This window comes from Parambassis ranga, chromosome 14 (genome assembly GCF_900634625.1).
Source record: "Parambassis ranga chromosome 14, fParRan2.1, whole genome shotgun sequence".
NCBI classification, from domain to species: Eukaryota; Metazoa; Chordata; class Actinopteri; family Ambassidae; genus Parambassis; species Parambassis ranga.
Genome location: NC_041034.1, coordinates 8535922 through 8671591, shown reverse-complemented (window position 1 = coordinate 8671591; position 135670 = coordinate 8535922). Strand labels below are relative to the sequence as shown.

Below are 135670 nucleotides of genomic sequence, written 5' to 3'. Positions count from 1 at the left end.
TCTGCTTAAGAATCTTTGGAAAACACACACATACAACATAAATACAAAATAAAATGTAATCTAATACTATAAAATCAATTTGTACTGGCAGCACAAATCCATACTTTAAGAAGATGAGAGCCCTTCCTTGGTCCCAAGCCACAGACATACTGCACCAGGCTTTGGGTGTGAGGATGAGCTATGGCTCTGTTCACGTCCACTCCAACCTCATTGACACGGTTGATGAACTCACAGTAAAGGGCACAGAGCAGGTCTTCCTTTACAACATGCTCCTGAAGGGGAAGTTGAGGAAATATAATACAATGGTTAAACAGTGATCTCACAACATTGAGATCAGACAGTATCAGTGCACCTAAAAGAATAGTGAAATATGTTAAAAATACTTCAGTTCCTTACCTGTAGTGGGTGTAGTTTGAGGCAGACAATGTCCTCATCAGTACTGCAGACCTGAGCATACTCCATCAGAGGATCCTGGATCTTCCTGGCTATTGAAACTGCCTGTCGCAGCAAGGGAGGGTAGTCTCTGAAATCAGTCTGCACAGAGAGAAACCATAGAGTCAGGAGGAAGTGAGTATTCTTGGACACAGGAAAACTATGAGCAGCCATGTATGGCATGGATGACAGCGGTACTTACCTCTGATTTCTTGCTGTTCATGTAGAGTGTGGCCAGTTCATTGTCAACAAGTTCCACTCCCACCGCAGGCAGAGAGGACTCCTGTTCAAGCTCGCTGATAGTTCTCTTGATGTCCTCCATAATCATTTGAGCATCTCTGTATAGGTGGCAGGTTTTAAACATTCAACTTCAACTCATTCCTAACCAACTAGACTGCTGCTCAAAAAGTAAAAAAGGAAAAGAAATAAACAATTTACCGGTTTTCTCCAGCGACAGCAACAACATGCGGTTTCTTGCTAGACAGAAACTTCTTAAGATTTTCAATGTCAGCAGCCTGTGAATGCCAAAGGAGTGTTAAAATGTCTCAAATATGAATTAAGTATATATTACCAATGTTTAAGACAAAAAGGTCATCTGTTGACGACACTCGGGTACAGTTATGTTAGTTAGTTGTACCTTCTTTTCTCTCTCATCCTCCCTAAAGGCATTCCTCCGCTTCATGAAGTGAGGCAGACGCAGGAAATCCACCACCTCCCCCTCCCCATTGATCAGAGCACAGAAAACTGGGGTGTCTCTGTAAAAGCAAATTTACATACATTTACATAAAAAACTGCAGCTATTGATATATCTAGAAATAAAAAGAAATACTGCGGGGCACATACCTGCTAGGTGCATAGGCTACACCAAGCACCCGAATGCCTTTTCCCTGACTCTCATCCATCAGGTCATCATCTTCCTCAACCTGCTGATCTGGCCTATAAGGAGCCACCTTAAGCCAGTTATACAACCGGCGACAGCAGGACTTCAACAACAAATGGAAAACAACACAGTTCATGAGTTCTCAGGGTAAAAGGTTATATCATGTTAACGCAGTGATGTTGCACTAAAGTGAACATATTAGGTATCATATCCAATTACCCGGACAATGCTCTCTTTGGCTTCAGCAATAAGTTTGCTCTTGAGCTCCTTTGCCATCTGAGGGTAGAGGAACTGAGTGAGAGCTCTCTCTATGGCTAAGGTTCGCTGCCTGTTCCACTCCTGTACTTGGTGACTGAACTCGTCCCTGTAGTAGAACTGTTTGATCTCATCAAAGTATGTCTGGTCCCCAGCATACCTGAGCAGAAGACAGAAACGAATGCCTTAATATTACCAGTCATAATTCAAAAGCCCTGTATTCCTCTGACAAGGAGGTGAATAAAAAAAGCTGCAGCTTAAATTTTCAAGGAATGACACTCAGGGGACCTATCCTACTTTTACAACTCTTCCTCCAACATTCAAGTTAGGTTAGAATGTAGACACTAAAATGGGACGGTGTCTGTTTGATAAATTCATCAATACCAAGTAATGTGCATGAACTATGCAAATATAAATATGAATTATTAAACTTCTAGGTGTATATACACAATTCACCTTATGCGATCAATAATTAATATACCATTACAGTAGGTGAACACCATCAAAACAATCACAATGTATGCATATTCACAGTGATGTCACTGTACTTACCCTTTTACTCCTATAAGGTCAATACAGATGTCAATGGTAAGCAGTCCCTCATCCTCTGCCAGGCACATCTTCAAGAACTGATCACCATTGAGTTCTTTTACAGGCTTGTTCTTTAGATACTTGAAGGAGTAGGCAAAATGAGCTTCATCTACCTCCTACAGAAAGAAATCAGAAGACAAGGTGTGTTGAGAAAGGTACCTGCTGTCTAGTATTACATGCCTGTAAAGAAATACCGCCATACCTTTTTGCCCTTCTTTGTAGGCTTGATGTTAATCTTAGCCCTCTCCTGAAATGTCTGTCGAAGAACATGTCTGACCAGAGGTTCCCGTGCAATCTGCATGGCAACCATGTACCTGGTTCCTTCCAGCACTGTTTCTGGAGTGCTAAACTGGCTGCAAACATAGTCTTTGGCTAGCTCTACTGGCTCAGCAGGGAACTGCTCAGTCTCGTGACGCTGGTAGCTGTCTCTCAGATTTTCTCCAAACTGCTCTGGAGTCAATCCAAACTTTTTAGCCAGGCCATCTGCAGTGAGAAAGACACAGAAAATATCACAATAAAGTGGTTACACATGAACATCAAAAATGTGGTGTTCAAGATAGAATAGGAGACTAACCAAGTCCGACACTTTGACAGATGCTGTACATGTCTCTACGAGAGGCCAACTTCAGGTCAGGTCCTTTGTGTTCTTCTTCTTCTACCTCCAACTCCTCTTCTTCACCTAAGAGGCAGTTATTGTTAAATAAGGCAGACAAACACAAACTTGCATCAATTTACAACTAAAATTTTTTTTCATGCAAGTCCTTCTAATGAACCACAGCCCTCTTACCATCCTCTGACAGTTCTTTAATCTTCTTGAGCCTCTTCTTGTTGGCTTTGGCTGCATTCTGCATCTTGGGAATGTCTCGGCCATAGTAGAGCAAAAAGTGATTGTATACATCACCTAACTCTTCAAGAGTCTGCACATCTTTCAACCTTTAAGGAACAAAATATAAGGGATCATATTTTAAGTTTGATCATTCCTTGTTTAGTGTAATCACAATTACATACGGCCCATGAGACATACCTCTCCATGTCAGCAGTGTCCAGAGGTCGGATTCCATCAGCCAAAGGTTTGTCAGGATCAGCGGAGATCTGTTCAAACTGGTAGGACTGCATCTTCTGAAACAGACGGGTCAGGTTCTGCTTTCGTGTCTTCAGTTGAGTCCACTAGGAGTCAAAAAAAATTGCATTAGGATGATGACGATCACAGGAATGATGGGTGTATCAAGTGTAGTTGTGTATTGCTAATATAGATCTAATTCTGTAGAAGCCTTGTTATCTTTACCTTTTCATCCCACTGCCACACCTTCCACAGGTCATTGATATTTAGTTCAGGTTCCACATATTCTTTTCTGTAGAATGCTATGAAAGGAACCTGGAAAAAATACATAAATGTCTTCTCAACATCATGTTCTGATTTTGCTGACAAGCAACATTTGCATGAGGACTGACATCAAATGAGGGAAAGAAGAAGAGCACACTGTACCTCAAAATGTTGATTCCTCATGAAGTTGAGAGCCTCCTTGATCTTGGCAATTGTGCTGGGTCCTTTCCTGCTAAAGTTTGTGGTTGTTCCCCTGTCTAGGTAATCTGTGCTTTCCTGATAAGAACACATAAGAAAAAGATAGACATGTATAAATGAGAAATGAGAAATAATATCTAGAGAAGTTGTTGATGTGAACCAAAAGGAAATTCTAAACAGCCGTGGTCTCTGTAAAACAAAGAAAGGTACAGAGAGAGAGAAAAGTTGTACCTGCATGGAGATGGTAAGAGTAGAAAAGCCATGTCGGAAGATCCATTCTGCTTCCTCTTCCAGCTCATCGTCCTCAGCAGGCTTAACAGGAATGGATCGCAACTAAAAGAAAAAAAATCACCAAAATCAAAATGAAAACATCAAGAAAAATAAGAATAGATATTTTCTCATTTCGCTCATTTGCTGACCTGGAACCTCTCTGGCATGTCTGTAGTGCGGATCTCATTGTCCTGGTCAGTCATGTGACTGCTTTCCAGCTCACTGGGTTCATAGATCTCAAAAATGCTCTTCCTCCCAACCCTCCTCTTTGTCTGTTTTTTAGGTCGGTCCCAGCCTTCTTCATCTTGATCCTCTTCCTCCTCCTCTCCCTGGTCATAAGCATCCGCATCAAAGTCAGCAAAGTCAAAGTCGCCACCAAAAATCTCCTGGGCCTCCTGGAGGGCTCTGTGGAAGAATAACCACAAAGTAGTGTTAATTGTCTTAAATATGCCAGCATCCCCTAAATTAACTTTATTAACTTCTATACTCACGCATCTGTGTATCCTGAGAACTTCTTGCCCCTCTTTTTGGTAATTGGTTGGCCATCATCATCCACAATAAAATCATCTATGTCTGTGGAACAAAAGCACATTTAAAAACAAATCAATTCAATACCAATTGCCCCCTGAGGACAAATAGTTTTTGAATACATAATGTGTATTATAATGCTTATATTCATGTTCTTTTGTTATTTTTTACACAGATCTAAAATCCTTTTGGCCAACCTGATTCTTCATCTTCTCCTTCTTCGTCATCATCTGCTTGTTGAAGAGGCTCATCGATGGCCTCACCTTCCTCCAGGTCACCCTCACCATCACCATGAAAGATCTCATCAGCGATTAGGTCTTTTTCATCATCATCCTCTTCATCATCATCCAGTGTTTTTACACGGTCATATTTCTTCTTCTGCGATACCAAACAGGTCCAAACTCAGTACAACTTGCTTTAACCTCTTTATGCAGTCAACACAGATATGAAAATAAAGTGAAGCTCAAAGTAAACCTGTAAAACAGCAGATATGAACCATTCTTACCCTCCTTTTCACTTTGACACCCAGATTTTCCTCAATTAGATCAAGATCATCATCATCCAAGTAGTCATCATAATCTGTAACAAAGATAGGACATTTAAACAAGAAATAGGATTCAAATTATAATTTATTATTACATAGTCTGCAAAGATGCCACATTACGGACTGGGGAGGGGGGGGGGTGTGAATGTTCTTGAAACTAAAATCATGAAGGAAAATATAAGCTTTTTTTAAATCAATTCATGACATAACAAAACCTTAAAAACACCAGGTGGACTTACTGCGCTTTTTACGTCGATGCCTCACTTCTTCTTCTGAGTCACTCCCTGCTGCACTTGCACTTTTTTCTGATTCTGCCTCTTCTTCCTCATCTCCATCATCAATGAGTCCACGCAGGTTTCCTTGCTCATCCTGGTCCTCTGTGTTCTCTTCTTCTTCTTCATCTGATAATTAATGACAGATAAGTGACCATTGCTATCATAGTACTCTACTATTAATCACATTCTCAGAGCTAAGGAATTCTATCGAAAATATTACCATCCTCTTCCATGAACCTTTGGGTCTTTTTTGGCTTTAGGTCTTTCTCCTCAAACTCCTCTTCAGACTCCTCAGCTTCACTTTCAATAAAGTCAGACATGACTGCTGTTCCTGGAAACAAGCAGTAGATGCTGTTTGTACGCTTTCTTTAGATCAAAACATCACAGTTTTCTCTTATGCTAGTTAGAAATATAAGACACCAAAGTTCTCCTTAAAATTTCTACTATAATTTCCATGAATTCCATCTGAAAATTGGTTTTAAAGTTGGGAAACAATATTTTTTAACACCTCACTGGATATAGATATATATTATTCATCAGCGTTTGCTACTACTGTAAATTTATAGATCTCTAACATCATGTTGATATTTCTGATAAATTGTTCTACAACAGTGGTAACGTGCAAGTAAGCTGCAAGAACACTCTGGCCAATCTTACACAAAAACTAAACCTAAACACGTCGCAATGCGCACACAGTAGATCGACGCATAACATGCATAAACACGTTACTTGTCGTCAAATTAACATTGAGTAACGATAAATACATGATATCTTAAATCTTAAGTGAAGAATCGACAACATTTTCGTGGCTTTTGTCATCGGTAACACCCTCTAACGATATGAACTAACAACCGTTACCATTTCTGATAGCAATGCTAGTTAGCTAGCAAGCAACCTTTTGCCTGGTGATTTATTTTGACGTTATTTTGAAAGAAAGCCGTGCAATGCATGAGTTAGTAAAGTAAGGTAGGCCGTACCAAAAGCCCGTCATCGAAATTACACATAAACCCTCGGACTAACGCTACAGTTTAACGCTAGCTAGGTAATGCTTTAGCTTTACCAGTGTGTTAGCATGACATTAGCTAGAACGACAACAACATCCAACAGCGTTTGTATAAACTTTAGCCAGGTAATGACGATTAGTTAAGCTACATGGTGAAGATATCGTAATTGGCCACACTAAAACTTGACTTACACACTTCAGTGCGGTGGTATACTCCGAATATAATCTCTGTAAAAACTGGTTTATGTTGTGTTTTGTATTTCGGAGCTTGCACTTGTAAAAATGGCCGAGACCGAGCGGCGTGATGACAATTCCGGGATGCTGTGAGGAAACTTCCAACCCCCTCAGCAGCGAGCGGACGCCCCCTCCTGGTTTACTTTGATTCTACATAAAAAAGAAACAACAAAATACAATTTCACCACAAAACCAATTTTATTATAGGGGTATATGTTGTGATGTTACCAGAAGAGCTCCAGGTATTGGCAAATATAAACCCAAAACCCAACAAGACCAGGGCGGTCCGCGTCTTGAGCCTTCCAGGCCGCTAGGGGCGCTGTCACCAGAGCGTCTCACTAGCGTACTGTAAGGTTTTAATGACGTAGCGAAAAATAATGCAAATCGGAGGAGCATCGGCGGCTTCGTGTGCGTGGAATTCTAAGGGAATGGGTTACTTAAACTGTGCTATTCTTCCACGCTATCTACCAGGTCTTTTTGTGCTAGTATTATGCATATTTGGACTGTCACAATGTACGGAACTGAGCTTTGTGACATGCGGATCAGTCATTAAACTGTTAAATATAAAACACAATGTGAGACTACACTCTCACGACGTACGCTACGGATCTGGTGAGTTTTCTGAATACAGAGCATAAATAAATGTGTTTTCACTCATATTTACGACCATCTGTTACTACCACTTATTGATTTTGTATTGTTGGAACAGAATACTAAACAACTGATTTCTATGCTTAAAGGTTATCAGTGTCAGTTTGAAATACAGTTCATTATGACCCCATTATGTGTGTAATCAAAGTGGAATCTGTTAACGCCTGGCTAAATGTAACCACTTTCAGACAACTAATACTTACAGATTACAGACTGTCTATTCAAATTTAGGGGAACTATATAATGTACTTTCACAACTTTCCTGGGTTAGTTTAGTTGACAAAAACCCTGTTATTCTCTCTCAGTGTCAGAAAAATGATATTTTTACTGCATTGCAGTCAGGCAGGCATACCGTTTATAATCTTCTTCTTCTTCTTCCGTATGTTTTTTGGCGCAGCGTATCTTCAGCATACACTGAATGATTTCAGCCATTCAACTGTCAAAATGTTAACCTCACAGATGACAACTTCAAGTTTTTTTCAAAAAATTATAATTTTTCAAATATTAAGCAATTTCGGTGTCATTTTTAACATGGGAGTCTATGAGAGAGCCCTTCAATGAGGGTGATTGGCCAAATTTCAAGCTACAGACCATTTTAGTCTTAAAACGCTCACGAGATGCTGCTCTATCTATAGTCGTATTCAGAATTTTCTAATTCCGAATCGTTTCCGCACGCCAGGCTCTCAAAGTTGGAGTGGTTTTTGAGGTCTCCTCTGCTGTTACCACGCTGACAAGCTGACACACAGAGGCATACAAAGATATTACTCTGATTCTCCAGCAATTCAGAGCAATCCTTCACATCAGCATTCAAAGCAATACTTTAGCTGCAGCAATCAAACTTGCATTTTCTTCAGGAAATGCACTTTTCTAGTTTGTAATAATACAGAGTCTAAGTCCTGTCCTGGACATAGCCTCCTGTCCCTCAAGTCAACTACAAATGGATCATATTTAAGTGAAAGGAAAGGTGTGTGCTGTGGTCAGCAGTGAGCACAAATAATTTTGAACTACTACTTCATTTTGCAAGAAAAATTCAGTTTGTGGACAAATTTTAAACACGCATCGTATCGTAACTCAACTGGAATTAAAAAAAATATTTGTCTCTTTCCATTGACCAGTGAGATTTAATGTCTCTGTGGCTCTGCCCTTTACAGTAAAGTGGACTCATGGAATGTTCCTTGTTGTTCACTTTGAACATCTCTATTGTGTTTGTGAGACAGGTAGCGGCCAGCAGTCTGTCACAGGGGTTACAGCAGTGGAAGACAGTAACAGCTACTGGAGTGTTCGTGGAACGAGTGACACCTTATGCTATCGGGGAATGCCGGTCAAGTGCGGGCAGACCATTCGCCTCACTCATATCAACACAGGCCGTAACCTTCATAGCCACTACTTCGCCTCCCCGCTGTCTTCTAACCAGGTGGGTTATGTGACGTATGTTCTTACACTGTAGCTCCATGCAAAGGTCTGGAAACAATGTATGTGTAGATTTAGGTCCCCTTTAACATTAATTAAACCCAGACCAACATTTTGAAGTAGATCAGAGTTGACAGCAGGAAAGGAAATTCACCAAACAGCCTGGGGTTAAACCTCTCCAGTCTTAAGGAAGTGTGAGAACACTGTCTGCTCAAAGTGTAAGAGCTGGGAGATGGGTGCTGTGAAAAGATAGAAACTTGGTAATTGTCAGACTTTTCAGTGTATGTTTATAATGAGGTAGCTCTTCCTATAATCTCTCTGAACCAGCCAGTTAACCAAAAATAGAAGTCCCTATGTGTCATTCTCTTCTCTTAGAATTTAATCATTTTCTCATTCTTCACAGGAAGTGAGCGCATTCGGTGAAGAAGGGGAAGGCGACCACCTCGACGAGTGGACAGTTCAGTGTGGCGGATCCGTGTGGAAACGTGAAGAGGCAGTTCGCTTCCGTCACAAGGCCACTGATGCACTACTGTCAGTGACAGGGGAGCAGTATGGACGGCCGATCCATGGTCAGACGGAGGTTCATGCCATGTCAAGTCCCAGCCAGCACAGCCTGTGGAAGGCCATGGAGGGAATCTTCATGAAGCCCAGTGAGAGCCCAGCAGGCAGCCGAGACTACAGTCACACACATACAGAGTTCTGAATTTTACTTTCTCTTCTCCTCTTCTGTTTCCCCATTTTTTTTCCCCTCATTCTACCTCTGTCTCTAATTTTGTATGTACCGACAACCGCTCTCCCTTCCCTTAAAATCTGTGGACATTTTCAACATTCATGTGGAAACATTACTTGAAAACATCCAGTGGCTACACTCAAAGAGACAGCAGTGTGTGAACAACATTATAATTCGCCTTAACAGGTATAAGAAGACAGGAGGTATTAGAAGTGCAGTTTAACTGTATAAAACCTAATCTTAATGACAGTTTGTGACACCTCATGTCTAATAAGAGGTGGTATTTATAGTCACACTACAACAGTTTTGCAGATCAGTACATTTAAGTCATGTTGATGGACTAAAAATACATTTTTAGATTTGTGCCTTTATCCTTTTAAAAAGCGTGGGTGTTTACAGAGTGGAGCCTGTTAAACATTTGGAGTTTTATTGGTCTTTATGGTATTTGTGAGCCATATTCTTTACAAACAATAGATAAACAGTGTTACTAAATAACATTTTTTTTCTTGGAGTAAGATTCAGTGTTTCATATAAATGGTCCCGCACTAATTGACATGAAAAAATAAGCTGTTTGTTGTTTGAGCAGTCTCTTCGTGCTGGGAAAAAGTACAGTGTTCATGCTGATGTGTTCTGGAGGTTCATATGAACAACAAACCTGTAATGAATACCTCATATTAAAGAGTTTTCTTATGCATATCATTCTTTATTGGATTATGTCTAAACTGGAATCACCTTCCTAAATCAAACAAGTTAATTTCATCCACCAAAAATGAAAAGTATTTGGAAGCAATGCTGGATGTTAATGTCTATCTGGACCATTACACTGAGCACAATGCCTTGTTTGTCCGATTAATGTCGTGTTTTGGTTCATTATCTGGCGGTTAATGGGGGTTCAGGCACATCTGCTTTGAGGCAATCCTCACTTCTGTTTGACCGATGCTCCCTAATTATCATGATTTAGAGTAAGTGCTGATGGCAGCGCTCCTCCACAGGAAACCTCTCTCTGACACAAGCTGTCAAAAGTGTTAATTCACCTCTAGCCATAGCATGCTGGATCACGCTAAAATGAGTTTTCAGATGCAGTTTCCAACAAGCTTCTGTGTGCAGCATTTCACTTAAAACAGTCATATGTGATCTGCATGGAGGGAGTGTTTATGCGGCCTCCAGTACCCGCATGATGCAATTCTAGTGAGAAATGTTGTCTGACTGGTTTTAAGATTATCATTTAAAATGACACCGCAGTGATGACAAGCAACACAGAAGGCAACATACATACATAAAGATGGAGTCCGAGTAATAGATTACGGCCCTTTTAGTCTCACAGTGGATTTTCTCCTAATCCCACAACATCCTTCACGAGTAAAGGAATGTTCCCACATATATTTTTTTTATCAAAACAAGTTTTTATTGCATAAACATATATGGATATATTTTTAGATTAAACAGATTAAACTTGTTACTTGCATTTTTAAATATCCATTCAGTTGGTATCTATTGCTGTTTTCTTTCTCCTTTTCTAAGCAGCATGCCAAGGTTGTAGTACATATCTGTGTTTAGTTTTATCTCTATACAATCTATAACTGGTAAAAACAAGTTTTGGTAAAAACAAATCTCAAAAACAACTTTCAGAAACATGAAAATCATGAACTGATCCCGTCCAGTTACAGATCTACAGTATAATAATGTAAACTCTTGATAAAAGGTCTTTTCAAATGAGTTTCTCCTTACATGGCCATGCAAGGATGTCTGAGTGGCACAGTTACGGGAGAACTATCAAGATAAAATGGTCTATGCTGGTTTCAACAGGGCCATGATGTAGATACACATCAATGAAAACATAGTCCATTAGTCAAATGTTAATGAGCAGACAAAGTGACTTATAAGTCTAGCATACATTATACAGCAGTTTACACAGGACGGTGAGATGGTGAGAGCGTTCCATTAAAACCTAATATGACTTTAAAACACTGGGTTCAATGTAAAGTTGAAGCGTCCACATTGAGACCTACTCACTCTACCTTAGATGATATGAAACAGAGGTGAAGATGATGATGTGACCTTGTATTTGCATATTTATGAAAATGCCCTCTTCTGCACTCTGATTTGATTAATAGCTGGTAGAAACTAGAAAAAATGGCTATTACAGTATAAACTGGAAAGTCAAATATGTGACAGTAGTATAACATACCTACAATTAAACCAAGGCTGTGCCACCACAAAGAAAGATTAATTGGATTCCCTGTCTTTCAAAGACATGAAAATCTAAACGACAACATGCATACTGATTTACAGTATTATACATTTTTGCTGTGATACTTGATCTTACAAAGCTATTTTTTTTATTTTAAAGAAAGCCCTCTCCCTTCTTGCCTTCTTTATTTATTATTTATTTATTTTGTCTAACCCGCACAATAAAACTCATAACTCATAATGTGGTCAAAGACGAGAACAAAAAATTGCTCCAATGTCTTAATGGAAACAGACGAGTCTATAGCCCAGTAAGGGGGAGCACTGTGCAGTTTAGGCATCCATATACTTATGGGGCACAATGTTCCTGTCAGGAATAATCAACACCAACATACAGCCACATACACAAGGCTGGGCAAAGTGGTGCAAATAACTCAATAGACCTTATCATTTCCATACATATGGCCCATAGGGAAATCTCTTACTCATGGCCCAGAAGGTACATATCATGATGAGTAATAAAGACAAAGAAACCCCAGCAACCTCTTGTGGATGTGTGATGTGATGTTGTGAAAGTGGTGGACTTTTAACATCATGATCTTTTCCTAAACCAAACCAATTATTTTTGGTGCCTAGTTGTTGCCACACAGACACAAAATAAACAGCCTGCTAAGACTGTAGATCACGAATAAAGGTAACCTTTCCTGCATAGGTTTCCTGAAGAGCACTTTAATAACTTAGTGTGGGAGGCTGTGGTCATCACCGTTTTGTCAGCACCAGAGTCCGCCAAGTGGGGCTGATGTGGGTGGCTGCAGGCAGCTCATGATCTAATATGGCACCAACCTGTCACTCATACCTATGTGATTATGCAGCATTTAAAGAAGGTGAGTTTTTATACGGTGAGGAAATCATCAATAGACACTAGAAATATGTTTACTACAGGCTGCAATCATGTTAATAGTTGGGTCTTTAAAGATGGACCGACTTTTGGAGTCACCCTCAAGTGGTCACTCAGGAAATTGCAGGTTTTTGGCACGTCTGTGTTGGTTCCTTCTCTCAGCCACAGAGGTGGTTTCCCCCGTGTTGAGCCAAAGAGCAAGTAGAAATATAATAATGTTCCACTAATTTTATGAGTAAGGTAAACACAAATATTCAATAAAAGTAGTACATTGTGGGGCCATCTTGTATGGGAGTGATAATCAGAATCAGGTGCAATATCACAGATCATCACAAATCATGTGAAATCCCACTAATTCCTTGAATTTCACAGCAATCCATTATATAATAATACTGTCCCAAAGTCAGTGGTTGAACACTTGCCTGTCTTTGTTGCCCAGCCCTGCACATAAAACACATGCTGTCCTCAAATTTAATCTGCGGTGACATTGAGATGTTCAATCAGGAGGCTCGATTATAAAAGGAGAGGAGCCTGATTGTAAACTTGTACAAGGTCTTTTCCAAACTTTTTTTCATCCCAGCAAGGATTTTAAGATTATAGGTGTGAACCATAAAACACACACCTCTGACTGCAGAAGCTACAGAAGTGAATGCAGCAGTCACCTTCAAGTCTCCCATCCAATCCTGAGCATTGCTAGTTGACTCGCCATTAAAACCCCAAACAAAAATGCCCATAACACATGTGTGATCTTTACTTCTGATCCCCTTGTTCAGGCTGCAGTTCTCAGTTTAACCATTAGGAAGCAACCTTTTCTAAGAAAACAGCTTCACCAGCAGTGTATCACAGCTCTACTGTAATAGGTCCCTGATATAGCTCACTAGTTTCTATCCAACCGTACATTCTGCTGTTGAGAGGAATAACACATTACACAAGCTAAATAGTACTATATATACAGTTAATTCCACAGAGAACAGGAGTGATGTTTAGTATGGCAGTGTGTCGACTGGCATGCTTATATGTGGCTTATATTTACCACAGCTGGGCAGCATCACAATGAGATGCCAAGCTGAGATGTGTTCACATAAACAAAGACACTGTGATACATCTCAGTATTGTGTTTTTATAGGCCCAACCCAAAGCTCACCTCTCATCTGAATTGCTGCTGTTTATACTGTCATACACCTGTCCGGCAGCCTGAGCTTACATCATACACACGGACCATGCTGTCAGTCAGTCAATCAATCAATCAATCAATCAGGACTGAAGAGATGGACAGTGATTATTCTTAAGTGGTCCCTCACTGAGTATACTGACTTGTGCTTCTTGTAGATACACGCGGACTAGGATGAGGATGTTAATGCTTCACACAAATGATGACGTTTACACGTGGCTACATGAGATGTTAGGAATTTATCTTCATTTAAAAATTAATATAAGAGTCCAACATTCATTCAGTTCACATTCAATGCAACTTCTGGAGGGTAAATATGCAGTTGTCCATAATAATCATTGTTTTTTTTTCTCTTAGAATTAGGAATGGCTCAAAGCACCTGATAAACATGTTTGGTAATTAGAAAATCAAGTTTAAAGGGCGGTCTTGAAAACAGCAAAATAAAACCTTCTATTTATATCCACAATAATTGATATAAAAACATAATTCTTTTGCAGTTTAGGTTCCTTTTGACAGTCCAACAACTCTATATCTTCACTCATTTTTTTTTTGTTTTTTCAAATTAAACAAAAAAAAAGAAAAGAAAAACTCAACTGATTGTTTCAAGAAGTGCTTGGGTTGTGGCTGGTCCAGCTTTGGCTGCAAGGACAAAATGTGAGGTCATGGCTGTTCTGTCCACTCCCCATGCTCACAGTGCAATTGGTTACTCCATGCCATTTCGCAGCATCTGATTGGCTGCAATAAGCATGACGCTGATGATAAAAGCCATCGCAAAGGCGCAGATGAGGCTTTTCCTCACGCAGGTCTGCCGATTCTTCTTCTTAGGATGGACTGAGATGAGAGAAACAGAAGAGAGACTGTTATCACAAGCCATTTGTACCTGTCATGATGGTAATTCATCATAGTTTTGACGTTTTGGGAAATACACTTTATTGAAGAGAGTTGGACGAGAAGAACGACATCACTCTCATGTCTGTAGGTGATCCTTTGAAGGACTTTATAAAGGATCACCATAAGCACAGTGAAACGTTATGGTCTGGGCTAAAGAGATATTTGCATCAAAAGCTCCTCTAACCTTGACAGCTGCAGTCGATGTTTACTTCTAAATTATGAATCTTGGGTTTGGTCGCAAAGGACCATTTGCTGCCAGGGAAAGTTTGGGTACATCTAAAGGAGGCTTTGAAATGTGATGGCCTTACAATGGGTCTGTGACATAATCGGTTATGCTCCTGAATGGTTACACAGATAATGTGTCAATCTCAAAAAAAGTATGGAGCGAGGAGGAAATGATCTTAGCAAGAGGGGCAGCCTGACCCTGTGGCACCTTAAATACTCACTATAGCAACAAGTACACAACTAGCAGAGACTCCATCAAAGTACTGTCAAAATTAGCCCAGAAAATGAAAACTATCCTTCACACTTTGGTCCCCATCACATTTACCGGTACCTTATGCTCGACAGATGAGTCGATGGTTGCATAAAAATTTCCATTGAAGAAGGCTAACACTTCAAGATCATGATCAGCATGTGTCTTGTAAAAACTGGTTATAATCCTTCAAATGCAGGAACAATAAAGACAAGTGGAGCAGGGTGGAGCTTTTCTTGTGCTCTCTTTCTGTTTGGGCTGAAAGGCCTTTTTCCCCCTCAAAGATTCTCTCTGGAGATTGAAAGAGGGAGATGAGCAGAGACAGAAGTGTCCTCATCCAGGCCTTGCAGTAAAAGTAACAACTAAAAGTTTCTCCTCTTGTCTGAGTTTGTTAGAATCACACACTGCATCAATAAATGAAATCACAGCTCTGAGGAACAGTGAAAGGCTTGAGGTCCCACCAGACAGGAAGAAGATGGGAGACACGAAAGAGGGAAGCTGAGGATGCATGAAGAGGGTTCAATACGGAGAGATACAGCAGTTCTATGCTCTCTACCTCTTCTTCTTTATCCTCCTGCCGCCTGCTTCTCCTCTTTCTCTGACTTTATGCCCCTGGTTTTCCTCTTGCTAACTCCACTGTACTCACTCTTCCTTCAACACCTCAAACTTTGTGAAAGAGAGTACCAAGCCAGCAGTTCCCTGATCCCTTCTTTAGCCTCTTATCTCCTCCCTCACTGTCCCCTCTCTTCTAAGTTTCAGCATTTCCTCCCAGCTGTCTTTTTAGGTCTCCATGACACAGTAGGCCAGCACCCAGTGGATTCATTAAGACTTTCCAAGTTTCCTGGTACATTTGATCTGTCTCTGCCTTTGTCCCAGTGAATTTCTGAGCTAACAGAGGGTCAGCTTCTATTATACTGTTTGTTTCTTCTTCTCCTTTAAAGAAACATACCTTTAGCTAAGAGCAGTTTGTTTCTGCTTTAGTCACATCTCTTGTTTTGAAATGCTATCCTGCCGGCAGATTTATGACACTTGACTTGTGATCACATGAGCCAGGAAAACTGCTTTATGTAAGTTTTATCAAATGTTTACAAATATCAAAATGTTTACAATTTACAATTTCAAAAAGTAGTCATATAGTTATGTATGTATTATGTTAAGTAGTTGTATTTTCAGTATGCTTATGTGAAAGTCTTCTTGTATAGAGGAAGAAGCAGGAGGTTGAATAACCTTGGCTTATCAAAGGGATTGGAAACAGGGGTAAAGAGTTATTCTGGCACTGTATAAATGTATTCATTTATTCATCAAGCTCTCCAAGTAACACTGCATCTCCTGGCCTGTTACAAACACAACTTTACAACAACATCTTTTGTATGGTTAGCATTTGCTATGAGTTATATGATGAAACAGAGTAAACTCCATGAAGTCAGCAGGCCACAGAGCAGACTGGGGTCTGCTGTAATTGAGACACTGCCTGGTAATTATTTTAGAAGTATGGCTGCTTTAACATGTGACATTAAGAGGGTGATATTGCTCTTCTCATCCGACTGTCAGCACAAACGTTTTTCCGATAACTTCTCATAGTTAATGGACCAATATGTGGGATTAAGTGGCATCCAATGGTGAAGTTTCAGATTGTAACAAACCTCATCCCCATCCCTGCTGTACAGTTTAAAACTCAATGATTCATAATTATATTCCTCCTGATTCATTTATGTCATCAAATCACACACCGGTCCTTTAACCACCATCCAGGTTGCCATTTACACTCACTTTAAAGGAATGTTTAGGTCTTCATAGAAACTTAGCTTCACTAAATGCCAAATTACTGCCTTACATATCTTTCTTTACAAGTGTACAGGTATTATTACAGTTTCTGTGAGCTCAGCCTCCTCACCTCCCTCATACTCAGGGCAGTTCCCTGAGGTTTCATTGAGGCTCTCCTCCTCGGTGATGATGATGTTCTCTATGTCCTTCATTGTCAGGTGGTCCCGGAAGGCGTGGAACAGCACCTGCTTCAGCTCATCCAGAGACAGCTGCTGCATGTCAAACTGCAGGAGCACAGAGCGATCAATGCAGACACACAGTCATCCACAAACTGGCTTTATAAGGGCAGATAAATATAGAAGATAAGAATGAGGTGTGAAATGTACAAGCTGAAAGAAATGATGGGATATACGGATCTGTGCATTACTGGGTAAGTATTATATACAGATATGAAAGTAGGAAGTATGTCAGTTGTAATACGCAGCAAATACAGCTGCTATTTTTGGTGCCTGAATCAGTATGCTACCCTGTGTGTATTATTATAGGTGCACACTAACAAAATAATAAATGTATCAATTAATGAGGAAATTCTGGCTCTTTTACTTCCTTGTAGGTGGTTATATTTTCAGTTCTGTGCACATGTTCATGTTTAAGATGACTTATAAGTAGTCCATTCTCTGCCCTGCCAAAAACACTCACATCCTTCCTGTCTCCCTGCAGATCCCCCCCTTACAGCTACAGATAATATCCTCAAACCCACTCGCATATATGTCTAGGTTATTTACCTCCCTGACAGCCTCAAATACAATCAGTCGCTTGGTTTAGCACAACAGATGGACACACTGAGGCAGGCATGGCAAAGAGGAGAGAAAATATGGGGTTCATATGAGAGAGAGGAAGAGATACACAGAGTACACACAATAAAACACATAATAAAATTTGAGTATGCGGACATGGTGAAAACAGAATTGGCAGACAACAGAGGCAGAGATACAAAAGAGATGTGATGATGAAGAGGAGATATTCACTTTAACAAGGCAACAATGATCCTGCTCACGCTTTAGTACCGCACTCACTAAACTAAAATCAGCATCTTATTTCCTCACCTAGGTAAAACAGCACTCTACCTAAGGAATCCAAGATTGACTATTTAAATACATTAATAGAGAAATGTAATAGCTTCAGTATGCACACATGCACATTTTGTGTTGTTGGCTCAGGTCTTTATATGTACGACATGTCTGTAATCATGGAAACATGCATATACTCACACACACACACACACACACACAAATCTGAAGTACTGCAATAAGAGCAGGGATAATTTCACATAAATTAACACAGGCTATCTGCCTCTTTTCCCTCATACAGAACAACACAAACACCTGATAATGCTTTAAAGAGCTGGACTATCCAGACTATGGTAACCATCAAACACTTTTTTTCCTTCTATTATGGAAATAACCAAAACTGTGTGGATAAAAGCTGAGATGTATTTTGACATAACTGAGCAAAGCAACACCAGGAAACATTATCCAAAACACAGAGATGGGCCATGTTATAACACAGTACTATTTGTCCCAAATGTTGGCTGCAATAATCGGCAATAAATGGGATGTTGTGACAGCCCTGTTCTGTCATCACATATATGCTGCACAGACTGCAAAGCTCCGACAAACTGTGAGATTGATGTATTTAAATAAAGATGGCTGGATTCCTTACCTATGTGATTATACTTCAAATTTATATCATCAAACAAAAACACACTTTGGACCTTTAGCTGCTCTGACTCATACAGCCTTATGTGGCTCTCCAGGGCAGATAAACAGGGAGGGGGTAGCCACAGCACTCGGAGGGCTTAAGCTGCCTGATTTCAGCTTTCCGTCGTGCCATAGCTGTCTCTGCCTTGAACGAATGCAGAGAAATGAAGGAACAACTCTTTGGACTGCAGCCGCAGGACAGACAACATGACAGCTGAGGGCAGGAGCATGGAGAATGTACAATGTTCCTGTCTGTCTGTCTGAGGGGGGAAAAGCCACAGTAGACCTGCTACTAACCAGAGAGTGATTTCTCCTCCGGCCTGGTCTCTGAAGGACGGTGACGTCAACACACACACACACAGTGACAAACAGGAGAGATGAAGACTCAAGAGTTTGCCTGTCAGAGCATTTTGTCTTTCACTGAATGAACTCGAATATGCTATATATATGTGTGTATGTGCATGCATGTGAGTGAGTGTTTGACAGGAAAACAGCAGGGGATCATAAAGCAGTGACCGGTGACATCCTGAAGGAGCCAGGACACATCAATCGGAGGAACAGGTGCTTACACGCCGTCCTTGCTGTCTAATCCTGCCTGCCCTCATACAGCACAGGCTTGTTTCGTCAGCCATCCACCTGCTTTGTCTTCTGACCCTTCTCTAAAAAGTCACCCAGAGCGACAACCTGCAAACATGGTTTCTTTTATCTTGCACTCTTTTCTTCCTCCATCCTTCTGCGCTGCAAAAGTGCTGACAGGGTCAGCTGACACCATCAGGTTCAAGTGAGGTTTCTGCCTTTTGCATGGAAAACAACCCACTTTTCTTAAAGTGCTGAAACCAGAAGTAAGATATGTCTTGTCAATACTTTTTTTTAACAATTCCAACCACAAACAGGAAACAGAAAAATCACCTGACTGTGATAAAAGAGCTGACAGAGGTGCTGCTGGTCACCAGTGTTAAAGTAATTCCACTCCTGGTTATACTTTGTCTAACCCATCCACCAAATGTTATCATATCCTAGACACACTACCCTTTTTTTAAACAGTACTCTACATTTGGCGTCACTTATAATTATTGCAGATGGTTTTAACAGATGTAGATGGCAGACATTCGTCTTACTCTGCTTCCTTCACTTTCTTTTCTGTTTCTACGTTCATTGATAAAAATACTGACAGGTGGCAGAAAAACCTTTCAACTTGATATAGTTTTGTAAAGTATCCATAACACAAATTAATTGTGACAGATTACATGAGGCAAGAAACAGACAGAACAAAGCCTGAGTGAAGATTGTGCTGCTGCACTTTAGATGGCGTCTGCCCTTTTTGGATCAGAACATGATAAAATATGTATTATTTAGCAAAGCTGTGTGACTCAAAAGGTGTTTGAGATATGATAAATGAATATAATACAATGTAATACATCTTTGAACCATGCTCTGCAAATAGAACTATTTTTTCTTTATAATTCATAGACAATGAAAGACGACATCAACACTGGCAGAAGCTCATGGTAAGGAACCACTGGAGAGCAGCATTAACCAATGAGGGGACTAGCTAGGGTTTGATCTTATGATTGATGATTTTAATGCAGGTTGTTGGACAACATGCTCTCACAATAAAAAACAAAAAAACAATTAAGCCATTTTGGTATAATCGAATAGTTTCAGTTACGTTTATGCTAACATGTAGGCCTATTGCCCCAATGTAATCCAATCACAGGACTGATACAGCTGCAAAAGTCTGTGCTAATAGGTAGGTTGGAGATGATGGAACTACATGCAACACAGTGAACTTTCACAGAGTTCGAGTCCTCCTGACACTGTGAGCTGTTTTGTTTTCTCTTGCTTTTTGGACGAACAAACTACCAGTTTAAGGTTAGGCATTAAGTCAGGGTAAGCCGTTGGGTAATGGTCATCTTAAATCACACTAATTCTTTATATTAAACACAGTTTGGAAGGAAAACCGCACCTGTCACATGCTTTTTCAAGCAGTGAAATATCAAGCTCATGTTACATTTTCCTATTGAGCATGGGTTGCCGTTGGACAATTTGATGTCCACATACAAGAGAAAATGGGAGTTTAGAAATAAAAAGCAATGGATAGGACTGAGAGGTGTATTGATTAAAAGTGCTTCTAGAGGCTCAGGTGTTTGAGCAGGTTTTAATCTGAAGGTTGCATGATTCTCCAATTCCAGCTGTGTCACATTGCCATGAGCACGAACCAAGACAAAATCTGGAAATAAAAAATTTGAACAAAAATGTCTGCAAAATGATTGAAATGCAAGGCTGGCAACAACAGATCCTGCAGACTTGTTTTCTCTCACACTCAGCACAAACAGACTTTCTATAAACTGTACACGTACTGGCTTAAAAATTGTTTTTACTTCAGCTGAAAACCACTGTCTTTAGGCGCTTCAGCTTAATTTGCAATGGAAGACGGCATCCTATCTTATTCAAATCTAATTTACTGGCTGTCAGCAGAAATGTTGTAGCTTGAGTGGGGTGTTTTTCAAAGCCGATATCTCCCAGAGGTCTTACTCAGGCCACACTACAGTGGAGAATAAACAGTAAAACACAAGTTAATTCAATGGCACGCTCAATCAATCAAGCTGCATGGAATCAGCACATGATCAGGGTGTCCCCATTGAAGTCAACCATCATACGTCTTTTTGTGCACCGATATGATCTGAACTGAGTCGTTATGGGCCACCATGATGTATCCATCACTGTGAGCCTCTTCCATCCTTCTCTCTTCAACACAATGCTTCTCTTTCTGTTTCCCTCTGAGGTCTGAGAAACATAAACACACACACAAAATGCTGCTCCCACAATCCTCAGACACCCCCCCACCCTCACTTCCTACGGTATATTCTTCAGCTTTCATTGCTTTCTCTCTGTCCTCTCCTGCTTCTGTCTCTCAATTTTCCGTCCCCTCTTCCTGTTTTCTTTGTGGGAGGTGAACATTTTAAATCACCCCAGAGATGCACACTGTCTGCGACCTTCATGAATCACAGTCTCTCATACTTCTTTCATTTTCTCCCTTTCCTCTCTGCTGTGGTTTTCCTTTATATTCCTGTATCTTTATGTGGGGCATCCCTCCTCCTCCTCCTCCACCACCACCACGCTCCCCATCCCCATGTATTGTCCAGCTCCCCTCTCTATTCTGTCATCTTTAGCAGCCTTGCTGGCGGGCACACTAAAGCCCGTCTTCAACATCACAGATTAAATGTGTCTCAATTATAAAAGATTTTCTATTTCACACGATCCTGATGTTAAAATCAGCAATTTATTCGGATTGAAATTCATGTTCAAATATGAATTTAAGGCAAATAAGTGACTGCACAATGAAATCTAGGATGAGGAATGTCTGTAAATGTGGTTGAATATGTGTTTGTAACCTGAAACATGCACACCTCCTCATTTCAGTGACTCACCCTCTAAATGTTTCTCCTCTCATTTGACTCAAGGAAAGCAGCAAACAGCTTCCCGAGCGTCGTCGTCCTGCTCAACCAGCCATCCTCACACTCGCCCCCTCCTCACACACACTCACACACTCAAAACTCTGCACTTTTCATTATGGTCGCATGTGTTACCCAAGAGGCACACACAAAATCTGCATGAGAGCAGAAAATTTCCTGAAATTCCTGTCCAACAAAGGGAGCACATAGATGAACTAGAGTCGTTTAATTAATGCTGCGCTTACTTTCAACAATTGGAAGCACCACTGCTTGATTATACCATTTAAAAGACATTACTATCACACATTCTCATACATATGGACTAGTAGAAACCCCCAAATTGCACTAGAGACTTCATGTGACTGAGTGACCAGTGTTTTGTTGAAGGGAAATCAATGATCCTTTGCCAATAATGCACCTGTAGTGTCTAAATGTGACCAAGTAGCAACAGAAAATTGAAGGAAACAGCATACCCAAGTCTCCCGTCTTCCTAATGAGTACAAAAGGCTTCTTATAATGAATGGTAATGCACCTACGGAACCTGGGAGGTCATTTAATAGGATTATAATAAGCAGTGGATAATAGGATATTATGATAACAAGTGATGTCACACAAGTTCAGATTTTGTTCCAAAGCAGGGATTCATCTTTATTATAACAGCTTTTGCATCACCCTGAATAATAAACACAAAAAAATATGCACAAAAGACACACACTTAATTCTCAGCAGGTCTCTTTTCCTTAAAGTCTAAAAAAAAGAGAAAAAAGTCTGCCAGGGAACAGAAGAAGCGGGTAGGGGGCCTCAGTGGTGTGTGTGTGCGTGTGGAGTGCCTGCAGAAACTAGGGCTGTGCTTAAGGATGTGAGACTTGCTCTGACTGCTGAAACACAGTCAGAGGTGATGCAGAGTAAGTGAGGGGAGGCGTACAAGGATGAGACTGATGAATGACGAGGGTGTGTGAGTGATGAGAAGCAGACTGTGTGCCAGCTGGGAGGAGGAACCTTTGTCTCTCACCTGCCAGAAGATGTTGTCAATGGTGTTGCCTAAAAATCCTTCTCTGTTGTCCGACGACAGCAGCTTGGGCCCAAGTATCGTCATGAACTCCTCAAAGTCCACCTGGCCGTCCCCTACAGGTAAATGCACGCATAAAGGAAGGGAGACAAAACAAATACTTAGAACAGACAGATGGCAGACTGGATCAATGCTAACTTATTTCATTATGAAGTTTGTTTAGTTCCAGAATCAAAGAAGGCAGATCAACAGATGGATTCGCTCTCATCCATGACAAACACTTCTGCATCATCAGCATTAATTCAACTTTCAAATGAGGTTGCACCTGTGCGTGACTGTGTGCCTGTGAAGGAATTGTTTTTTTTTTTGCAGTCATTCAGGGACCATTTGCCAAATTTACATTCAAAGTACAGCACTTGTAAGTGTTTTCATTTTGTATTCTGCTGCTGCACGTTGTTGAGAGGAGACGAGATACTGATCAACAGCAAGCGTCCCGAGGAATTAATACTAATTGAACATCTCCAAAACAGCAAAGAGTAAACAGCCGGCTGAGTTACTGCTTTGACTTATCATTACCTTACGTTGCCATTATGACCAGTTCACAGAGTGATTTTTATCACTGTACCTATAAGGCACATATGAGAAGCATATGAGAAGTCATCTAAACAGCATCACAGTTCTGCTGTGATGGCATTAGGAGAACACTTCATTTCATGTGTTTCTGTGTCTTCCTGAAAGAAGCTTATAAATTGGTGCTAATTACAGGGAAGATACTGTAGGCAAGTACTCTTGCGTTAAATAAATTCTAATTAATTGCTAACCTAGAGAGTTTTTGGTGCACAGCAGGCCAGCTGCACATGATACCATGAGAAATCTGTCTACAGGCAAGACACCAATTTGTATGGAGAATGAATTTGTCAGTGATCGTTTTTTTTCAAAGAAATTATGCTTTTCAAACAATTATTGAAAAATTATATTTTGCTATTACTATTGTATGATCCTGCTTGGTGTTGGGAGGGTTGTTCTGAAGTGTGCTCCCTGCAAAAACAATCAAGTGAATTCAATTTATATGGAGAATTCATTTTGGATTATTCTGACTTTGTAGCATTCATACAATAGTATTTCTTACATGACTCACTGATTGTTTTGCCTGACAAGAACAAAGAAGAACAAAATTCTTCTTTACCTTTTATTTTCCACAGCATCAAGATGTAGTGCAAACCAGAAGGAAATAATTTTTATGAGCCAGAACAGCTTTTTTTTTTTTACATTCTCCATCTTTAACATTTTGAAAAGGGTGTAAAAGACATCAATGCTGCGTAGAGCAGAAAAGCTAGCTTGCTGCACAATTTTTAAAAGGTTGGTTTATATATGGCTAAATATGTCTTGCACCTTTGACATGAATTTGTCGTAAACTAGTAAATTAGCTAGCTCACTACTTTCAAATTTTGTTTAAAAAATTAAAAAAATTAAATTACATAAAGTCATAATGTTATGTAATCTATTGTTTTTAAGATTAAATAGTAATTTATAGAGGAAATGTAGGTGTTATAGCAGCAAGAAACATTGAGCATGATATTCTAATTACCATCCCTATGTCCTCCTTCATTCCAAACTACAGTTCCTCAAAAATGGAGCGATAACATTAGCATAATATGTCCTAATCTTAGACATTACAACTAATTTAGCTAAAACCTAGTCTCGGGATAATTCCAGTATCAGTGGATCAAGAATTCTTAAGCACAAATTGAATGATGTAAAAATACACCAGGGACTGTGCAGGTTTTCTGACATCAAATAATAATCGACATTCTTGAACTAATCCAGCCGGCTTTCAGAGCGTCATTAGCGGTGACACAGATGATAGCGGTCAGAGGTATGCAAAGGATTTTTGTCTCTTCTCAGAACAAAGAGCAGCGCAGCTCTCAGAAGGTCTGACTATAGAAGTAAAAGTAAGAAAGCTTTCAGCATTGACCTTTGATATTTACTGCCAGCTCTGGAATCAAGAGCAGGAAGATAAGAAGCTGCTAAAAGATTGACTAGCAGCGTGTTTGTGATGCAGACGACTGCTTAAGAGTAATTGCAATTCTCTGAGGATTTACAAGCAGGCTTGGAGTTTAAGAAGCAGAAGCAGACCGGCTTTATCTTTATTGTCTCTGGGGGAATTTACTTTTGACAACTAACCACCTGCTGCCATTAAAGGCGACATTTTGAAGGAAGCTGTTATTCAAAGTCTTTTGAAAAGGCAAGTGAAAGAGACATCAACACATTAAAACATGCAGAGCTTCATTTAAAATCCTAGCAGATCCTATTTTAATACAAACACTTAACTATAAACATTTTATTCATCAGGTTAAACGGTCACACTTGGTCCTGATCCACCCTGTGTTTTGCACGTGTGCTCGCATGCACCCAAGTGTGTGTCCTTATGTAGCATCTCACCATCCATGTCCAGTCTCTGCATGATGATGGCCAGCTCCACTTCGCTGGGCATGTAACCCAGGGAGCGCATGGCCATGCCCAGCTCCTGTTTTGAGATGAAACCATTCCCGTCACGATCCAAAACACGAAATGCCTCACGGATCTCTGCACAGCAACAAACACACAACGTATTACTGTACATGTAGCATCCATGTGCCTCTTTTATGTCTTTCCTGTGGGGTAGTAAAAACAGACAGCAAATTATGTTCACGTTAAAATAGATCTATTCCTTCGTCTTCAAGCTGGCGCATGTGTGTGTCTCGGTTAGTCTCAGACAGACGTGAAGGTGTTTTTACCTCGCTTATGTTTCCTCTTCGCATTCTGTTTAAAGGTTGGAGACTCATCACAACAGATTAAAAATTGTATTTGTCCTGAGTCTTTATTACTATTAAAATTCAAGGCTGGTATTTATTCAACTGAGTGTCTTCCCTGGTCCTCTCTGTGTGTGCACTAATGAGGTGTGTCTTCGCAGTTTGTTAATGTCCTTAATGCATTCATATTTTAGATACTATGACAAAGCATTTGTCTTGTTATTAGAAGGTTTATTATCATGTGCACCATACAAATGTCTGACTTATTTTGGTTATTTTTTTGAACTGTCTTCTTGACATTTCTTGTGTTTGATCTTCTGTGTGATCTCTGTTATTATGTCTTCCTCTGTGCTGCTGTTTTTCCTCCTGCCATCATGTCAATAACACAGACTACAGTCTACAAAGATGGATGTTTCCTCCATCACATCTCCATAGGCTTCCTGAAGCACCGTTTTAAAGCACAGTGTGGCTGGCTGTAATGGCTGGCACTTTGGAAGCACCCTTTCTGCTGTAAAACATGGAGGTCTATGGAGTCTGACTTACTTTCTGAGGCAGCCTCAAGTGGCCATTTCAGGAACTGCAGTTGTAGCACTTCCACAAAAGCTCAATTTTTCAGTTTGTTAGAATATAATGATGGTTTTTTTTTATTGTGCAGATAATCAATGCAATGCAAATAATAAAAATGTGATTGATCGATCATAATCAAGCTTTCAAACGTGTATTAAAATAAAATAAAATAAAATAAAAACACTGACTATCATTTAAAAATTAACAATACTGTGGTATGAAAATAAACTAGTGCTGACAGGAGCTGAAAGGATGCTAATGATGGTTTTTGTATTGTGCAGATAATCCTTATTAGCATCCTTTCAGCTCCTGTCAGCACTAGTTTATTTTCATACCACAATATTGTTAATTTTTAAATGATAAAGTCAGTGTTTTTATTTTATTTTATTTTAACACGCATTTGAAAGCTTGATTCTGATCGATCAATCACATTTTTATATGTATAACAGACCCTGATTACTGGTTAAGACGACATTTCATCTACTGAAAACATCAAATACATTTAATTTTAAATAAATATATTGTTTACCCTTTTCAAGGTGATGTATTTAACTCCTTCACTGTCCTACAACTCCTTCTTTGGGTTAAGTTAATGGTTTATAATACATTTCTTGATTACTAATTGTGCAGTTACTCCCAGCTTATAATCTTTAAACCCACAGCTTCACTGTTTCTCACTACTGTCAGCATTGTTTTGAAATGCAGCAGGCAGCTATTTTCAGTAATGAAGCTCTTTAAAACCTACTGTGTGCTACCTTTACAGGACCACACAGCAGACAGACACATCAGCTACTGCTCTAGCAGGACAGATTTTGCTCTGGGGCTGGTTGAGGCCAAAGCAAAGCTAAAAGAGACACAAATGTCCAAATAATCATTTAACCAAGCAGCTTTTGTGCCTAACTCAGACTAAATCTTAACCATAGACAGCAGCAGCATGTCAAACTCATATGACTCATTTGTAACCATAATATTGTTGCCTTGACAACAAGGACAGCAGAACAGGATGCACGCATATGTTTTCAAATGCCTCACACGGATGTTAATGCTGTATTTGTGGTTTAGGTTAGTTTAACAAATTGTAAATATAAATGACAGAATTTATTGTCTTCAGCCTCAAGCATAAAGTATAATCTAAGAATAAATCGGTGAATCATCAGATGGTGAGATGGACAAATGAATGATTAACAGATTTTACCAGGACTGTAGGCTAGATGGTGCTTCCCCGGTGCTGCTAACAGGCTTCCTATTAGTTGAAAGTGCCGCAGCCTCTCTCTCAGACAAATAAAGGTGAGAGAGATCTCCCACTCTCCCTCCCCTCCTCTTCCTTTCTCCCTCTTTAAACACCTTCTCTTGTCTTTCCTATCTCTTTATATACTTATTGTATTTTACAAACCCAGAGGGCCCTGTCCCAATCCCTCCGTGCAACACAATCACCAGCAGCACTGCCAAGAGCATTTCCGACTCTCTCCTCCCACATAAAAGGCTTCTGTCTAACTTGCAATTGTAAGTAAACACACACAGCTTACATTGATGTGTTCTTGCAGCAGAATTACTCAAACCTCTGAGGACCTTCTTATAAAATAAGCCTGGTCAATCTCTGGCTAATTATCCATCAATCAGTTAGCTCTGTCTGCTAGGAGGTTGAATCGTGAAGGAGGAGTTTCGATTTAATTTTCGATTTTCGATCTAACCCCTTCAACACTATTTTTTGTGCTCCTGGCCAGTAAGAGGATGTCATTTCCATTAAACATTTGTGCCAATTTTTTACAGTAGAAACACAATTGAAACCACAATTTCCCCGACGACTAATCCTAACTTAAACAATGAATTTTACATGAAGTTCATCTCTCTGTGTCTCTCTCTCAGACCGCGCGTCATTAATATTCTCATCCTGACACACTGCTCCTTCCTTCCTCTGTGTATTAAGTCAGTCTCAGATCTGCCTCCTATGCCTGTCTTTTCTCTGTCAGTTGCATGAGAGCTGAAGTTCAGTCAAAGCCCCAATCTAAGCCTGTAAATATCCCCTACGGCTGAGAGCGCCATGCCGCCGCCGCAGCCTCCATTTCTCTCTCACTAAATAAAGTGAGAATCAGTGGGAATGCAGGAAGAGAGTGCAGCCTCCCAAAACAAAGTGAGATGTATTTGTATGCAGCCCAACAGTGAAGAGTACATTTTCAATAGGGGGTACAAATGAGCTGGTCCCTGATGTATTGCTGTGCAGCGCCTGTGTGTGTGTGTGTGTGTGTGTGTGTGTGTGTGTGAGGATACATCCCTGCCTGTGTATTACGAAGCCAACACCCTAGGACTGTACATGGTCTCACTGTGATTGATTAAATGTCTCAAAACTAGAGAAAAGAACGGAGGGGGTGATTAACTGGCATTTTATCTGTGCTAACAGATGATCCTAGAAGAACCTTTAGTGTCTCTCTGAAGTGGGATTAGGAGTTTTTAAATGCTGGCAGCGAACACCATGGTTATTTTGTCCACATCAAACAGTCCCATTGCTTCTGTGGCTGACAAGGCTGAAATAATGCCTCATTGTAATGCCTGGAGTCTAAGAGTCCAAATTCAATTCCTGTAATAACTCTACATAGGGCCACGTCCACCTTCTTGCTGCCCTTGACAAACAAACCACGGACGGAGGCCAACCGCACTAACGATGATGAGACGTTTCCGTCAGCTTTGCTTTTAGAACACTATCACCGCTTTTTTAGTGAACTGGGCCGAGTCGAGCTGTGCACAAGGGACATTGGATTAAAAGATTTATGCTACAAAGTACTTCATACCAAAGCTCACTCAAGCAGACTACAATAGGCCACATGTATAAAGACAAACAAACAGGCTCAGTCAGAGACGCTCTCTGGCGCTCTCAGTCCCCTCACTCTGTGACAGGATTAGCTGTTTTTTCCCTATCAAAGCAACCATGTCAGAAACACAGCATATGCACTTATTGCAGCATGGATGTGTTTTCTTAGAGCTCATATAAGTCTTATGTATAAGTCTTGGTCCTCAATGAACAGTACACTCAATACACAGCATGAAAGTAACAGGCAATGTTTGTCACTACATTTTATTTATGATCATTTTTTTCTCACCAAAGTAAGATTTCTGTTTGATAATTATCCATTTGAAAGCAAACACAGTTTTGTTTCTTTACTTGGAGGGAGTACTGAAAGTGACTGTAGGGATTGCTGTACAGAGTCTAGTTCATTCACACCTTTCTCCCTCTGCTCCAGCCTCCTCTCTGTCCACCTGCCTCCCACTCATTCCGTTCATCCAAACACTGCATGTTTCCACACTTTCTATTACGGCTCATCTCATTCTACACTTTTAGTGCTTGTCCTTGTTGTCTGTCTTACTCGTCTTCACCACCGTACCAACTCCAGCTTGATTTGGTACTAGAGACACACTATCCACAAAATCTTTACTAAGTTCTTGGTCAGTAAATCCTATCTCTTATATCTGTGTGGTGCATTTTTTATGTGTATTTGTAGTCCAGTTTGACCAATCACATATTGGCAGGATTTAGCAGCAGGTCCATGTGGTGAACACAAAGGTGGACACTCTATATCACATGCTAACACATCACATTTGTAATGAAACCTAACTGTAAATTGCCTGAATCATCTCAGACGTTTTTAGATCCCACTCTGGATCCGAGCTCCGAAATATTTCCCATTTTTTCCAGATGCTCTTATCAGGTGAGGTAATATTGGATATATGTTCCTTACCTTTAATCATCAGTATACTGTTCCACAGCAAGATCAATGTGAATCGAACACCTGAATTAGCATATGATATCAATACATTGGTGTTAAAGCGGTCAGATATATTTTATTTTTGTCAGACACTGCTTCACTCTGAGTCCTTTGACTGATTCTATTTCTTAAGCACCATAATTGGAAACCAATGCATCCAGTCAAGCGCCGACAGAAAGACTAAAAGGAAAAAAACTTTTCCTCTGGAGGATTGAAGCTTTGTTCTTGCAATGAACCATTAATTGCTAGCACCTCTCACACTTTATTCTCCATCTCTGCCACCCCTCACCTCCCCAACCTCTCTCCCTCTCTCACCTCCCAGCTCCTCTGTGGAGAGGCTGGTGAGCTGGAAGGCTTCGCTGCCCTCCGTCAGGGAGCTGCTCAGGTAGTTGTCTGGATAGAGCAGGCCCGCCCGCACATGATGGAATGGCATCTTCTCCCTGCAGAGCAAATACACACACACACATACACAGACTAAATAAACTTTGCATGTGTGCGTGTGAGAAAAAGGAAAGAAGTGCGTCTCAGTGCGTGAATGTGTTTTTAAACCCAACACGGTCATGAGCCCCTTTTTAGAAACACAAGCTCCTGTGGAGGGAACATTGTTCCTTCCACACTGCTAATGTTCATTTCTGCTGTCTCTTCCTTTCAGAATCACAGTGACAAATTATGTAATCACATTATAATTCAATGCAGTCAAAAAAAATCCACTATTATTGTTCTGATAAATACCATCTGAGCACAATCAGGAACTCACTGTTAGCAATCATTCTCTCACTGTCTCTCTCCGGCTTGCTTTTTGTTCAGTCCCCTTAGTCCACAGAGGAGAAGAACTAAAGCCATGTCAGCCCCTTGTCAGGCCTGCTGTCTTCCTGTCCCACTAGACAGTCCCCACTGCCACCCAACACCTCACCATGAGACCTCAGGGGCTTGACAGGGGGCATCAATCAGCCATGGCCTCACTTGTCGCATGATCAGAGCAACTCTCTGCTTTGATTCATGGGAGTTGTCCCTCTGCGGGCTTTCCCAGTGTAATATTTTGACAGTTTGGCAATATGTTTCATGTAATATGTCTGCCAATAGTACACACTAAACTGAACCAGTGTAAGGGAGAAAAAGAAAGATAGGGAGCTAGGAAGAGATAGAGATCCCAAGAGTGTTCCATGAGCAGGCTGCTGCCAGACAGGAGAGATAGAGATAGAAGTGGGGATGTCTCTGTAACGGGAAATGTGATGTAAACAGTCAGTCTCCTCTCCTCGCCTCTTCCCTCTGTGGATTTTATAATCAGAGCAAGGGGAGGTAGTAAAAGGACACAGGGTGTGTAAAGACAAAAACAGTGTAAAAGGTTAAGAGCAGCGGGAGAGTCTGCTCTGGTGATCTGTAAAGGGTACTCGGTGTGAAAACTGAAAGTGTGCACGAGACCAGACACTGAACAGAGTGTGTGTGTGTGGAATGATATTTATGTGCACATAGTTTGTGAGCTCTGAGGAAATTTGCTCTTCAGTCCATCTGCTGCCGAGTCTACTTGTGTCCCACCTGCACATTAAAAGGTACTCAGGTCACCACGGCAACATGTATCAGTTCTGCAGGCACAAGTCTCGGACAACAAGATGCAAACGCGCATACACAATGAGGCCACCGGTCGCTACCTGCACTTATTCTGTCAACTATGTCATCACGTACCAAAGTCAGAATATATAGAATTTGTAAGAATAACTTGTGCATGTTTAAAAAATCAAACCATTAAATGCACCACTGCTCATTTTCACCGGTACAGTGCCATGATAGATAATTGTAGTTTTAGATAAATATAATAAATCCTGAGTGAATCTGTTGACTTCTTGTGCTGCACTTGTTTTTCTCCAAAATATGAGCACACAGAAATGACAGAATAGGTTGGCTGCCGAAGGCTAAAGACCAACAAAGTCTGAAAATAGAGGAGGTGAGGTGAATGGTGAATGGAGTGAGTTGGACTTTTTTTTACTTCATCTTTCTGTTAGATTTGGGAATCACAATGACCTGGTCAGGTTTACAAAATCATCATGGTGTTAGTTGCAACAGACACTTAACATTTAACATATTACAAGGTGAACGTCCCCTATCTACAACAAGCATCTCTGTTTATTTTTGGCCATTGTGATGAGTCCTGTGTTCCTTGAAAGAAATTGTATGTGTGCATATTCTAATGACCATAGCTACATAAAAATCATTTGTTTCAATCATCTTAAATAAGTTCCTCTGCTGAGTATAGACTGAAAAATCCTCCAAATCATTTCACCTCATGCAGCAACAGGTTAATTTGACAACACAAAACAGCACGGGTTTCACCACTTGTTGCACTTCTTTGTCCAAGAGTAACTAGAACATGTAACCATGCAAAACTGGCCAAAGAAGAGATTAGACTGAAATCAGAATGAGCTGCCAGCAGTGAATGAGATGCTGAACACACACCAATATAGATGGCAGCTTGCAGGAAGGCTTCCAACTTTGACGTGAAGGTTGAGGAGGTTGCTGCTGTAGTTCTAGAGCGAAGTTTGGCAGCCATCTATACCTCCTAACAACCTGGGTCTAAAACTTCAAGGATTTCAAGTGTGAAGTAGATCAGATAAGCAGTTGTAAAAAGAAAATCACATAAATTCTTTGATATATTCAGTAAGGCTCTGTACATTTATAATGTTTTAGTAAAATTAATCCCATATATGTTAACAGCTGATGAATGAACGATGACTTTACTTCAGCTTCTATGTGAATATTTATAAAAAGCATAAACTCTTCTGATTTGTGGTCGACAAATACAGGAACAGCTATGACAGTTGTCTCTATGTGCATCTATGCATCCATAATACATTTTGTCCTCTTTTTTTCCCAACATGTTTCAGTAATGTGACTAAAGTCTATAATAAAAAAAACGACTCACGCTACAATAAAACTGTCATTATAAAAGAAATAATGATTTATCGGCTGAATTTTGGTCACAGCAGACATCAATCCCCAAATTTGTCAGCTCCTCATATCAAACAGGATGCAGAAATGATTTAATCAGTGGAGAAATTAATAAGACATATGATATGAAATTAATATGAGAATGTATTTCAGCAGTCCATCTGCTCTCACAATTGTTCCCCTGACAGAAACACCCACTCACTCATGGCAAAAACCAGCAGACACACATACAGAAAAATCAAACAGTCACACACCGAGTCTCTGTGTTATTCCCTTATATATTTTTGGATTGTGCTTTTTTTCCCCTTGTGAAATCATTGACTGTTGTCTCAGGGAGGGATGGACATGAGAGATGACAAGGACAGGCTTTAGCAAAAAAACCCCATCTGATAAGCTTCACTGCTTGGCTGAGAGGATGATGAGGAGTAGCAGAGAGGCAGACAGACAGACAGAGATGGACAGGTTTAGGAGTGTGAGTGTGTGTGTGTGTGTGTGAGTATGTGTGTGTGCGTGTGTGTGGAGGTTGAGGGGAAAAGGGGATGAAAGGAGCGAATGAAAGTGGGCTGACTGATAGTGTTTGAACTGCCGGGTCACCTGCACCCCCGGGAGGCCAGTTTCAAGTTCGCAGCTTGGTGATCAGAACGAATTTGAGCTCAGAGAGGAGAAGCTGAGATGAAGCAGAAAGCAGCCCTGCACCAGCACTGAGATTGAGCCAAATGTTGGATATATAAGGAGAGAGAGAGAACCATGTTTTTTTCCTCACCTCCTTCACCTTGTCCCAACGGAGGGGAATGCATTAGCAGAATGGCAGGAAAAGAGCCAAGGGGTCACAACTGTATTTTTTTTCCCACAGTTGTACACACAGACACATGCGCGGTGCAGCCATCAGTAGCACAACAACATCACCAGAATCAAACCTTCTCTGTCACATCAAGGGAAAACAAGTTGTTTTTCCACTGCAGCCACCAATTAACCATCAAAACTGTGTGATTTAACTTCCAAAACCTCTCTGATGTGAGATGTTAGCCTTCCAGGGGGACTTAGATATGAGATAAAACAACAAATTATTCTCCTTTTGCTGTGAGCCACTCAAATGTCACTTGATGCTTCATGTCTTCTCCACTTTCAGAGATAAAGCTGCAGCTGCCTGCCAAAAATAATGAAGGTTGAGCAGTTGAAGCAAAACTGGTAGGCTGTGATTTATCATGTCTCAGCTTCTTTTGGCCACAAAGGCAGATTTTATGGATCAAACAAGGACACCAACACCAACACGCAACCAACAATAAAAGTGCTTCTTATTAGGTTCATACATTTGAACCTAATAATAAAGATGATTAAAGGAATTTAAATAATGTGCCTTTGCTGTCCCATGTGTGTAATGTCACATGGTCAGTGTCCTACTGAAGTCACCTTGGACACAGGCAGCTTTCACCTCTGCTGTCTTTCTCTCACCAATCAAGGCTGCATTTTAAAAGCATCTCCTCAACAGAGGCACTGGATGGGCTCCTCATCTTGTCACCTGCAGCCTCTTCTCCAGGAGTTCAATTTGGGTCATCCAGTATAGGCTCTAATCTGACCCCATGAACAGCAGCACCAATACAGCAACTGTGGGAGTTCAACACCATCCCGGACAGGGGATATGTGTGAAAGTGTGCGTCCTTGATGGTCTGTCAGGTGGTCTGAAAGGCGCGTATTGGGTGCTAAAAGAGTCCCTCCCGACTTTGAGAAAAAACAGTTGGACACCCATGACAGTCTGCCACACTGCACGGATCTGCAGCAGAGGGTGCGCAGCTGGACTCACGCCGCCTCATGGTCCAAGTTGTTGCTAACTGCCATCCTCACTGAGATAAGGGTGCATGAGGATTAAAATAACCCCCCCCCTCCCTCGCAAGAAAAAGCTCGTACCCTCACCCTCGATTTCCATATAATAATATCCATCATCTGTTACCATGATGTTAGGCGGATTTCCTGCTGGGTATCAGATGATGAATGTGTGCAAGACAGGTGACAGATTTGGCCATCATGCTTTATGACTGTGGAGTTTTAGAGCATCCGGCAATGAGGATGAATACAAGTGGGCTTTAGACTGCAACCAGTCCCCATTTATCACAACCAATATGTGAGCTGCAGCCTGAGCGAAGAGGAGAACGGCTGATGAAGCCACAGAGAGCATGATGTATAGAGTGTGATGGAGCGCTTTTACACCCCGCTGCGTGTTGAGACAATTATACTATAATTACTCTTATGGTGTGTGTGTGTGTGTGTGTGTGTGTGTGAGAGAGAGAGAGAGAGAGAGAGAGAGAGATGGACCTGTAATCACCCAATCATACCGATCAAACCCACACGGCGCGCACTGACGCGCGCCACGCACACAAACAGCTGGGAAGAGATTTTCAGAAACAGTTGAAAGACGCACGCAGGACTGTGTTAGTTTGTCAGCCATTAAAACAGCACCGCTCGGAGACGTCAACACATACTGTGCTCTATATGCTGACGCGCACACGCTCATGCACAAGCACGCCCCGCACATTCACACAGAATACAACAGGTGTAGCTGAGGCTTTGCCGCCATCAGAGGGACCGACGCATGTGCGCTCGGTCGCGGTAATCACCTTTATCACCTTTAACACACCAGCCCAGAGGTGGCACACTAATTGACTGGCGGGGGTTTAGCCTACCTGCCTGTGAAACGACTGGTCCTCCGGAGTGAGAGTCCCCCCGCTCGGTTAGAACACCGCGGGCAGAGAGGCAGAGGGTCTTCTGAATTGCCAAGATGTGTTTAGTCTGTTTGCATTCGTCCTGCGCTCTTGAGGAGTCCGTCCGACAGCCAAAGATAGACTCATTCAGTCTCTGTGTTGGACCTGCCTCGGGGATTCACCAGTGTGTCATGTGCTCCACACTTTTTAGACAGTTATTTAAAAAAATCAACTGGTTAGATGAATTGGACAAGGAGGAAGAGGAGGAGGAGGAGGAGGGTGGTGGTGGTGGTGGGAAATTTTGTCCGTTTTAGCCGAAGCCCAGGTCCACATGAATGGCCTCCAGTCCGCCTTCTACATCTCACTTCTCATCGCCATATCTTGAAATTTTGGGGTGTTGTTGGGATGAAGCAGTTGGTAGGTAGAGTGTCAAATGTTCGTCCTATCAGCTAGCCCAGACGGACGCCACCCAGCCGCCCACGGGTCTGGGTCTAAGAACCGGTGATGATGCTACTGCCTGCCTGTTGTAATAAAATGAAAAATCACGCTTTGAATTCAGCCGAATTCAACGCCGCCGAGAAGAGAAGATGATTCCCTGCGAGAGCTTTGGCCGCAGATCGAAGAAGCAGTGAGGAGATTGGCAGGGATCTCCCGACGATCCCGGTGCATATAAATCTCGGCTACTCCCGGTGACAGAGTTAACCCATTTATCGGTCCTGTCCAGTAAGGGAGGGGCCACATGGGGGCCACGGCAGCAGACTTTGTATAGGTGAGGAAGAAACTATGCAACGCCGTGGCACTCAGTGGGAACTGCCCTCCTCTCAGGTGTGTGTGGGGAAAGAGAGAAAGAGAGAGAGAGGGAGAGAGAGCGCAGAGGCTGTGAGGTCCGAGCAATTAGGGTCTCAGTGGATCAGTGAGAGGCTGCAGCATCTCCTGTGTGAAGTCTGTTTGTGTTTCATTTGTCCATTCTCCACAGCTATAAGAGTCATTGATGACCAATTATGGTGCTTAGGAAATGACATCAGCTGCAGTGCTTAAATGATGCAGTGTCTGCCCCAACACACACACACACAGCCCTTCATCTTTTCCTTCATCCAGATTCATCTAAGAGTCGAGGCAAACCTCTCTTTCTTCCTCCTCTCCTCCTCATCAGGCTGCCTGCACTGTTCGCCTCTGATTAGAATACCCCACCACCCTCCTCCCATTCACAGCCCTATACTAATTATATAATAGCCTATGTGAAGCCTCTGCTTCTCCCCACCAGTGGGACGGCAGCAGCTCAATTGCAGCCTCATAGCCTTGAGGTTGAAAACTGTCTGGCACGCTGCTGCGCTGTTGTAATTAAAAGTGGTTAGATAGCACCTTGTTTAACCACCCAGCCTGCTCTCCCAGCTCTGACTGCAAAGGGTTAATGCATTGTCTCTGTTTGTTCCTCTGGGGTGTAAGCTCCTCACTGGGAGTTGTTGTGGCTTCAGTGAAAGGTAAATTCAGACAGATCTAAGTTGGCAACCCTGGTCACTGTGGAAAATATTTAATGAGACTAACAAATGAATTTCATCAGATTAATTTAAAAAACTGACATACAAAGTCAATCAATTTACTGTTTGATTTTCCCATGAAGCTGCTGAAGAGGTGGGAAATCTCTGAAAACGTGCCCGCCTGTGAATCAGATTGTTTTGGCGCTGTCCGTGGTGCTGAAGGACTTCCTTTGTGTAGCAGAGACAGGACAAATGAAGGTGAAGTGATGCGCCTCATGTCAGCATTTACAAACAACCCAGCCCAAATGGCTGCAATTTATGCACATTCAAATTAGATTTAAGTCTGTTCAAAGGCATGAGGAGGCTATTGCTTTTATTGCAGCGCCACTAATTCCATAATACCTCCATAAATGTGGATTGATGATTCCTTATATGATGGCCATGTTAAAAATAACACTTTGCTGTTTAGAATATCAAAGATCCCCCAGCTCATTTGTGAATTGGGCAGCCGTGTGAACAATTAAAAGGGAGAAACAGCATAAAAAGAAGTGTTTGTTTTGTTTATTTGACAGAATGATATGGAGGATAATAATTCATAAAACTATAAAAGTGCCTCATTGTAGTCATTTTATGTTTTTATGCTTAAATCAGAATGGACAATTAATGTCTAATATCTCAGCCTGTGATTGTTGTCTGTTTTCTTAGAAAAACACATAACTGTGTACTCTGCAGGACACTGCGATAGGCATTTGTTGTTATTTTATGATGTTAAATAGACGGAAAAAAAAATCAGAGAAAATGATTAACAAGAGGAAGATAATACAAGTCTCTAAACTCTACTGTGGGAATTCTTTGAAAATGATGAAGAGGAAGACATCCAAAACGTTGACCAAAAATCTCTTGTCAGTGTTCACCTGGGTTGAGATGTGGTGACCGTGAAGGTGATGACAAGTGATCATCATCAAGCCACTCACTGACAACTGTGTCATTTTCCCTTTGACTTTCTACACATCAGTAGAGACTGCGGCTGCTTTCCGATACCCAGACATTTTTTAGCATGCCACCCCAACACTGCCCCTCAGAAAAGTATACTGCGAGTATGTTGTGTTCAATGCAAGGATCATTTTATGGATATTTTGCCCCAAAATCCTCAGCACAGTGGAAGACACATCACATGACAGAACCGCTGCGATAGCACAGGTGGGAGAACATTAAAGAGTGATAACAGCAGAGTTCAGCCGGCTGCACCTCTGGCCTCTTGCCTTTACATGTAAAGTAATGCAGAATGGTGGAATTTTATTGATATTGTCCATCTGATTTTGCTGTTGCCCATACACACACACATTCTTCCACCACACTGAGGAAAATATTTAGTTACTCCTATAAAGGAATGAACACATCAAGATGTTGAAGGAAGGTGATTTAGCTCCTCCTCGCATGATCAACGCTTAGCAATCAGTGCAACTTTAACCTCGGCTATTGATTTCTGACACACTCACCAACATCATGATGTCATTTCTGTTGCACACAAAGCCTCACTCTAAGTACACAGCAAGCATTAGTCAGCTTCAATGTATCGGCAATGCAATGTCATTTTAAATCCATGCTCGAGGTGCTAATATTATCCTCATCATTAATCTTGATAACAATATACAACCTATGTGCTCCTCACTGCAACAGATGGGTAAATGTTCAAGACACAATGCTGTGCCAAAACAGTAGGCTACTGTGTATGCAGTACAAGACTATGAAACACAATTTAACTTCCCAGCCTGTGACTGGATCCTGTCCAGTCCTGTTTTCTCTCATGGTGGCCATATTACTGGAATCCATCTGCTGTCCTAAACATCCACTTGGCCTTTTTTTTCCTCGGGAAGAAGGACACAGCTGTGCACTGGGTATCCGGCCAGGTGATAATCCAAATCTTATGGTGAGCAAAAGTTTCTCAGGTCTTGAGAAATCCAATTTACTGCATTAGAGGCAGGTTGGTAACACAGCGTTTATTATGCTACACATATTTGCAATTCATTCACTCACACTCGCATAATAACAAAATGTCAGCAGCTCCTTTTTGCGCTTCATTCAATACAAACCTCTCCACTGAGTAAGAACTTATTTTCAGCATCCTGATTCAGGGTGTTGCAGTTCCCCGCTGACTGTATAACACACTCCACCCTGAGCATTACACGGATTGTACATTCACAATTGCATCCTGCCAAGTGACCTAAGAGACTTGACAATTGGCCAGACCTCAGGCTTCACAAATACAAAGAGAGGAGACGCAGGAGGAAGTCTAAATCATCAAATAGAGCCGCAGGGACGCGCTAACATGGACTCTGACCCCATAACAAATCAATACAGCGAGTCAATCAAAAGTGGCTGCCCTATATTTTTTGTAAGGTTTGCTCTGTCAGACCATTTATTTCTCACTAATAGAGATATGCTGTCTCCTGGTTTTAAGCAGACCATGACTTAAACATCGCCTGGAGAGACAGACCTAACCGTTTTTAAATTAGAATGTTGAGAGTGGAAAGAGCCAATACATTTTACAGAAAGACATGAAATTAAAGGTCTTAAAGGGGGCCTGGATTTAAATCAGAGACCTGCCACCAACTCAAATTATTGGATACAGCATTAAAAATGCTCCACACTAAAAACTGAGCAGCAGCAGATCAGACAGCAAAAAGAAGCCTGGATGAGGAGAAAGACTCTGTTTAGGCCACAGTACATGAGTCTTCTGAACAAGGACATTAGCATTTCAAAGTTCAGATATTGCAATTTATTTCCTCCATGAAGAGTGAAAGGTGATGATAATGTGCTGTTTTAATGGCCTCATTCAGAGTGGTGTATTTATCAAAATTGAAAGGATTATCTCAAAGTTTGCCATTTCATTTGTGATGATAAACCTCAGTTAAAGGAAAATGAACTGTAACATTTTGCAGTGCAAAACTGTGCTCATACTCTGTGTATGACTTTTGTGTTATTTCACATATATTTTGTGGGACCTTGATGGTTCTATTTCCTGCTTCCACGTGAAGGGCAAACGTGGGAAAGTAGATTACAGTTTCAAATCACAACCTTGCTGTATAATACATTCACCATCTCTCCAAATCCAACCTCATTTTCATTAGCATTTAAATATTGTCATCATCCATTCCACTCCACATCCCTGCCATGCTTATGTCAGGTCCTGCAGCAATCGTGACCTTCCACGGTGAAAAAAACCTGGATCCTGTCAGCCAGAGTTTTTCACCATAGGCATCATGGAAAATTAAATTTAAAACCCCTAAGCAGGTTAATTCACAGTCACCTGTACACCCAGGACTGTGAAGAGGATGAGAATCTAAAACAATCAGCCATGTAGAGCCATTGTGTGATTGCTGCAGGTGCCTGGTGAGTAAACAAGTGAGAGAGACATCAGAAAGAATCTTTGTTAGCGAGGTGATCGCAGAAGCAGGCATAAATATATAACACAGAATATTACAGCTTAAAGGTCAGCCAGCCAAACAACAAGCTTGGTCATCCTCTGTACTCTACATCAACATCAGATGAATATGTGTTCAATAAAATATAGACTCAGGAGACGAGGGTAAACCTTAAAGTTCCCCCCCTCAGGACAGTTAGGTCTGAAACGACGCATGAATAATGCAACACTATAAGAAGCACACTTGGAGGAAGAAGTGTGTACACACATGCATGTGGGAGAGGGGGATGGAAAGTGGCCAGCTGCTTTCGGATGTCACATTGAAACATTAAAACAAGTTTAAAGCAGACGCTCTGACTTGCCACAGCAGGGAAAGCACAGGGTTAATTCCATTAGGTGTCCCGGTAAGCCAGGACAGGGAGCCAGCATGCACACAAGCAGGACCTCCCCTAGCAGAATGCAGCCGTTATTAATAAACAGTGTTGGTGGTGGGGGGAATTCATACATATGTAATGAGTGACAGTATTTACATTTAAAATAGTTAGGTAAGAGATCATATATTTCTGTTTTTAAGCTTGCACTATTCACTCTCTTATGAACATTTGCTGTGAGCAAAATGGCTAGGACTGTCACATACAACAACAATACAAGACTAATTCCAAGTATTTCTAATAGTTTACTCAATTTAAATAACAGAACAGAATAATTTAAAACTACAAATCTGTAGTGAAATAACTCACTTCCAATGTTATGTAAAATACTTCATAAACCACCACCATTCACAATTTTCCCTCTGCACACTGATATATGGAAAAACTGCATCCCTCAACACCACTCTCAATTTTTAGATGGCATGGTTGCATTATTAAACATTTTTGATCCGAGCAGATTTTCTGCTGCTAAAGTGCCATATTTGCATAAGGAAAGCACTGTTTGAACTGTGAGACACAACTAGGACAGAAAGTGCCTTTGAGAGAGTCAGTGAAGCCTTACCTGCATGCTGTTTGTAAGCTGTGAGCCACACATCTAAAATAAAGTGTGTTTGACAGCCTGTAATGACATTAGCCACGCCAACTTTAACATAGTTTGCTGCGCCTGCTGTCCAAAGTCCATAAAATTAGGAATTACTGCCCGCTTTGGAGCAGTGACGGACAGAGTGGGAGTTGGTGGGACTCTTAACGAGTTAGTTGTGTGCTGAGACTACCTCTGATGACCTGGGTGTACCTGCTGGAGACATGATGGATGTATCCTCAAAATGCTCCCATTTGGAGATTACTGGGTGACTCATCAGCTCCTTTAAATAGATGGATACACAAACACGCACACATATTTCAATAGTTCACCTTGCTACTTTATCAGTCATTGTTGTTCTTGGTCAATACGTCTGATCCAAAGATCCATCCCTTATGTTCTTTGCAGATTCATTTCCTCATTTAATTATCTTGTAATGTTTTGGTAAATTAAAAGATCATTTTATCCCAGAGTTTCCCCAAGCATTAAAACTGAGCTGCTAAACCCTGGATCTGCTTAATTTTTAATGGGTTTCAAGGGAAGTTTTAATGCACCATTTTGCTCTCGGTGTTATTTTAGAACTCCTTTTTCCCCCCTCATCAGAGAGAAAAAAAAGAGGTGATAAATAGACGTCACGTCATGAAATGCCTTAGTGTTGTGCATGAAAAAAAACATCACCTATAGGGACCGACACAAATATATCAGAATCAGCCTTTAAAAATCAGCTAAACCTTAACGCACACACACCACACACACATGAGGCATGAATAAATCTCACACCTTGCTGGGTTTAAGCTGTCCTAGTCTGTCTTCTCCTCCGAGCCAGGCAGCTACCAGTCCTTCTTCCCTCCAGACGCCAGAATAGCACATTTTTTTTTCTTATGCTGTCTCAAATGGTTTGTGTACACACGCACACACACAGTGTGTCCTGAGACTGAGCCAACAAACTTTGTTTCCACACCTTATGTATTTAAGAGTGAGGCTACGTAAACAAGTTGGATTCAATTTAGGCCATGTAAGTGTGAATGCAAACACACAAGTGGCACAAAGAAAAATACAAAAGTGTGAGTGAGTGAGATAAAAACAGAAGAAGCCTGTCTGTGTGTGAGCTGTCGCACAAACACGTGTCTGAGAGGTTCCCTTTAAAACACAAGAAAAAGGAATCACAGCGGAGTTACTTGAAGAGACTTACACCCATAGGCACACATAGAAATACACAGTAAACCCTATCGTCCACCTACACACTCACACTCACACTACCACACGCTGGTAACAGACCCAAATGAGGTTTAATTAAAACACGATTAAATTACTTTCAATTCATGATATGGTAATGCTGTTGGCATCAGTGCTGCTCTCTGAGAAAGTCTGAGGGATAAAATTAACAGGATTACAAGTTCATCTGAGCTCAAAACTTCAGGACTTCTAAACTAAACAAACATTTCTGAGTAAACAATGTTGAATCATTAAAGCTGGCCAACAAAAAAATAACTGAAAAAAGCATGTAATGCACTGCAAGACTGGATTCTATATCATCTTGCAAAATGGGGTTTTATCAAAAAAAGCAAATGCTGCAATTAACAAATCATCAAAGATAAACAGCACTATTTTGGCTCTCCATCTTACTGTTTTATATCTATAAAATGTATTGGACTAAATATTTTTAGTAACTTTTTCTCAGGATCTACAGGTTAAAAACTTTGTGCCTCTGTTTTCAGCAGATACATATCAAACAAAACCAACTCATGGACAAATTTTACTTTATCTCAGACTTTCAGATCTGTCCTCTGCAGCTTGGAGTATGTCCTTTGGGTTGAATTTAAATTAGCAATGCAATTTCTCCTCATAGTCTGCATCCGTAGCAGCAAGTCAAAACAGTCTGGAGATTATTGCAAGTGAGGATCATTCCATGCAGCTAATAATTCCCTTGTCAATAATGCATGAAGTCCTATAAATCATAATACTTCTGTTTATCTGCCCCCCTCCTCAAGGTCATCCTGCACACCTTGATTCTATCCCAGCTATGCCTGTCTGAACATTACATCTCATCATCCTTTCATTCCAGCTCTTCCTACGGTCTCCCGACTTGTACTCATCCATGTAAATAAATGATGACCACCTTGGCATAATTGTAAGTTAGTTTGTTTTCAGACCCAAAATGCAGAAATCAAACATTTCTGCTCTGCCTGAAGGGCACATCTGTGCATGTGTGCAGACGTGTGAATGCATGCACATGCGCGACTATACTCAGATGCACATGTGTGTGCACACACACACACACACACACACACAGTGCGACAGCACAACTACACCCCCGAATCCCTGCTGAGCCATCACAAGTCACGGCTCTCTAAATTAAATAACATCAAATTAGATTAAAGTAAATGAAACATCACTGACGAGCAAGGGGACGAGAGAATGGAGAGAATGGAAGGGTTGTGCAGGGATAGAGAAAGAGAAGGAAAGTGATGAGAGGAAGGAAAGAGAGGTGGCAAAGACTGTTTATAGAGATTTGAGGTGAAAGAGAGGTTGTGGAGAGAGGGAGGTGAGGTAGGTGAGGGGAAGGTTAAGGAGAGAAAGGATAGAGAAAATAACACTTAATGAGAAGCCGGGAAGACAGTGTGTGTGTGTGTGTGTGTGTGCATGTTCAAATCTGTATGTCTAATCTGAATGGATAATAATGTGATGGATTGTTCCACACGTGGCTCATCAGACCCGAGCGACAGGAATATTCTGCACATGGGAATCACCACGGTAACAAATTAGCTTTCTGAGTCATGTGCTCATTCAGCCAAACTTAGAGATAAAAGTTATTTCTATCACAACATTATCAGAGGTTTCACAATAAATGTGCCTGTCAGGCAACAAAAGGCTGTTTTGCTCCATTCAGAGCCATAACCACACAGTGTCACTACGGCAAAGACGAGAATGTTTTGCAGCTACAATAGCACACACCCTGACACCCTTTTTCTCCCTGTGTAATGTTCTGCCTCTCTGGGAGCAAAGAGCCCTATAATGTCCTGCAGGTGAATCCTCAGGAGGCAGCACTAAACTGGAGACAGAGGTAGATGTTGTGGTGGAGATCTTCATATGTAAATCAAACTCTGCTGGAGGCACAAGAAGGCTGAAACCAGGAACACTGATGGAGCTCCACCTCCCATTGGTTGTAACCTGGCCCACTCACCCCAATCAGTCCACCTCTCCTCCTCTTTAATTTACCCCTTTCCTATATATTTTCCTACCCCCCCAGCATTTTCTCTCATGCATGCAATCCAAGTCTTCTCTACAAGTCTCATCTCCTTTTTCTTAGATTCTACCTCTTCACTCCCACCAGCAGCCCAATTTTCTCAATTTGTCGGCGACAGTTGCCTTTTTTTTCTCCCCCATCTTCTCCCTCGATCTACCTCATCCTCTGTTCTCGCCTCCTGCTGGCAAAAACCCCAGAGACACAGAAAGGAGGTCAGCTTTGTCACAGCCTAGGTTCACATTTCATTGCCACTGTGTTGGGGCTGCCAGGATATGAGATTGATGGTTTGTGGGGGGTTTCGGCTAGCCCAGGGGGAAGCTGCACAGAGCAGACGTCACCATTTTTTTGAGGAATTAAGGCAAAGAGTGTAAAAGAGTGAAATCTAAATCTAATGAATACAACAATGGAGTAACAAAGGCATAAATGATAATACTGTGTAGAAACACAATTCTTAATTTGCAGTCATATTATTATGCACATGATGACTAATATTTACTCTCCTCTTACCTCTATTTTGGTCTCTGCCAACTCCTGAGGGGGATAACCAGCACTCTAGATGTGAATGCTCCACTATCAGCTGCTATTTTCTAACCTGTTGTTTGGGTTTAGTACAGATTACTGAAAACAGCTGCCATCAGAAGACAGGAATGTAATATTGTACGTTCTAAAACCAAAACAATGATCTGAAAGAGGCTAAAACAGACAATTCACTGACTTATTCTGAGCCATTGATTGACAAATGTTGTCATATTACACAATGGTTAGACAATGGTGGATGCCGCACCCATCTACCCTATTCAACTTCCATATGAAACTATAAACGCCCACAAAACACTCACAGAAGACAGGATAGGTCAACAGTGATGATCTCTAAAGAACAACCCAACGCCCTGAACAAGCACCCAAGTGTGAGGATCATGGAATTAATCATCTGCAAGCAATTTCCTCCAATCTGACAGGGGCTTCTTTTCAATTGTCTTGGCAACCATGGTGACGAGTCCTGTCCTGACTGCTAAATTTTGCATTCTGTTATTCATATGACTCCAACAGAGTGCTAACCAAGTAATCATGATTTAATCATTTTAAAATCCTATTTCTTGTGTCATTTTTATGAAGAAGCTTGTGTTTATTTTTTACCGTCAAACGTCTAAGATGGTGACATCGCTCACTGAAATCATTGTAGGTCATAATTATTGCTTGAATGTTGCTGTCATGTGCTTTGTTTCATGTTTTGTTTCATGTTTACTGACTAACAATGTTTCTTTGAACTGCACTGAATTAAAGGAGGCAGAGATAATGAATGTAATTCAGTTAGTGTGCTTTTCATTAATACTAATGAGTAAACTGTAGATCAGCAGCATCAAGCAGATGTGAGCCCTCTTCCCCCCTCTCTCTCTCTCTCTCACACACACACACAAATGTGCAGATTCAGGCAGAAATTATGGTGAAAAGACAAAGACAGAAAACAAGTCAAAATGGTGATATTTGTCCTTGTTTGAACTACAGCAGCAGGCAAAGGTCTCCATCTGCTGCCAGTTTAATTCCCCCATAATAAAATATGCTAATAATGCTTTCATGCCACCATTTTTTATTGGTCTCAGACACGCCTATCTACAATCTGAAGGTAGTCTAATTGGGTAGATGTGTACACTCTCTGTGAAGTCACGTCTTTTCGTGCATGTCTGCATTGACATTGAACTGGGTCATCCTCTGCACCTCACCATCTGTCAACAGCTTGTGAAGAACAAGTAAACATACATGTTCCATCTTGTCTGCATGTAAACACACGCAGATGCTCCTAGACATACTGGCTCTGCCTTTTTAATTACGCGCAATCAAAGATGAACGCTGTCCGAGTCGGTCTTAACGTTTTTTTTAGTTTAACACCGTGTTGAAGCCAGATGTCAAATCCTCCCATCAGGCCTATAGAGACAAGCGGGCTCACAACATGTGTTTGACGTCCTGCGGCTGAAGCCGGTGACAGACGCTGGAGCATGAACAGGCTGAGGTTGATGTTCAGGGACAAGCTCACCTTGATATGGACAGCCGAACTAGAGTCTAGCGTGCTTGTCTATTCCATGTGTGTCAGCTTCATAAAACAAAAAGACCCCTAACTGTCCAGGAAAAGCAACAAGCAGAAAACACATCATCTCTGTGTGACATCACCAAGGTGCTCCTCACACACACAGAGGCCGGAATTATGCTTTTTTTTAATTCACTGTTGATTTAGTCAAAATAAACTTTTAGATTTAAATTTATGACAGGTGCTTGTTTGTAAGTATCTGTCAGTGTGTGCTCTCTTCTCACAGTATTGATCCTGCAACAAGAGGATCAAAGACAGATTTCTAGTGAGCAATTAATGGACAGTTTGTGACTCTCAGCGGGGCCACTTGGAACTTCACCCTGGTGCTGAGTGTTACCTCCTTTTCTTTAATATTCACTGGTTCTTTTCATGTGTGGCGGATGTACAGAGAACATGAAAGACAGCTTGGGTAAAAGAAACGAGGAGGGTGGGTAAAAGAGAGAGACATCAATCACATGTTCTTTTCACGAGTTCAGGCTTAAATGGAGCATGTGAGGGAAAAGAGACAGAAAGGTTTTCCTGCTATTACAATGCTGCTGGTGCTGTGAATGGAAATAATGAGGGTTATGTCTAAACTATTTTTTTTTTCATTTCCTCTTGTTTTTGTCTGCTTATTAGCTTCGTCATAAAAGGAAGCGCACAGGCCAGAGAGATAATGGGGCAAGAATTGGAAAATGATAAGAGTGTGGATACAATGGAGTTTGACTGAATGAGGTGATTGGACTTTGGGAAAGCTGGGTGAGTGACTGTATGTGTTGCATGTTTGGGCCTTTTGTGTATGTGTGTGTGTATTTATAATGTGATTCAGGAGCATAGGAAGGACGACAAGATCAAGGGCGTACTTAATATGGAGAGGAGCTACCATTAGCATGACAGTGAACAGCAGAGCAACAGGACCAGAACACCCAGGCTTTCGTTTTTTTTTTCTTTTTGGCATGTGCCTTGTATTTTCTAATTGTCAGATTCGCATTTATCCACATCCTTACCTTAATCGAACAGCCTTTCAGTACAACCTCTGGAGCAGCTGAGGTCAAAGGTATTTCAGGAGCAGCTCCTGCAAATGCAGATGATTCTGTGTAACCACATGCAGCTATCTCAAATAATGCTCAAAATGTGAAATCATTCATTAACAAATCCATTGATCTACTGATCTGTTTTTCTATTCCATAATAGTAAATGCACTTCATTCAGAGTATTGGTGATTACTAAGTAATGAGTAACATGTGTTCAGATTAATTAGGTACATTTCTTTTACCAATTCCAGTTATGCTCATTCACTCGGGTATTTTGTAACTGAGACGACTATCATCACGTTAATCCATGTGTATATAAGACAGACACTAATTGGTCCCTGACATTAGGGTTTCCTGAGAGTCCTTTATGGTTTGTAATGTAGCCTATGTGGTTATGTTTGCCATACGTGCACACAGTGAATGGTGTGCTTCAGTGTTAGGGACTAAAAGCCTGCATATAACAGAAGACACCAGTTTAGTTCAACACTTGCTGCTCCACTGCTACCTAGTGTGATACTTAGCTGAGTGCAGATCAGCCCAGATGCCATCATGCCATACAAGGACAGAAGTACATCAGTAATGGACAGTCTGAGTAGACAGAGTGTGGTGCCATCTTGTTAGCAGACTCACATTATTTAACATGCAAAGAAATGGCGGTTTAGAATGAAAGCCACAAACAGCTCGTCAAAATATTGTCCCCGTATGTGCAAACACACACATGCTGCCATGCACACACACACACACGCACGCACACCAGAGGCAGTGGTTGCTAATTACTGACAGGAGGAATCTCAAGGGGGCAGGGAAAACAGAGAAGTGCCCCTTTTCATCCTGGGACCTGCAGTGCCCTCCGGCACCGTTGGACCTGAGGTTCTCTCACTAAATCACTGTTGTTGTCATGTGGTCATGTGATCACAGAGGAAGTAGGCCATGACAGAGGAGCAGGGGAAGCTTGAGAGAAGGTTGTGTGTGAAGCTGAGGGAGAGCGTGTGTGAAAAGAAAAAAAAAACATATTATATAGTTACACTACCAGCACTTAAATTACTCTCTCCCTCTTATACACACATATACACACACTTTAATATCTAAATATACATACACAAACGTGGAGATGCTGCCAAATCTCAGATGATAAGATGAACAGCCTGAGGATTTAGGAGGTAGAGCCAAAACACACACACACAGTCTTCCCCAGGTCACTGTTGGGGGATTTATATTATACTTGCATTCAGTTCCTGGAGACTAACAGCAAATGTGTACAACAACATCTTTCCTGGCCTTAACCAATGACCCATAACTCTGTTCTTTTCTTGTTGTCGTTTGTTTTAGTTTTGTCCCGTTTTTTGAGCTATGAGCAGTTGACTGATCTTAATGCTGGTGTGTGTTCCTAAGAGTAAAGAAAGACCCACACCCTTCATCTGACCTTATTTCAACCTTGATACAAGTTCTCAGTTTAAAAAAATCAATAATTGACGCCATGAAGACTTGTGTTTTTCTAATGCAGCTGATGTAACAGAATTATGTCCCCACAACACTACCAACAAAAGTTCAAACACACATGCTTTCTTGCCTTCAGCTGCACCCCCTTAAATCTCTTAAAGATAAGCTGCAACCTAGTTCTTTTCTTACCATCGATATTTTGCTTTCATTTACTTGTGCTTTTGTAAATATAGCGATAAGCCTATTTTGGATGGGGTTCTCTGACTGTAACAGCACAAATGCACACTGGTTACAGAAATACAGAAATAAAATCCTCAAACATCAGTGTTGACAACAACAGAGAGCAGAGCTGCAGTTTGTTTTCTGCAGACATCTATCATTCTGAAGGCTCCTGTTTCATCTGCTGACTCATCTTCCTCAAATTGTATTTGTTTATGCCAAATCACATTTAAACAACAAGTTTACAATTTGACACTCTGATGGCAAAGGCTGAGTTAATGTGGCAGCTTCCTTAATTGGCTCAGAGTATGTGGAACTTATTTGTAAACATAATGAAGCAGCTAATTAAAGCAGCAATAACTGAACATATCCGTGACATGGCAAGTGTTCAGGCCTTGGGTTTCATTTGTTTGTTTCTGGCCACCTGGAAAATGTAGAGTTATTTTATTACCATTCTTTAATTTGTTTTTGGTTTTGAGAAAAAAAAGAAATGGGCTTTTTGGCTTCTAAATGCTACATTAATTCAGCAGCTGTAGATGACTGTGGTAGCATTAGAATAAAATTAAAAAGAAATGGGAAGGAGCATGTTTAGGTGTAATATAAAATGAAGCTTTAACTAACAATAACCCTGTGTCATCACAGAAAAAAACAACACATTTGGTTGATATTACGTCCTCCAGATGTGGCACATACACTAAAGAAACATATGGACGTGATGCCCAACATATGACATTATGCTACACATATGGAATATGGAACATATGGATGATTGGCCTGACATCATCCGATCATGGGACCAATACAGCCGCAAAAGTCTGAGCAAGGAGGTAGGTTGGAGGCGGTGGTGGTGGTTTCTGTGATCTTTGCAAATGCCCATGTGCACTAAAACTTGATTTGAAAAAAATCGTGGATGAAATCGAAATCGCAATATTTGCCAGAAAAATCGCAATTCAATTTATTCTTAAAATCGTTCAGCCCTAGTGGTGGTACATGTACGGCAGCAGACCTTTACTCATGAGTCAAACATAACAACATAAACATAAAAACAACAGGTTCAGGCATTAAAAACCCACAACCATGTCATAAAACAAGATGTTAAGGTGAACACCAGGTTTACACATATTATAAGTTTGTTGACATCTCTGGAGGGACGGATAAACAGCACTATGAGAACTGTCTCCACTTCAGAGGTCATATGCTCCAGGGTAAATTAAAGTTGTACTAAGCAGCTGCTGTGACCAGTGAAGGAAAGTGTGAACTAAGAAGACTATATATGTTAAAGAGTAATGTGACACTGATGATAAATCTTTTGACATTTAAAAATTAAATATTGATATGCTACCAGAAACAGAATGAAAAAAAACACTGTGGTGACTCAGTAGCAACACACTCTGAGGCTACTGTTTCAGCACAAATTAATGGTTGACCTTCAGTAAGCTGCATATTTTACTCCTAACATTCATTCAACTCCAAATATTACTGCTGCGTGGTCCTTGCTAGTGGCTTGTACTTATAAGGGTTTAATATAATTAGACAGCCTGTTGCTGTAGCGCAACCCTCATATACTGATATAGGCTATTATTTGTGGCTATAAGCAGACACTGTATTTAATTTATCTAGTAACACACACAATAAAACAGATGAAATAAAAAAGATAGCGAGGTTTCAGTTCAGAATAAAATGTGCCTGACAGCACAATAAAATTATACATGTGTATTTTACTGCTGAAAGTATAACTTTGAAATGAATTGTAAATGTGGGCACAGACTGTGTACTAATGAAGCAAAACAATAAAAATATATATTACATATACAAGTGTTTGAGAGCCTTCATTGAAAAGTCTGAAACTGTTCTATATGGATCCTCATACTTCTAACCGTTGTACAAATTGATGAGCTCTGTGAGTGTAGAAGATGTGTATCTCATTATCTGGTGGTTTGACAGTGTCCTGTCCTATTGATCCATCACCAAACCAACAGTGTCACCTCCTGCTGGTGAGCCGCATAACAGATAAAAGAACCCAACTTCTGCATTCACTGTCTGTCCACACAAATGACAATCAATCCACTAATATTTGTTGAATGTGTGATACAAACACAGACAAATCAAAAAATGAGAGCAGACATCAAATATTCAACGAGCTGCAGACTAATTACCAACATGCCCAGAGGAACTTTGCTTTGAAGAATGACCTGCAGTTCACGGATGCTGTAAAGCTTTTAGGTAAATCGATTATAGGGAGCCCGGAAAAATCGCAAGTACCCATACATAAGGGCGCAAACACTTAAGATCAATATCTAATCTGACACAGCTGTCGCCTTCAAAGTCATAGATCTGCGGAGCAAAGCAAAACACGGTGTGACCTCTACCTTCAAAACACAGAGCAGCGACCATGTGGTTTCAAGACAACTCCTGTCTGAGCTTACGGATGACTTGTAAAATTATGAAATATGGTGGAAGGTGAGACATTTTATTATACTCAAAGCCGTTCCAAACGTGCAGAAATATTGTTATAAAAAGGGAAAAGTACAGAAACTATCAAGAAGCAGTGTCAGGAAGTGAAGGAGTATCGTGTATGTTATGGTTTATAAAGATGGACTTGAAGGGTTCAGCCTCTGTTTTAAATAGACTACAAAGTTATAACTACAGCATGGCATGGAATTGTTGACTTATCCATACTCAACACGAGAAGATGGAGCGGACATCCAGCCAGGTTTATGTCATTGAATACTTGCTGGTCAAACTGCTATCGATGCACCTAAGCTGAACTGCTAGCTGAGCAGCTTCCTCGCTGACCTCCTTAACATGCATGCATCTATAGCAAATATACATTTGCAGTGCAACATTTAGATAAGAGTTAGATCAAGTAATAGTGCAGGAGGATGTCATATCAAATTATAAGTACACCACTATCACAATTTTCCATATTAACATAAACATGCTTCCAAAATGTTTGGGCAGTCTCAGTCCATCAGTTATCTGTGGCCTGCAGACAGTACTTCCCCTGAGCTCTGCCTCAGGTTTGTTAACCCTTTCCACATTTCTGGTTAAAAAATGAAGGTTAATTAATAACTGTGTACTTTTTAGTATTGTGCTTTATAGGTTAATGGCTTTCATTACTCACCATCCTCATGTTGTATTCCTGAGACTTAAGCAAGAGGTGTCAATTCACTTCCTGTTTTTAAACACTGGGATAAACCAAGTATCAGGATGGGGGGGGGGGGGTTCATGAGCTTGAAGAGTTATTTATTGTAAGTCAATCATGGTCTGTTTAAGTGTGGTCATAATTTTATACTTTACATTAAACTAAAGGGACTTTAGCAGGAAGACAGTGAAACTGAACACATTTGCCCTTTGTTGTCCCCTGCAGGTGTGACACATGGTACAGCCTACTGCTGAGACCAGTTGCATTTAGGCTGCACAGAATGGGTGGTGGAGTGTGTCTGTCTGCATTTAAAGTCAAGCTGCAAATATTATGAGCACTAATACCTCACTTATGATTCAGATTTAAGTTACATATAATCATATTTATGTACTTGAACATTCAGTGTTGGTGCTGTCAGGTGGAACAGTAAACTCGGTGCCTGGTGCCTTCTTGATAAACCTGCACATTGTGTCTCAGCCAACTCACGGCGAGGATTTATGTCGCTCTGAGGTCGCTCTGACACATTGACCATCTTAAAAACTTTACACAGTCAGATCCCAGTATTAGTCACACATCAGAAGCAGTGACAGAATGTTTTTGCGGTTCATTTCAGAGTGTTTACTTTTTAGAAGATTCTATGTGACTGCTCCTGTTTGTACAACCTTCAGCTTAATCCGTCTGCTGGAACACTCAGCAATAATTTTGCAGAAAACAAACTAAATTTGATAAAATTCCATTGAGTCAGCTGAAAAACTTATATGTGTGTATGTTGAAGGTAAAATGGAAATATCATGTTTTGGAATGTGATTGTCTTCTTATTGAATAAAGTCTCACATTGCAGAATGATTGGATTTTATGAGGATGATTGGCTTGATTCAATTTGTGCACACAGCTCTGTGTGCTGCAGCTGACACCGATGGTGAGTGAATCACTAAGTGACTGATCAGAAAGAAAGGCATTTCCACTGTGCAGTGTCTCGGAAAACACACGCATGTTTGAAGCTTTTGAAGAAGAAAGTGAAAGCTTTAATGTTGTGCGTGTATATTTGTGTGTGTGTGTGTGTGCGGCAGCCCAGCTCCGTTGGCTTTTTCCCCCCTCAGTGCTGCATGGATTTGCATCTCATTGACAAAGTTTATCAGCTAAAAAAGCCTCTCTCTCTCTCTCTCAGTTGCACCAAAAAAAGCCTCCATAACGGCCCTTTTGAACCAAAATAAAAGCATCAATTTTCCTGGTTGTTCACACTGTGTCAAGTCAAATGGAAAGGATAAACAATGAAAGATGAAGTTCGCATTTTGCTGCCTGGTTAGTCCCCTCCGAGGCTGCATTGTGGTTTACAGCAAAACAAAAGAAGAACCCATAAATAAGTGTGTCTCGAAAAAGAAAGAAGCACACTGAACAACAAACATACAGACTTAAAAATTGCAATTGAAACAAGCCCTGAAGACATAAAACAGTCTGCATTTATTCAATGCAGTCAACTGCTGCCAGATTCTGACAGATTAGAGGGATCCCACCAGCCCTGATGTGTGATGTGAGGCATTGACCTTGGCAGGTACAGGCACACACCACACACACACAGGTACATGTATACACACTACAAGTGTATGCGAACCCCTGCCGCTGCCACGTGCTTTGTGAAAAAGCACGTGGTGCATTGTCTGTGAAATTCTGTGTGACAGTGATAGGACTGCATGGGTACACAGGTCCAGAGGGGCAAGTGTCTGCAGTCTAATGACTGTCAGCAGTCAGCAACAAAGTAAAGCACAAAAAAGGCACGATAACATCTCACCGTGCGGGGGCAATGTGCTGCAGAGGGGAAAGCAAGGCTGCACACATTGATGTCTTGTTTGTGTGCCTGTTACAGGGAATCATTTCATGTCTGCATGTAAAAGTGTTCTGCTGTGATAAATCTGGCAACAAAGAGTCAGGCGGTGCAAATAAGGACACGTTTTCCCTTATTATTCAAGACACCAACCATCGGCTGTGCCTCACAACACTCCATATGGTTTCTGCTTTCAGTAGAAATCTGAACTCTGACTGCTGAATAAGAGCTGAAACATTCTCAGCCTTGATTGGCAGATAGATTCTGGCTGACTGAGATGAAAACAGGCCTCTGTCATTTCAGAGGGTGCTAACAAGCATATTCTATATAATGTGCTGATATAAGACCGCATATTGACACACTATACGTGTATATGTACAGCACATCCCGAAGACCATTAAAGCTGTTAAAACTGGAGCTTAAAAGAAGGCATCATGTACAAATGACAGCACACATCAACTGTAAGATATACATAATAGAGTCAAAGTAGTTTAAAATGCCAGACTGTATAAAAAGGGGACAAAGATTTAAAAAATTAACTGAAATGATCATCATAATGTGAAGAGAAGGTCATGGTTAGAATAACAGGTCATTCATGATCACTACATAAAAATCACCTTCAAAGTTCAACCACTGCTATATTTTCCCCTGGTTCAACCCACAATGAGACAATGTGAGTGAGAGTCTTGTCCTCACAGGTCCCCTGTTATTACAGTTAAACATGTAGCCTACAAATGTCACCACTGTGGAGGATCGGCCCTCTTCAGTTTTGAAATGTCAACATTTGTATTTAATTTTTTTTAAAAAAAAGGGAGTCAGACCAGAAAATTATGATGATAAAGTAATGCTTTGACTGTAGGTATATTCATCAAAATGCATGCATTATGCTGTAGAATACCTGAAACACTGGTCACATGACCTTTACTCTAATTAGCATATATCAAACCAGGATGAATGAGGCTAAGCCTGCCTGTCCTTGCACTGATTGTTCTTCAAACCGCAGCTCTGTTTCTGCAAGAGTAGGTCACTGGATTACATTCAGCTGCTCTGCCTCCATTTCTCAGGCATTCATTCATTCCTCATCAGGTTCACCAGTGTGATACCAAGCTGGGAAGCAGCCTGCTCTCATCTCCAGTGGAACAGAATAGCCATGAAAGGATCAATATCTGGGAAGAAGCAATACTCTGTGTGCATCCCCTGGTACCTGTGGATAACTTGGCTTCTTCCCAAGATGCAATTGTGCAAAAAAAAAATGCCCTCATTTTATTTCTATTGAAACTACGGTGTAGTGTAGAAGATATTAATACACTGCGGTCGTGATTTTGTTGGCTGACAACCATCTGACTTCATCTCTCACACTCATGGAAAGAATGAGGTTTGCTTTCTTGCTTTTGCTGAGACGAGGCCTCCAGCATCCAATTATTTCACTCTTTTAAATGCCTTCGCAGCAAAACCCCTTCAAAGGCCTATTCTCTCAGTGTAGGACGTGATTTCACTCCTTTATATCTCTGTGGCCCTGCCTCTCCAGTCAACGCCGCCTAGAATGCAATTCACAGTCTCTAAATGTAACCCTGCCTCTTCTCCTCTATTACTCTAATCTGTGTGCCAAATGCCAGGGGACACATCGCAGTGGAAACAGATGGGAGAAGCAGGCTCAGGGTGTCCAGAGTTAAAGAGGTAGCAAACCCATCTCCAAGCAAAACGAACCCTTTTGAATGATACTCACTCTCCTAAATCTGATATCCCTGTGGCTGCTGGACATCACGCTGTGATGCGTCCCTGTGAGGAAAACCCTCTCCCTCATCCACTTATCTCCCCGACTTTTCTTTAGTTCTATGAAAATCCTTTTTTGTGTGTAATCATAATCTCATCCGAGCAGATCCATCTTCGCCATTGAGACAGTATACGTAGAAAAAGGGGCCCCTAACGTGGTTCTGTAATAGGGAAACTTCATTTTTTTATTACTGCGGAACACCCAGTCTATCTCATTTCAGCAGTTCTTCCCTCAAATTGAAGGGAAAGCCCTGAGGCAAGGACACAGGAACACAATCCGTCTTTCAGGTGCCAACTTTTATCTCCACCTCTTTAAATCAAGATATAATCAGCTTATAAATGACAGCGCATTGTCAAACTGGCCAGCAGTATACAGAGCAAGTGAAGTTAAAAAGCTGCTTTCACTTAAATGCAGCTGGAACAGCTTTCAGTACAGGATCATTTGCAGAATGAGTTTGATCCTTTCCTACGCTTTGCTGAATTTGTTTGCTGAATTTATTTCCAGCACATCCAGATACTGTTTCCAACACTGATGCAGCCAGTCCCAGTGAGTGTATGCTGACATCTGCATATCTTTACCCTCACAGAAAGAGAGCACCACCGGACAGACTTCCACACCACCTCTGTGTATTCACATGAGACAGGGGGTGGTGTATCTTTTCTGTGAAGGTGGAGCATTAAAACAAAGGGTTCAGAGGAATCATGTTTTCAGTGCAGTGCTACCTGAGGACCTGTTCCTTGTGCACATGGACTTCTTCTCTGAATTTTTGAACAATATTATGCACTGGATGATGAAATCCACACTTTCTTTATGACGTAAAAGTTTTTTAATATGTTGCCTCTACATTCTGTCACACGTTTCCCCATCTTTTACTTCATCATTTTAATAATAAACTTATTGTGTATTTAGAAGCAGCCTTCATACCACACCGCTCTGAGCATGTTATCCAGATCTGATTCTTCACAGTTACAGATAGTGTGAAGATACTCTGAAAACCAGATCCCCTCTGATAACAAATTCAGTCAAACATTTATTTATTTGAATGTTATTGATGATTTAATCCATAGATCACTATGCTGCCAATAACAACACCGAATGAGCCTCTTCACATCGGGAAGAGCAGAGAACCACTGAAGGTGCTGTGGTTACCCACATTATCAAAGGTGGTGGCGCCTGCTGGTAGATGCAGGTAGACAGCATCTCCCAGCAGTGTTATCCAGTGAATTGTAAGCATTGCCAATATTATTGAGGACCTTGCAGTATTTCAGTGTGATGTCTATGTTGAAGGGTCCAACGTGTCCAGCATTAGTAGAACTGCAGAACAGGCCACCTTCGGTTTCTCTGTCAACATAAATGACATTCAAATTAACTTAAAAACTCATTTATGAGTCTGTGACTAAACAGATATAAACTGTATAATTTCATTTCCATTTTCTTAGCTGGTCAAACCTGGACTGATGGTGCTGCCCAGTCTTGTCTGCAAGTCTGAAATGAAAGAGCAGAGCAGCCGTGTTATAATCCACAACAACACCTGAGCCCACGCTCAGACGCTGGGCTGTCCTCCTCTTTAGGGAGCAGCCAGCAGACAGAAGAAGTAAACTGTTTTGCTCTCAGAGGCCGTCAATAGTTTCCAAGGATGTCAGTTCTGTGGCTTGAGCTGAAAAAATGATTGATTGTTTTGCTTGTTAACTGTTTAGTACAATTAAAACACATACCAGAATTTTCTTTCTGCAGCTGCTGGATGTTGTTGTTAGTAGTGGTCAGCTCAGTTTTAAGCACCTCCACCCTGCTGTGTCTCTCCTTCACTGTGGTCTCCAGGTTTGTCAGCCCCACTTTCAGCTCCACCACCATGTCTTTAAAGGCTTTCACCTCTTCCCAGATGTCCTGGTTGGTCTGATTTGGTTGGTCCTCTGCAAGACTCTCACCTTCCACCTGAGGCCCAAACACACAGTAACAAGAGCAAAGCAAGAGCAGCACACATTTCTTCTGGTTACACATCATACAAACGGTGAGTTGTGGAGGCAGAGCTGGTTTCTTTTATACAAGCTTCAAACTAAGCATCATAACTGAATGGGAAAAACAACAATTGTGCGACAGACTCAAGGCCGGAAAACATCCAATATGTTCTCAGTGCTGATGAGAAAAAGCACCCTGGCATGCACACGCTTAAACACATAAACACAGTTGCCATGGTGCCATGACCTTGTGACTGAGGGGAATACTGGCATCCGCTTATCACAGTGTTTGATATCAAACTATAATAAATCAACATAAAAAACTGCCTGCTGACAGGATGCTGTGGTTTATTTTTGAGCTGAACATTTACTTCTATATGCACTTTCATGTAAGATCATTCAAAATGGACATCTGAGTAATTCACCACTGCAAATATCTGATGATAAATATTGAACTCACAACCCATTGTCTCAGCTTGACCACAAGAGGGCAGCCTTTCCTTTCAGTATGAAAGATGTTAGCTGCAATGACTCTATATCGTGGACAGGTGAGATAAAAATGGCCTCTAACTTATATACTTTGTTACTTAATTTGTTATATACTAGAAATATTGTTTTCATAAAAATGTACTTTTTTTGTGTGCACAGACATCAGGACACACAGACACGCTTCGTTTGGCGCTGTTGTAATGAAATGATACACAAAATAACATGAGGTTACACTTGCCAGTGAAAAAACTGAAACTGTAACATCTGTCACTTTAAAGTGAACACAGCCTCCGAAAGATGTCGTTAACACTGGACATGAATTAAGCAGAGAAACAAACACAGACCCCAATAAAAACGTGACGATGGTGTTATCTGAAGATTTATAGCACAAATAAATAATGTTAAAAGAAAAAAAGCACTTAGGAACAAATTTACAAAACACCATTTTCACAAAATCAAGGTTAGCATTACGACCACATGACCCCATTATTTCATTATTCAGTCCATAATTAATTCAGTCTGAATGGTGGACCAAATAAACAAAACATGCAGAATCTCTGGGTGTGCATTGAGCATACAGCCTCTCCCTTTTTCTGAGAATGTAACAGAGACACTGAAATGCAGGGCGTCCACTTTAACATGGTAATTAGGATATTTCAGGCGAAAACTACTGAGATTCTATCTGCAGTGATTGTCTCCAACACTAACCCTGAGAAGTGCATAAACAGAAAGAAACGCTATCAATCTGATTAAAGGAGAATATTGTAATATTGTGAACTATAAAAGGAAAACATGGCACACGTCAGCAGTCTAGAGTACAACACATAAAATGCTGAAATGGCAGAGCTCAGGCTTATAATTATGTACTACACTTTCATAAACTACCATCAGGCATGAGCAACAAAGGCACCTGTGTGCTGTTATCAGTGAAGGCAGTTCAGAAAGTAAACAACATGAAGACAAATGATGGAGTGTCTCAGCTATACAGCGTCCCTGCACGTCTGCCAAATGTGGACATTTACATGTACGAGCAATATCACAATGTCAAAGTTTAAGAAATATTTTGAAAGAAAATGACCAAAATAACTTTCCTATTTACACAATTCTAGAAAAAATATATGATTACATCTGATACAGGAACTTTGTAGCTTGAGAGTAGTTTAACGTCTTCCCTGTCTCAAAGTGTTGTAAGGCATTTATGCATCAGGCAGGCACATTTCTACCTCTTAACATCCCTTAAATCCACACAAAAAGCATTAAATGAAAGCTAACTCATACATCCCTCTTCAGCACCAAATCCTGAAATCAGTGTTAAATGTGTCACACACATTATGTACAGAACAAAACGTCGAAGTATCTGTAGTGTAGCAGGTGGTACAATCTTAACATGTTGTCATGCATCCTTACTGTTGTCAAGGATAGATTTATGTAACGTCTTTCCACAGGCCACCCAGTCATGGTGCTGCATATATGTCTGTATTAGTTAGTTTCAAGCAGGTAAAAATTAACCAAACGTCTTGAGAAAGCGCCGAGTTACATTAGCTGGTGCCCTCCATCCTTATCTTGCAAGAACAGGATCACACTTCTTCAAAGTAGGCCATCTGAGACATGTAGGCAGAGTTTCGCTGAAAAACAGTGCAGAGAACGAGTTGTTAAATGGAGAATCACAGGTACAGGGTGGATAGAAGTACAGTCACGTCAGCAGCAACAAAAAGCAACTGATATTGTCAAGTGGAATTATTACAACCCCTTTATTTAGGAATGTGATGGTTTGTGCATTTTGAAATTAGCTTCTGCATTACATGTATTCAATGCAGGATGATTATTCTTTAGTTTACACGTTTGGGAAAGCCCAGTATTTCCATTTAGTCAGTGATTACTTTAAACTTTTAGACACACAATACATACGTTGCTGTGAGGTATGTAGACTGGCTCCTGGACGTATCCCCTGGCCTCACTGTGACTGACACTGTAGAGGCCTGCCTGTTGCTGCTGCTCCTCCAGTTTCAAAGACTCAATCTCTGACTTCAGCTCCTTTAGCTGGTCCTGCAGGTGTTTACTCTTCTCCATGTACTCCAGCCTGTATTCACAATAACACATCCTCAACAAACAGAACCAAACTGCCTTTCTGATGTGTCACTGTGGGGAGTTTAAACTTCAGCTCACCTCTCCCTCTCAATCTCCATAGACAGCCTTTTCATATCAGAGTCCTTGAAGTCAAGGCGCGTAGATGTTGATTCATAGGCAAAGTCGGCGGCTTCAGGAGGAGCAGGCGGAGCAGAGTAGGCTGCTATGAGCTGAATAACAAGTATACAGATGGAATGTCAGGAATGTAGATACAGTTATTAAGGTACAGAACATTACACATTACAATACAATACACAGCCAAAAAAAATATCTCTCTGCAGCCAACAAAATATGAATAAAAGAAAACCTGTTTCCATTTTCTACTTATCTGAGGCTGTTTTATTTCTTGCTATAAAAAAAACAAAAGTAATTTTATAGTACTATACTTTCATGAATATTTTTCTTGCAAAAGTCTTTAAGAACCTCGAATAAAGAAATATAATCCATTTTATAAATCAATGTAAAAAAAAAAAAACAGTTATCACAAAAAGCAGCAGTATTATCGTCACGGTACAGGGTATGTTGTTTTGGTGATCTCCAGCAGCTTCTGCTTGGCTCTCCGTTCTGCATCCTTTGCTTCTGTCAGGTCCTGTTTCAGGTGATCTGCTTCCTTCAGCCTGTCCCCAGAGGTTTGGTTAGTTGAAAAAAAAGGGAGACAGCAGTATAAACAGAAAATAATTGGGAGTATTGGTATTGGTATTATAGTATCTAACAGAAGTTAGATGTATTAACTATTAATATTGATAATGTCAGACCTCCTCTCAGATTGCTCCACCAATTTTACAGCCAGTTGCTCAGCCTCCCTCATCTTCTGCTCCATAAGCCTTTTCTCCTCCTTTGTCTTCATGGCAGTGACCTCTAACCTCTGCCTCTCCTGCTCAGCCTCTGCAGCCTTGTGGGCTAACAGCTTGGCTTCCTCTTCGGCAATCTGAGCCTTCTCTGCTAGCAGGTCTGCTGTCTCCTCAGATCGCAGCTGGAGATGACAAGCGATTCATTTCCACAAAGCTTTACATGATAAGTTCTGGCAGAGTTGGAGGAATCTGACTACATAATGCAGGGACAATTTGCATAACACATGTAAAAGACATGTAGTACCAGAAAAGTCTAAAAGATTCAACAATTATTTAAAGTCAGGGACTGAGCTCTCACCAGTGCCTCATTGGCCAGTCGTGCCTCATCCTGCAGCTGAAAAAGTCTGCGTTCCATTTCCTCTTTTGCTCGTTCGGCTTCCTCCCGCATTTGTTTTTCCCGCGCTAGTATCTGTCGTTCCATCTAGACGGAGGTCAAGAAACCCAGATAAACCCAAGACAATCACCAATGATCCAAATAACAGTTGTTTTACGTCTAATCTGAGAAGCATTAACCTTCTTGCGTGCCTTCTCTTCTTTGGCTTGGGCCTTCATCTGCTGCACTTCAATTGAGTCCACTTTCCTCCTCCTCATGAATAGATCATGGTTCCCAATACATAATTGTAAGATCTGGGCAAACAAGACATTATTAATAACTTGGTTTATGCAACACTCTTATAACTTAATGGAACATTTAGATCAGCAGAAGAACACCAACCAGCTTGTTGACGCGCAGCTGAGACGAGTAGAACTTGAAAACATCTTTCTTCTTGTCCAAAGGTTTGATTGTAAACTTTAAAGAGTTAAAACATTCAGTTCAGATTTTGCAGGGTATTACTGAAAACATTCCTATCTGTAAGCTGTGCCATGCAGACCATTAACAGAGACAATTAACAGTGAAACAGAAGTAATTAACTATTTCTCAAGGAAATATTTTGTTGACTTGGGATATTTCTTAACAATATTATTGATTATATTGAGTTAAGACAGTTAAACTTAATAACAAATAACAAATCCACTGCTTGTCATTACCTCCTTCTCACTGTAAGAGATGTTACGGATACCGCTCCATGGAAAGGACTTGTTTGGGTTGAGTTTGTTGTTGGGGCTGTAGATGTGAAGACCCTGAGCGTCCACTCCAAGTAAGAGGTCTGTGTCCCTCTTATTTTGCTTTTAATGCGAGAAACAGAAATGTCACCAAACATGACAGCAATATTAAAAGTTTTTCCTAATGTTTATCCACAATTTGAACTCACAGTAATGGCAAAGTAGCTGACACCGTACATCTCAAGATCCTGAGCAATCTTTAGATATTCCATCTCAGCTTCATCCCTGTATGGATGGTGTTAAAGTTAGGAAGAAAAGAGATATCACACTTTAATACATTCATCACAGTTCCAATTTCAGAATCTACAAGCTACACCGTTTGCAAAGGTGTTAAATTTGTCAGTAATCTTCTTGGTTCAGCCTTACCTGGCGATGCCTCTGTGCTCAGCATACCATGCTGTAATCTTCTCCTCCCACATGTCAGCTGTCATTTGGTACTGCATCAGTACCTGAATTAAAGACACAACATCACAAAGAAAATGTAAACCACAACACAGACATCTGCAGACACACATAAAAAAACTCTATTCACACAGCAGTCTATACTTACTCTTTTTGGTAAAAGCTCATCCTGTGCCAGGAAGCCTGGTTTGTGAAAGTTTGGGTCATAATCCCCATACTGTGAAGGAGAGTCAAAACATTTTATTTTTAGCGACATAGACAGACCATTTTCCTTAAAGAATAATTACACAAACACAAAGATATAAACTGGAATGGACTAAATCCATTGAGATATAGGAAGAAGTAATCTGAAATTACAGTTCTCTTACCTTGGCTTGAACAGCATAAGATGCCAAGAGAACAGAAGCTTCTGGGGAACAAAATATCTCTTCATCTAATATCTGTTTTTTCACCTGAAGAAGAATTTGACATGTGAACACAACTGCAACCATTTTTTCCTCCATTCAGTGTGTTAAACTTATAAAATAAACCTGCCACCAAAAGAAACAATAATAATCTACATTACCTGTAAGAAGAAGAGGTGCTGTGTAATTTCTTGGACAAGCTCCTCTTCTACTTTTTCTGGGAAGAATTTTGCCAGGAAATGAAAAGTTATGGGAGAGTCCTTGGGAACCTCCTGTTCCAAAACCTTGGTGTATGACAAACATAGACCACAAGAAAATTATCTACTTTGTCATTTGTCAAAAATGATCAACAACAGCTCGGATATGTTACACACTCACCCGTTTCTCTGGTTTTAGCCATGCATAGGTGTCCTTTACTATATACCTGAGTCCAAAAAACCAGGTCTCCCTCAGCCCAACAGTACGACACACCAGGTCGAACAGGTCTTTACCTTTCCACTTTACCTGAGAAACACAGCGAGTTGGTCAGAAAGATGCTGACAGCTAATTTTAGAATCAAGACATGACTGATTGACTGAAAAAGGGTTTCTGTTTAGTAATATAAATAATATAAAATATCAACCCTGAAGTAACATATGAGGCACCATGTCATAGATAATGGTCAGGGGCTTGACTTGTTTGACAATTTTGCACATCTTTTCTGTAGTTTCTTTGTCCATTAATCTGACGGAGTAAATATGTGATTTCAAGAGTCAATAAATATGTGTAATATTCAGTCACACCAGGAGTATGCAGACAGATAAAGACTCTGTTTCCATACCTCACAGCTGAACTCCATTTCAGCATCCATAGTAATAACTTTGACTTTAAAAGTCTTTGGCTGTTTCTTCTTTAATCCTAAAATGGACATCTTTAGAACGTTTCTGCAAATAAACCTGTAGGAAAGAACAAAACTGAATGACAAAACCTTCCATAAATGATATGACACACATTCAAATGGCATAAAGCTATTGTCTGTATATTTGCCTGGTACTGACTAAAGCGATAGAAAATTACTTTTTTAGGACAGAAAAAACTTCTTTGTGGAAACAAATATTTAACATTTAGACGGGGCACATTACCACGGAGTAAAGTTGCAAACTTCTGCCGTCCAAAAAGGCACAGAAGAGGAGGCCAATGCTAAGCTAACCTACACTAATAAACACCGTTAGCTTCCCAGCTATGCTACGAAAACGGACCAAAACAAGCTGTAGAAAGAGCGAAACTTTTGTGAGGCTTCCATTGTGAAATGTATCTAAACAACAAATACTTTGTAAATAATCGCGTTGTTGTCAAATAACGTTCGGAGACATTTAACAGCGCTTCCAGCTGCTACGTGTTTTAGCTGGTTAGCATGCAGTCAAAAATCTGGACGACTTTCCAGAAGAGTTTTGTTTTGACTCCTAACCACTCTACAGGTGGGAACATGAATAGCAGCTATGGATAATTCAACTGCGCATGTGCAAGTATTTGGAACGCTTCAATGCCTCCTTCAAGTGCTGTCGAAGATTTGTGCTTTACATGCATTTAAAGCGGAGCTTGTGGTGACCGTGAGGGCAGCTGTAGAGATTCAAAACTAGTCACTGGGGTTGTAATTATCTATCTGGCGAGCAGCTACGAAAACGTACAAGAATCCTACAAAACTATTCGGCAGGTAAGAATGCTATAACCCCTTTATTAGCACAGAAAAACGGAGAGTGCCAACTTCTCCCAACCGGCTCCTCTGAGCGAAATTCGTGTCATTGGTCCAGACAGCTATTACTTCCTGGTTCAGTTTGCTGCAAAAATAAAATGTTTATGTAAATATTTTCAAATTGGACTGTGAAATTTGGAGATAAGAAAGCTCTCGGAAGAATAAGAGCAAGGTAACAGTTGGTGCATGCCTCCGTAAGGAGTAGGAGGCTATTTTATAAAAAGCAGTCCAATGTTTAATGAGTTATTAATATTTACAAATTTCAGCAGGAATAGCAGCAGTTGTTTTCATATCCTGCATGTTTTAGACTCTGCATGTTATATGAATTCAGTGGTTTAAAGCTGCATTAAACTGGATCGTCAGTTTAAAAAACAATTGTTGTTTATCAGTGTTCGAGGTTAATAACTATAATAAAACATTGTGCGTTTGGAATTAGCTACTTTTTGTATTTGTGTTTTTGTTTTACGTTTTGACATGATCCGATTAATCAATTCGTTTTCAGAAATCATGTTATCACTGTCAAATCAAAGTCAAAAACTGGACATCAGCAGCATGTTAGATCAAAGTAGTAATTAAATAATGTATCTCTCTCTCTTCTGAACAGGTTTGTATAATGTCAGCTGTCACTAACACATTTGAAAATGTGAAAGCCATTATCTTATCAGCTCATAAAAACACCACATCAAAAGAGAAGGTCAACTTCTACAGCTCATGGGCAGAGAACTATGACCAGGTGAGATAACTGAGGGTAGATAGGCTAATATTAGCCTATCTATGACACATTATAATGTTATTCTGTAAGACTGTCTTCAGTCGTATATCTACATGCAGCCAAATTACCAGAATCCCATTGTATTTATTTGATGTTTGGTGATTTTAATCATGTTCAAATATGTAGATATATTAATATGTAAAGATATGTGTATCTATTCTTTCTCAACACTTCTAGGATGTGGCTGTGCTGGACTACCGTGCTCCAAGTCTGGCAGCAGACTGCATTTCAGCCCATGTCAGTTGTGAGCATGAAGCGGCTGTCGTGCTGGATGTGGCCTGTGGTACAGGTCTGGTGGCCAGACAGGTAAAAAAAAAGGAAAGAGAACAAATTCTTAGTAACTGGATGTTTACAGTTTACATTTCATAACACATCCTTTAATGCTAGATCAAACTACGGCTTCTTGTTGCTATATGCACATCTAGAAATTTGTCATCTACTCTTTTAGTCGCAATGATCCTATTACTATCACTTTGAATAATAAAATGTGTCTGTTGTATAGATGAAGAAACATGGATTTGAACATTTTGTGGGTATTGATGGCAGTGAGGCCATGCTGGAAGTGGCCAAACAAAGTGAGCTGTACCAGGACTTGAAGCAATGCATGCTGGGAGAGGAGCCGCTGCCTGTCCACTGGGGTAACATATCTTACTATTAACCTATGGCATATTTTATTCAGTATTAGGCAGGCTACAATTAACTTATTTTGACTTTAAATTCACTTCTTATACCTGTCCAACAGGTTTTTATGAAGTTGTTGTGATTGTTGGAGCACTGAGTGATGGTCAGGTCCCTGTTGGTGTAGTCAGAGACCTGTGCAGAGCCACCAAACCAGGTGAGACTATTTAAGGTTCAACTTCAGTAAATTTGTACTGTATCTGCTTCTGTGAGTTGTAGTCAATGCACAGTCATGTGTTTCCAACAGGTGGCTACATTTGTATGACAACCAGAGGGAACCTTGACAATCTGGAATACAAATCCTCCCTTGAGTGTGAGCTGAGGCAGATGGAGGCAGAGGGGCTGTGGACTTGTGCACAGGTCACTGAGGTCAAAGAGTGGGAGAGAGCCGTGTCAGAGCAGGAAGACGGCTACATATCTGGTGTTGTGTACCTCTATAAGAAACTATAGCAATATGAACAACAATGTGACATGTCGATGAAGATTCTCGGTCATCCAGGTCATTTTTCATTTAAGAACTTGAAGTAGCTTGTCTGCAGCACAGGAGAGCCAGCTCCATGAGACAGGCATTAACACAAGAATCTTCATACATACTTGAGTCCTGATGTATTTTCAGATCAAATAAAGCTTTTTTAGTGGCCCCAATACTCCTCTGTGTTTCTACAAATGTACTATAGCTTGTGAATCTGCAAATATTCTTTATTGAGAAATAAATGCTTCCTCTGATTTGGTGTTTTGTGGTCTTTATTGCATTAGTAAATGAACAAGCGAGTATATTTAAAAACACTAGTCTTTATTGATATATTTTCATCTGCACAGGGTGACCAACCGTTCTATAGCTATTCTGTAGCTTTATTGTTTGCGCTGTCCCTCGGCTTGTCTGTATATTTAAACGGGCTGTTCTATCCTGACTGCACATTACTTGTCTGGCTGAGTACTGTCTGATGCATACAGCCCTTTAAAAAGCTGAGCATCTAGTTGTTTGGTCACCAGTCTCCAGTTTATACATCAAGCTTCCATATAAGCTGTTTTGCCCCCAGCAGAATGTACGGATGTTGACACCCTTAACAACTTAAAGCCAAACAGGATATTGTTTGGGTGGGTAGGCCACACTTGGCTGACTATGGATGGAGTTGATGGAGATCATCCAGGTCATTTTCAGTTTTCTTGGAGATGGTTCACTATTCCATCAAGCAGGAACTGATAAAGAGTCAAGTTTAGTTATGCTGCTCCTTAAAATATGGTGATTATCACTTTTCATAGCTTGCTTCAGGCCATAATGTTTTACACAGTTACAGTTGTTCACTTCCAGCTGGAGGCCATTAGATGTTGCTTTACCTGTAACTTCCAGTGCCCTGCCTTTATGTACCCTTCATTTACATGTAAATACATTTCTCAGCTAACACCCTGAATTGAAGGAATGTAGCATCACCTGATTTGCAGGACAGAACTGATGATATATAAGAGCTAGTCCTTGTTTACTGCCAGCAGATGTCATAGACAGCTGCTGTCTTTACCATAGACTCTAGAAGTTCATATTTTTGATCACTGTGGGTAAAAAGGCCTCTGAGGTAAGTTCTTTAAGTAATCTAACCAATATTAGAGATGCATGACCACCAGTATATTCCATCCATTCTGTTGAATTGTGACAGTAGCCTAATCTATGGTAATGCCTATTTGCTTTTAAAATTAGTTTGACTTTGTTTCCTCGTCAGATGACAGAAACAATGGCAACAAGAACATTTGAAGATGTGAAACAAGAGTATTCACCATGTCTCAGCGCAGCTGGCACTGACAAAACAACTTATTACAGCACCTGGGCTGAAAACTATGAGCAGGTAATGTAATGTAATGTAATGTAAAGGGTCTTTGGATTGCTGACACACATGACAGTGTATTTGAGGGGAAACACACAAATGTAAATCAATACACAATGTGACTTGCTTTATGTTGCATCTGAGTCATAAGAAATCTTTATTCCTGCTTTGTAAAGGATATGCAGATTTTGGAGTTCAGTTCACCACGTCTAGCAGCAAACAGCGTTTCTGCTCACTTCACTGGAGACCGTGAAAGTGCTGCTGTTCTAGATGTGGCCTGTGGAACAGGACTGGTGGCAGAGCAGGTAAAGTTAGTTAGTTGTCGTACTTTATACTCTTATACTCTGTACTTAACTGCATTTAATGTAACTTGATACCTCTGGCACAAGAATTTCCTTCGGGATTAATAAAGTTTTATCTTATCTTATCTTACAATGCTTGTGTGTAATCAAACAAAGTGCTTTTTCTGTGAATAATAAAGTGTGTCTTTTACAGTTGAGACAGCATGGGTTCACACATTTTGTTGGTGTTGATGGAAGTAAGAGTATGCTGGAGATCGCCAGAAAAAAAGGGCTGTATGAAGACCTCAAAGAATGTCTTTTGGGGGATCAGCCACTGCCTCTGCCAAAAGGTTGGGAGTTTGTAATACATCCTTGTAAAGCTAACCATAGCTTAGAGGTGCTCAGACAAGTCAAAGATAAACTACTACAAACTACTTTTGTCAAACTGTATGTTTGTTTTATTGCTGTACTTATTCAGTCTTTACTTCCTGCAGGATCATTCGATGTGGTCATAATTGTTGCAGCCCTCATGGTGGACCACGTTCCTGTATGTGTGGTCAGACACCTGTGCGACGTCTGTAAACCAGGTGAACCATTGCAGCTGGCACTTCAACTTACAAAAAGACTTTACATTCCCACATAGTCAAACAAAATTACATGTCACTTGGTGTCTTTAGGTGGCTATGTTTCTATGGTGTGTGGGCGTGACTACAACAACCTGGAATATAAAGCTGACCTGGAACGTGAGCTGAAGGAGATGGAAGAAGAGGGGCTCTGGAGCTGCGTAGAAGTCCTTGAGGCAGAAAACTGGGCACGATCAGTGTCAGGGGCAGGGGACACCTACACATCTGGATCTGTGTATCTCTATAAAAAAGTGTAACACGACTCATGACAGTCTGTATGTGGAAGATTGATTCTTGATCCAGAAACTGAAGCTAACTTGCTGTCTTTTGTTTATATTGCAGAGTTAGAAGGTTTTAATCAGCATCTCTCTTTCATGGTCTGTTTTTCCCTTTTTCAAAGTCTGTTAGTTCTTAGATTGTTAAACACACATATATTTGTGTAAATGATACAGTCTGTTGAGAAAAACTGACATAATAAAGTACACATTGAACCATCACTATGTGTAGCTACTAAAAACATTGCTGACATGGCTCCCTGTCAGGTAATGGTGGTGAGGTGAACACAAGCACAGGACAGGAGACGTTGAAGCAAAAACTATGGTTTTCACTGGCGAAGGTCTGTACACAGGAGATCAGTCAGACAGGCAACAGTACCAGAGGGTTAAACAGGTGGATCATCAGAGCAGGAATTAAAAAACCAGGAATCAGATTAGCAAAAGTACCAAAAAGGCATAGGCAAAAGCAGAGACAAAAACAGGCAAAGGCCATAAACTAAAGAACACACTTGACACCAGAAAACAGTTGGTACGCTCGGCAGAAACACACAAGACCAACTGGCAGGGAGAGAAGGGGAAGCAGAGGCAGAGACAATGAGACACATTAGGGCGGGGCAGGGAATCAACAAGGAGGGAAACACAGGAGGAAGTAAAAGCACACACAGATACACAAGGACAACAGGACTTTCACAATAAAACAGGAAAAATAAACCAACTTAAAAGGGGATCATGACAGTGCCAGTATGAATAATCATAGCAGGAAAAACTGTTCTGTAACAAATAACCACAAATATTATATTATTATATTATTATTATTATTGAATAATGAAGACCTTTAATCTTTTGGATATAATAAATATTTCCCAGATGTTTGTCCCAGGTATTTGGGCCATATGTACCTGACCTTTGACCTTTGAGTTTAGCGATACAACACTTACAACACTCACAGTCTTTTCTTTGTACATGCCGAGCTAATGAACAAGCCGCCTCCCAGACAAAGCAGGATGGATGCTCCCCAGCCGATGCAGAGAGAGGCACCAAGCTCTCTCTTCTGAGCATCGACGGTGGTGCTGTAGAATCCTCTGACCACAGCCCCAGCCGCCCACAATGTGGGGATCAAACAGAGCACCCCTGCGGCTTTCAACACTGCTCCTGCTGCAATAGCCACTTTTCCCTTAATCCTGCCTCCTTGTTGATCCAATAAGCGGGTGCACTTTCCTCCGACAAAGGCCAGAATGAGGCCCACGCCTCCTACAATGATAGCAAGGACAATAAAAGCTCTGGTAGCCTGCAGGTCAGTGCCGAGGGCAAGGAGGGAGTCATAGACCTTACATTGCATATGTCCTGTGCTCTCCACCGCACAAGACATCCAGATGCCCTCCCAGATGATCTGGGCGGTGACAATGGTGCTGCCCACAAAAGCTGTGACCCTCCACATAGGCATTATGCAGCTGATGATGACCCCCACATAACCCAGGAGGCACAGAGCACTGGCCAACAACTGCATGCCCATTGAAGCCATGGTGTAGAGGTGGAGGGACGATCACTGAAACTGTGTGAGCTGTCGAGCCTGTTTTGCACTCACTCCCGGTCTCTCTGGTCACTCCTCTGGCGTCTGGTGTATCTTTTTTGTCAGTCTCTCTCAACACAAGTTGCTGTGTTCACACTCCTTCATTCTTGTGTGTATCTTTTCTAGCTACACTTGTAAAGTATCTACCTCAGAGACTTGAGCTTACCATCCTGTCTGCAGAAGCTTTTCCTTGACTTCTGGTGTGTTTCAGTTCAGCCTCTCTTCATTTGTTTACAGCCTGTTTTCCACCTGCTTCTGCCCCTCCCCTCTTCTCTCCCTACCTGCTGCTCTCCCCCGCCCGTGTCCTTTAAGATAAGATAAGATAAGAAAAGATAAAACTTTATTAATCCCGAAGGAAATTCTTGTGCCAGAGGTATCAAGTCACATTAAATGCAGTTAAGTACAGAGTATAAGAGTATAAGTGTCACTATAATCCAAAATAAGAGTACAGTACGCAGTATGAGCACAATATATGATACATGGATACAAATATGGAGATGTAAGGTGCTAAGTAAACATAAATATAGACAAGTGGAGGGAATGACAGTGATGCCTGACATGATTATCTAGCGCTTCTCCCTACAGAAAGGGGAGGAGTTATACAGTCTGATGGCCACTGGCAGGAAGGACCTCCTGTGGCGTTCTGTGCTGCTCCTCGGTAGTCTCAGTCTACCACTGAATGTGCTCCTGTAGGACAGCAGTGTGTCATGCAGGGGGTGAGACGTGTTGTTACGAATACTGAGGAGTTTCCTCAGTATCCTCCTCTCTGTCACCTCCACCACAGACTCCAGCTCCACTCCCAGTACCGAGCCAGCCTTCCTGATGAGCTTGTTGAGTCTGTTGGTGTCGGCCGTCTTCATCCTGCTGCCCCAGCACACTACAGCGTAGAAGATGACGCTGGAGACCACCGAGTGGTAAAACATCTGCAGCATGGTCTGGCAGACGTTAAAGGACCTGAGTCTCCTCAGTAGATACAGGCGACTCTGTCCCTTCCTGTATATTGCCTCTGCATTTGTGGACCAGTCCAGTTTGTGGTCAATGTGGACACCCAGGTATTTGTAGCTGTCCACAATGTCCATGTTGGTATCCTTGATGCTGACTATTGTGTCCGAGACGGTGTTCCTCAGCCTCACAAATTGTGGTCGACCTGTAAGATAGTTAGTGATCCAGGTGACCAGTGGGGTCTCTACCTGCATGTCCAGGAGCTTCCTATTCAAAGGGCAGGCTGTACGGTGTTAAATGCACTGGAAAAATCAAAGAACATGATTCTAACAGTGTTACCTGCCTCCTCCAAGTAGGCGTGTGCTCTGTGCAGCAGGTAGATGATGGCGTCCTCCACTCCAATACGGGGCTGGTAAGCAAACTGCAGGGGGTCCAGCGATGGTTCCACAACAGCACGCAGGTGTTTCAGGACCAGCCTCTCCAGAGACTTCATCACATGTGAAGTCAGAGCAACTGGTCTGTAGTCGCTGTGTGTGCTTGGATGTTTGGTCTTGGGCACAGGAACAAGGCATGTTGTCTTCCACAGGGCAAGTTCCAAGTTGGCTCTCCAGCTTCCTCCTGTAGCTCTCCTTGCCCTCTCCAATCTTCTCCTTCACCTCTGCCTGGGCCCTCCTCATCTCCTCTCTGTCTCCACTCAAGAAGGCTGTCAAGAAGGCTAAAATATGGTGATTATCACTTTTCATAGCTTGCTTCAGGCCATAATGTTTTACATAGTTACAGTTGTTCACTTCCAGCTGGAGGCTATTAGATGTTGCTTTACCTGTAACTCCCAGTGTGCTGCCTTTATGTACCCTTCATTTACATGTAAATACATTTCTCAGCTAACAGACCCTGAATTGAAGGAATGTAGCATCACCTGATTTGCAGGACAGAACTGATGATATATAAGAGCTAGTCCTTGTTTACTGCCAGCAGATGTCATGGACAGCTGCTGTCTTTACCATAGACTCTAGAACTTCATATTTTTGATCACTGTGGATAAAAAGGCCTCTGAGGTAAGTTCTTTAAGTAATCTATCCAATATTAGAGATGCATGACCACCAGTATATTCCATCCATTCTGTTGTCAGAAAATGTGACAGTAGCCTAATCTATGGTAATGCCTGTTTGCTTCTTCGTCAGATTACAGAAACAATGGCAACAAGAACATTCGAAGATGTGAAACGAGACTTTTTAAAAAGTAATTACAGCACCTGGGCTGAAAACTATGAGCAGGTAATGTAATGTAATGTAATGTAAAGGGTCTTTGGATTGCTGACACACATGACAGTGTATTTGAGGGGAAACACACAAATGTAAATCAATACACAATGTGACTTGCTTTATGTTGCATCTGAGTCATAAGAAACCTTTATTCCTGCTTTCTAAAGGATATGCAGATTTTGGAGTCCAGTTCACAACGTCTAGCAGCAAACAGCGTTTCTGCTCACTTCACTGGAGACCGTGAAAGTGCTGCTGTTCTAGATGTGGCCTGTGGAACAGGACTGGTGGCAGAGCAGGTAAAGTTAGTTAGTTGTCGTACTTTATACTCTTATACTCTGTACTTAACTGCATTTAATGTAACTTGATACCTCTGGCACAAGAATTTCCTTCGGGATTAATAAAGTTTTATCTTATCTCATCTTATCTTATCTTATCTTATCTTATCTTATCTTATCTTATCTTATCTTATCTTATCTTATCTTATCTTATCTTATCTTATCTTATCTTACAATGCTTGTGTGTAACCAAACAAAGTGCTTTTTCTGTGAATAATAAAGTGTGTCTTTTACAGTTGAGACAGCATGGGTTCACACATTTTGTTGGTGTTGATGGAAGTAAGAGTATGCTGGAGATCGCCAGAAAAAAAGGGTTGTATGAAGACCTCAAAGAATGTCTTTTGGGGGATCAGCCACTGCCTCTGCCAAAAGGTTGGGAGTTTGTAATACATCCTTGTAAAGCTAACCATAGCTTAGAGGTGCTCAGACAAGTCAAAGATAAACTACTACAAACTACTTTTGTCAAACTGTATATTTGTTTTATTGCTGTACTTATTCAGTCTTTACTTCCTGCAGGATCATTCGATGTGGTCATAATTGTTGCAGCCCTCATGGTGGACCACGTTCCTGTATGTGTGGTCAGACACCTGTGCGACGCCTGTAAACCAGGTGAACCATTGCAGCTGGCACTTCAACTTACAAAAAGACTTTACATTCCCACATAGTCAAACAATATTACATGTCACTTGGTGTCTTTAGGTGGCTACGTTTCTATGGTGTGTGGGCATGGCTACAACAACCTGGAATATAAAGCTGACCTGGAACGTGAGCTGAAGGAGATGGAAGAAGAGGGGCACTGGAGCTGCGTAGAAGTCCTTGAGTCAGAAAACTGGGCACGATCAGCGTCAGGGGCAGGGGACACCTACACATCTGGATCTGTGTATCTCTATAAAAAAGTGTAACACGACTCATGACAGTCTGTATGTGGAAGATTGATTCTTGATCCAGAAAATGAAGCTAACTTGCTGTCTTTTGTTTATATTGCAGAGTTAGAAGGTTTTAATCAGCATCTCTCTTTCATGGTCTGTTTTTCCCTTTTTCAAAGTCTGTTAGTTCTTAGATTGTTAAACACACATATATTTGTGTAAATGATACAGTCTGTTAAGAAAAACTGACATAATAAAGTACACATTGAACCATCACTATGTGTAGCTACTAAAAACATGGCTGACATGGCTCCCTGTCAGGTAATGGTGGTGAGGTGAACACAAGCACAGGACAGGAGACGTTGAAGCAAAAACTATGGTCTATTTCACTGGCGAAGGTCTGTACACAGGAGATCAGTCAGACAGGCAACAGAGGGTTAAACAGGTGGATCATCAGAGCAGGAATTAAAAAACCAGGAACCAGATTAGCAAAAGTACCAAAAAAGGCATAGGCAAAAGCAGAGACAAAAACAGGCAAAGGCCATAAACTAAAGAACACACTTGTCACCAGAAAATAGCTGGTACGCTCGGCAGAAACACACAAGACCAACTGGCAGGGAGAGAAGGGGAAGCAGAGGCAGAGACAATGAGACACATTAGGGCGGGGCAGGGAATCAACAAGGAGGGAAACACAGGAGGAAGTAAAAGCACACACAGATACACAAGGACAACAGGACTTTCACAATAAAACAGGAAAAATAAACCAACTTAAAAGGGGATCATGACAGTGCCAGTATGAATAATCATAGCAGGAAAAACTGTTCTGTAACAAATAACCACAAATATTATATTATTATATTATTATTATTATTGAATAATGAAGACCTTTAATCTTTTGGATATAATAAATATTTCCCAGATGTTTGTCCCAGGTATTTGGGCCATATGTACCTGACCTTTGACCTTTGAGTTTAGCGATACAACACTTACAACAACACTCACAGTCTTTATATGTTTTTTAGTGTCTCTTAAAGCCTTTCAAACTACTCAAATTAAGGCACACTTTATCTTGAGGGTTAAGGATGAAGACAAATAAAAATAAATGGAATAAAATTCTGACATTTTATAATAAGGTCAGAAATTATTATCACGTGATTCCTTTGGACAGATATGAGAAGCTTGGCTGGATGATGGATGGACATTAAGTTTGTATTCAATATTAAATGTGGCCGGGGATGGTGTGTGTGTGTGTGTGTGCGCACCAGCAGCCACATGGTGTCAGTGTTTGATCATGTGGGCAACATCAACTCTGCCACAGAGAAATATTTTAGATGTACATGCCGATACAATTTTAGGGACTAAATGTATAAATTGTTATAACAACAGTAAATCTACCGAGTTTAAAATATTTGTTGTTTGTCTGAGACACCATCCAGTGAGTTAAGTTCGTTTTATGTCTTTGTCTCACCTCATTGATTTATTATTCTATTATCTGCACTTTCTTTTTCTGCTCTCAGTATGCAGCAGATGAAACTTTACTTTTGTTTACAGTAGTCATAACAAACATTTCCCTTTAAAGTTTTTTGCATTTAACATTTGCATTTTTAAGTGCTCCAGGACTAGATAGTGACGCTCCTACTTATTTGAATAACTAAATCTAAAACATCATGTTCCAAACACATGATACACTGAAACTAAATGTTGAATCCTCCACAACACACAATGCTTCCTCTTCTAACAGCGCTGTAACCACACTCTCTGTCAAACCAGTTTGTGCTGTGCATTTTCATACAACAGGAATAAAAGTCCCCTTTCAGCTTGTGTGTCATATGTTTACACCTCTACACATTTAAATAAGTGGAAAGAAATGCACTGATCAAATTGCAATTATTTATTTATAAAAATCTGTGAAAATAGAACAAACACATGCAGCGACACTTTTAACAGTGGACCATTGGCTCTTTGAATAAACACATATTTAAAGAAAAATCGATTTCTGTTTACTCATGTCAGACAAAAACATAGAACTTAAGCTTCTGAGGTAACATTCAGCTTCACTCTGATTCACTGAGACAGAAAAGCACACAGTAAAATATCAGAAATAATTCCAGCAATCTTTAAGCTCGTCTTATCCAGATGAACACTTCAGAACGCTTTAGTTGCATTTGTCCTTCATAACTGAGTGTAATAAAACAAAATCCACTCCTCATGCACTTCACACACAAGAAGTGTAAAAAAAAAGTGTAAGTGTAAAAACTGTCAATTATGCACATTCACATTATATGTATGTTTGTGTAGGGTTTGAGGAGGCATCTTCATTTTCACTCCTAACTGATTCCTCCTCCATTTGTTTCAGCTGAGACTTTGTAGATGGACCCTCACTGTGGTCAGATTTTGTTGACTCTGGTTTCCTCATCTGTGACTTGGTGGACGGTGCCCAGGATCTTTCTGACTCCTGTCTCATGCTCTGCGCAGACTCACGCTCCCACAAAGGCCTAGTGTACTGGGGGGGCTTTGTGCTCACTCCCTCATAGCTTTGAGCCCTGGAGACCATCACGCCTGTAGGCAGCGGCCTTGGCCCACTGCGATGAGATCCCACCTGGCTGGACCTGTTGGAGCGGACCACCAGGTAACGGACAGAGGGACTCTTGTCGTCATCGACGTCTTTGAGGTGGCATGCTGAGCTAATGAACAATCCGCCTCCCAGACAAAGCAGGATGGATGCTCCCCAGCCGATGTAGAGAGAGGCACCAAGCTCTCTCTTCTGAGCATCGACGGTGGTGCTGTAGAATCCTCTGACCACAGCCCCGGCCGCCCACAATGTGGGGATCAAACAGAGCACCCCTGTGGCTATCAACACCGCTCCTGCTGCAATAGCCACTTTTCCCTTAATCCTGCCTCCTTGTTGATCCAATAAGCGGGTGCACTTTCCTCCAACAAAGGCCAGAATGAGGCCCACACCTCCTACAATGATAGCAAGGACAATAAAAGCTCTGGCAGCCTGCAGGTCAGTGCCGAGGGCAAGGAGGGAGTCGTAGACCTTACACTGCATATGTCCTGTGCTCTCCACCACACAAGACATCCAGATGCCCTCCCAGATGATCTGGGCGGTGACAATGGTGCTGCCCACGAAAGCTGTGACCCTCCACATAGGCATTATGCAGCTGATGATGACCCCCACATAACCCACGAGGCACAGAGCACTGGCCAACAACTGCATGCCCATTGAAGCCATGGTGTAGAGGTGGAGGGAAGATCACTGAAACTGTGTGAGCTGTCGAGCCTGTTTTGCACTCACTCCCGGTCTCTCTGGTCACTCCTCTGGCGTCTGGTGTATCTTTTTTGTCAGTCTCTCTCAACACAAGTTGCTGCGTTCACACTCCATCATTCTTGCGTGTATCTTTTTCTAGCTACACTTGTAAAGTATCTACCTCAGAGACTTGAGCTTACCGTCCTGCCTGCAGAAGCTTTTCCTTGACTTCAGGTGTGTTTCAGTTCAGCCTCACTTCATTTGTTTACAGCCTGTTTTCCACCTGCTTCTGCCCCTCCCCTCTTCTCTCCCTACCTGCTGCTCTCCCCCGCCCATGTCCTTTATTCCTTTAGTTGTATACCTGAGTCTCTTTTTTGGTCACCTGAATGACTGCCTGTGTGTTACTGGTCATGTGTACAAGTACCACACCTACTGTATAGGGACAAGAAAGGGGAGGAGGTTGACAGAAAGGTATAGAGAGAGAGCAGTGACATCATCTGTTCCCTCCCTTGTTATCACCATCTGATGAAATTATTTTGCAAACAACAATGAATAAAGCTGAAAGAACAGCAGGCCTCCAGGCAGGAAACACTCTTGGTTTTATTCGGCAGAAATGTTCAGTTTGATTAATTTGATTAAACACTGTTCTGTTCAGCTTAGTGGTGTGAGCTCACATTTACACATCAGTTGGAAGTGATATGCACAGACAGCATGTGTTTATACAGCAAAATGAGTGCAATGTAAACCACAATAACCTGGAAGAGGAGTTTCAGTGTTACAGCTTTGAATGCAGAAGAACCTGTTTGATGCATGCAAACCCCCACTGTCCTTCACCTTCACCACACACACACACTTGTCTAACCAACATTTTTGGTGTCCAAAAGAAAGACACGCCCTCATAATGTTAGGTGAGTCCCCACAATGACCTGGCCTGGACTGTGTACCAGTCTCTCTTGTCCTTAAAGACGTATTGTTTTGTGCCTAAATGTATAAAATATAAAACATTTCCAATACTTTGACAAGATTTGAAACATTTATTTGAAAAAAGCATTACAGTTTGTGTCTTTGTTCACTTTTTTTTCCTTACATCAGAAGTGCCAAGTGCTAACGATACTGAAAAGGAAATACCGAATACACAGAAAGTTCTCATCCGCCTCTGTTTACTGAGGGAAACAGTGAAACAGAACCTGTTTCTCAGGATTCTTTCTTGGACAGTCATAAAACCAGATACACTGTTTAACCTGTTTGTCACAACTATCATAACCATGACGAGCTGGTCAACAATGAAATACATCATTTCACAAACACATGACTTACAGATGACCTAATTTGGTAAAACAATCATAAATTTAAATTTAAGGGAAAATTCTACTCAGCTAAAACATTTTAACAATACTCTCTTCTAATAAACAAAATCATACATGAAATATAGAAAGTGAAGATGACAATGTACACAAATACAGAAATCACAATCACAAATAGAAAATACTGCACATATTACACCATATGATTACTGTAGTATGAATGTTTGAATAATAAAAAAAATGTCCACCCTGTCCACTCTATGTTAATCACATTACATCATTTTTATAATCTTTTTCATTTCTTTTAAATCTTCGTCTTATATGCTTCACATCAACTGTCAGAGATCTAAACGTAGGCCTTGCTGCTCGCTATGGAACGAGCCTTGGAGTACTTCACGTCATAGTCAGTCTCATCATTTGGGGGACAGGAGCTGCAGAGGAGGCCTCCACCCAGAAACAGCAAACCTGCCGAGCCCCAGCCTATGTAGAGTGAGGCTCCCAGTTCCCTCCTCTGAGCATCGACCAGGAGTGGGTTGTAGAAATCCCGGATGATGGTGTTGGCGGTCCAGCACACAGGTACAAGCACCAAGAGTCCCGCAATGATGAAGAGGACTCCAGAAGCAATAGCAACTTTGCACTTTTGCCTTTCTTCCTCGATAAAGTTGGTGCATTTGCCCCCGACCACACCTAGAAGGATACCAAAGACCCCAAAGATCATGGCCATGACGACAAGTGCTCTGGCAGCCTGCAGGTCTTGGGGTAAGGCCAGCAGAGAATCGTAGACTTTGCACTGCATCTGGCCTGTACTCTGTGTTACACAGTTCATCCACAAACCCTCCCAGATCACCTGAGCGGTGACGATGTTGGATCCAATGAAAGCTGTAACTTTCCAGGTGGGGAGAGCGCAGATGATGATGCTCGCCAGAAAGCCAATGATGGCCAGGGCCAAACCCAGAATTTGTCTTCCAGCAGAAACCATGCTGATGCTCTGTCGCTTCGTAGAGCCTGTGATCCTGAGGAACTGCTCTGACTGTCTGACTGAGACGCCGGACACAAGCTTCCTTATTTAGCGCTTTTGTTGCTCCAAAACTGAGAGGAGGAGTTTCCTACTGGAGCCTCTGAGCTGAAACTAGTTTGTGAAGAAATCTCACCTAACCAGACTGCCTCGCTTCAGTAGTGGAACAAAGGGAGTTTCAGAGATACATACAAAGTGAAAATCTGCAGAAATACACCAAACACAGACAAGACGATAACAAACAGTTTCCATCCCCACATCATTATTATTATTATTATGTACTGTATAAATTAGAAAATAAATTCCATATTATTTACTTGCAATAAAGACAAGTGATACTTGACTTGGCGATACTCATTATGCAAAAGGTGACTTACCAGATGACCAAGGCTGAAAAAATGCACTGTGACAACCTTAGTTTATCTCTATATTCTGATCAATTAAATTCAAATCCACTCTGAAAATCTAAGTATTTTTTTTTCTGTATTTTTCTTTAGGAAATCTTTCTGTCTTTCACATGACTTTCACGATGATCAATTCCGTCTTCATGGCTGATATTCAGTTCAAATTTGAAAAATGAAATGAAAGTGAAAAATGTCATCATCACATGCATTTGTTTTGTTAATTTAAAAAATCAGAGATGGAGGTTGTTTCTGTGTGTCTCTATGATCCACTCTCATATTCAGTTTCATATGTTATTTAAAATACAGTTTGATAGATTACATTCTCTTTTATGAAAATAAGTTGACACTTTTCTGTTATAAAACATTAAACTATATGATTTCACAGTTAAGGCCTACCTGCTACCTAGGATGACTAAAGATAACGTAGATATGTTAGACTAATACATGTTTCAAGCTATATTTTGACTGGATTCTGGAGTATATCATTGCATTAATTATCAGCTGCATGCAATTACTATTATATTATATTTTTGTTTCTTATAATTCATGCAAATTGTTTGAAGGCAGTATTGTCATCACAGCATTTATCACAACACCTGTAGCACAAAAAGAGAGCATCAAAACAAAGAAAGGTTTGATTCAGTATCCTTTAACAATCAAGCAACTTTACTTATGTATCACACTGTTTCATCGCTTTTTTGTTATAATGTTGATTATAAACACTCACACTTTCACATGGCTGCTCTACATTTACAAAGATCTCTGCAATATTTTATAACAAGTTGAAAATACAAACGACCAAATACTGAATTAATACTGGAATGTTTGATAGTGCCACAGTGAGTATTTATTAGCATTTAAAAAGCTGAAATCAATGACTGCGATTAACGAGCAGGTGATTTCTGTCTGCAGCCGATTTCAGCACAACAATCAGATGCATGCCCTTAAACAAGATATTCCTCTTAACTGGAGTGCTGATTTCTGTGTGATAGATTACGGACAAAAGTCTGTGCTCATGTGGTGCACAATCAGAAAAAATTAATACATGGGTCTAATCAACAAAACAAAAACAAAAAAAATATATCAACACATTACATATTTTTGTAAAATTTCATCCTCATCAAATCTTCATCTTATCTGCTTCTGTTCACTGCTGGAGATCTAAACATTGGCCTTGCTGCTCTCCACAGAGTGAGCCTTGGAGTACCTCACATCAAGGTCAGTCTTGTCTTGAGACTCTGCAGAGGAAGCCTCCACCCAGGAACAGCAGCACCGCAGTGAACCAGCCATAGTAGCCCGCGGCTCCCAGCTGTCTCTTCTTGTAGTCGTTCTGGGTGATGGTGTGGGTTGTCCAGCACACAGCTATGAACACGAAGAGGCCTGCAACTATGAAGATGATTCCAGAAGCAATAGCAGCTTTGTACTTGTGCCTTTCTTCCTCCACAAAGAGGGTGTACTTGCTCCCAATCACACTTAGCACAATACCAAAGACTTCAACAATGATGGCAATGACAATGAGTGCTCTGGCAGCCTTTATGTCTTCAGGAAGGATCCACTCAGGATAGTCAGAGCACCACATCTTCCACAAACCCTCCCAGGCCACCATAGAAATAGCACTGTTGTCACGGACAACTGTGCCTTTCCAGGTGGGGAGAGCACTCTATTAATTTAACAATATCAATACTGACAATACAATCACATAATGATACCAATGAGAACATACTGTAAGAGAGGAGGAGAGAAAGCCGATTTGCTGCTTTCTTCCACTGCTATTTGCTGCTAGTACCGTCATATGATTTCTGTCTATAAGATATATTACCAGACAGGATAGAGTGGGAGATACAGTACAAGTCAACGCTGAATGTTGACAGATATGAACATACAAAGATCAATACATTACAAAATAACCTGATCATGATGTCACCGCTAGGTAAATAAGTATAACTCACTCTCACATTTCTCTGTTAGTCATTTTTTTGTTTATTTTGTAAATAACTGAGCTGCATCATTGTGAACTATTCATATAGTCAGTGATCAGTTATTGACTATGTGTGAACCTTTCACAGGAAAATCAATTTACCACACGTCAGATAGCCTATTTTAACAAAAGCCACATTGTCATTGTGCAGACCACAGCACACACACAAGCTGTTATTTTTAAGCATGTTGTTTCGTTGGTCACAAATTCAACAGAGAAATAACATGTGACAAGGTAAGTCTTTTCCTTACATGTTGTATGTTATATGTTTAAAACATGCTATTGTTTTTCTGAAAAGTGTTCACTGTAGATGCAAACTTCCACAATGGTCAAACTGAATATTGAAACTGTAACTGTGTGACACGAGCTCCTGGCTAAAGGCTGCAGTCATTGTTTAATGATAAGAGCACCCCCAAGAAGGAGCAGCTCAGAGGAGGTGGGTCAAGCAGGTCAAGTGGATCCCCACTGGCGACCACGCCACTGAGAAGGCTGACCAGGAAGCCCAGGAAGCCAACAATGATTGAGATAAGTGTTAGGGCATGTCCTGCCTGGATGTCTGTGGTCATGGACGTTGTCTGTCTCTTGTAACAAAAAATGTGACTCCAGCTACATGCTACATGTATCTGACCTGGTCAGCTCTGCTCAGCAGTTATGTTAAGCAGTCAGATGACACAAATATTCAAAACACCTCTGAGCCAGAAGTAAGTCTAGTTTTTCAGCCTTTTGTACACACAGTGACACCGTTTCCTTGTAATTTAAAGTGAACATAAATGTTTTGTAGAAAAATGACGAAGTTCAAAAATACAAACATACTAAAAGAATTTATTGGATTGTTAGAGAAAAAAAATAATAGCACATGTTTAAAAACACATTACAGTAGTGACTACAGAGGCAGTTCTATCTGATTAATGCACTTTATTTTGTTGTGGCTTCCTAAAAAATCTGAAAATCTTACACATAAGGGAAACACCCAACTATACAAATAAAGATATGGAAGGTTTTGTCCTGGCAATATTCATACTGTATACACAGAAATTGATTTTTTTCCAACACATTTTCAAATATAAGTGACAGAGTAGACAAAACATTACAGATTGCTTCTGCAGTCTTTTTTTAAGTGCTTCATGTCCTGTAGATTAGGTTAGAACTGAATGCTTTACAACAATAAATACGTCACATGACAGATTTCTCTGTCATTTTCTACCATGGTGCATACAGTACAACCACACTCAGTGGGGCACATAGCACAACTGTTTAACCAGAAATCATTTTTTATTCTTCACGCTAAAACATAAACACTGCATGCCCTTTGGCTCCAGTTTACATGCTACGTGCTAACATGCTACAAAATGTCTGTATAGTGCAATAAAGGTTGAAATTGATTAATAAAAGCTTCAATCACAGTACACATGTTATTGTACATCTCCAGCTGTTGCACAGTACACTCAATTGTTGTGTTCTCTTCCTCTTCAGCATCTGTAGGTGCTGCATAAGATCCCTCCCCCGATGACAAGCAGAGCCCCAGACGTCCAGCCCAGATATATGGAAGCTCCGAGCTCTCCCCTCCTCTCGTCTGTGGCTAAGGGGTTGTAAAAACCTGTGATTATGCTGTAAGCTGACCAGCTAACAGGAATGATACACAGCAGGCCTGCCAGTATAAACACCACAGCTCCAGACAGGCCAACATTGGATTTGGTCAGATTGTCATAACTGTAGAAATTGGTGCAGCGAACTCCGACTACAGTGAGCCCAATGGCCAACACGCTGACAGCAATGGAGACACAAATGAGAGCCCTGGATGCCTGCAGTTCCTGTGGTAAAGCCAGAACAGAGTCATAGGCCTTGCATTGTAAGTGACCTGTGCTCTGGATCACACAGTTCATCCATATACCTTCCCAGAACACCTGGGCGGTGATGATGTTTGCCCCGACGAAGGCCGTCACCTTCCACATGGGCAGACCACAGATGAGGATGGTGCCAAGAAAGCCGATGATTGCCAAACACACTCCAACAATCTGTGTACGCATGTTGTCAAAAAATAATCCAAAGCATGTGGGGGGAAAAAGGTTTATCAACCAGTTAGAAAATCTCTCAGTTTAAGATCATTTTTAGAACAAGCTTTCACTCTCTCCTGTAGACACGGCTAGAGTGTTTTGCTGTGCAGTTTTGGGCGGCAGGTGTGACCTGGGAACAGGGAGGGGACTCGTTAGTTTGTAGATCAGATTTCCTGCTCGTCCTGATTCCTCTGTAGAGGAGGAGGAGAAAACTTAACAAAAGTGGTCATGTGAAAAACTACTTTGAATGGGCATCAAATTACAGCTTTCAGCAGTTTGTTTTTAGCAAACGCCTTATCTGAACACAGCTTAAGAAAACACTGACACATGGAGGAAGTGTGTCAACTAAATGCTCACCAGGAAATTAAGTTTTATTTAAAACAGCAGGTTTAGTGGCCAAAACAGTCCATTTGCATTGCCCTAACTTTAAATGACAAGGGATGATGCACAGGATAGCACTCACCCTTAGTAATCATTTAAATTGTCCTCTGCCTACATTAGGATTCAAGGTCCTCCTCCACAAACATTTCAGCCCATGTGACCTACTTCCTGCTGAGGTCAAAGCATTAAAGTGGCTGTAGTAGTCAAATTTTTAACTTTACACCATGTGAAAACAGTCACTGAAAAAAGACCAGAAAAAGTAGTAATTAAAGTAAAGTTTTTATTAAAACAAAAATCAGTAAAAACACAGATAAAGACTAAAAGCATATGACTTAGAGTTCAGTTTCCTTGAGCAGCGGTCTTCCTTGCAGGCACGTTAAACGTAGGCTCCTCCACTTGCTGCCGAGCGGGGAGCAGAATATTTCACAGAGTAACGGCTGTCTTTGTTTTGCTGACACTGACAGCAAAGAAGTGCACCTCCGATGAACAGGAGTCCTGCTGATCCCCAACCGATGAACAGTGCTGCACCAAGCTCTCTCCTCTGTGCGTCATTCACAATGGGGTTGTAGAAGTTTCTGATGACCTCGTTAGCAGACCAGGACACAGGGATGATGCACAGGATACCACCAACGATGAAGAACACACCTGCTGCGATGGCTACCCTGCTCTTGGCCAGCTCTTCTTCAATGCAGTTGGTACACTTTCCTCCAGCAACAGAAAGCAGGACTCCCATGAACACAACCAAGATGGAGATCACGATCAGGGCCCGTGCTGCCTGCAGGTCCTGTGGCAGAGCCAGCATGGAGTCGTAGACCTTGCACTGCATCTGTCCGGTGCTCTGCTGCACACAGTTCATCCACAGGCCCTCCCAGAAGACCTGCGCTGTCACAATGTTGTTCCCAATGAAGGCAGACACCTTCCACATGGGCAGAGCACAGATGACGATGTCTCCCAAAAAGCCAATGGTGGCCAAAAAGATGCCAAAAATCTGAAGACCTGCAGATGCCATGTTGCGGTTGTTCTCAGGTCAGAGGCTTTCAGACGAACGAGCTGCACCAACAGTTGAAACACAACGAACTGGTGCTCAACCACAGGTTTTATATCCTTGCTGCCTCCTGATTGGCTGCCCAATTTGAAACCACCTGTGATCATTAAGTCTCATCAGTGTGAAGAATCCACATCCACATCCACACATTAAAGTCTATGTTAGTTTATCTTTAAATTCATGATTTTCTGAGTGCAGTTTCATTTCTGTGTTATTTTTTTTATAGGTGCAACATGTAAGCCTGAGATGGGGAAGCTCCTGTTGCACATTTTTTTTTCATGTTTTTCTACCACTGCAGCAATCAAGCTGAGTGACTCCACCTGAGCTGATTATCCAGACAGCCTCAGCTCATCTTCTGGCTTTGTTTCTGCTCCGGTGTACCAAAGCAACCACACAGAGAACAAAACAGGAAGACTGGCTGTTCAAGTTTTAAAACTGCCAGTGGAGTCCTTTGCGCACACATTATATCATGCATGGTGTTTGATTTGCTGTGTGTGTTTTTCAATTGAACTTGAATCTAATTTTCTACTTACTTGTGGACAATTATTAAAAGGGCATTTTGTGAGATAAAAAAAAGCATTGTTGTTCCTTAAATAGCCCCATGCTGGGCCACAATTACACATATTTATGTTTACTTACTCTGCTTCACATAAACAAGACATGATCAGGGAAGTTAACTACACAGCCACTGGTGAAACCAAGCCAATGTAAATACATGTCTGTTGTTAAAAAACACACAGAGCTATGTTGTTTTGAAAACAAAGATGATGTCCTCTCACACTGGACCCCTGACAAGCTAAGATTATCCAGCAGGTGGTCACACGGGTTGGTTTGTTGAGCAACCCAGACACTGGCTCACTAGCACACCTAGTGGTTTCAAGTGGTATATCTCTAAATCTGTAAGTCTGCAACACAATACATCTAACGCACAGTAGTATTGTTATTGATTGATTTTGATCATTTTAGTTGATTGATTTTATTCTTATGTAAAGTGTTTTTCTGTGATTTTCCTGTTTGACGTTTCAGATATGTTAGACTGAGTCACACTGTTACAGCTTTTTTTCTTTCTTTGAGCGCTGCTAGGGCACCAGAAGGCCTTTGTGGGAAAGAAGCACCTCTGAACTCACAGACAGGGTGATGGATGTTTATATCTGAGCAAGGGAGCCAAAGCCCACCCAGGGGAGGGGGTACTTGGGGGCATTTGTAGGTCATATAAAACTTCTCAACAGTGAGGGAGCTTTTAGTTGGCTGTGAAGCAAAGGGCTGAGAACACTGCAGGAAACAAAAGAAGCATCAGCACACAGTGATGGCGTCTTTAGGGCTACAGATTCTGGGTGTTGGACTTGCAGTGCTTGGATGGATTGGGAACATACTGATCTGCATGCTGCCACTATGGAAGGTGTCTGCTTTCATTGGGAACAACATCGTGGTGGCTCAGACCATCTGGGAGGGACTGTGGATGACCTGTGTGGTGCAGAGCACAGGCCAGATGCAGTGCAAGGTCTACGACTCCCTGCTGGCTCTGCCTCCGGACCTCCAGGCGGCTCGAGCCATGGTCGTCATCGCCATCCTGTTCTCTCTGTTCGGCCTGCTGCTCTCTGTGGTCGGAGGCAAATGCACCACTTGTGTTGGAGACAAAGCGGCAAAAGCCAGAGTGGCAATCTCAGCAGGTGTCTTCTTCATCCTGAGTGGGGCTCTGTGTCTCGTCACTGTGTCTCTGCCTGCTAATACGATCATAAAAGACTTCTACAACCCCATGGTCCCTGATGCTCAGAGGAGAGAGCTGGGAGCGTGTTTGTACATGGGCTGGGGAGCAGCAGGTCTGCTGCTGATCGGTGGGGCTCTTCTGTGTTGTCAGTGCCCATCAAGAGGAGAGCACTATAATGGTGCAAAATACTCCGCACCTAAATCCACAACACCAGGGAAGGAATTTGTCTGAGGTGCAGCATTACATGAGAACCAGCCCCCTTTGAAGAGGACCTGCCTTTGTATACAGAACAAACCTGTTGCTTATCAGGTTGTCATTTGCATTGTGACTAACTGCTTTGACTAACACTGTGGCCCTTTATGTGAGGTATGCATCATGTTAGATTTACTCCAGAGTTTGTTTAGGTTTTTGTCAAGATTAGGAACATAAGCACTTGAAAAACTCATGTTTTCATTATGTGAAATGTGTTTTTTCATTTAAAAAAACAGTCTTTAGTATTTTTTTTAGCACTAAACAATGCACAACCATGCTGTCAATTGTTGAAGAAAAATGCTATTAAACCACTGCTATGAAAATAGGAGGATTTCCAGACAGCATTAAAGGGATAATTCACCCCAAAATCAAATATTCATATTTGTTTGATGCTTTGATTTTCATGTGACTTCTTTCCTATATAATGGAAGTAAATGGCTTGTGGTTTTAAATTGCTGCAAATACAAAAAAAATGAAGAATATGAATCACCTGTGGAAGCTATAAAACACTAAAAACATCAGCCAATCCTACGAGGCGCCCCTGCGCGTATGGTTGGCTGGTTGTCACTCTCTTCCTGCTCTGCGCGCACCAGAGAGGTACGTGCATGATGGCCGAAGTCACAGACTGGCTGGGAGGTGTGGCTTCAGGGTGAGCTCCGAGAGAAAGGGGCGTGTGTTTACTTTTGAAATCTCGCTGACTCTCACTGAGTTTTCAAAATCTCCTACCCTACCTTTAAGATTATCAGAAAAAATCCTCTCATCAATCATCTGAGTAGAACATGAATATGAGTATAAAATAATCCAGTTTTATGAAGTACAGTAACATTAGCAGTGAATTCTGTTTAAGTAATAAAACAGTTCTTTTATATCAGATGTTTTCTGCACTTTTACCTTCGAATGCTGAATGTTTTAGTGAGGTAAATAATGTATTTTTACATTTTAGTGTTCCTGCTATGACGTCCTGACTGCCTTAAACTTAAACTGAGGACAAAATAGATACAGAAACAAAGGTTAGAAGCTACAAGGACATTATTGTTCTTGTTGTCAGACTGGTTTAAACTGAAAATCAGTAAACAAAAGAGAAAACCATTAAAGAGGTTCAGGATATATTGTCCTGACAAGACTTGGCAGATGTGCTCTTACGAGGCAAAGTGTAAATATCCATTCTTTGCACATATAAAACTGTTACTTAGCAACATGAATCCAAGCTTACACAGTGCACTGTTTTCTCTGTCAGTTACATCCATTTTATTCAAGACAGAATCTGTAAATCACAGAAGGCTGCCGATTAGAGCATGGCAAACATCTCAACCAGATACAGTACATTCCCAGAAGGGTACTCCCTCTGAATTCCTGAAAACCTTATCGTGAGTAGAGGTTTTAGCTGTGCATGCAGGTGCAGAGTGAACTCAAGCAGAGGAAATACGCAACAGTGTAAAAAAAAAAGTTTATTATAAAAACTCAAGCAGTGATTGTTATAGTATTTTTAAGTTTTAAAATCAAGATAGTCATAATGTCTTTGGGCAACAAGTTATTCAACATCTATTGAAGACAGCATAGTATAAACATGATACAATGAAATGTAGCTCCCTACAATGACCTTCTTGAAATGCGGTTGTAGCATTTTGTCATTAGAAAATAAAATCCACTGCTGCCAAAACACTCACACATAGTCCACATTTGAAGCTGTGGTTCTTGCAGGGGCGAACTTGGCATGAATGTAGGGCCTTTCATCTTTTGGTGGGCAGTTGTTGCAGAGCAGACCTCCTCCCAGCAGCAGCAAACCGGTGGAGCCCCAGCCGATGTAAAGGGCAGGTCCAAGCTCCCTCCTTTGAGCCTCAGTCAGCAGGGGATTATAAAAGTCTCTGATGACTGCATGAGCTGACCACGACACCGGAATCATGATTAGCAAACCAGCAATGATGAATATTACTCCTGACACAATACAAGCTTTGGCTTTGGCCGCCTCGTCTTCCATGCAGTTAGTGCACTTTCCTCCCGCCAAGGCCATGAGGATGCCAAACACCCCTACGATCACAGAGACGATCACCATGGCCCGGGCGGCCTGCAGGTCTTGTGGCAGCGCCAGCATGGAGTCGTACACCTTACACTGCATCTGACCTGTGCTCTGGACCACACAGGTCATCCACAATCCTTCCCAGATCACCTGGGCAGTGACAATGTTTGCCCCGATGAAAGCGGTGACCCTCCACATGGGCAGAGCGCAAGTGATGATGGTGCCCAGCCAGCCAACGAAGGCTAGCAGCACACCCATGATCTGAAGACCTTGAGAAACCATAGTTACCCCACTGTGAAACAAGAGGAAAGAAAGGGTCACTCAAGGAAAGGTGCCCTCAGACGGACACTCTGTTTTACTGGTTTTAGGGTCCCACCTGCTTGATGTTCGCTGATGCTCTGATGAGGACCCACTGTGAGAAGATGACGCCTCCTGTTGTGGTTCAAAATGACAGGGTGGAGTTTCAGTCCCACCAGACAAAAGAGGAAATCTGAGACCTGATATCACTAACTCCTGTTCTCTGTGTGTTCATTGTTCCCAGGGTTTTCTTCACCTCAAGCAAGGCTTTAAGAGTAGAGACAATGGCACTGGATCCCAGCTGTGTGCTAACACTCACAGGACAGGTCAAGCCTTAAGCAAACAAAACACTGTAGACCTCACTTTGTTCAGCTCAAACACATCAGAAAGCACATTTTTCTGAAAAAAAGAAAGAAATGGGAGTGACTGACTTATATTTCAATGTGCTAGAATAAGCAAAATGTGTCTCTCTTTGAGGAAAGAGATATGAATCACTTCGCAAGAACTTCCATAGATTTCTGAAGAAAAACAAGTATTTTATATTTATACCAATATTTACTCTCAACAAATGATTAAATTGGTCATGTGAGTCCACACAAAGTCTGAATACCTTTAGGCTCACAGTTTGAACAAAGGCAGCCCTGCAGCCATCTTTTTTTTTTCTGGCACACCTAAACCTGTTTAACAGGAAAGTCAGACAATAGGTGTATCCCAACTGTGGTGAGGTTTTCAAAAGAGTACTTGTTTTCATCGCGCAAAAACTAAATCAATAAACAGGCTAAAAGTGTTAACAATAATATTAACCCAGCAACAGTTTTTTTTATATAAAAATAATTAAATGTATCATCATGAAAATTAAAAACCATGACAAGGAAACTGTGAACAAAAGTGTTTATTTACAATGTAATGAATCATTCACATGATTCACAAAAACAGTCTAATTTAAAAAACAAACCAAATAACCATAACAGAATAACCATACTACCAAGAAAAGATTATTCATACATTATTCAAGCATATACAAGCATTCAACACATACAGGTGAATTTCTCATTAGGGCGTGGTTCCTTTCTTGCTGTTTACTCTTCTTAACCATCAGCACTCACAACCCCTGCAGCACCAGCACATCTGTCCCTGTAAGCATTCATATTTCCAGAGCTGGCTTAGACGTAGCCTTTCCCAGACACCGGTGCCGAGGTATCAGATCTGGCAGCTTTGTACCTTGCAGTGTAGGCGCTATCATCTTTAGGCGGGCAGTTGCAGCAGAGCATCCCTCCTCCGATCAGCATCATTGCAGCTGCACCCCAGCCGATGTAAAGAGAGGGACCCAGCTCTCTCCTCTGGGCATCGACTATCATCGGGTTGTAGAAATCTCGGATGATGACATGGGCCGTCCAGCAGACAGGGACGAGGCAAAGAACCCCAGCAATGATAAAAACGACCCCAGCTGCGATGCCCACCTTGATTTTTGATGTCTCATCCTCCACACAGTTGGTGCATTTCCCCCCTGCTACGGAAAGCAGGATAGCGAAGATGCCCGCCACAATAGAGACGATTATTAGCGCCCGGGCAGCCTGGAGGTCCGAGCTGAGAGCCAGCATGGAGTCGTAGACCTTACATTGCATCTGACCAGTGCTCTGCACCACACAGTTCATCCAGATACCTTCCCAGATGGTTTGCGAGGTCACGATGTTGCTGCCTATAAAAGCAGTGACCTTCCACATGGGAAGGGCACACACAACGATTGCACCAATCCAGCCAAAGATCCCCAGAGCTGAGCCCAGCATTTGAAACCCAGTAGACACCATTGTGGGCAGCAAATTTGTTCTTTCAGTTCCTTCAGATGAATCTTCTTCCTGGTTGATTCAGTTGTGGCTGGATAGCTCTGCCTGTGAAACTCCTGTGGGGCTGCGTATTGTTTGTCTCTTTGTGAGGCGGAGGCAACTACGACCTGTTTGACAGATCAGTTTGCTGAATGGCTGAGCTATTCAGAGAAGAACAGGTACATATGCCTGAAGGAGGAGGGGCCAGTTCAAGTTGTTTTAGGTCCATCCCTAAACACCATCTGTAACCTGTTTACCATCCCCCAAACATGCTGTCCTTTTACACCTTTTTTTTACATTTGACACAGAAAACAGGTGAATTTTCATGATGCCACATTTAAAATAAAACAGTATCTACATAATATAATGTTCCAATAACTTGCCAACGTTGCCAATAACTACCATCTTTGTGTGACCTCTCCCAAGTTTCACCCGAACCAGCAGGTGGGCGGAGAAACGCAGAGAGCAAGAGATGACTCAGTCTGTTTTAAATGAAAATACCTCTGACGGAAGCTACAGAAAACCAAATATGGTTTACGATTTGCATTACGCCTTCACAAACTATGGCTGGCATTTTCCTACTGACACAACAGATACAGAATGTACTTGCTTATGAATTTAGAATCAGCCTGTTGACAGATCTGACAGATCTGTTTGGTTTTCAATTAAAAGCAGTAAATGAACAACTTTCTTTCACAAACTGCAGACAAGCCAGAGAACAGAAATAGCAGAAATAGGTCAAACAGGTTGCTTACAGGTCACAGCTGCATGCTCTCTCACTATCAAATATTACTTGTTTGAAGCAAACAGACAAAAATTAACAACATTTAAGACCAAAGATGCTAGGACGTAAATCAATATGCAATGAAATATGAAAGAATTCAATTAACTTCAATAATAAAAATGTTTCACTAGGAATTTATGTGTGTTCACTCTGAGGGCAAGTTCATAAACATGCAGTGATAAAAAGTGTTTCTACATTTTACAGATGAACTAAAAAGGTTTTAGAATTGTGTGAAAACATGAAGAGAGCTTGTGAAGTGAAGGCTGAGGGCAGAGTTCAGAAGGGCTCCCTTATATTCAGTCTCTGTGTGTTCTGTGAATCAGACTGAGGGCTGATTGTGAGCATAGAAGAGCTCTTTTTGTTCACAGGGGATCAGAAGAGGGGATCTCGTACTTGTAGCAGTCAGTGAGATGATTTACAGCACAGCTGACAGGTCCGGATTGTGCAGCTTCTTCTGACATGAAAGGAAAAATCTGACGTCTTCTGCCACTATGTCCAAAGGGAGGCAGCATTGTGTGTGTGTGTGTGTGGCATCATTTCATGTGAATAAACTGAGTAGAGTCACATAAATGGTCGACTCTGAGGCTCTGCAATTAAATATGTGTCCATAAATCTCTAAGCAGCCATTACATCCAAGGCTCCCTGCCACTTTCAAAGAACTTAGTAACTGAGACTTACTTGGAGCAGCACCACCAGTGACCTAATTAAGCCTGCCAGTAGAAATCCCCATTTTTTTTATAAGGACTGCAGCTTATAAAGATAAAATAAATACTGTATGCCTGTATGAAAACGTTTTTTATTGTGTTTGTGTTATTTAAGTAACATGTTTATGAGTTACAGTCAACCTGACAGTTTCTATTACATTTTACTGCTCATCTCAGATTACATGTTGTGATCTTTGTGACCTGCCTCTTCTATTTTCTTAACATGTAGTTTCTGAAACATAAAAAATGTGTAGAAGAATTTGTGTAAAAGTAAATGAGTGTGCAGTTTCACAATCACACACATTTAAGCCTTAAGTGGTCACACGCCATCTTCAGGTTCACCTTCTTAAGAGCTCATGAGCACAATGTTTCACAATGACTGTTTCAAAGGTGCCAAATTCACAGAAACAGTAAATATGACTATGACGAGAGACTGTACAAACAACCTAGTCAATGTAAGAAATCATAAAGATAACAAAATGTCCTGTACATCAATCTGCAAATGTAAGATAGGTTGGAAAGATTGCGCATCATGGTGTCCACAGGGGCAAAATAGGAAGGGATTAGTCCCTCCCTATGTTGAATTCAGATAAACTTCACTTTAATGACTCATTCTCTGAAACGGCAGCTCCTTAAGTGCTTCCAGTACGTATGCAAGCAAATAGGCAGGAGGACAAAGTTGTAAAAATATAACAAAAATGTTTAATTAAAGGTAGGGTAGGAGATTTCATTCTGATGCACTTTTTGTTAAATTAGTGTAACTTCTCTTTACAATCCGATAGCAACCAATTAGTTCGGCAGTTTTGCATTAAAACGAAGAATATGAATCATCTGTGGAAGCTATAAAACGCTAAAAACATCAGCCAATCCTCCGGGTGGACCCTGCGTGGAGTATTCTCTGGTTGTCACTCTCTTCCTGCTCTGCGCGCACCAGAGAGGTACGTGCATGATGGCTGAAGTCACAGACCGCAGCTCGTCTTCAGGTAATGCGCGTCCATGTGGTTGGGAGGCTTGGCTTCGGGGTGAGCTCCGAGAGAAAGGAAATCTGGCTAACTCACTGAGTTTTCAAAATCTCCTACCCTACCTTTAAATCTTGAGGTAACAAAAACTTCCGCAAATCAATCAGCAAAAGAAAAAATAAACAGGGCCCCAACTCAAAAATGAGCAAAAGGAACTAAGGCTTCAACAAACATAAACAAACAGGCCTCCTATTAACCACGTGAAGTGAGAATGTATACCCCTGGACTAATTAAATATGTAACATACTAAAGACTAACACCAGCCCAACACAATTTTACAATTAGCTATAAGAAAAACAACAAAATCGAAACAAACAAAATAAAGATTTATCTAAACAAGCAAACTACAAACTTTCCCATCCCCCTCTTGGTAGAGTCCATTTCCTGCAGGCAGGGCCTAAAAGGCTATCATCTGCCACCATCATGAAAGGTGAGTCAAAACTAGAAAAAGCATTTCCTGAAGAAAATGCGAGTTTGATTGCTGCAAACAAGCATTGCTTTGAACGCTGATGTGAAAGATTGCAATCTGAATTTAATTTGTTTAAAGTCAGATAAATAAGCAGAATATTGCTCCTCTGTGTCAGCCTGTCTTATGGCAGATCCTATGTATTCACATGCATTTTCACCCTCCAAACAACTGCTTGCTTCTGATTGTGTCGTTTCCAGTTTGTATTGCATCTTATTGGAGCTGAAATGACAGTTGGCTCTGGAGGTGAAACGGTTTGGTTCTCAGCTTTGAGCTTTGATGGTTAGCCAACTTATTTTCCTTCGAAATGGTGTAAAAAATTATCCACGTCAGATAAAAGGTGCAGCCAGGCAGGAGAGCAGGTTTTTTTAGAAGTCTTCTGAGGCTCTTTTACACTAATGTAAAACTCAAAATCGAATCAAAACTGAATTATATTTGTGGGAATTATTTAATGGTCATTTTGAAGCTTCTCCATTCACTTTAATGTAAAATTGTCATGTCTTCATGTCCTCATTAAGTTGAACATTTTCATATCTGAATGGCTGAAATTGGTGAATGTATGCTGAAGTGACGCTGCAGCAAAAAATGTACATAGGAATAAATAGAAGACAGAATAATAAAGACATAGAATATCTATTCATGCATTTAGGTCACTGTGATCAGTGTGTTGGCAGTAGCTGTGGACCCACACACGTACACTATCTGAATTTCCTTTGGCAGTTCTCCAAAAAGATAAGGCTGTTATTCAGGCAGTATGCCCTCTGAAACACCACTCTTTCCACGTATTGATTTGACATGATGACTGTGTGTATTCTCAACAGTAGAGGAAGAACTCTCACACATCCACTGACACGTAGGAGTGCACAACAGGGAAATGGATAATCCTTCTGCTAACCGAAACTAATTTATCAACTCTCGATAAAGCCGCCCGGCAATACTTCTGTAAGTGAATCAAATCTACTTCCGTGGAAAATATATCTGTGGAGCAAAGATATTTATAATCAAAAGGCACTTTCAGTGACATGAAAGTGACTCTATAGAGCCTCCAACAAGAAATCTAACAATGTAACGTGCTCCAAGACTTTCCTCTGTCAATGGAAGTAGCCTGGTGTTATGCCATTGGGTGGGAGACAGCAGTGAATCACAGAGAATCTTCTACTGCTGATGGTTGTTGTTAAAAAAGTTGATAGTTTTTAAATGATAAGGTTTAAATTGCGTTAAATACATTTAAATCCTCTGATATAAACATTATTATATTTAATATAAAGTTGTTATTTTAGGTATTTCTATGGTGATGACTCCGCTTGCAATACAAGACACATACTAATTTATTGAAACTCATGTCCCCTCCTGCCCTGCCACCAGGGCTGATGCAGAATGGTGGGCAGTTAACTCTGTGCAGTCACTTGTAATAATAACTGCAGCACAGAAACATACTGTACTACCTAAGTGTGGCTGCTAATAATCTCTGAAGCAGTAAATGAACAACTTTCTTTCACATATAACCAAACTGCACAGACAAGCCAGAGAACAGAAATAGCAGAAATAGGTCAAACAGGTTGCTTACAGGTCACAGCTGCATGCTCTCTTTTAGCCTAGATCGTTGTCATAGTCAAGAAAACACAGTGTGCGTGGTTGATCAAGCAACAACCTCACTATCAAATATTACTTGTTTGAAGCAAACAGACAAAGTAGCTGATAGCATTCACAGTCAGATTTGAATTGTTGCTAGATTGTTTGTTTCCTTCCTAAATACAAGATTATCGTAATGAATTGATTTTTATTAGGCCTTATCTTATCGCGGGTGCTGGGTTAGCCTTCGTGTAGCAGGCGTGTTGGACTAACATTAAAAAGTGTCTGCACGTATACAAGACAAAGTGTGTCAGACTGTGGTTGCTGTGTGAAATCTTCTTCTTTATCTCATTTTCAGGCCTATCCTACCCAGAGATGGTTAATTAGTTAATGTTTAGGCAGGATTTCACTGTCTGATAACACACATGCTGGACAAAATCTATAAATAAATAAAGTCTTACCACACAGTCCTCCTGTCTGTTCTGCTCTTATGCGTTTTGCTCTATGGACTTTCTGGATTTTGACATTTGAGTTCTGGACATCACCACTCACATATTTGTAAAATAGCTTCAGCATCTCAGGTTTGAAGTAGTGACTCCTAGAGAGAGGTGAGGGGAAACTCAGGACAGATGACCTCTTCACACAGCACAATGACATGGATCTGAAGTTTCACACGGACTCTACGGGCTTTATGTTTATAGTTTCTGTTTAAAGTACATGGGTTACATGTGTCTCTATTACAATGAACATGGACTCTGAGGGTCATATTCATGACCCCATTTTTAGATTTTAGACAAAGGGCAGGAACAGACAGTTTCTGTCACTCCTGTTCTTATGAATTATCACAGTTATTGTTCAAAGGTTCATATGGACATTGTTTATGCTATATGTGCTCCTGAACATAAAAACAAAGAGATTGTTCAAAAAGAGCACAGTTACCTCACATAGTGAACAACACAGCTATAAACTATATTTTTAGCATATATATCTGGTTTGTCAATAACTCTTTCACTGTGAGCGTGTGACCCTCTGAGGATGGCTCATGAAGCTGCCATAAAAACTGTAATGTCATATTTCAGATGAGGATATAAAAACTCCCTCTATCTCAAACACACCCCCCACTCTGCACAAACATACAGACATATTGGAAACAAAGCATGTTTGTATACCTGTTACAGTCTCATGTGGTCACCTATCAACCGCATAACAAGCTCTGCCCTGGCCACTCATTACCTACTGACAGCAATAAAGCAGACACACCCGGAGCTACCATGGGCAAAAGGTTAAACCATAAAAACTGTGTTCATTTGAGAAAGCACACAAATGATCATCAACACGCCCAGGTAGTAAATGAGGCCAATGCCCAGGACTCACCTGATTGGCTTTGTATGGCGAGTGATGTCATCTACAAGGTGGGCCAGACCACTTTGTAATAAGAACGATACACAGATAAGGGTCGTTGACTTCTTATGAGCGGCAGGACACAAGGAAAGAATTTCGAGCGGACACGTACACGCTACAGACAGACTGAGGAGGAAGCACACCAAGACAAATCGACATTCCGGGATTCAACAGCTGCAAAGTCAGGAGAGGGCATACCTGGTGGAGAAAGGTGTCGAGAAAGACGAGCTTGGAGGACAAAATAAAAACAACATTCAGATATTAATCTGAAACTAAAAAGAAGGACAGCAAGGAACTTTAAACCTGATCTTGTCTTGAACCAAGACACAAGGAAGACTTTGGGTACGATGGCGTCTTTTGGACTCGAGCTGGCTGGCATTACTCTGTCAGTGCTCGGCTGGGTGCTGTGTGTGGTCAGCTGTGCCTTACCAATGTGGAGGGTTTCTGCCTTTATTGGCGCCAACATCGTCACCGCTCAAGTGTACTGGGAGGGCCTATGGATGAGCTGTGTGTTCCAGAGCACAGGCCAGATGCAGTGTAAGGTCTACGATTCCATGCTGGCTTTACCCCAGGACCTTCAGGCTGCCAGGGCACTCACTGTTGTCGCCATCATTGTGGGTGTGGTGGCACTCTTCATTTCCATGGTGGGAGCGAAGTGCACCAACTGCATCGAGGAGGAAGGGGTTAAAGCTCGGGTCATGGCCTCCTCTGGAGGGGCCTTCATCACTGCAGCTCTGGCCCAGCTGGTGCCCGTTTCCTGGTCAGCACACACCATCGTGATCGAGTTCTACAGTCCTCTCATCCCCTCTGGACAGAAGATGGAGATTGGGGCAGCATTGTATTTGGGATGGGCCGCCTCAGCCTTGCTGCTGACTGGGGGGGCCATCCTCTGCTGCAGTTGCCCTCCACAGGAAGATAAACCAACGAGGTACAGCATACATCCATCCCAGAGTCGCATCGCATACTCAGCTGCTGCGAGGTCAACGGCTCAAAGCTCCTACAACAAAAGGGACTATGTGTGAGAAAAACAGGAGGACAGAGGAGATGTTTTCATATGTATCCTGCTAATTTGTAACCTTGTAGGAGGAATTTGTACATATATTGCTAAATGATAATCACACTGGTTTAACTGCAGAACCTAAGTGTAAAAACAAGCCAGGAGTTGTGGGTTTTTTTGTGGATATTTGGGATTATAATGCTGTGTATATAGTGTTGGCATCTCTAACTGGATTTAGAAGTTTTTTTGCAGTAATGTGATGATACCGTGTTTACACATTGCAAAAGAAAACATGGTAAAGATGGTCTATGGTATCAGAGCTCAGCGAGGATCCATTATATCCCAAAGAACTATAGTTATTTTTATATTTATTTAAGCTCATGGCAAATGGACCTATTGTGTGCTGATCAGAGTGTACATGTTATATTCTCAAAGTAAACAGAAACACTGTGTGATGAGTTTTTATATGATATTTTGTGATGTTCTTACAAAAAACAGACAAAGGCTGAGTCACAGGCTCTACACAGTATATAGCTGAGCAGAACAGAGCTCCAAAAGAAGGTCAAAATGAAGGAGTGGACCATAAAAAATGACATATTTGGTTAAAGTAACAGATTTGTTTTTGTTTTATTTCTCTCACATTTCATATGTTCAGACATTTTCTACAAACTGAAATTTGTAGTTGTTCTTTTTCTCTTGTTTGCTTTTGTTAATACAACATATATGTAAACATGTGACTATATTTCCCTTTGTTTTTATGATTTAAGTATTTTAAATGATAAATTAATAAAAACTTAAACCCAGTTTTTTTCCTGATTCAGATAATCTTTTGATTTTTAAGTTGCAAAAGGCATGGTGTCATAGTGTAATAACCATCTAACTTGCAAGATTCAGGTCCGCATTCTGGGTTAGTACAACTTCCCCCCTACACGTCAAAACTGCAACATCATCAAATCTGACGCACTGAAAAAGGAAGTCTCTGCTGTTTAGCCCCTGACTCAGTGTCTGAACCACAGATACCAACTTTTTACCAATTTGATAGTCAAATTATTTCTCTAGCTTCTGGCAGGTGAGCAGCCCTTCCTGTGCAGCAGCACAACTACACAGGACTTATATACTACACTATATATGTTAAGTCATTGTGAGAGAGCCCATGTAAATAAATAGCTGTATTATAGTCAAGAAAAAACTTGCATTCAGGACTTTATGTCGCTGCCGGTAAACCTATACATTTCCTTCCTGGAGTTCAATAAAGTCTAATCTTAACCAGTATTAATAATAATTCAACACAATTTAATAAAAGCTGTGGATTAAAAACGTTTCTCTAACGTGCACGAAACAATGAAAATATGAATTTGAAAATAAACTGAAAGTGAAGAAATAACAGCTACTGCATGCTAACGACGTTTTAACACCCACAGAGATAATTTCTAGTTCTATATTTTTCTGCATTGATAATGGTTTAGCATCTGAAAAGAGGAGCCTCGTTTTAGTACTTGTTTTGTTAACAGAGATAACCTGCAGGTTACTGCTGCAGACAAGCATCAGCTGTTGTTACATCAACACCTGAAACTGTCTGATGGACACAAACAGCCTCATTGTTTGTTCTGTTTGTTTACCTTAGGCTTGTAATGCGAGGACACTTTTTAGCAACACGTTTGTGTGTCAGACAACAACATTAAGTGTTTTGATAGTGATTTAGTGAATAGACTTTCCATTATTGATAAATTCATATAGTTTAAATTTAGGGGGGGGGGGTACAGTTTTTGGCAATAAAGTATTTACAGTTTTACTGTAAATACTGAAGTATAAAAAGCAAACTCCCAATAAACTCCAAAAAACTCTTCTTGATTAAATGATGGAGTGAGTTCAGTTAAATAATTTGGACGGAGGGACCCATCTTATGCTAACTGAACCTTTTTTCAGAAGACAAGCCCTAATTTTCAGAATGAAAACTTCAGAGTTACTCGATCACACGTGTTTCTCAGGAAATGTTTCGTCAGTCAAACCGATACCAAGAAGATAACACTGTCTGTATGCTTAGGGTGTCTGAGAACCGGCCTATTATGTTTGCTCGTATTTGCCTTTAGTGCAGTCATTCCAGTTTCAAGCAGAGCTCTGGGATTGTTTCTCTAACACACGACTGGAACCAGGGAGCGACAAAAGACAGGGACAATCAGCTGGTAACCTGAGTGTGTGTTTACACCTGTGTTTGTGTGTGTTGCTTACTCACAACAAAACTAAATCAGGCAAGTGGATCTCAGTTCCTCTCTGTGTTTAAATGCTGCGTCTCAACATCATTTTTTCATGTACACATACGGAACTGTGCTGGAGTTTTAAAACACCCATTAGTAATTATTCTTAACCTCACCACACACACACAAAAACATAGACACACCCTGCCTCCATCACTTCCTTGCTCTCCTGCCCTGCCTCCAACTCCCCTCCTCCACTCTATGTGCACAGGTGGTGTTTTTTCTTTGACACCTCCTCCTGACATCATCACCAGGGGACTCCTCCTTGCTCCCCTGAGGTATAAAGGATCTCTTGTTTCCGTGGTAGCATCCAATAGCTACATCACACCCTCTTACAGGTGCTCACAGTTGAACAGACGCTTAAACGAAGAACACACACTCTTCACTTTGACCTGAAGGGCCTCTGTGGACTCACTGTTTAAACTCTGATCTGTCACCAGGTAAGGAGCCAACATGTCGATGGGTATGGAGATTGTGGGCATTTCCCTCGGAGTTCTTGGATTTATCATTACGATAGTGGCATGTGCCCTGCCGATGTGGAGGGTGACGGCCTTTATTGGAGCAAACATTGTCACCGCTCAAACCATCTGGGAGGGTTTGTGGATGAACTGTGTCATCCAGAGCACAGGCCAGATGCAGTGCAAGGTCTATGACTCGATGCTAGCTTTGACTCCAGATTTACAGGCCTCCAGAGCGATGACCATCATCTCCATCATCCTCGGGGTGCTCGGAGTTATGATCTCTATTGTTGGTGCCAAGTGCACCAACTGCATTGAAGAGGAAGCACCCAAGGCCAAAGTGATGATCATTGCTGGGATCTTCTTCATCCTCTCCGGCCTTTTGGTCCTCATCCCCGTCTCCTGGGCTGCTCAAGTGATCGTTCAAGATTTCTACAACCCTCTCTTAACCGACGCCCAGAGGAGGGAGCTGGGGGCATCACTCTACATTGGTTGGGGAGCGGCCGCTATGCTCATAATTGGAGGGGCGATGCTATGCAGCAGCTGTCCACCTAAAGAAAAGAAGTATCAGCCTCCCCGGATGGCCTACTCTGCCCCACGCAGCACCAGTGCAGGTGGAGGGTATGACAGGAAAGACTATGTTTGAACAACGTGTGATGAATGATTTCATTCAATTCATTTCAATGTTAAAAGTTGCAGATGGGTGTGTGGCTGAATGTGTGTGTTGTCTGAAACAGAAGGGTAAACCCCTCCGGAAGACTCCGAGATGAAGATGTGTGTACAAATGTTGATCCTTCTGTTTTCCGTTTCTTTGCTATTCCTGTTCCCGTTTTTTTTTTTTTTTTTAAGATTCCTACTTACATAAAACAAAATAATGTTAATGTTAAACACCGTCAGTCTGTTGTACATAAACTAATCCCTTTGTTAAATCCTCATCCGTGTCACTCTATCAATAGCTGTTAGGCGGCTGCACAGTGTCATGTTTCACTGAAACCTGCTGTTAAAATGCTGTGTGTCACTCACTGACAATAACGAGTAAGAGCCAGCTCTCGTTTTACATGGATTTGGTTGTGTGATTGTTCAGTGTGTGTGTGTGTGTGTGCGTGCGTGTGTGTGTGTGTTTTGCATGTAATATTTGCTTAGGAGAGTTTCTGCTGTGACTGAAACTAAAGATGGATCATTGTTAGCGCCCCAGGAAACTTTTCTTCTTCCTCCTCACAGTTTCAGTCTAAAGCGATGGAGAAGTCTGTTTCAGGTTTAATGTGTCTATTTGTGTGTTTTTCCTAATAAATGTGTTTCAAATGAATTTTAACAAGTTAACATATTCCATATTTTTTTGTTTGGTGGTGTTTTGTTTGGAGGTGATTGTATATTGTGTCTTAATTTTAAGTGTTTTTACATCTTTTTGTATTATTTGAAATGTTAAGTAATGCATGTCCTTAAACTAAAGGAGTGTGTGTGTGTTTGTGTGTGTGTCTGTGGTATGGGACACCTTAAGGGGTCACGGCTACAGCTGTACAATGTTTTGAAATCAGGAAATCTTTTGTGGTTAACCCTCATTCTATTTCAAATTATGAAACTGTGTTCATAGCAACTTTTTTTTACACAAGAACTGGAGCTGTATCAATAAGTAAAGTGCTTTGTTAAATGTTTTATAGTCATATTGTGTTTAATATTCCAATAAAAATAAACTTCTACTCTCCAGAAAAAATGGTTAAAGGTTTTTTTTTGTGTACCTGAACAATACAGGGCACAATACATGTGAATCCAAAGCAAATAAGACGGATGCTTCACCAAACAGCTTGAAAAAAAAAACGGAAAGCTGGGTTGGGTCTGGGGTTGTATTTCTTTTTGTTTAGCCAGCAGGTGAATTAGATTCATCTATCAGAGGGTGGCAGGTACAACTGGATTCTTTAGCCTTTTACTTACCTGTTAAAGCTGACTCTGCCTTGTGACTACCTGAAAAAGAGAAAAGACAAATATAAAATAACAGACCTCTGAGCGGTGACCTTTTTACAGCAGTGTGTACTGGAACAGCATTTTAAACACTGATCCAGTGACTCACCAAATGCATGCAAATCAAGTTGTTGAATAGATGAACAAACTCAGGAGGATGTGATGAGCTGCAACACAATGTAAATGGGGAAAAACATATGTAGAGGCCTTTGTTCGGCTATCAGTGCAATCCAAATGTGTCTTTGTATGTTAGTTCTAAAGGAAAACTATAAGAAATACATATTTTAATCACATTTTAAGTAACATTTTGCTCATAGTTAGAGTACAATATGTTCTTAAAACCCAGATAAGGTGGCGCTAACTGGCCAATATTATCCTCTTTAATGCAGAGTCAGGAAAATCTGGAGTGTCACATGAGTCTTGAAGTCGCAACATTTTACAGCCTTATCTGTAGAAAATAGAACCAAAGATACTTTATCAGTGAATAGTTCTAGATTTTTGCCACACACACACACACACACACACACACACACACACCTTACTATGCCCCTGTAATCTGTGAGGACAATGGTCAGGGTGGGTCACCGAGTGGAATTTGACCAATTCAAGAGAAAAAGATCAAATCGCAAATAGGTTAATCATAACATAACACCAACAGTTCAATCAGCAGTGGAGCTAATTTTTTTTCTTTATACTGAGCGTTTTTCTCCTCATGTGTGTTTCTCTCAAAAGAAAAATCCTATATAAATTCCAAAGTAGCCTTTGTATTCGGTGATTATTTGATATGAGTATTGTAATAGTTTGTTTTGGATTAATAATATAATTAATTTGTTCAGGTGTTTTTGTTTGTGATTGTAAAAAGAGTATTTTAGATAAATGAATCATGGTGAAGTAAATCCCCAAAAGCTTTTGTCAGACAGTTCCCCACTTCAAAAAAAAGAGGTTACTCAACAGATCATTTGTAACCAAACGGCATTTTGTTTGCTCTGTTACCTCACAGTGCAGTAGTGTGGCAGCCATGTTGTGTCTCTAATTTGAAAAGTGTTAACAATAGAGACTGTGTTGATAAGTTAAAATCATGGTGACTTCCAGTATCTCAGAGTCTGTCTGCAGCTGATAATAATGAGAACACAACAAGAGGAAGAAGTACACAAGGGCAAAAATAGAGAATGTTATGAGACAGACAGGCCATTGTTATTTAGAGCACTGAAAAGTCATTGATTACACATTTGAATGTCAACTTCTCTTTCCAGCAGGAAGACATGAAGTTGACAGATAATTTGTCACAAACAAGATGACGACAAAGTCCAACAGGAAGCGATACTAAGAAGCATCAGCCCAGGTTATCACTGATATTTCAACCTCGACAACTGAGAAGCTGTAAAGTTATGGAAAGCAGATAGAGTATCCACTGCAAAAAATGTAATTTAAATGTATTAATGGTTAAAAGAGATGGATAATTTTTCTGGAGGATTCTCACTTAACTGAAATATGAGCTTAAGAGTAGTGTTACAAAAGATTCTGATTTAATGTTTGTGTTTTAGAAAGATCTATATATACACAGCAAGGTTCAATAAACATTTAAAGTATCTCTTTAAATGTGGATCTCTCAGATTAAAACTTAAAGAAACCCCATGAATACCCTTACCACATTCAGGACACACTGAGAATATCAGATTAATCTTCAGGGGTGAAAATGTGAACGTGAGCCCGGCTTTAACTACTGACAGATGTTCCAACACACACGCACTGTGAATGCTGATAAATCAGACTCCAGCACTGACCTTACAGATGTTGATAGCAGGGAATAGTCATTGTGTTTGGATATGTTTTAGAACTTCTAACACGGTCTTGCCTGAAAAGATTCCATTCCTTTCCTCTTCTAGTCTTGTGATAACTTCACAGCTCTTATCGGGAAGATTCTAGTTGCTTTTTATGACTTGATGAGTTTACAAACTATTTACACAGATTAACACAGATACTGATAGGACCTGCAAATTAGAAATACTAAAAAAAGCTAAAATAGCAACTAATTGGGAAGAAATGTGTTGATATCATCGTATCGGAGAAAGAAGTTTCAAGAATGTTGTATTTTAAAGAAGAAATGTGCAAAATATGACAGAACACTCCACATCATTAAATATAATACATTATCTTAAATGCTTTTCATATCTCTGTACATTAAACCATGTACGTTTTTGAAAATATTTACAAAGATGACACAGACATATAAAAGCAGAAATAACAATGAAGCAGAAGTTAAAGTCTGTATACTTTATGTTTCAAGGGACTTACCATTTACCAGCATTTAGCATTTCCTCATTAGAAAGCATAGCACTGTACTCAACTAATGTTTTGGTTTCAAAGGGATGCGAGGCAACTGGACTGGAGTTTTCTCGAACTGAATGATGAAGCTGTTTGGTCCAGATGACTGAGAATTTTCATAAACATTTTGGTGCATGTGGCATTCATTTAGTGAAAACACAAATAATACTGTTTATATTGCAGCACAGTCAGAGATTTAAAAATCATGATTGGAAGCTTGTCACTGACATCCCTGAATATGTGCCTTATTGTTCTCTGTTGAATCAAAGTGGTCTATAGAATGAAAAAAACACACTCATCTTCAGCTGTCTTTTTCTTCTCTAGGCCAAGTCTGTACCATGTGCTCCTGGGGGCCTCTGTCTCACACCATCACTATGGCAACATCTCACAGCGTGCTTTATCCCAGAAGACGCAGCTCCCATAGCAATGAATCTTAAGAGACACAAACACAGTGAGAACGAGGCTGCCCATATCCACAAGGTGATAATTTAATTTCTGCGCTGCTATATATAACATACTTTTAAATATCATAATTCTACACACATTTCTACATATCAAAAACTTTTCAGAACAAAAACAATGCAAAGAGGAGCTGGAGTGGAAAAAACAGTAAAAAAAAACAACAGGAAAATAAAATACACATACTATGAAAAATCTGAAATTTCCTCTTTAAAGAACATTTAGCATTTTAAGATACAAACAAAGGCACAGGATTGATTTCTACAAACTTGTGTGATTTCTTTACATCGCTCTGCAAAGACAATGGACATTGAATTACCAATGGGTGGATACACACAGGAAACTTGCAGGTTAAATTTACAAGTGGGAGCAGACGTTTGTGGCGCTGTGGCGCCATCTAGTGGCTCAACAAAGCAATGAGTTTATATTTAATAGTTTTTGTAGTTTTTCATAATTCTACATGCAATGTTTCACCTAGGAATGATGTTGGTACTAAAAGTTTTACTGCATGGGATAATATGAAAAGAATAAAATTATGCAAAAAACAAAAAACCATGAAGTCTTGTATGTTTTTGTGAGAATGAGCTAAAACAGAGCCGGTCATCATGCTGTTAAGTGAGTGCACACTAGACTTTCTTTTGCATCTAACAAACCTTTACGATATTATCAATGAGCTGAGTAAGTCTCCATCTTGGAAGACCATGGGACTCTTTCTCGCTAACTACCGTAACTTTATTGTCACGTTAGCTAGCTAGCGTGACCATACAATGGTCTCGAGCACACGACATAATTACAATAAACTAAATACAACTAATAGAAAAACCTTCCATAGACAAATAAAACTACATTTAAAATGCGGAATAACATTTTATATATATATATATATATATATATATATATATATATATATATATATATATATATATATATATATATATAGTTATGCAACCAAAACGACGTGCATGCTGCTCCACTGCAGGTGTCTGAGCCAACCCGTCGGCGATTGGAGGCACGCATCAGCTACGCCCCCTCAATCACCAAACTTTACGGCTTAATATCTTTTCATTTTACAAATTAGTTTTAGATTGGCCACCAGGACACTGGTAAAAAGCTAATATGTAGCGTATGATACCATAATGAACGGCGCGAGATTTACCGAGTGTTTCATGAGAGATGTTGGAGTTTTTTGAATGAGGGTCCAGGTCCAGAGTGTTTTGGGAGCTAGCGTCTGTCGGCAGGCTAAGACAGGTACTGCACTTTAAGTCACTTCCGCGTTGGCTTCAGTCGCACGTTTACGCTTCTGTGCGTCTTACGTCATGGCGCAGACGCAGCAGCTGTTGAACCTCGGTGTCGCCCTCCAGCCGCTCTGCATGCACACTCGCAGCCTCTCTGCTGTCATTGCGGCCGTTTTGAAACGCTCATGCAGTTTGTCGACCGACCGGTGACAGAGCGTATGCTGCCATGAGTGCTTTGTCTCGCATAATACAGAGAAGACTGCTGACCGACCGGCTGTCGTGTCGTTTGTTCCCTGGACACAAGGATATAAGGGGGGTGGCTCCCACAGTCCGGACAGCCAGCTCATCCAGGTATAGCTCCGCGGCTAACCGATGCCCTCTGTCCGCTTAAAGCTGTAGCGTGGTGCGGCTCTGCTGCGTGGACATGGCAGCTGTGTATTTTGTCATTGTAAAACAGTTCGTTGTTTAACAGTAGAATTTTATTACGTTCTGTTCTTGCGGCTTTGCTAACTTCACACAGATTTGCGCAAATGACATTCAGACGTCTGGTTAGCAACATGATTAAAATGCAGCTGAGTTATTATCCCAGCTGTAAAGAGGATTTTGTATGTCGGCGCTTGTTTTGTTTCATCCTGTTTATCCACGACGCTACACAAAATAATCACAGTCGTAATACATGCTACATATATGCTATGCTACACCTAACATACAGAAAAATAAATCAAATATAACAATTGACCAAATATAGATCAGTTAGGCTCACACTCCACCTTTCTGGCATTGCCTTATTATATACAAACAAAACGTATTGTGTGGTTTAGGGTCCATGTCTTGTATACATGTCCTCTTCTGTACTTTAAGATTAACAGTGCTGTGTTTTTATGTGTAAAAATGACTCTGTATCTGTACAGTTGCCTGAGCTGTACCAGTAGGTGGAAGCAAAATATCTTCCTGCAAACAAGCCGCAAGCCACTGAACAATGCTGCTCATCCCACAGAGGACATTCTGGGTCAACTTCAAGTTTTTTCAAAAAAATTATAGTTTTTCAAATATTAAGCAGTTTCAGTGTCATTTTTAACATGGGAGTCTATGAGAGAGCCCTTCAACGAGGGTCATCTGCCAAATGTATCTCCTCCTACAAATTTCATGCTACAGACTCCATTTTAGTCTTAAAACGCTCATTAGATGCTGCTCTATCAAACTTCAGAACCGCATGCCAGGCTCTCAAAGTTGGAGTGGTTTTTGAGGTCTCCTCTGCTGTTACCATTGTGACAGGCTGACACACAGAGGCATACAAAGCTCTGAATTGCTCTGATTCTCCAGCAATTCAGAGCAATCCTTCACATCAGCATTCAAAGCAATGCTTCAGCTGCAGCAATCAAACTTGCATTTTCTTCAGGAAATGCCCTTTTCTAGTTAGAGTTATTACTGTTCCTGTAGCATAGAGCCATAACACAGATGGTTTTTTTTCTCAGCCCTGTCAGCCTGACCTACGATGTCTTCGATGGGAAAGGAGAAAGCACTCCCCTGGTGTTTCTACATGGCCTCTTTGGCAGCAAATCTAACTTCCACTCAATAGCGAAGTCCTTGGTGCAGCGCACAGGCCGAAAGGTAATGCAGACGTTTCACCTAATGTTACATCTGAAACAACTTCACACTCATTCTCAGTAGCTTTCCTAGGCAGAGGGAATGAACAATAAACTCTGTGTAGCCTGTCATTTGATACAAATGCTCAGCACTGCTGATAGACAGTTGTTCGTGGTGTCACCCTACTGAGCCAGGGTGGAGAAAAAAAAAGATGCAGCTTACATAAAGGTTTACTTTGTTCCTGCTCTGTAACCTCCCTTTCCCCTTTCCAAGTGTCCTAACTGTCCTTTGTCCAGTTAGGTGCTGACTGTAGATGCCCGTAACCATGGTAACAGCCCTCACAGCCCTGTGCTGACCTATGAAGCGATGGCCAGTGACCTGAAACACCTCCTTGCCCAGCTGCGCATCGAGAAGTGTGTCCTCATCGGCCACAGCATGGGAGGGAAAACGGCCATGACGACCGCTCTGACACAGGTTAGCACGCCTAAAATGTCACGGTCACCTGGCGGGATGTCACCTGACCTTTCTCACTGTTCTCTCTGAACCTAGTGATCCTCCTCTGATCGTGCCACACCTAGCTTCTTTCCTTTCAGATTCCCCTTTCTTGCTGCTTACCTCTGTGTCTCTCTTTGTAGCCTGGGGTGGTGGAGAGGTTGGTGGTTGTAGACATCAGTCCAGCACAGACCAGCACACGCACCAACTTCCGCTACTACATCCAGGCAATGCAGGCGATGAAGATCGCCACTGACATCCCTCGTTCCACTGCCAGGCGGATGGCTGAGGATCAGCTGCGCAGTTTGGTCAAGGTCAGGTCTCAGTGTTTATAATAGATACATGAAATTAAACATGTGTTAGTTTGTCAGGACCATGCTTCATGTTTCCTGTCAAATTATTTCCTGGAATAGCCGATCCTTTTGATGGAGCCGGTTCATAAAAGCAAGCAGACTGTCGGTGGCCATGCTTGTTTTTTTAAATCAGTCTCATCATAAACTGTCTCTCCATCCATCAGGAGCACTCGGTGCGTCAGTTCCTGCTGACTAACCTGGTGGAACAGAACGGACATTATGCCTGGAGGGTCAACTTAGAGGCCATCTCAGCACACCTTGATAACATCATGAGTTTCCCCCAGTTTAACACTACCTATGAGGGACCTACACTTTTTTTGGGTGGAGCCAGTTCTGCTTATATCAGGTATATAAAGCACAATATCCTCTGAAGATAGTAAGTATATAAATGAAAATAGTCGATACATTTTCACAAAAAGGTGTCTCAGGTAATACTTGATTTGTATTCCAAATTTACCTCCCAGCATGATTTATAATAGTGAATAATTATGTAGGTACACCTAGTCAACATCAAAGGAGACGTGACAAAGGCTGACTTGACTTGAAAGAAGAGTGAGGACTGCAGATGTAAAAACTTTGAACAAGGCTTAGTTAGTTGCCACTTTTCTGACTTACCACTGATGGATTGGTCGTTGTCTCTTCATTCTACATGACATGAACATTTTTGCATGTTGAATGTTTAGATATTAGATTACAGATGTGCTCTTTGTGTGCACCCTCTTGACTTTGTTATTTACATTCTTCACCATTACTATCCTTTTGCATTACACCAGGAAATAAACAATTGGAATAAATAAGAAACAAAAGAAATGGTGCATTTGCAGCCCTGATGCATGGTTCTCTCTCTCTGTCTCTGCTCCTGATGCAGTTCTGAGGATTACCCAGAAATCCAGAGGCTGTTTCCCAATGCTGACATCCAGTACATCCCTGATGCGAGTCACTGGATTCACGCAGACAAACCCTTAGACTTCATCAGCTCCATCATCTCCTTCCTCCACTCCTAGCTGCCTCAGCCTCGGAACTGTTTTTTTTTTGTTTTTGTTTTTTTGCTCCACATCTGAGCGCCTCCTCGCTGAAAGCTGAAGCTGAGAACTCAGCAGCTTCAGTAAGAGCAAGCACAGTCAGTAGTGATGCTAATGTTTGCCAACACTGGACCAAACTCGCCCTTTTTTACAGCAAGCAGTTCTTACATTTTAACAAATATAAGTTAATGTTCTGTATGGTAGGTGATTTGTTCTGTTAAGTCTCACACATAGTATTATTGATTTTTAGCAAACTGTAGAAAATATCTTTAACATGAATGGGGCTGTTTTTGGAGATGACATACTAATCCAAAGAAACTCTCATTTGCACAGCGATTTCTTTGTGTTGATACATTTATGCCAGTTTAAGAGAAAAGTGGCTTTCAGGCAAGTACAATCTGAGACTGCAGAGGTCGTGACAGCACTGCGATGAAGCAAATACTTCATGTTTGAGGAACTCCTCTTCGAGAGGCGAATGTGCAAATCAATAAATGATCATAAGTGGGCCAGGCGTGGTTACTCGGACTGTATATGTACAGATAGTTTGGTGTTGATAATATTGGTATATTCCGTGTTTTGGTCCTCTCCTCTGTGTATCTGCTGTATGTCAAACATGAGGATCAGAATCTCGGAGAGCAGTGGTTATATTTTTATGCTGACAATTACAGTCTTATGAAAACCAAGCTCTCAGATGCAGTATTATCACAAACTGTTTCCTGAATATCTCAGGTTACGACTTGCTAGTTATTACACAGTATTCTTTCGTCTGTCTGGCAATGAGCCGTGGTAACCTTGTTAAGTCTTTGTGTTTGTTCAGTGTATTTATCTGTATCTCACTTATCTTTACAAATAAGGCGCAAGGTTTTATGGGTATCTCACGAATATATGCTGCAACAATGTACAGTACCTTATATCTAACTGTCGTGGTGTTAATATAATTTCTGTCTCTGTGGGTCTGAGAACAGTCCAGTAGTGAAACTGCCATCTGTTTGAATATGCAGGGTGTTGTTATCTTGTACGTGCCTCTTTTGTCGAAAGCTTCTCTTTCCATTTCTGTAAAATTTATATATATATATATATATATATATATATATATATATATATATATATATATATATATATATATATATATATATATATATATATATATATATATATATATATATATATATATATATATATAAACGTTTACTCTACATTACTATCTAGTAGGTTTAGGTAGGCAGCTGGGTTGCCAGTTCTGTGTGAATTTTCTCACAAGGAAGCTCAACGGTCGAGGCACTTAATGTTTACTAAAATGTTTTATGTTTATTTGATGTCAACACTAAAGTCTGAAAGGCTTGTAAATGATCAGATTGATCAATTGAGTGAAACTCTCCTTGATTTATTTTTACATGAAGGTCTAAATAGTGTTGAATCATCCCATCATCCCTAAGACGTGTGTTGGGGAGTGCACAATATGAATGGATTGTTGGGGGTTGTTTGGTTGTGCTGACATTTGAATGCGGGTCTTGCTTCAGTTTCTGCAGTAGGACAAATTTATGTCAAAGGAAAACTGGTTCAGTGAAATGTTAAGAACTGTAATCATCAATTCAGATTGTATATTGTTACACTATGAGCATGCCTTCTCTTTCGTCATCAGGTGTGACTTTGCTGTGCTATTTACGTCTCAGTTTGTTGAACATGTTGCCAATGTTGGAGGCAATTAATCTAAAAATGGCTAATATATATATATATTATAAAATATATACATTTTAAATGTGTGCAAGGTGCATATAGAAGTGGATTATATATTGATATTGTACAATAAAAAGGCAAAAAAATTTGCAGCAAGGTTTCAGTTTTTTTGCAGACAGTAAAGTGACCCATAATCAACAAATTCCAATGTTCTTGTAAAGAATACTAATGTTACATGGCTCCAGTTCCACTTCATTCATAGCATGTTTCTCATCATTTTTGCTGAAAAAAGTTCCTCTTCCACTGAAACATCCATCCATACATGCAGAAGTGAATCTGCTGGATGTGAGGTGACTGTTAATTCAATCAACAGTCTGTTTGGTGTCTTTGTGCACTGGCGTTAAAGCAGCAATGCAGGATTTTTACATCTAAATGAACATCCGTTACATTGCAGCTCATGCCAACAAGTTCACACAAAGTCTTGTTACCGTGGCAACATTCACATGTTAGCAAAGATGAAGACTGAAAGCTAAGAGGCATTCAGAGAAAGTTTGTCATGGCAATTGACGGAAAAGACAAATGCTGAATAACTTCTAGATGATAAATTATAAACAACTCATTTATCTGTCCTTCTGTTAGGTTCCAGCTAAGTTAGTGCAGCTCTTATCCCAGTGTTACAAGTTCACTTGTGTACATATATACACACAGTTTTGTGTCTTTGTCCTCCATGCTGGGAAAAGGGGACATAAGTCCCACACTGTAGCTTTAGAGTGAACCTTCTAGTGTCCAAGTCCTGCTCAAACAGGGATGATTAGCAGAGAATGTTTCACTAAAGAGGGACTTTGACTCAACAGGATAGTTGTGCATCACAGTGTGATGTCATCACCATTTCAATCAAGCGATACGACCTGGAATCCATCATCATCCCTACCACACTCTGCCTCCAGGTCTCCTTGACGACTGTTCTTGCCCCTCCTCAGCTTGTTCTTCCAGTTGCGTTGGGTGATGATACCAGTAGGCGTGCTGGGTGTCGGTGCAGTAGAAACCGCAGATCTGGAGACGAAGATCTGGTGGGAGTTGGTTGTAGGAGGGGTGGGTGTAGGCAGGGAGAAGTTGGCCGGCCGCTGGATTGGCGGTCTGTTGTTTCTCCTCAGGATGCCCAGGCGACTGGGCTTCCTCTGGGCCTGCTCTGCCAGCTGCTGACTCTGCAGCTGCTGTTGGAGCATAAGCTGAAGGTCCTCCTGAGGCAAGTCAAGGTAAACAAAAGTATTTATCAGTGCACAAAAATGAGAAACGTGCTGATGAACCAGACTTATAAACCTGCAGGGATGTTATGTACTATTTTACATTAATCTTTTCTATGGCTGCTTTCAGGAAGAATTATATTTTAGCCTTAAAAAAGTCAGAAATGGTGAATTTATTGTGCACAGATGATCCTCCATGATGTCCAAACTGTCTCATCACTCCTAACACACTAATACAACCTATATGAGAAGACAGAATATGAATATTTATCCATAGATAAATAATAAAAAGTGTCTCTCTTCCTTGTGGGTGAAATCAGTTTGAGTTTTGACTGCGCAGAAGAAACACTCTGTGCTGCCTTCACCACTGAACTCTGTGTCATGCTTCAGGCGGCCCGGCGCTCACCATATGAACACATTCGCTTCAAGAAAGAACACCGTGACAGGACACCAGCTGGCATTAACGCCTGCATGTGCTGAATGTAATGTTGTTTTGTGTGTGTTTTACAGTTGAACACATCCTGAGCTGTGAATGCAATATCCAGCTAATTATGTGTGTGAAGGTGGGGGTGGGGTGTTGAGGTGTCCTATTTATCTAGGCTTCTCTAGCTGAGTTCCACAGTCTCTATGGCTCTTCAGAACAAACCCACCCACCCCCACCCCCGATTTTAGATTAGAGTTTCTCTAGAGAACAACCCCCACCCACCCCCACCTACCCTCCTCTTGTGTCAATCATTGATCTCAGCTTTACCTTCCAGGCCTCCAGCTCCAGCGAGATCTCCAGACGTTTCTGCACAGCCTCCAGCAGCTGGTTATTCAGTCCCATCATCTCGGTCTTGCTCCGCAGCAGCTCTGCCTCCATCGCCTTCTTCCTGCAGACCAGAGCAGAACAGGAAGGATGACACACACACACACACAGAAGGAACTTCTCTTTTTTCCTTAAATCGTGATTTATGTGTTATTTTAAAGATGTGTGTGTACTCACTTCTCCATGGCCTCATCTCTGTCCCGCAGCGCTTGTTGCAGAACAGCACTGTCATCTCCCTTTTTTTTAGAATCCTAAATAGACAAACAAGAAGAGGAAGTTATTTTTTATCTCCACCTTTAACTTTTCTGAAAAACATTACGTCTTTTATCTCAGTTTTTAGAGAGCTCAAATATAATCCCACCTGTGGTTATACTCCTTGAGCCTTTCTTTATAAGTGTGACAAACATACAGCAAATTCCAGAAAGACTTACCGATACTGTCACTAAACTTGTCAGACCACATACCTGAGCTTTAACACCTGAGTACAGAAATAATGTGGGTTTTTTCAGCTTCGTCAGGAGGGCACATTGTAGCCACGTCAACATGAGCTTCTTGAAATAATTCACATGTTTAAGGTTACTATTGTTCCATGTTCCCTGTCTGCCATAATCAATGGAAGCTTCTGTATGGGGACAATTTTGCAAACACCTTCCTTGTAAATAATTTCCCTCCTATCAGCTAGCCTAACATCAGTACGAGCAAAGTAAACATTCCTCTGCCCACTAAAATCCACTCCTGCTGAGATTGCAGGGCTTTATGTGTTTTATTTGCCGGGTGTTGTCCTGACCTGTTTGGTGTGGCTGATCGCCAGTTTGCGAGCGACACTCTGCAGCTGTGCCAGGGCAACATCCAGATGGTTTTCCCCCTCGGTGGGTTCAGGCAGGCTGGACTCTGGCTCTGTCAGTGGGTGCAGCAGCCTCAGAACAGACAGAACCTCCTCTGTGACCTGTTAGAAACAAATAACATTATAATGACCCTGCAGAGGCTCCACAGACATCCTGGTTCTCGGTGTGTGGAACCTTTACCCTCTCTCTGTGTTGGCTCCAGCCCGGTCCATCTCTGCTCTCCTGCAGCTTGTCTACCTGAGCCTTGATCTTGAGGCTTTGCCTCCGAGTCAGCGCCACTTGTCTACGTACTTCCTCAAGCTATAAAAGGCAAAACAAACAAATCTCATCAGATAACAATAAGCCTGCACACAACAATTATATCTTCACGCAATGTAAACAGAAACTGCTGATCCGGAGTTCTGAGTAAAACTGAAATTTATTCTCACAGGCTCAGGTGCTATTCAGGAAACATATTGACGCCTTAAATAAAAACTGTGAATATAAAGTGTAAGGCATTTTATACTCATGACCACAAATCAAAACCTGCCATCACCAGCTAGTAAACACCCCAGTAAAACCATCCATCAGTACTGCATGCTGAGCTTTACTGCACACAACAGACACACAACAGATTGTGGCTCCATTATTGTCTTTTTGTAGATGTGCTTTTTGTCCACTGCTTGGCAACAGTTGTGACTGTCCGTCCCAGCATTACAGGTTTCATTGTTTGACACACCTGTTTGTAACAGAGCAGATTTTTACTCTGTTAAATCTTTGAAGCAGCAGGGGAAGCTTTAGACTCACCGTGTCTGAGACGTGTCCCAGTGTCCTGCGTCTGCCGAGTGGCCTTCCACTGTTTATCAGGTCCGGTAAGGTCCCATCAAGGTAACTCTTCTGGAAGGTGCTCCCGTGTTTAGTGGCCAATGCTCCCGGTTCTGAAGCATCGTTTGTCCCCTCTGAGGCCTGCTCACTGTCTTTCTCCTCAGACTGTATGGAGCTGCTGTCCTCGTCCACAGACTCATCTTCACCTTCTTCTTTTAAATTCAGTTCACTGATAAGACATGAACTGTTAATGGACATCAGACCAGCACTATTTCCTTCTTCCTGGTCTTCAGAGGCCAAATCCTCTTCATCGTTTTCAGGCTCCTCTGGATCTTCTGGTTCTGTGACTGTCACAGAGACCTTTGGTTCTGGTTGTTTTGGCAAAACTGTTGGTCTGTAAGATGTAGATTTATTCCTGAGAGAGCCCAGCTGTCTGTCCTCCACTCTGTTCAGGGAGGAGTAGAGCTGCTCGCTGGTGGTGAACCGAGGTCTCAGCCTCTCATTGAGGACCGAGAAAGGCTGGGAGAAGTCCATGATCAATTTGCTAAAAGCAGGATCACTTAAACAATGTGCAAGCACCGTCAGGTACATATAAACATAAAAGAGGTAGAGTGAAAAGTGAGACAGAGGAGGAAGGGAGGATGGCAAACAGAATGTAACTGAACTTGTTTTACCTGAACTGTGTGCGTCTTCACAGGCACACGACATGACACGATGTGATGTCACTGGAGGCAGTGGCTTCGTGCGGCTTGTCTGGGTTTTCTTCCTCCTTCTCTGTCACTTCTCACACATGACGTGCAAACACACCATGGTGGCTGGAAAACAAAAGAAAGGAAAGCTTCTGATCTTTTGATACAATCAAAATTATTCAGGTTTGACGTATGACACCTGATTTAAACTGCTCTTTTATCAAGCCAAGTCAAACATACACGCTGCAGGGCTGGGAACATAATTTATGCTCCGTGTGAGAGGAAGTGATTGCTGCAAAGTCTGGAGTCAAAAGTCATTGGTTTATTTTTGGTACTGACATACTTTGGGGAAAACACCAGTGATAGTCATCTGTTGTAGCTAAGTTTGGAGGGTAATTTTGGTGATTTATTGCCAATTTAACAAAGATGCTGTTTGTCCTCCTTTCCTCTCTAAACATTGCGTTTAACACTCTTTGTGCACTACTATTGTACTATTTGTAACAAAAAGTAGGTCAGCAAAGTTTCTTTTTAATCTTCAGTCATTTATGTAATATTTCTAAATGTGTCAAACATTTAAAAAAACATGGCTGTGTCACAGGTGTATTATTACTCTTTCACACCAAGGAAGTGAGTCATTTAATCTCATAATCAGTGGTGAGAGAATTCCATAAATTCCTGATGCTTTAGTTCATGTTCTAAAGCTATAGTCGTAAAAATGCACTGTATCTACAAGAAACTGTATTAAGACTCATTTATAAAGTAATTTTACTGAAGTCCTGTCAGTCAGTTTAAATAATTGTAATCATTTTATATTGAACGTGGCTACAGTAAAACAGTCTGCAAAACTGTTCCTGGTGTATTTCTGGTTAATCTGTTTTGTAATGACAACAGTCTTCCAAGAACAATTGTCTCAGCTTTCTTTTTTCTCTGTGTACATATTTGTCAATGGAAAATAACCACCAAAGGTCAAAGAAGAGAAGGCCTGGCATTTGAAACAGGAGTTTCGAGGGTCAGTTTAGTTGAGTAAAATGAAACCACTCAGCTGACCACACTGATGAGAAAGTAAACACAGAGCCAAAGACAGGATTAGAGGAGCTGAGACTATACTAGCAGACTCATTTACTCTCCAGTCACACAAAAACAGACAGACAAAAACAAAGACAGATCCCAGCATGTAAGGGACAGACAGCGGCACTGCAGGCAATCACAGTGTCCACTTCCTTCCTTTCACTCATTTAATCCAATGAGACATTTAAGCAAGTTTCACAGAAAAGAAAACATTTGGGGTGCACACAATAAAATATAAAAGCAAACAGTAAAAAAAAAAAACATTTATTTACTCGACATTATAAATGAGTTTGTTCATAATCAAGTTTTAACAAAAAAAGTTCTCCACAGAGGAACTTTTTATTGTTCCCAGGCCTTTCCTTATTGTGAACTTCAAGGTCATCAGCTTAATTACAAGAAATAAATGAACACAGTCGTCCCTTGTTCAATATTTCTATTTCTGTTGCTACAGTTCTACTTTGTGTTTTTTCTTCCTTGGTTTCTGTTCGTTGCTGGCAGCACACCTGAACCCCAGGTTATCAGAGGCGGAGTCGGGTGTGTTGCCCATCCTGCGGCACAGAGAAATGAGTGTCAGTCAGGACAGGTGGGTTAAACAGCCTCTGCAGATGCACAGTGTGAAGGCACTAAAAACCTGGTTGTTATTCGAGCCTTGTGATTGGCCGAACCGTCCACTGTGTCGATCCAGGATGCACCGCGCAGCACATACATTGATCGCGCTGATGGAAAAGGTGTGGATGTCCACTCCCATGTGTTTCCCATCATGTCATACAGCCCTGCAGGAAAAAAGACATGATGAATCAAACCAATCAGCAGATTACTCAGGCTGTCTCATGTGATTTATCATCTGATTAATGTTTCTATTTTCACTTTTAACAGAGGCACAATTACCATAGCTGTTCTGAGGCGGAAATGCTGTGACAGGAGAGACGCCATGATATCCATCCTCTGCAGTGTCTCCATCTGGAAATAATCCCTAAAACACACAAAAAAAATCTCTAATAGGCCTCAAAGAAAAGCAATAACAAGAGCTAATGATACTGTAGTATGTACTATTACAGGCTGACCTGCCACAGGTTGGTTCTATTGGACTGAAACTTATTTCCCCATGGAAATGTCCGACCTGAAGCATAACAGTTAACAGGAAACAATTTAAGAAGACTTTAATTGAAACACTACCTCTGTGTGTATCAATGCATCAATGTACAAACTGTGCACCTTGCAGGCCTCCACGCGCAGCCCACTCCCACTCCTCCTCTGTTGGGAGTCTCTTGTCCTTCCACTGGCAGTAGGCCTGAGCATCGTTCCAGCTCACCTGAACCACAGGGAAGTCCAAACGCTCACGAATGCCTGAGCCAGGTCCTGCTGGCTGAGCCACAGAGAGTCAGATGAATACAATGCATGGAAGGTGGTGACAATGGAAAATACAGATAAAACATAACCTCACCTGTCTCCAAAACGCCCGCTCTATAGGCAGCCACCAGGGAGCAGACTTTATAGGAAGATGAGGAAATGTATCAGTAGTGTAGTATGTGTGGCAGACATTTCTAATTGTTTAGCCTTAGCTAAAGCTCAAATTAAATCGGCAGAAAGCTCCAAACAAAGGCTGCCCTGATCAGAATTAGAGTCAGCTTTATTGGCCAAGTATGTGGGTTGAAGCTGTAAGTACTGAGTGCTGTAAATAATATAAGACTCACTTTATATTACAGTATTATCAGATTCATTAGGATGAAAAGACAGGTCACCTCCTGGTACCTCAATTCTCTGAGTGACTTTGCTTTTCAGCTCATCTGACACAAAGTCCTGAAACACAAAACTCCAGCCAAACGTCTCTGCTTCAGTTTTGTACTTCTCCGCTCTCACAAAGTCTCTGTGGAGAATAAACACCAGATGCTTTATTTTTAGTTATAAACTTAATATCAATCACTTAATATGAGGTGTGAAGGTCTGTTACCTGAACGCGGTATTAGTGACGGGGTATTTGTCTATTTGAAAAGGCTGTACTAGAACCTCCTTCGTGGGGGACTCTCCATCTCTCCCATCAGGTGCACTGGTGCCCATTAACATCCTCCCCCCTGCGATGTCCACCATCTCCCCCGCAGCTGGCAGGAAGACACATGACGTTTAAACATTTTCGTCCAATATTTTAAGTATATTGAGAAATGAAAAAGTTCTTACCGCCCGCGCACAGTAAAGACACGACAAGCACCCAGAGCGCCATTTTAGCGTTAATTTTTCCAAGTTTCTATGAGTTAACATTGATCTGAATTTAGGCGTTTAACATTATACAAATTTAACATTTAACAGACATGGCGGTACTTCGCCAACTTGGATGTTACTGTTAGATATTCGTGTTTCTCTGTCGGACGAATTTCACCGTCGCAACGGAAACAATCTTCTTCTTCGTTGATTTTAGGGAGACTAGATGCATCTAAGGCGTATTGCTGCCCTCTGCTGTTTCCATCATGTGATTTCTGTCAAGAGGGTTCGACAGTGAACAGTTCCGCAGTTCAGAATCGATCTGCTTTGCGTTTTTTTCTCCACTTATAAACAGTCTTACGTTTCAATATATAAGGTAAAAGTAGTTTATTTATAGAATAATTTAAATTCCGCAAAAGTTGATTATTGTGAGAATTAATTCTAGTGCTAAACTAAAAAACAAACTTTTTTAAATCAGGAATACCTCTGTAAGTTTGTGCAATATTTGATAAAGCAAACATTAAAAAGTTGCTCATGTCCTTTTTGTCAATTGATTAAATTGTTATTGATCCTTTGTAAAGATTGTTTGCTGAGATACTTTTGTCTGTAATGCTTCGTTGTTGTTCAAAGCATTAATAAACTTGTCTAATTAGAAAAGTACCCTGTACTTCCCTTCCAATTTGTTGAATCTATTCACTGTTCACACAATAACAACCAAATGTTTCATGAGTCATGAAAACCTTTAATGGGCAGAAACAAAATCCGAGTGGTAGAGGTGAGTGCTTTTAACAAAATCTCATAAATAAACTAATCATTTTGAGGGAGGCATTGACAAATCCATGAAAAAAACATGACTAGCAGGACAATCATTTCTGACAGACACTTTGATGGGTGCTGTAGATGTTTTCCAGCGGGCTGTCCATCAGACGGGGGCGCTTTGCGAGCGCAGAGAACGGGAACACGTTGACTGAAACCATCACGTAAAACGACTATCCCTGTGAGTGTGAGAGGGGCTGCAGCGTCTTAGGTTGACCTTTAAACTCTGAGTGAAGACATTCCGGCTCTCATGATCTCATCCACCAACAAGATGTTGCTGGCAATCACCGTGCTGTGAAAAATTACAGACCTGTGTTGGAACCTGATGAGGACAACTTACAACATAGCAATGGCCTTGTATATCTCTGAAATCTCACCATGAGTGGAGTAGCTGTTTCTTGACACTGTAATTGTCCCACACTCCTGCTTCACCTGCCACCATTGGTTCCCCTTTAAAAAAAAGCAAGATTTAGGCAATGAACACTTGGATCTGTACAGATCTGAGAAAAACTGATGCTGATAAGTTTAAATGTTTCCAACCTGTGCTAAGGTCAACCCCAACTAGCTGACCAGACTCTTTATATTCTGTCTGCAGCTTCAGCAGAGTCTCCTGTGGATCATATCCAGAGTTCTGGGCCAAAACCTACAAGGACACAGGAGTCAGATTAACTGAGTTTGACACATATTAGACAACTAAAAAAAGAAACAAAATGTGCAAACTCTTCACCTTGGGGATGACGAGGAGAGCGTCTGCGAATGCTTGGACTCCCAGCTGGGCTCTACCTTTCACATTGGGTTTGTGTTTTACCAAGGCGTCTGCTACTGCCACTTCGAATGCACCAGCTCCTGACACAACACTGCCTGAAGAGACAAAAAATGGATACGTGTTCAAATAACAGGAAAAAGAAACCAATTCTGTAAAGGAATACATATGTATTTAGAATTAATATTGGGTATGAGTTTGTCCTGATCAACTGAATGCATTAGGAGAGGTGAAGCTCTCCTAATGCAGAGGAAAAGATCAGAATTGCTGTAGCACAGTAATTAGAGACCAGAGGGAGCCACATTAGCATCTCTGGGTGTTCACTGTGCACGACATCAGCTGCATTTCACTGAAGAACACGCTTCTGTTTTCCAGTTTCAGTCCCATGGTGTCTTACCGTCTTCAATTGCATTCTTGACTGCACGTAAACCATCCCTCACTGCGTCTTTTATCTGTGTGAGGGTGTGTTTGTTGGGTCCCTTCAACAGCAGGGTTACTGAGCGAGGATTCCCACACTTCTCGACGAACGTGTACTTCTCCTCTCCCTGCAAACAGCATTGATGAAAATGTGTTAATTTTATATTTTCTTTTTGGGGAATAAAAGCTCAATGAATATACAGACAGATACTCACCAGTGTGTATTCATAAACCAGCCCAGCCTGTCCCAAGCACTCAGGTGTGAGATCCTCCACTGAATTCATGGCAATGCCACCACAGGCGAGGGTAAGCCTGCCAAAGTTAAACATACAACAGTTATCCATCTTTCCATCTAAAAAAAAGAGGAAATTCCTGGTTTAAAATTAATAAAGTATATCTATCCAATTCATGTTGTGATTTATTACTATGAATGAAATAATCCCCCAAAACACAGCAGCTGGAAGTTGTTATCATCAGTAAGTCTCAACACTTAACAAAACAACTTAAATACCTGAAAGGTATAAAAAATGGAAAATGTACTCCATTCTAACCTCTCCATGTTCCTCCTCTTTGCCCTGCGCAGGGCGACAATGCCTTCCTTGGCGAGGGCATCCAGGGAAAATGGATCAATACCCTACAAAACACAGAAACAAATGTTCCATTTACAAATCATAGTGGAGCTACATTAACAGGCCTGCTGCTCTGACACAGTATCAGCTCTGTCCCATCGTACCTTCTGGTTAATGACGACAAAACCCTTATCCCCGTTCGGACAGACTTTCTTCTTCAGAGCGACGATCTTCCGCACTCGCTCCTCGATGAACTTCCTTTCTGCAGACACAAGCTTTTCCCTCTCATCAGCGCTCTTGTAGAAGAAACCAGAGTTGACCTCTGTCTTTTCATACTCCAAGGAGACGTTGCATGTCAGCACATAAGCATCCTCCACCCTCTTCTTCATGTCTGGGTGTCGGGCACCGTGGTCCAACACCAAACCTCGGATCAGTCTGCGAGAAGGGAGCAGAATTTAGATTTGACACTAAAAATAATGGAGCACGTCTTGTTTAACTCATGCAAATAAGCTTACTGTGTGTCACAGTCGGTCTTGTGCTTCATCTCCATGATTTCCACCATGTACAGGTCAATGGGTTCATTGGGTTTAGCGATAGCAAGCACAGCATCTACAACAGCCTGCAGACAGACAAGTAGATCGTGATCACATCCTAACATCACCAACCAAGCTACACGCATCAAAGAGATACTGATGTTGCAAATTCAGGGCTGAGCTACAGTTCCTTGTGTCTCACCTCAGTAAGCAGGTCTGCCAGCTCTGCGTGGACCTTGGTACGGAGGGAGGTGCGTGCAACATTAATGAGGGTCTCTCTGTCCATTTCCCGAGTCACCTTCATATCCTCCAGAACAGCCAGGGCTTTCTCTTTTGCTGCCTCAAAGCCCTCAGCAATGATCCTTGGATGGAGACCCTGCAGCACAACATTAAAGAGAGGTAGGGGTGGAAACATATTGTTAATAACAGTAAAGATTTACTTGCCAAATTAAAAGAGTTCACACACAACAAACTTTTTACCTCGGACACATAGAGATCAGCCTGCTTCAGCAACTCCCCGATAATGAGGACGTTGGAGGTGGTTCCATCTCCTGTGATGTCATCCTGGGCTGTAGCAACCTTGGCGATCAGTGATGCTGTTGGGTGCTGGATTTGCTGAAAGAAACATTAAAACAGCAGCATTATACAAAGAGGGCGTGGTCACTCATTGCCACTGAAAGTGTACAGCACCATAATTACAGTCAGTGCTTTCACAGAACAGCACCTTACCATCTCATTTAACAAGACGTTGCCATCTTTGGTCAGCTTTATCTCCCCTGAACCAGACACCAGCCTACAGTTTGAAACATAAAGGGTTAATGTTAGCTGAGGAAAGAGAAGATGGTTCAACACAGTCACATGTGACATAATGCTTGTCCAGTTGTTTAATAAAAGTTTTCCATCGGTCAAACCTCTTCCCGAAACCACAGTGTTGTCTGGAGTGTCTGATTTAGACGAGCAGATTATAGCAGAACGCCTTAAATCATTTCTTTAACTTATCCAACAAGCAATAATGAGGTACTAACTGTAACTCCTTGCCATAACATAAGTCATATATTTACTAATCAGTTCCACTACTTCACGTTAAAGCCATCTAAAGAACATTGTGTTGTCACCTGTAGTTGCACCATCAACTAGCCTAATCTGCTAATCGGTTGATGCTATGATGCTAACTTTAGCTTCGTGGTTGTCATAACGGAACATGACGATGACTGGGCAGGGCAACGTGCGCCGGGAAAATCCGTCAGGCTCGGGCAGGCCTCGGCTGATTTAAAGTGTGATACGGTTTATTTATTTTAACTACAATTAGTAGACTTTCCTATTTTGGGCATCTATAAGTGAGGTGCGACATTTTTCTACCAGCGCCCAAGACCCCGGCGAACTGCTGAGTGAACTGCTAAGCAGCTAACATTAGCGAGCTAGCATAGCACGCGTGCTGCACAAAGAGCTCCGGCTGCACTCACATCTTCATGGTCCCCTTCGGTCCCAGGTTACTTCTCAGCACATCCTGAAGCCCCCGGGCGGCACTGATGTTAACCGCCAAAGCGGCCTGGGCCCTGGCCACTTCTGCTTTTGGGTTCAGCGCTTTAATGGCAGACATGTCAAAGCAGCTCAACCAGCGAAGTAAAATAGAAAGTCTCGCCGGCAGATAGTCCGCACTGCTGGGGCTCCGACGCTCGCGGAAGGGGAGTCGGCTTCCAGAAGGCTCCAACACGTGTTGTCGTGCTGCCTTTGGGTAACCAGCCAAGGGTGGGACGTTTCTGTTTCCTACAGCTTCCTTTTCCCCATTCTGATTAAAGACAGTCCAGAGATGTTACTCTTTTACGGAAAGATATAGCCTGACCCAGCTATCCAAACATTATACAAATTCAGGTTAAAAAGCAAGACTCTAATTAGTTTGATTGCTAGGCAATCAAACTCTTGTTCTTCTACGTCTTTATTATTAGTTTGACTGGCAGGCAGGCAGGGCTTTTACCATGGTGACAGGGCTGACACACTAGAAGCATACAAAGCAGCCATATTTGTAGTCTTTATCAGACTTTAAGCATTATATCTGTCATATTGATCATCCTTCAGCTGTATACTACTTTTCCACATTCAAATCACACAGCCTGAACTTCTTATCTTATGGTATTATTCCAGCCTCAGACCTTTCATATGGTATATTCACAGGCTATTCTTTAAGGTCATGACTTCATACTGTTCTTGTCTTGTCAGATGTTTCTCTTCTCTCTATGTTCATAATATTAAAACATTTTCGACTTTTCAAACTAAGAGCTTCATCTTTCTAAATTCTTAACTGTGTTTCAGCAAATTAAGTTCAGATTGCAGATTCTCCAGTAATTCAGAGCAATCCGTCACATCAGCGTTCAAAGCAATGCTTCAGCTGCGGCAATCAAACTTGCATTTTCTTCAGGAAATGCTTTTCTAGTTTGTTTCCAGATTCCCCTACAAAAAAGAGTAAAACATTAAGACATCGCCACCTTCAGTAACTTGGTGGCTTATTTCACAGTATTCTGTTGTTTTAACATAGATGTCGCACGTACATAATGTAATCATCATTACAATCAACTGTAAAATCTCAATTTTTAAGCCGAGCTTCGGAGTTTCTACATTTCTGAATGCAGCACAAGTAACACCCAGACGATGTGTCCAGTTAATCACCTCAGTCAGTACCTGGGAAACAGTAGTGCAAACATATGGGTTTAGTACAATGTTTTTCCTCTATAAGTCAGGACAATTGTACCTTTTTTTACATGGTCTATGCAAGAAAGTCATAACATCAAATAAACATGCATGATTTATAATTATTCCATAGAAAGATTATATGATAAAATTAGTCCAACAATTTTTTTTCAATTTTCATCAGAACTTTAATTAAGTATGTACATCTAATCTTATTAAAGCACTGCAATTTACATTTATCACACTGAGATATAACTCCTGTCGTCGGACCATGTTTTCAGACAGTGAGCTCTCAGTGTGTATCTACAGACCGACCATCTCAGAGAGAGCATACAATCATCCAGCTGCTTGATATGTGGATCGGTCAAACCATTGATTCTGTACTGCAAATACTGATCAGTTCTACTGAAATTTAAATTATTTTGTCCTCATCTCCACAGCTTGCAAGAGTCAAAAGTGCAATGAAGTTAGATAAGCTCAGTTTAACAAAGAGTTCAGCAGAACATTCATGTGTCAGGCTGGAATAAAAACGGTTCTGATGCCCTACAGTCTGTTTTAGGAGTGTTCTTATGAATTCAACCAACTGTTGTAGGATTAAAGCTATGTAAATGTAAACCATTCTTAGTGGAGTGAGCACACAATGACCTTTTAGAGAAAATAAAGTTGGAGTTTAAACACAGCATCCCTTCACTGTCAGCTTTAGTCAAATACAGAGCACAGATTCATAAAAAGCAGGTTTGTCTTCATAAAACGGGCCCGTAATTAATGAAGCTTATCCACCTGACATTCATAGTGAAGCAGATTTTTTTGTTTTGAGAAACTGGTGGCTGTCACAATGAATTCTAATGCAACAGGGCTTACAAGGAAAGTTTCTTTTAATTTTAAGACATTTTCAGCTCCTGTGACCAACACTGATGAAAGCTCATCATAACAAAACAAGTCATTTAACGTCTAACAGACGGTAGGAGGGCGAGCCAAACTATATGCCATCTAAACAAACGCCACAAAGAGTCAGTAACACCGTCATTGCTGTAACAGCTACAGTTTAAATGATGAACAATTTTAACTTGAAAAAGACCCAAAACACTAAAGAAAAGGAGTAAAGAACCAAAGAAAGAAAATAAAAACAGAAGCATGTCTGTGTTACTCTGATATCCCTGGCAGTGCACACTCCAATAGTTGGTTACACTCTATGGATCAGTGTAATGGTTGCAGTGGCTGCAAATGCTGAGCATTTACTCCAGTGTCTGTGGTTACTTCAAGGGTGACGTCTTCATGGGAATCATTATTCTAGACTCCATGTGCTGAATAAGAGGGACTGTGGGAAGAGAAAGAAACAAGTGTTTTAGCAACAGATTTCAGGCATGTAAAATGCAGCAAAGGGTTAACCATTCTCCCTGTGCAAAAAAAGGGACCTGAGACTGAATACATGCAAATTTCAAAAATACAAAACAGAAATATCAAAAAGTTGTAATTCAATACTAAACGACACATGTATGTAATAGGGGTACTTTGACAGAAAGGCAGCAAACTAACACCTACCTGTGTAATAAACAACCTCATCCCAACCTTCACGCTGCCAAGCTGCATTTCTGGTGTCTTCTCTGGACTGCAGATCTTTGTACGCTGCCCAAAAAAATACATCAACTGGTTAAAACTGAAACTAAATGACTGTTTATTCATTAAAATACTCAACAGTGAAGGGTCTTTAAAGTGCAGGATGGAAGAATAGTAGATTTGGCAGAGAAACTGATAATTTATTGTTTTTATATATATTATTCTGCAATACAGTGATGCATTGGTGTTATAAAATATTTTTACGTAGTATTAGTCAAACTATCAGCTCAGTTCACTCATCAGCTCACCCCATAAGTGGTGAACTGTGTACAGACTTCCAATCTGTGAGAAGAAGCCTCCCACCGCCTCATGATTCTGCTGGCGAATGTCAATGGCACGGGCCCTGCACAGTATCAAAGGTGTTATGTAAGATTTTTAAAAAATAATAAAAAGCAGCATGGTATCAGGGAAATGTACTAATTACAGCATCAATAGGAATATATAGGTTTTATACCTCAAATAAACCAGATATCCCAATCATCAAAACATCACATTTTCATTTTTTAATCTGTTCAGTATGTTTGGTTTCATTTCATGAGCAGGCACATTTTCCAGTCAGGTTAATCAGAGACATATGTTATAAATACAGGTCAAACCGGTGAATTATGTCTGAGATTTAAAAATTAAGTGCAGTATATTTGCTCATGCATAGACTGTGTGGCCAGAAAGTACCGTTGACTCATATTGTGCATCATGTGCATCAATCTGTAAAACCAATAAAATGGGAGTGAGGAGCTTTTTGTGTACACAATAATGGTAACTCAAGAAACGAAGGAGATTACATCTTACCAGTAATTGCCCCACTCGATCATTGTCCCTGGCTGAAACAAGACAGCAAAGACAGCGGAAAGGGACAATGAGCAACAAAGGAAGGGAAGCTGCTGAATGAGCTACATGCTAACAGACAGTTACCCTGAGTTGGTACGATCGGAGTTCGTAGATATTAGGTCCTTCACGAGGGACGGGTTCGTTCCAGAAACTGAACTCCAAAAGCAGCTGGTTCCTCCGAGACAACAGCATCTTTCCCCTCTCTTTTCTGTAGTCCATGAACTCCTGCAGCAACCACAAGCAAAAGAGACACAGCACTCAGCGTCCTTGTTTTGAATGTGTTTTGAATGGGTTAATTAATTATTCTACAAATTCTGGCCTGTTATACATATTATAAGTTACTGAGCATTTGTACATAACTAATCTGAGCGCCTGTTACCTTATTGTGCTTGAGCTTATTCATAACTTCAGTGAGAGCTGGGTATCCTCCCCGATATCTCCACAGGTGAACTAGAACACAAGGAGTAGAAGAGCCAATAAAAATGCAGCTCTCAAATCCATTTTGTTTTCTCTTTTACAGAAACAACATTGGTTCAAGTCCACCTACAGCATGAATCTCTAGTTAATCTCCAGTGTAAACATGACAGGAATCCATAAATCTTAATATAGAGGCCATTCCCTGCCAGTGATAAAAAATTATGAATAGATCTGGCCACACTGAACGCTGCAGCTATGTGAGCCATGGTGGTCCACTAGAATGGGCAAAACCACACAGATACACCTTTACAGAAGGTGATTCTCACCAGTGAACAACTCACTGCCACAGTGTAATAATATGAAAAACAAGCCTTTACTCTGCTCCTACATATGTGATCATTACCAAAACACACACTATAAAGGATGAAAACGTAGTGACTTCTAATCCTCACACTGGAAGGAGGACGCCATGTTATACAACAATCAGCAGCCTCTACTTTCCACACGCTGTGTATTGTACATGTTTTACATATGTGGCCTTTGGGACTGTGTTTACTGATGTTGCCAACATCACTGCACTGTAACTGTGGGAGGAACCACAGCTGGCGAATGACAAATGTCTCCACCAGGACAAACTGGACAACAGCCCAGAAAAGTGCAACACAGTCACAGCTATAATTAACTAATAAACAAAACATTAGTTTGTGTCACCAAGGAGAGCCTGGAAAGCTGCTGTCTTTGGAGTCAATTCAGAGTCAACAACAGAAATTTTCCATGTCCATTTTAAGACTCCCACCACTGAAATCTTAATTTATAGCAAATGCTCTCACCTGCCTGATCCTGCTCTCCATACCATGTGTTCCAGGTGCCCACAAGCTCACAAGGGTATTCATGGTTAGAGTGGATGGAAGGCAAAACAGCCTCACTGAACACACAAACACATATAATAAATACAATATCTTCAGATTTTGGTGCATTTAAAATGAAATTAGGAAACAGGGATTTCTTACCAAAGCTGATTGTATGTTTCAAGGCACTCAGGCTTGACATTGTGAACTGTGATAAACAGATTTCATAAGATTATTTACAGTCAGGGTAACATTTCAAAAATGTGCCAGTGACACAGTGAATTAAAAATATTACACACATTGTATTTTATACAGATTGTTGTCTTCCTTCTTGGCAAGCAGATGAGAGTGAGCATCTTTTCTTGGGTCGACTTTTCTGACAAAAAGTGATTTGAACCAGCTGTCTTCACGCGCAGCCGACAGGCTTCTGCAAAGAAAATAAAGATGGATACAGCCATCATATGTCTGCTTATGACATAAACAAACATCTGTGTCTGTAGTTTTTCCACTTTAGATTATTTATCAGCATCAACATATTTTTAATGTTAGGATATCACAACAAACCCCAGAGTTGACAAATACAATAAGAGTTTTTAATCCTCTAATGATTCCTGCTAAAAACTGGCCTCTAAAACACAAACAATACTTATTATGAAATATGCTACACACAGTGGATAAAACTAAAATTATAGGTCAGTGTCATCACACAACTTTATGTACATCTTTTTAGGCTATCCAACGTATTCATAGCCACAAGGCTATAAGCTGCACATGACCTGAAGATTAGTCTCTAATCAGCCTTCCCACATGCACAGTACTTTAGTTTTCTGGAAAATGAACTGAGTTTAAATGCCAACAAGCAATCAGTGCAGCTGTTACTGTTGTTTATCAGGAAGCAGGTTCCACGACAGCTCTTATTCAGCTGTAAACGCTATTATTAAAAAGAAAGAGTAGCCATGGTGCAGGTCTGTATTCACATTTCATAAGCATATCAGCGTCACATGTGTTTACACTGCAGCCTGGTTTAGCACACACACACGCCTGCTGCAACGTTACACTGTCGACCACAAATCATAACAAGTACTGCTGTGCATCGATTTATTGCATTGTGACCTTGAAGTTTAATTCAGTTTTGGACTGACAGAAACTTATGAGGAGCCACAATTCTTGCCATGGCTTCTATAACTGTACTTGTGAACATGTATAAGGATGGCTGCGAACACAATTAGAGTGACAACACATGAATTTTGGGGATTATCTTGTGATTCGCATTAGCAAAAAGTTAGCAGGTTTGGGGCTACGTGCTAACGCTAGCTACGTTAAACTGGGTGGTGAACGTCCCAACCTCCCTACGTTAGTGTTCGCTACAGCGTTAGCTTAGCCAGCTAGCATCCCGGACTTTGTCATTGGTGTCAACTTTGCCGAAACTAAACAAGTAAAAACAAGTAGTTTCAGTGACAATTATACATCTGCACCGGTACACCGACACTTTCTAAAGGTCTAACCTTATGCTCACAGTGACCGGTCCGTTCGCCTGAAGCCTAATTTTCGCCTCTTTCAGGCCTTTGCCCACTCTCTGAAGGACTCCAGTCGCCATCTTTTCCTGAAAGCTGTTGACAGTCGGACGCTGTGACACGGCTGCAGCCGCGGCCAGAGCCGATCCCGGAGGAGCTGACGTAACCCCAGGTTACCTTTAAGCACCTTGCTTGCATATATTTTCAATAAATCCCCAGCTCTCAAACTGATCCAAACATACACGTTCAATCAGTGCACTAGCACACATACAGTACGTTGTTCGAATAAAATGATACATAATGATCGATTAATCCCTTGCTGAGACATAATCACAACACACCAATAAAAAATATGCACCAAGGAATAATGTCAATAGTATTTTGCATGCACACTACACTGATAGGTGGTCTTTGGTGTAACAGCAGGATTTACATTTGTGAATGACACCATGCATTCTCATTATGATTTTATTGTGAATTCTCCAGATTTGAGTGGCAACAAAATCATATATATTGTACAAGTGGGTTATAAAGTTATATACAGCTGAACACAAACAGACTGACACTGAATACAGGGTTTTCGATCATGAGCTGGAAGTCGGTGCTGGCTGTGACTCGGCTCCACTTGAAGCAGCAGAGATGTTGAGCTCCTGCAGTTTTTCTGCCAACGTCGTTTCGTCTTTAAGTAGAAGGTCACCGAGAGGCTCCACAAACTCAGTTCCTGCAACTCTCTTTCCCGTCAGTGGGTCAACCACTTGACCAACTTTATACACTATTTCTGCCAGTTCGTGTTTCACATGTTTGGATCTGGGCTCAAGCAGAGCCTTCAGGAGGACAATATCTCCCACAGTGCACTGCTGCAAACCATCATGGGCAAAGTAGGTCTTTCTCTTGTTGTAGTACTATTAGGAAAAAGAACACAACCGATCAGCATTTAATTACATGCATAAATAACATCTGCAATATGTTTGCCAATATTTTTACTGTTCATTAAATAATTACAAATGCATATCATTGCCTTCAAGAGCAATCCTTCAAGAGCAATCCTTCAAGAGCAATCACCAAAATAATTGTATTCCTTGAATCAAGGTCAGCACAATGTACCAAAGTTTGGGTGATCACTAGAAAGTCAGGTATCAGTGGTAAATAAACAGTCAGGAACGTACCTTGAGCAGGTAGGAGTCCAGCACCAGCCTTGTGACTCTCACTTTAGCAGTTTTCTTCATCTTGGTGCCTATTACTTTGCCGATGATCCACTTGGCGTGAACTGACGCATGTTTGACAGCAGACATTTTGCACAGCTTTGTACAACCCTGCAGTAGAAAAGACAACATACCACATGACTTCCTGATAACCTAAAAGTCACAGGAACTGGCTTCTGACAGGTACACTGCTCCACTTTATACACATGTAAATCATTGCGACAAATAAATCGACATAAAACTATAATAATAACGTTATTTATGCAAACGTTACAAGGTGTCAATAGGAGGATGATATGAGAGGACGGCTAATGGCTACTAGTTGTAGTTAGCATATTGGCAGCTAACGTTAGCTTTAACTTTCGCATTCCTTAGAGAGAAGGAATTATAGTTCAGACAGATTTCATTTAGCAACTGCAAAATTAACAGCATTGGTAGGAACGAAGATACAAACTCACTACAGGTTTCAGGGAGAGAAGGTCAACAAATCTTCAGACAGAACGCTCCCTCATGCTGCTGCGCTCGGCTTGTTCTGATGACGTAACTACGGCAAGTACCGAGGGACCCACCGCACAGATATGTAGCCGCTAATTCTCACAAGACAAAATCCTTCCCCTATATTCCTGGTTTACCCGTTTAAAAATGATATGATGAATCATATTATTTTATCATTATAAAGATTATGATTTGTCTCCCTTTATGTTTCATTTGATTGATATTTTATCGTTTGGACCAACATGCCCATCAGCTGTTGATCATATTTATACTAAAAAAAATAGAAAAAGAAAACAGGAGCTGATGGAGCAATGTTTCCCTCTCAAAAATGTCTTTATAATAAAATTGTGTTTTGTACTTTTGTTATTAAATCAAACACTTTGCAATTCTACATGTATTTGTTTTTTTTAATATAAAAAAAGGCATTAAGGCGAGGTAATAAATGGATTAAAACTGTGCCAAAAATAATGTGAAAAAAATGAATAAAACCAAGTCCCCATTGTACTTTTTTTAAGGAAATAAATTATTCATTATAACCACAAGAGGGTAGCAGAGAAACATATCTTTATCATCATGAAGCATAAGGAACAATGTTTCCAGCTATGACACCGATTGACAAAAATTGTTAATAAAGAAGTCCACAGATATAGTTAGAACATTTAAGATGTAAAGGACACATCCAATGATGCAAAACACTTAAATCTGTCTGGTCATAAGACCGAAGGATCCTACCAAACCTGAAACATTTTGTTGAGATCATTGTTTTCTCGAGATAAAATATATCATCCCAACATGAGATATTTTAACACAGCCAGAACTACACTGAGTGCAACTTCACAGCATTCCTGCAAGATTTATCCTCTGGAGGCCATGATGGTGTAGTTGTATGGACTAAAGCGGAATAAAAGGTTTTTATTTCAATGCCCAATTATGACAAGGAAACAACTGATAATTCTGAAATAACAACACAGAAACATGTGTTTAACATCAATATAGTGGAGTCAATAATTTCTTTCTTTGTTGAGGACAGGCGGTCAAAGGTCCACACATGAGTCTCAGAGAAAGGGTAATAGAAATGGCTGAAGGATTTTCACAATTGCATTCATACCACATTGTAACAGTCTTGTCCTAGAGTTGGAGTTGGCTGTGGCTCAGCACCAACCACAGGCAGACCAATCTGGTCCTAATCAGCGCGATGTTGTAGTAAAGCACAGGTCTGGATCTCTGTTTCCCATTTAAGGCAGTGCAGCATTGGTTTACCTCTGCCAGAATTACAGCATTGGCCAACTTTAGTCTCCTCATACAAGAACACTGAGACAATTCACATAATACCAAAGTAAACTAATGCAGAGTAGCGTGGGTCAAAACAGAGATGCTATATGGACTGACAGCCAGCACGCCCATCATCAATTCAACATCAGCTAGTTATACAGAACATGACGTGTGTTTGGAATCTTATAGTGAAAAGAAAACATAAGAATCGCTCCATTGTTCTATTATCAAATGGCCATATTATAATATTTACCCAAAGATAATCACATACATACCTAACTGTAAATGTAGCCAGTGTTTATGTATATATACGGTATATGGGTGAGTCAGTAATCAGCTCTGAATCATGTGAAAGCACTGCTGCTGTGATATAAGACAGAGGCCGATAATGCATTGACGGTGTGATTACACATGCATGTTTTGTATGATAACACGGTGACCTCTTAATCAGCAGGTTTTTATGCTGTCAGATTACCATGCTGGAATAATGTTGGCCTACATCCTCCGGTCTAAGTTATTGGTCTCCAGACATTTTCAATAGATTAGACTATTTAGCTACAGTGTTTGTGTATGAGTCTATCACTGAATCAACTGCAGCCCTTAGGGAGCTGTGCATGGGGTTGTTTTATGGCTGAGTGATTCTACTAGGAAGATGTGGGTTAGGAAAGCATGTTCTGTCATTTTCAGAGTTTATAAAAAGGTCACAACAGCCACCACCATCAGGTGAGGTCGACAGTTTGAGGCCTTGTCCCTTCACCGTGTTGAGTTTGATGACTGTGATGTAGAAATATAGAAAGAAAACAAGCTAATACCAAAAAAAGGGCAACAGCAAAACCCTCTAGAGAAATGGTATGACATATCAGTCCTCACTGTGTTGCCGTCAGATACTGTACAATGATCTAAGAAGCAGAGAATGTC

General features: G+C 41.0%; 24 protein-coding genes and 1 non-coding gene across 29 annotated transcripts in view; 8 read left to right on the top strand and 17 right to left on the bottom strand.

Annotated features, from left to right (window-relative positions):
• Nucleotides 1-6649, bottom strand: part of supt6h (SPT6 homolog, histone chaperone and transcription elongation factor) — a 12846-nt gene extending 6197 nt beyond the window's left edge. The window contains exons 1-23 of one of the 2 annotated variants that reach the window (XM_028420926.1): nt 6493-6649; nt 5518-5628; nt 5262-5423; nt 4984-5057; nt 4676-4856; nt 4442-4523; nt 4100-4355; nt 3912-4013; nt 3645-3758; nt 3444-3533; nt 3183-3325; nt 2946-3091; nt 2733-2837; nt 2361-2641; nt 2120-2274; nt 1532-1727; nt 1276-1415; nt 1070-1187; nt 871-947; nt 635-770; nt 397-534; nt 105-272; nt 1-13 (exon numbers count right to left, since the gene is read on the bottom strand). The exon at nt 1-13 is cut by the window's left edge and continues 115 nt beyond it. In XM_028420926.1, the coding sequence (XP_028276727.1) occupies nt 1-13; nt 105-272; nt 397-534; nt 635-770; nt 871-947; nt 1070-1187; nt 1276-1415; nt 1532-1727; nt 2120-2274; nt 2361-2641; nt 2733-2837; nt 2946-3091; nt 3183-3325; nt 3444-3533; nt 3645-3758; nt 3912-4013; nt 4100-4355; nt 4442-4523; nt 4676-4856; nt 4984-5057; nt 5262-5423; nt 5518-5617 (2977 nt within the window). In that variant the 5' untranslated portion in view covers nt 5618-5628; nt 6493-6649. The remainder of the gene's footprint in view (nt 14-104; nt 273-396; nt 535-634; nt 771-870; nt 948-1069; nt 1188-1275; nt 1416-1531; nt 1728-2119; nt 2275-2360; nt 2642-2732; nt 2838-2945; nt 3092-3182; nt 3326-3443; nt 3534-3644; nt 3759-3911; nt 4014-4099; nt 4356-4441; nt 4524-4675; nt 4857-4983; nt 5058-5261; nt 5424-5517; nt 5629-6492) is intronic. The other variant, XM_028420927.1, reaches the window with a different exon arrangement.
• Nucleotides 6650-6893: 244 nt separating this feature from the next.
• Nucleotides 6894-10019, top strand: sdf2 (stromal cell-derived factor 2). The gene is made up of 3 exons (XM_028421483.1): nt 6894-7146; nt 8403-8599; nt 8999-10019. Exons 1-3 carry the CDS (start codon nt 6912-6914, stop codon nt 9296-9298), a joined length of 732 nt encoding a protein of 243 aa, XP_028277284.1. The 5' UTR covers nt 6894-6911; the 3' UTR covers nt 9299-10019.
• A 4265-nt stretch (nt 10020-14284) lies between these two features.
• Nucleotides 14285-34506, bottom strand: LOC114446278 (calcium-binding protein 8-like). Its single transcript, XM_028421782.1, has 6 exons — nt 34448-34506; nt 30368-30492; nt 25378-25521; nt 22939-23051; nt 16842-16995; nt 14285-14412 (listed from the first exon to the last, which is right to left on the bottom strand). The coding sequence occupies exons 1-6, from the start codon at nt 34504-34506 to the stop codon at nt 14285-14287; spliced, it is 723 nt and encodes a 240-aa protein (XP_028277583.1).
• Nucleotides 34507-58972: 24466 nt separating this feature from the next.
• Nucleotides 58973-65129, bottom strand: nf2b (NF2, moesin-ezrin-radixin like (MERLIN) tumor suppressor b). Its single transcript, XM_028421726.1, has 17 exons — nt 64801-65129; nt 64500-64614; nt 64058-64183; nt 63841-63963; nt 63644-63727; nt 63424-63492; nt 63240-63322; nt 63023-63098; nt 62799-62936; nt 62485-62559; nt 62283-62396; nt 62068-62190; nt 61674-61891; nt 61433-61535; nt 60958-61088; nt 60700-60871; nt 58973-60416 (listed from the first exon to the last, which is right to left on the bottom strand). Exons 2-17 carry the CDS (start codon nt 64587-64589, stop codon nt 60369-60371), a joined length of 1773 nt encoding a protein of 590 aa, XP_028277527.1. The 5' UTR covers nt 64590-64614; nt 64801-65129; the 3' UTR covers nt 58973-60368.
• Nucleotides 65130-65227: 98 nt separating this feature from the next.
• On the top strand, nt 65228-67498 carry mettl27 (methyltransferase like 27). Of its 2 annotated transcripts, none has more exons than XM_028421806.1 (6): nt 65228-65372; nt 66016-66144; nt 66361-66489; nt 66686-66821; nt 66926-67018; nt 67109-67498. In XM_028421806.1, exons 2-6 carry the CDS (start codon nt 66025-66027, stop codon nt 67309-67311), a joined length of 681 nt encoding a protein of 226 aa, XP_028277607.1. In that variant the 5' UTR covers nt 65228-65372; nt 66016-66024; the 3' UTR covers nt 67312-67498. The 2 variants fall into 2 exon arrangements, with proteins under 2 accessions (XP_028277607.1, XP_028277608.1); XM_028421807.1 differs by lacking the exon at nt 65228-65372 and adding an exon at nt 65460-65583.
• A 1090-nt stretch (nt 67499-68588) lies between these two features.
• LOC114446486 (methyltransferase-like protein 27) lies at nt 68589-69839 on the top strand. Its single transcript, XM_028422130.1, has 5 exons — nt 68589-68699; nt 68855-68983; nt 69174-69309; nt 69454-69546; nt 69637-69839. The coding sequence occupies exons 1-5, from the start codon at nt 68589-68591 to the stop codon at nt 69837-69839; spliced, it is 672 nt and encodes a 223-aa protein (XP_028277931.1).
• Nucleotides 69840-70800: 961 nt separating this feature from the next.
• Nucleotides 70801-71543, bottom strand: LOC114446485 (claudin-4-like). Its single transcript, XM_028422128.1, has 2 exons — nt 71061-71543; nt 70801-70949 (listed from the first exon to the last, which is right to left on the bottom strand). The coding sequence occupies exons 1-2, from the start codon at nt 71377-71379 to the stop codon at nt 70801-70803; spliced, it is 468 nt and encodes a 155-aa protein (XP_028277929.1). The 5' UTR covers nt 71380-71543.
• A 2019-nt stretch (nt 71544-73562) lies between these two features.
• LOC114446484 (methyltransferase-like protein 27) lies at nt 73563-74868 on the top strand. Its single transcript, XM_028422127.1, has 5 exons — nt 73563-73643; nt 73799-73927; nt 74203-74338; nt 74483-74575; nt 74666-74868. Exons 1-5 carry the CDS (start codon nt 73563-73565, stop codon nt 74866-74868), a joined length of 642 nt encoding a protein of 213 aa, XP_028277928.1.
• A 1899-nt stretch (nt 74869-76767) lies between these two features.
• On the bottom strand, nt 76768-78472 carry LOC114446343 (claudin-4-like). Its single transcript, XM_028421890.1, has one exon. It carries the CDS (start codon nt 78065-78067, stop codon nt 77111-77113), a length of 957 nt encoding a protein of 318 aa, XP_028277691.1. The 5' UTR covers nt 78068-78472; the 3' UTR covers nt 76768-77110.
• Nucleotides 78473-79101: 629 nt separating this feature from the next.
• Nucleotides 79102-80681, bottom strand: LOC114445955 (claudin-4-like). Its single transcript, XM_028421309.1, has one exon. The coding sequence runs from the start codon at nt 80363-80365 to the stop codon at nt 79733-79735; it is 633 nt and encodes a 210-aa protein (XP_028277110.1). The 5' UTR covers nt 80366-80681; the 3' UTR covers nt 79102-79732.
• Nucleotides 80682-82024: 1343 nt separating this feature from the next.
• Nucleotides 82025-83349, bottom strand: LOC114446483 (claudin-6-like). Its single transcript, XM_028422126.1, has 2 exons — nt 83194-83349; nt 82025-82465 (listed from the first exon to the last, which is right to left on the bottom strand). Exons 1-2 carry the CDS (start codon nt 83347-83349, stop codon nt 82025-82027), a joined length of 597 nt encoding a protein of 198 aa, XP_028277927.1.
• A 324-nt stretch (nt 83350-83673) lies between these two features.
• LOC114445791 (claudin-4-like) lies at nt 83674-84939 on the bottom strand. The gene has a single exon (XM_028421004.1). The coding sequence runs from the start codon at nt 84808-84810 to the stop codon at nt 84253-84255; it is 558 nt and encodes a 185-aa protein (XP_028276805.1). The 5' UTR covers nt 84811-84939; the 3' UTR covers nt 83674-84252.
• A 631-nt stretch (nt 84940-85570) lies between these two features.
• On the bottom strand, nt 85571-86274 carry LOC114445789 (claudin-like protein ZF-A89). The gene has a single exon (XM_028421001.1). The coding sequence runs from the start codon at nt 86225-86227 to the stop codon at nt 85595-85597; it is 633 nt and encodes a 210-aa protein (XP_028276802.1). The 5' UTR covers nt 86228-86274; the 3' UTR covers nt 85571-85594.
• Nucleotides 86275-87522: 1248 nt separating this feature from the next.
• LOC114445790 (claudin-4-like) lies at nt 87523-88496 on the top strand. The gene has a single exon (XM_028421002.1). It carries the CDS (start codon nt 87570-87572, stop codon nt 88200-88202), a length of 633 nt encoding a protein of 210 aa, XP_028276803.1. The 5' UTR covers nt 87523-87569; the 3' UTR covers nt 88203-88496.
• Nucleotides 88497-89886: 1390 nt separating this feature from the next.
• LOC114445788 (claudin-4-like) lies at nt 89887-90634 on the bottom strand. The gene is made up of 2 exons (XM_028421000.1): nt 90617-90634; nt 89887-90532 (listed from the first exon to the last, which is right to left on the bottom strand). Exon 2 carries the CDS (start codon nt 90520-90522, stop codon nt 89887-89889), a length of 636 nt encoding a protein of 211 aa, XP_028276801.1. The 5' UTR covers nt 90523-90532; nt 90617-90634.
• A 780-nt stretch (nt 90635-91414) lies between these two features.
• On the bottom strand, nt 91415-92528 carry LOC114445787 (claudin-4-like). Its single transcript, XM_028420999.1, has one exon. It carries the CDS (start codon nt 92343-92345, stop codon nt 91701-91703), a length of 645 nt encoding a protein of 214 aa, XP_028276800.1. The 5' UTR covers nt 92346-92528; the 3' UTR covers nt 91415-91700.
• Nucleotides 92529-98335: 5807 nt separating this feature from the next.
• LOC114446269 (claudin-4-like) lies at nt 98336-100119 on the top strand. The gene has a single exon (XM_028421772.1). The coding sequence runs from the start codon at nt 98654-98656 to the stop codon at nt 99326-99328; it is 675 nt and encodes a 224-aa protein (XP_028277573.1). The 5' UTR covers nt 98336-98653; the 3' UTR covers nt 99329-100119.
• A 1766-nt stretch (nt 100120-101885) lies between these two features.
• Nucleotides 101886-103714, top strand: cldn3c (claudin 3c). The gene has a single exon (XM_028421377.1). It carries the CDS (start codon nt 102012-102014, stop codon nt 102660-102662), a length of 651 nt encoding a protein of 216 aa, XP_028277178.1. The 5' UTR covers nt 101886-102011; the 3' UTR covers nt 102663-103714.
• A 4383-nt stretch (nt 103715-108097) lies between these two features.
• On the top strand, nt 108098-112490 carry abhd11 (abhydrolase domain containing 11). The gene is made up of 6 exons (XM_028421512.1): nt 108098-108342; nt 109467-109602; nt 109879-110052; nt 110214-110384; nt 110588-110769; nt 111292-112490. Exons 1-6 carry the CDS (start codon nt 108218-108220, stop codon nt 111425-111427), a joined length of 924 nt encoding a protein of 307 aa, XP_028277313.1. The 5' UTR covers nt 108098-108217; the 3' UTR covers nt 111428-112490.
• A 323-nt stretch (nt 112491-112813) lies between these two features.
• Nucleotides 112814-117737, bottom strand: bicdl2l (bicaudal-D-related protein 2-like). Of its 2 annotated transcripts, XM_028422476.1 has the most exons (7): nt 117498-117735; nt 116806-117342; nt 116200-116319; nt 115962-116120; nt 115352-115425; nt 115118-115238; nt 112814-114363 (listed from the first exon to the last, which is right to left on the bottom strand). In XM_028422476.1, the coding sequence occupies exons 2-7, from the start codon at nt 117079-117081 to the stop codon at nt 114013-114015; spliced, it is 1101 nt and encodes a 366-aa protein (XP_028278277.1). In that variant the 5' UTR covers nt 117082-117342; nt 117498-117735; the 3' UTR covers nt 112814-114012. The 2 variants fall into 2 exon arrangements, with proteins under 2 accessions (XP_028278277.1, XP_028278276.1); XM_028422475.1 differs by having other exon boundaries at nt 116806-117737.
• Nucleotides 117738-118828: 1091 nt separating this feature from the next.
• Nucleotides 118829-120962, bottom strand: sumf2 (sulfatase modifying factor 2). The gene is made up of 9 exons (XM_028421524.1): nt 120756-120962; nt 120532-120679; nt 120333-120447; nt 120025-120069; nt 119796-119946; nt 119645-119700; nt 119469-119553; nt 119212-119353; nt 118829-119128 (listed from the first exon to the last, which is right to left on the bottom strand). The coding sequence occupies exons 1-9, from the start codon at nt 120796-120798 to the stop codon at nt 119026-119028; spliced, it is 888 nt and encodes a 295-aa protein (XP_028277325.1). The 5' UTR covers nt 120799-120962; the 3' UTR covers nt 118829-119025.
• A 535-nt stretch (nt 120963-121497) lies between these two features.
• Nucleotides 121498-125583, bottom strand: cct6a (chaperonin containing TCP1, subunit 6A (zeta 1)). Its single transcript, XM_028422313.1, has 13 exons — nt 125338-125583; nt 124604-124667; nt 124355-124489; nt 124077-124250; nt 123857-123960; nt 123506-123776; nt 123324-123406; nt 122988-123084; nt 122753-122900; nt 122320-122453; nt 122133-122235; nt 121970-122042; nt 121498-121884 (listed from the first exon to the last, which is right to left on the bottom strand). Exons 1-13 carry the CDS (start codon nt 125472-125474, stop codon nt 121812-121814), a joined length of 1596 nt encoding a protein of 531 aa, XP_028278114.1. The 5' UTR covers nt 125475-125583; the 3' UTR covers nt 121498-121811.
• On the bottom strand, nt 122552-122686 carry LOC114446769 (small nucleolar RNA SNORA22). The gene has a single exon (XR_003671785.1). It is a non-coding gene; the product is annotated as a small nucleolar RNA SNORA22 (small nucleolar RNA).
• A 1769-nt stretch (nt 125584-127352) lies between the features above and the next one.
• LOC114446682 (protein NipSnap homolog 2-like) lies at nt 127353-131929 on the bottom strand. The gene is made up of 10 exons (XM_028422397.1): nt 131775-131929; nt 130569-130696; nt 130432-130477; nt 130252-130346; nt 129384-129454; nt 129089-129229; nt 128966-128997; nt 128425-128519; nt 128102-128185; nt 127353-127877 (listed from the first exon to the last, which is right to left on the bottom strand). The coding sequence occupies exons 1-10, from the start codon at nt 131864-131866 to the stop codon at nt 127813-127815; spliced, it is 849 nt and encodes a 282-aa protein (XP_028278198.1). The 5' UTR covers nt 131867-131929; the 3' UTR covers nt 127353-127812.
• Nucleotides 131930-132235: 306 nt separating this feature from the next.
• On the bottom strand, nt 132236-133550 carry mrps17 (mitochondrial ribosomal protein S17). Of its 2 annotated transcripts, none has more exons than XM_028422398.1 (3): nt 133444-133550; nt 132950-133096; nt 132236-132685 (listed from the first exon to the last, which is right to left on the bottom strand). In XM_028422398.1, the coding sequence occupies exons 2-3, from the start codon at nt 133073-133075 to the stop codon at nt 132368-132370; spliced, it is 444 nt and encodes a 147-aa protein (XP_028278199.1). In that variant the 5' UTR covers nt 133076-133096; nt 133444-133550; the 3' UTR covers nt 132236-132367. The 2 variants fall into 2 exon arrangements, with proteins under 2 accessions (XP_028278199.1, XP_028278200.1); XM_028422399.1 differs by having other exon boundaries at nt 133440-133543.
• Between the last annotated feature and the right edge of the window lie 2120 nt (nt 133551-135670).

What these genes read in the sequence shown, in the direction of transcription:
- sdf2 (XM_028421483.1), top strand. Translation starts at nt 6,912, where the DNA reads ATGCAAATCGGAGGAGCATCGGCGGCTTCGTGTGCGTGGAATTCTAAG. An exon ending in CGACGTACGCTACGGATCTG is followed by an intron (nt 7,147 to 8,402) that starts GTGAGTTTTCTG and finishes TTTGTGAGACAG; the next exon opens with GTAGCGGCCAGCAGTCTGTC. An exon ending in CCCCGCTGTCTTCTAACCAG is followed by an intron (nt 8,600 to 8,998) that starts GTGGGTTATGTG and finishes CATTCTTCACAG; the next exon opens with GAAGTGAGCGCATTCGGTGA.
- LOC114446278 (XM_028421782.1), bottom strand. Translation starts at nt 34,506, where the DNA reads ATGAGGAGCCCATCCAGTGCCTCTGTTGAGGAGATGCTTTTAAAATGC. An exon ending in GCAGAGACTGGACATGGATG is followed by an intron (nt 23,052 to 25,377) that starts GTGAGATGCTAC and finishes ATTTACCTGTAG; the next exon opens with GGGACGGCCAGGTGGACTTT. An exon ending in TTGACAACATCTTCTGGCAG is followed by an intron (nt 16,996 to 22,938) that starts GTGAGAGACAAA and finishes GTGCTCCTGCAG; the next exon opens with TTTGACATGCAGCAGCTGTC.
- nf2b (XM_028421726.1), bottom strand. Translation starts at nt 64,589, where the DNA reads ATGTCCATTTTAGGATTAAAGAAGAAACAGCCAAAGACTTTTAAAGTC. An exon ending in AGCTGCGCGTCAACAAGCTG is followed by an intron (nt 62,397 to 62,484) that starts GTTGGTGTTCTT and finishes TTGTTTGCCCAG; the next exon opens with ATCTTACAATTATGTATTGG. An exon ending in AAGAGAAGGCACGCAAGAAG is followed by an intron (nt 62,191 to 62,282) that starts GTTAATGCTTCT and finishes ACCTCCGTCTAG; the next exon opens with ATGGAACGACAGATACTAGC.
- mettl27 (XM_028421806.1), top strand. Translation starts at nt 66,025, where the DNA reads ATGTCAGCTGTCACTAACACATTTGAAAATGTGAAAGCCATTATCTTA. An exon ending in GGGCAGAGAACTATGACCAG is followed by an intron (nt 66,145 to 66,360) that starts GTGAGATAACTG and finishes CAACACTTCTAG; the next exon opens with GATGTGGCTGTGCTGGACTA. An exon ending in GCCGCTGCCTGTCCACTGGG is followed by an intron (nt 66,822 to 66,925) that starts GTAACATATCTT and finishes CCTGTCCAACAG; the next exon opens with GTTTTTATGAAGTTGTTGTG.
- LOC114446486 (XM_028422130.1), top strand. Translation starts at nt 68,589, where the DNA reads ATGGCAACAAGAACATTTGAAGATGTGAAACAAGAGTATTCACCATGT. An exon ending in GGGCTGAAAACTATGAGCAG is followed by an intron (nt 68,700 to 68,854) that starts GTAATGTAATGT and finishes TGCTTTGTAAAG; the next exon opens with GATATGCAGATTTTGGAGTT. An exon ending in GCCACTGCCTCTGCCAAAAG is followed by an intron (nt 69,310 to 69,453) that starts GTTGGGAGTTTG and finishes TACTTCCTGCAG; the next exon opens with GATCATTCGATGTGGTCATA.
- LOC114446485 (XM_028422128.1), bottom strand. Translation starts at nt 71,379, where the DNA reads ATGGCTTCAATGGGCATGCAGTTGTTGGCCAGTGCTCTGTGCCTCCTG. An exon ending in CGGAGGAAAGTGCACCCGCT is followed by an intron (nt 70,950 to 71,060) that starts TATTGGATCAAC and finishes GGGCGGCTGGGG; the next exon opens with CTGTGGTCAGAGGATTCTAC.
- LOC114446484 (XM_028422127.1), top strand. Translation starts at nt 73,563, where the DNA reads ATGGCAACAAGAACATTCGAAGATGTGAAACGAGACTTTTTAAAAAGT. An exon ending in GGGCTGAAAACTATGAGCAG is followed by an intron (nt 73,644 to 73,798) that starts GTAATGTAATGT and finishes TGCTTTCTAAAG; the next exon opens with GATATGCAGATTTTGGAGTC. An exon ending in GCCACTGCCTCTGCCAAAAG is followed by an intron (nt 74,339 to 74,482) that starts GTTGGGAGTTTG and finishes TACTTCCTGCAG; the next exon opens with GATCATTCGATGTGGTCATA.
- LOC114446343 (XM_028421890.1), bottom strand. Translation starts at nt 78,067, where the DNA reads ATGGCTTCAATGGGCATGCAGTTGTTGGCCAGTGCTCTGTGCCTCGTG.
- LOC114445955 (XM_028421309.1), bottom strand. Translation starts at nt 80,365, where the DNA reads ATGGTTTCTGCTGGAAGACAAATTCTGGGTTTGGCCCTGGCCATCATT.
- LOC114446483 (XM_028422126.1), bottom strand. Translation starts at nt 83,349, where the DNA reads ATGACCACAGACATCCAGGCAGGACATGCCCTAACACTTATCTCAATC. An exon ending in TGAGCTGCTCCTTCTTGGGG is followed by an intron (nt 82,466 to 83,193) that starts GTGCTCTTATCA and finishes TTAAATTAATAG; the next exon opens with AGTGCTCTCCCCACCTGGAA.
- LOC114445791 (XM_028421004.1), bottom strand. Translation starts at nt 84,810, where the DNA reads ATGCGTACACAGATTGTTGGAGTGTGTTTGGCAATCATCGGCTTTCTT.
- LOC114445789 (XM_028421001.1), bottom strand. Translation starts at nt 86,227, where the DNA reads ATGGCATCTGCAGGTCTTCAGATTTTTGGCATCTTTTTGGCCACCATT.
- LOC114445790 (XM_028421002.1), top strand. Translation starts at nt 87,570, where the DNA reads ATGGCGTCTTTAGGGCTACAGATTCTGGGTGTTGGACTTGCAGTGCTT.
- LOC114445788 (XM_028421000.1), bottom strand. Translation starts at nt 90,522, where the DNA reads ATGGTTTCTCAAGGTCTTCAGATCATGGGTGTGCTGCTAGCCTTCGTT.
- LOC114445787 (XM_028420999.1), bottom strand. Translation starts at nt 92,345, where the DNA reads ATGGTGTCTACTGGGTTTCAAATGCTGGGCTCAGCTCTGGGGATCTTT.
- LOC114446269 (XM_028421772.1), top strand. Translation starts at nt 98,654, where the DNA reads ATGGCGTCTTTTGGACTCGAGCTGGCTGGCATTACTCTGTCAGTGCTC.
- cldn3c (XM_028421377.1), top strand. Translation starts at nt 102,012, where the DNA reads ATGTCGATGGGTATGGAGATTGTGGGCATTTCCCTCGGAGTTCTTGGA.
- abhd11 (XM_028421512.1), top strand. Translation starts at nt 108,218, where the DNA reads ATGAGTGCTTTGTCTCGCATAATACAGAGAAGACTGCTGACCGACCGG. An exon ending in CGGACAGCCAGCTCATCCAG is followed by an intron (nt 108,343 to 109,466) that starts GTATAGCTCCGC and finishes TTTTTTTCTCAG; the next exon opens with CCCTGTCAGCCTGACCTACG. An exon ending in TGCAGCGCACAGGCCGAAAG is followed by an intron (nt 109,603 to 109,878) that starts GTAATGCAGACG and finishes TTGTCCAGTTAG; the next exon opens with GTGCTGACTGTAGATGCCCG.
- bicdl2l (XM_028422475.1), bottom strand. Translation starts at nt 117,531, where the DNA reads ATGTCGTGTGCCTGTGAAGACGCACACAGTTCAGGTAAAACAAGTTCA. An exon ending in GGAGCCAACACAGAGAGAGG is followed by an intron (nt 116,121 to 116,199) that starts GTAAAGGTTCCA and finishes TGTTTCTAACAG; the next exon opens with GTCACAGAGGAGGTTCTGTC. An exon ending in TGGAGCTGGAGGCCTGGAAG is followed by an intron (nt 114,364 to 115,117) that starts GTAAAGCTGAGA and finishes GACTTGCCTCAG; the next exon opens with GAGGACCTTCAGCTTATGCT.
- sumf2 (XM_028421524.1), bottom strand. Translation starts at nt 120,798, where the DNA reads ATGGCGCTCTGGGTGCTTGTCGTGTCTTTACTGTGCGCGGGCG. An exon ending in TCCGCCTCAGAACAGCTATG is followed by an intron (nt 119,354 to 119,468) that starts GTAATTGTGCCT and finishes TTTTTCCTGCAG; the next exon opens with GGCTGTATGACATGATGGGA. An exon ending in AAGGCTCGAATAACAACCAG is followed by an intron (nt 119,129 to 119,211) that starts GTTTTTAGTGCC and finishes TCTGTGCCGCAG; the next exon opens with GATGGGCAACACACCCGACT.
- cct6a (XM_028422313.1), bottom strand. Translation starts at nt 125,474, where the DNA reads ATGTCTGCCATTAAAGCGCTGAACCCAAAAGCAGAAGTGGCCAGGGCC. An exon ending in CCGAAGGGGACCATGAAGAT is followed by an intron (nt 124,668 to 125,337) that starts GTGAGTGCAGCC and finishes TTCAAACTGTAG; the next exon opens with GCTGGTGTCTGGTTCAGGGG. An exon ending in TTGTCGTCATTAACCAGAAG is followed by an intron (nt 123,407 to 123,505) that starts GTACGATGGGAC and finishes TGTGTTTTGTAG; the next exon opens with GGTATTGATCCATTTTCCCT.
- LOC114446682 (XM_028422397.1), bottom strand. Translation starts at nt 131,866, where the DNA reads ATGGCGACTGGAGTCCTTCAGAGAGTGGGCAAAGGCCTGAAAGAGGCG. An exon ending in ATAAGCTCAAGCACAATAAG is followed by an intron (nt 129,230 to 129,383) that starts GTAACAGGCGCT and finishes TGGTTGCTGCAG; the next exon opens with GAGTTCATGGACTACAGAAA. An exon ending in TCCGATCGTACCAACTCAGG is followed by an intron (nt 128,998 to 129,088) that starts GTAACTGTCTGT and finishes GTCTTGTTTCAG; the next exon opens with CCAGGGACAATGATCGAGTG.
- mrps17 (XM_028422398.1), bottom strand. Translation starts at nt 133,075, where the DNA reads ATGTCTGCTGTCAAACATGCGTCAGTTCACGCCAAGTGGATCATCGGC. An exon ending in TGGACTCCTACCTGCTCAAG is followed by an intron (nt 132,686 to 132,949) that starts GTACGTTCCTGA and finishes TTTTCCTAATAG; the next exon opens with TACTACAACAAGAGAAAGAC.